General features: G+C 41.6%; 1 long non-coding RNA gene and 1 pseudogene across 1 annotated transcript; one reads left to right on the top strand and one right to left on the bottom strand.

The window, feature by feature from the left end:
• The first annotated feature begins 1560 nt into the window (after positions 1 to 1560).
• Positions 1561 to 2972, top strand: LOC135982439 (NADH-ubiquinone oxidoreductase chain 2-like; annotated as a pseudogene).
• Positions 2973 to 10940: 7968 nt separating this feature from the next.
• LOC135982440 (uncharacterized) lies at positions 10941 to 84598 on the bottom strand. The gene is made up of 3 exons (XR_010599798.1): positions 84465 to 84598; positions 12095 to 12181; positions 10941 to 11254 (listed from the first exon to the last, which is right to left on the bottom strand). It is a non-coding gene; the product is annotated as an uncharacterized LOC135982440 (long non-coding RNA).
• Between the last annotated feature and the right edge of the window lie 59581 nt (positions 84599 to 144179).

Below are 144179 nucleotides of genomic sequence, written 5' to 3' on the forward strand. Positions count from 1 at the left end.
CAATCCCATCCTAGAGCCCTTATCGACGATGGGGTTTACGACCTCGATGTTGGATCAGGACATCCTGATGGTGAAACCGCTATCAAGGGTTCGTTTGTTCAACGATTAACAGTCCTACGTGATCTGAGTTCAGACCGGAGCAATCCAGGTCGGTTTCTATCTATATGAACCTTGAGTCTTTTCCAGTACGAAAGGACCGAAGAGACAAGGCCTATATTAAAAACAAGCCTTACCTTACATTAGTGAAAACAACTCAACTAATAATTAAAACGAAACCACAGCCCCAAAATAAGGGCCTTATTGGGGTGGCAGAGCTAGGTAAAATGCAAAAGGCCTAAACCCTTTATCCAGGGGTTCAACTCCCCTCTCCAATTATAAAACCCTTACTATCCAACTTAATACCCCCACTCATATATATAATTCCAATCTTAATTGCTGTTGCCTTTTTCACCCTACTAGAACGAAAAGTACTCGGATACATACAACTTCGAAAAGGACCCAATATCGTAGGTCCATATGGATTATTACAGCCAGTAGCAGATGGTGTAAAACTTTTCATCAAAGAACCAATTTATCCGCTAAATTCATCTACCACATTATTCATAATATTGCCAGTCCTAGCCTTATTATTAGCCTTATCAATTTGACTTCCACTACCCCTACCCTTCCCACTAGCTGACCTAAATCTAGGCCTTCTATTCCTAATCTCCATATCCAGCTTCATAGTTTACTCTATCCTATGATCTGGTTGGGCTTCAAATTCCAAATACGCTCTAATAGGCGCCCTACGAGCAGTAGCCCAAACTATCTCGTACGAAGTGACCCTAGGAATTATCCTACTCTCATTAACTTTATTCTCAGGTGGATTTAACATACAAACATTCATAATTACACAAGAACCAATATACCTAATATTTTCATCTTGGCCACTGATAATAATAGGATACATCTCCACATTAGCAGAAACAAATCGGGCACCATTCGACCTAACCAAAGGAGAATCCGAACTGGTATCCGGATTTAATGTTGAATACTCCGCCGGACCGTTCGCCCTATTCTTTCTAGCAGAATATGCCAACATCCTAATAATAAACACTCTTACAACTATCCTATTCCTTAACCCAGCCCACATAAACAACACCCCAGAACTATTCTCTCTATCATTAATATCAAAAGTAATACTACTCTCAGCAGGATTCCTATGAATCCGAGCCTCCTACCCACGATTTCGATACGATCAACTAATACACCTACTATGAAAAAACTTCCTTCCCATCACCCTAGCATTATGTCTTTGACATATATCAATACCAATCACCTCCTCCGGACTACCTCCAATACTATAGGACACGTGCCTGAACTAAAGGGTTACCTTGATAGGGTGAATAATAGAGGCTAAAACCCTCTCGTCTCCTTAGAAAAGTAGGACTCGAACCTACACCAGAGAGATCAAAACTCTCTATACTTCCAATTATACTACATCCTAGTAAAGTCAGCTAACTAAGCTATTGGGCCCATACCCCGAAAATGTTGGTTTAAACCCCTCCTCTACTAATAAACCCACACACAAGTGTAATCATTACTTCAAGTCTAATTATAGGCCCCCTACTTACAGTATCTAGCAACCACTGAATCATAGCATGAACTGGTCTAGAAATCAGCACCTTAGCTATTATCCCATTAATCGCTAAACAACACCACCCACGAGCAATTGAAGCAGCCACCAAATACTTCCTAACACAAGCAACTGCTTCAACACTAATCTTATTTTCAAGTATTATAAATGCCTGAACACTAGGACAATGAGATATTACACAAATATCCAACAACACTCCGTGCATAATCCTCACTACAGCCCTAGCCATCAAATTAGGACTAGCTCCATTTCACTTTTGATTGCCAGAAGTACTACAAGGGGCCACCACAATAACAGCCCTAATCTTAACTACCTGACAAAAATTAGCTCCACTATCCCTACTAGTAATAACCTCTCAATCCCTAAATACACCACTAATATTAACACTAGGACTAACATCCACCCTAATCGGTGGATGATATGGACTAAACCAAACCCAACTACGAAAAATTATAGCATCATCCTCCATCGCCCACCTAGGATGAATAACCGCAATCCTTACTCTATCCCCTAAACTCACACTACTTACATTCTACACATACATCATCATAACCTCAACAACATTCCTAATAATTAAAACTTTAGAAACAAACATAATCTCCGTAATAATAACATCATGAACAAAATTACCAACACTAAACACTATAATAATACTAACCCTTATATCACTAGCCGGCCTACCCCCACTAACAGGATTTATTCCTAAATGATTAATCCTCCAAGAACTAACCAAACAACACATATTCATTATAGCCACTGCAATGGCCCTAATCTCACTACTTAGCCTATTCTTCTACCTACGAATCTCATACTACACAACCATCACACTACCACCAAACTCAACCAACTACCTGCAACAATGACGCCACAAAACCAACAAAAAACTCTACCTAGCCACAATAACCATACTATCTATTACCCTCCTACCAATTACACCAACCCTACTAACCATCCCATAGAAACTTAGGATCAAGCCTATTAAACCAGAGGCCTTCAAAGCCTCAAACAAGAGATAAAACCTCTTAGTTTCTGTTAAGGCCTATAAGACTCTATCTTATATCTTATGAATGCAACTCAAACACTTTAATTAAGCTAAGGTCTTACTAGACAAATGGGCCTCGATCCCATAACAATTTAGTTAACAGCTAAATACCCAATCCAGAGGGCTTTTGCCTATCTTTCCCGCTCTCTAAAAAGCGGGAAACCCCGACACCAACTAAAGTGCATCTTCAAATTTGCAATTTGACATGAATTTCACTACGGGGTTTGATAAGAAGAGGAATTAAACCTCTGTCAAAAGGTCTACAGCCCAACGCTTAACCACTCAGCCATCTTACCTGTGATTTTAACCCGTTGATTTTTCTCTACCAACCATAAAGACATTGGCACCTTATACTTTATTTTCGGGGCCTGAGCAGGAATAGTAGGCACAGCATTAAGTTTATTAATCTGCGCAGAATTAAGCCAACCGGGGACCCTTTTAGGAGACGACCAAATCTACAATGTTATCGTCACAGCCCATGCTTTCATTATAATTTTCTTCATAGTTATACCAATTATAATTGGTGGATTTGGAAATTGACTTGTACCATTAATAATTGGAGCACCAGATATAGCATTTCCACGTATAAACAACATAAGTTTTTGACTTTTACCCCCTTCATTACTATTACTTCTAGCATCATCAGGAATTGAAGCAGGCGCAGGCACAGCCTGAACTGTATACCCCCCACTAGCCGGAAACCTAGCCCACGCTGGTGCCTCTGTAGACCTAACTATCTTTTCTCTCCATTTAGCAGGGGTATCTTCAATTCTAGGGGCTATCTAGACAATGGTGTATGTCTATTATTACAATTTGTTTTTCACCGATCCCTATGAGTTGTGTCACACTGTACAACAAGAAGTAAGTGAGTGCTTTCGGTACCACTAGGCATTCTGCAGCATATCTTGGGAACTAATTAAGATGAATTTTCCAAACAATAGAATTGTATTGAGTATCAAAAACACTGCAAAGAATTCTGTGCATGATAAAAGCAAATACATTAAAAACTTAATAAATGTATTGGTCAGAGCTTAAAAAGGATAAAACACTTTCATGTCCACTTTAGCTACAAATACAGCAGCGGTGGCTCTCACAGCTCAGTGAAGCTGTGGTTATCTTTAATGTCCCCCAGTGTGGAGTGGTAGGGATGTGGCCCCTGCTGCCACAAGGAATGTTGAGGGCAGTGTAGGGAGGTGCTATAATGGAGCTCTCCATGGACTGTACAGAGATGTGAGCCTGTGATTATTGAACCTGTAAGTCCACAAGAGTCTGCAGCTTGTGTGTTTGCTGCCAGAGAAGCCCCATTATGTGCATCTCCCTCTTTGTTTCCTGATGGGACTTCTGGGCCTTTCTCCACAGAGTTCGCAATATTCACCCTCCAGGACCTCTACTCACAGTATGATGCAGCACTGGCTTGCATGATCTCACTGAACATGTCATCTTGAGGCATCTTCTTTCTGCTTCTTATCTGGCTCAGGCATTCTGTGAGTGCAAAGGGGGAACCACTCAAGGCTGGAACGGCAGCAGCTACTGATAGTACTCCCAGAGGCACCATTGTCAGTATGGTCACAATGGAAAACAAAAGTTAAGGTTCAGAATTCCCTTCTCACAGCACCAGCCATGGTAAGTATAGCCCATGAGGTGTGAGGGAAATGAGGAGGGACGTGTATGAAACTGGATATATGAAAGTGGCACTGAATACGGGCACCATTTTCCACAGGCAGTGGTGGTTTTAGCTGATATCTTACTCCCGAGGGTAACAAAGGTAGAGAGAGCACAATTGCTGCTGGTGTCACAAAGCCACCAGGACCTGTATGCCACTAGCCCATTTACTGCAATGGTGCCTGCTGAAGTTATCACTGACAGGTGTAGAAAAGTGTTCTATCGCGGAGGAAGAAATAAGACTGCCATCCCTGGAAACCTTTGGGAGAGATTGCAGAGTATCTCCATGAAAGTTTTATCAAGATCTCGGAGGAGGACTCAAGGGACATCCCTGTGTACATAAACAAACTGCTCTGCATGCCTCCCTCCCAACTGTATAGGGGAATGAAAAGCAGATAACTCTCTCTCTCTCTTTCTTGTGCCATGACCTCTTTTAATAAAAGTATATGAATGAAAAGTCGATAGCTGTGTCCTGTTAAGTTGGGGGCACCATCTCTGTAATGTAAAATACATTTACATACTTACCTGAGGTTCCTTCCCCTGCATTGGGCTCACTCCTGCTTGATTGCCAGGGCCATAGGCGCTGAGTCCATGGGTGCTCCGGCCCTGGAGCACCCACGGAGAAAAATTAGAGGGTGCTTAGAGCCAAGCTCCCTCCCCCCTCCAGGCGCCTCCTGCCCGCTGGTGGCCCCCGCCTATCAACTCCTCCTCCTCCCTCCCAGTGCTTCCTGCACATCACATAACCACTCTTCCGCAGCATGCAGGAGGCACTGGAAGGGAGGGGGAGAAGTGGGAATGGGGCAGAAAGAGGCAGGGAAGGGATGGAGTGAGGTGGGGGTGGAGTGGGGGCAGGAAGAGGTGAGGTGGGAATGGGGGTCTTGGGGGAAGGGGTGGAGTGGGGGTGGAGTAGGGGCAGGAAGAGGTGGGGTGGAGTGGGGGTGGGGCCTGGGGTTGAGTGAGGGTTGAGCACCCCTGGGGAAAATTAGAAGCAAATGCCTGTGTCCCAGGCTGACTGGACTGCAGTGGAGTCTTCAATTGGTCCTGGCTTGTACAATAGCTGGAACCTAACCCCCCTCCCCCCGGATGCATGTCCTACACCTCTTCCTCTGAGGTATTCACAGTGGTCTGCAGGATGATAGTTTAGTCTCTGCAACATATGGCATGCAGCTCTTTGTAAAAGTGGCAGATCTTCATCTCAGCCTTGGATCTACAGTTGGTCTCTCTGGCCTTCTGATGTGCCTGCCACCTGTCTGCCATTCCTTTGCATTCACGCGGCACTGCTGCTGATCCCTGTCATACCCCTTCTCCTACATTCCCCAAGAAATCTGCTTGTAGATTTGATGTTTCTATGGCTGGTCCATAGCTCTGCCTGCACAGCCTGTCCCAGGAGATCCTATATCTCCTGTCTACTCCTGGCTGGCACACATCTGGAATGTGTCACCTGGAACGTTGCACACAACAATGGAGAGGTGCTAGGTGTGCTTGCCAAGCTACAGAGTCAGGAAAAGGCATTTCAAAAAATTGTGGGGTTTCAAATTGTGCATGTGGGGGGCTTCTGGTGTCCATGACTCCTGGGCAGTAGAAATCATGATTGTGACAAGGGCAATAATTGTCAGGGATTTTGGGACAGCTCCCAGAGGACTGTTAGAGTCAACATGGATAATGCAGTGTCTACATGCATGCTGTGTAGACCTCAGTACATTGACCCTGGCTCAGTGCCACTTGAGGAGGTGGTGTTACTGTGTCACCATAACTGGGTTCTTACATCAGTGGAAGACAAATTTAAGTGTAGACACAGGCACCATTAGATTGACATAGAGCAGCTTATATCAACCTAACTTTGTAGTGTAAATGCGGCCTTAGGAGTCTCTACTGGTTCAACATGCACAATTCTTCTTGGTCTGTTAGAACCAGTTTGTAAGCATTTCTGATAATTAAAGGCTTCAGTTTTCTTATCAGCCTCATTTTGAGTTCAGCATTTTTACAGGTTATGTTGCCAGTTAGATTTTTTCCTAAGTTTTTTCAAAGCCTCCCTATGGCTGCTAAAGACTTATTTTACTTAAACTACAAAACACATATTTCCTTCATCAAACTAAGTTAATTTAAGCCTTTTTATACCTATCTAACCCTGCACATGGGTCATCTTCAACAGATTTAAGTGGAAGTGAGGCTGTCTCTAGTAAAGACGGTCACCACCTTCCATTGTTCCCAAGTGGATAGAAGCTAGACTGTTCTCACCTAGTGTGGTAGCCCCCCCAGTCACAATGTGAAACTCAGCCAGGCAAATGTGGAGGCTAGGCGTCAGACTGTGGGGTGCAGGGAGGCAGACTGTAGAGGGGAGCAAGCAGTGGTGTAGTGGAGCTAGAATGGTGTTCCTGTACTATGGTGGAGCCAGAATGCTTATAATACCCACCCCTCACCGTATGCCTGTCCTACCCTCAGCACCTACCCACCCCCCATAGCTCAACCACCTGACCTGACTCTCCTCACCCTACATCCCCATCTGGCTGCATCATAGGGCTGCATCCAGCTGGGGTGGAGTGGGGTTAAGAGAACCAGGCTGCTGGGGATCTCTGGTGTTTGGGTACCTTCACAATAAGGACTACACCACTAGAGTAAGGAAGAAATATTTTGGGGAAAGGCATGTGGAGAATGGGGAGACTGAGCAGCGAAGAGTAGAATGTTCAGGGTAGACCAGGGGAAGGAAGGAGGATGAATGCTGGAGACAGGCAGATGGTGGTGGGGAGCAAAGGGGAAATAGAGGGAAACTGGGTGAGTAGGGACAGGGAGAGAGACTTATAGCAAGTGTAGGCTGGGGGTAGGGGAAGGTATTTTGGGGGGGGCATCAGGATGACTGTATAGTGGGCAGAAAAGGAGAATACAAGGGACAGGAGCCTGAGGGAAATGAGGCAAAATACTAGTCAATACTGATGGGGGCAGGATACTGAAGGTACCTGGAGAGAGAGGTCTGGGGGAAGAGATTGTGAGGGGCTAAGATGGTGGGAGATGCAGGACAATAACAGCAAAGTGGGGGTGGAGAGAGGGATAGAAAAGAGACTTCCCTACTCCAGAGGTTAGGAGAGGGTAAGTAAATCTCATTCTGAGCAGCGAGGTCTGGGGAAGGCCTGATTTTTTGTATGTCTACTTACACCTGAGTTTTCAATTTGAAATGTTATAACCACCGATGGGGGTGGGAGAATTCCTCCTAATTGTTTGAAACAATCAGGAGACAGACCACAACAAAGCAATATTTGTTTTAAAACCTTGTGATTCTTTAAGCCAGTCTCATGATTGTTTTAGGTCTTGCCCATGGTTTTTTACCTTTTGAGGGCTGGCAGTACTGGAAACAATGAACGAATAAAAGGCGAAGAAGGAGAGTGAGATTCAAACCAAAAGAGAAAGAAGCAGCAGAAGAATGAAAGTCACAATAGAGTGAGCTGGGGAGACAAGATGAAAGAAAATGAAATTCAAAATACAAGCTGAACTAATGTCAGCACGTGACAACTAGCAAAATTTCATTTTGGCATGCCTGCTGAAAAAAGTCTCTCTCTCACTAACTGAAGCCAATGGGAGAGAAATGGCAGCTAGACTGAGGCCAAAATGTTTTGAGAACATCTTTCAAAAATAATGATTTCAGCCAGCTTCACGCAGTAGCAAAGACACTTCATGCTGCTTATTGGGAGGATCCTGCTTTGGTGGCTAGGGCTCCCAGCCAGAACTACTGTATATGCAAGAATTCTTACTGCCAGGGCAAGCTGAGGAGAAATCTGGCTTTTGCAGGCGTGAGGAAAAAGTGAAACATTTAAAAATGTTCTCAAAAAATGAAAGGTAGTTTCTGCCAGTGAGGAAAAAATTACCTTTTGCCCAAAATTATTATTAATTTTTAAAACAAAACCAATTTTTCTGGGGGAAAATGGAGAACTTTTCCTTGGGTAAACAACGTTCTGATTTTGTTGAAGGGGTCAGCCTGTTGGTATATGTGATTCACAAAATAGGGCTGTCAAGCGATTAAAAATATTAATCTCGATTAATCGTGCAATTAATCACACTGTTAAACAATAATAGAATACAATTCATTTAAATATTTTTTGATGTTTTCTACATTTTCAAATATATTGATTTCAGTTACACCACAGAATACAAAGTGTATAGTGCTCATTTTATTTTATTTTTCGATTGCAAGTAGGGGACATACAATTCCCCCCAAGGAGTTGAGTCACAAATGTAATTAACAAATTATTTTTTTTAAAGAGCATCATCAGCATGGAAGTATATCCTCTGGAGTGGTGGCCAAGGCATGACTGGGCATATGAATGTTTAGCATATCTGGCATATAAATACTTTGCAATGCCATCTACAAAAGTGCTATGCAAATGCCCGTTCTCACTTTCTGATGACATTGTAAATAAGAGGGCTGCATTATATCCCGTAAATGTAAATACACTTGTTTATCTGAGCGATTGGCTGAACAATAAGTAGGACTGGGTGGACTTGTAGGCTCTGAAGTTTTACATTGTTTTGTTTTTGAGTGCAGTTATGTAACAAAAAACATCTACTTCTTCTTCGCGAGATGTCCCTGTGGGTGCTCCACTCTAGTGTGGGTGCTCCACTCTAGGTGTTGGTGCGTCTGCGCCTTCACTCGGAGACTTTTCGTAGCAGTACTCGTACTGGCCACACATGCGCAGAGGCTGCCCCCCGCAGTGAGTCTAGGATAATAGTGCGCATGCGTGGCCAATCTCCTCAGTTCCTTCTCTACCGTCCCCGGCCTGAGACGGAGCTCAGCAGACTCGTTAGGAAATCCCTCACTTTGTTACTATTACCTGTTCTAGTAGTTAGTTTGTTGTCAGTTCTTGTTAGTGTAGCTCATTAGTTCTTTTATCTGTTAAAAAAAAAAATTTCTCTCAGCCGCAGCCGCTTCTACCATGCCTGGCTCCACAAGCTTTAAGCGCTGCTCTACGTGTAAGGATGCTATTCCGCTCTCTGATGGCCACTCTCATTGTATAAAATGCCTGGGGGAAACACACATTCCCCAAAAATGTGCCCACTGTACCAAACTCAGTTCCAGGGCACGAAAGGACAGGGAGCTTAAACTGAAACTGCTCCTCCTGCAGAAGTCTATCGGGTCAGTTTCAGACCCAGGCGCCGACTCCAGCTCTACTGCCCACCACAGCCCCCCTGCTTCAAAAAAACTGAAGAAAGCTACAAAAAAGGGGCAGCCCTCTCCAGCAAAGAAGTTGGTGAGGCACAAAAGTGCCTCAGGCAGGTCAACAGTTTCCCTGCCTGTGTTTCCTCGCCGCAGCACTTTTGAAGAGCCGGGCTCCTCAGGCACCGCACGAAAGTCGCCTCAGGCTGCGGCGGCGGCGCAAAGCTCCGGTGCCGAGGCTTCAGGCTTTCAGTTGCCTCCCTCGTTTATGGCACCGTTCAGCACCGAGATGAACACGGTGCCGACATTTCCAGCCTTGCCTGACCCTGTGCAGGCTGATGTTGTCCCCCCGGCACCTACCACGGCACCGGCAATCGCAGCACAGGCTGACAGGGAGATCAAAGGAAAAACCCCTGCTCAGAGGAATGTTCCCTCAGGGCAACTTCCTCCTCCGCAGCTTTCACCTCATGCAGGAGCCTCACCTTTTCAATTCACTCAGACAGCAGATCTATTGGTCTCACCTATTCTGCAGTCTCCCCTGATAAATGCCTGTTTTTCTCCAATGCTGGATTCAGGATCAGAACAACCTTCCTCCAGTGAGGAGGAAACTGATCCACAGGCAGTTTTTTCTCCTTCTCAAGACTCCCAGACCCAGATCAACAGGGGTTACAAAAAAAACTACCTCAGCCTGTTCTCAGTATCCTGCACCATGGGGAGTGAACCCTTGGATGGCAACACCTATGCCCTACCCACCACCTTGGCAATGTTGGGCACCATGGGCATCGTACCCCCGAGAACACATGCGCTATGGCACTTCGACCAGGCGCAACACCGGTTTAGCACTGCCTCGTGACGGACCTGCCAGTGACATAAGATACCAGGCAACACCGTCACACTCCCAGGAGCAACTGAGTCCTGCTCCTATTCCAGCAGAGTCCGACGTAACGCTTGAGGAAGCCTTACTTCCCCTTCCTCCAACCCCGTCGGATGACTATGCCAAATTCCAAGACCTCTTTAAAAGAGCTGCAGGTGACTTGAAAATTAACTTAGAGGAAGTCACTGAACAACGGCATGAACTAACAGACATTTTGCAGCCCTCTTCTTCCTCTAGAGTGGCATTACCAATCAACATAGCCCTTTTTAGAACCCGCTAAATCCATCTGGCAGAATCCAGCCACTAGCCTACCTACCTGTAAACAAGCGGACAGGAAGTACTTCATTCCTTCAAAGGGCTCTGAATTCCTTTTTACCCATCCAGCGCCAAACTCATTGATAGTGGACGCAGCAAACCAGAGGGCCAAACAACAGTACGCCCGCTTCAGCCCAGCCAACAAGGACAGTAAACGCCTGGACCTCTTCGGCCGTAAAGTATATGCATCCTCGACGCTACAATTTCGCATAGCTAATTATACCGCAGTCCTTGCAAAATATGACCACAAAAACTATAATAAATTCATGGATTTTATTGATCACATCCCAGAACAGAAGAAACAACAATTCAAAGCTCTGGTTTCCGAGGGACAAACCATATCACGCACCGCTCTCCAAGCGGCCCTCGATGTAGCTAACACTGCAGCAAGGTCGACTGCCACAGCAGTGGTCATGCGACGAGGTTCATGGCTCTCTTCCTCCTTCTTCCCTCGAGAGGTCCAGAGCACCATTGAAGATCTTCCCTTCGATGGGGAAAAACTTTTTGCCTCCACCACAAACGACATGCTGCATTCGATGAAGGACGCAAGAGCAACCCTCCGGTCCCTAGGCCTCCAGCCACCTGCGACCAGAGGACGACAATATAGATATCAACCTTATCACCGACCACGCTACCTCACATTTTCACAACACTCCTATAGACCACAGGAACAACAACAGCAACAACGACGCCAAAGACCAAGATTCCAGCGTCGTCGTCCTAATTCTACAGGGGCGCTGCAACCCCCTCCAACTAATAGGCAGATTTGAAGCATTGGTCGAGGGTTTAGAAAACAGCATTCCCACTTCAGCCGGCACACCTATCTTTGGACACCGCCTACGACCATTCTCTCATCAATGGCAGAAAATTACATCCGACAAATGGGTCATAGAGGTAGTTACAATTGGATACGCCATCCCCTTCCTCTCCCTCCCTCCCACCCACCCACCCTCCCCGTCCCTCTTCAGGGACCCATCTCACGAGCAACTACTCTTCCAAGAAGTGCAGCATCTCCTTCAACTGGGAGCAGTAGAAACTGTGCCAGAATGACACAGAGGGAAGGGTTTTTACTCCCATTATTTCTTAACAGAGAAGAAAAATGGGGGATGGCGAGCAATCCTCGACCTCAGGCAGCTCAACAAATTTGTCAAAAAGCAAAAGTTCAAGATGGTCACTCTCACCACTATAATCCCAGCGCTGGAGCAGGGCGACTGGTTTTCAGCCCTCGACCTACAGGATGCCTATTTTCATGTGACTATACACCCATCCCACAGACGATTCCTACGCTTTACTCTCGGCTCCACACATTTCCAATACAGGGTTCTCCCTTTCGGACTGTCCACGGCCCCCCGTGTTTTTTCCAAGATCCTAGCCGTAGTTACAGCCTACCTCAGAAAACAAGGGGTCGTAATATTTCCTTACCTAGACGATTGCCTCCTCAAAGCTTCAACGTTCGACGAAGCTCTCCGATCCATACGGCTTACTATCAATTGTTTCGTATCTTTAGGCCTGCAAGTAAACAAAAACAAATCCACATTATACCCCACCCAACATCTGGAGTTCATAGGGGCATACCTCGACTCCCGGACGGGTTTGGCATCTCTCCCACCAGCTCGCTTCAATTCTATAAGTCAACTAGCCACAAGGATTCGCAACAGTCCCCAGGTGACTGTCCGGGACTGCCTACAAATACTAGGTCACATGGCCTCGTGCACCTCCGTCGTTCAAAATGCACGTCTATATATGAGGTGCTTCCAAGCGTGGTTGCCCACGGTGTACAGACCGAATGTGCACCCTCTAAACAAGACTCTCTCCATACCTGCCCGAGTCAAAGATTCTCTACAGTGGTGGACAATTCACTCCAACCTCTGCTCTGGAGTCCCCTTTCTTCAGCAGGCTCCATCCCTCATACTGATGACCGATGCATCTCTGATAGGATGGGGTGCACACATGTCTCACCACACAGCCCAGGGGCTTTGGTCTTCAACCGAGACCTCTCTCCATATAAATGTCCTAGAACTTCGAGCCATTCGCAATGCGTGCCGTCAATTCCTACCACTGATCAAGAACCAACACGTACGCATAATGACAGACAATATTGCATGCATGTTCTACGTGAACAGGCTGGGGGGAGCTCGATCCCAGTCCCTGTGCACAGAGGCTATGAAACTCTGGAACTGGTGCATTGCGAACAACATCCGGGTATCAGCGGCCTACCTTCCTGGAGTGATGAATACCACAGCGGACGAACTAAGCAGACATTTCCCGTGGGATCACGAATGGGAATTAAACGAGCACATCATTCGCGACATATTCCGCATTTGGGGCTACCCAGTAATAGACCTCTTTGCAACTGCAAAAAACAAGAAATGTCCCAATTTTTGCTCCAGAGCAGGGCTAGGCAAACATTCCCTGGGAGACGCATTCATGATCCCATGGCACCAAAACTTACTGTATGCGTTTCCCCCGATACCGGTTCTGAACAGGGTCCTGATAAAAATACGAACAGATGGAGCCAAAGTGATCCTAATTGCCCCATCATGGCCCAGACAGCCCTGGTTTCCGTTTCTCACCAAAATGTCCATTCGACCACCAATCCCCTTGCCTCTCATTCCGAACCTCCTATCACAACAACACGGCCGTTTTCTCCACCCCAACTTATCCATGCTCCACCTCAAAGCATGGTTCCTACATGGTTCTCCCAAAATGAACTAGATTGTTCTGAACAAGTTCAAAGAGTGCTCCTGCATAGCAGAACACAATCTACTCGCACCACCTATCTATGTAAGTGGAAACGATTCACACACTGGTGTTCAACTAAACAACTTAGTCCCACGTCAGCACCTCTTCTGCTCATACTTGACTACCTATTGGACCTTAAGCAATCCGGCCTTTCTTCCAGTTCCATCAGGGTCCATTTAGCTGCTATTACAACTTTTCATGACAAAATTGAGGGTACTTCCGTATTTGCTCATCCTATCACCAAGCGCTTCCTCAAGGGACTCCAAACCCTATACCCAGACATAAAACCACCCACCACCCTGTGGGACCTTCATCTAGTTCTCTCTTGCCTAACCCAACAACCATTTGAACCCCTAGCCACGTGTTCCCTTTTACACCTTTCGATGAAAACAGCATTTTTAGTGGCAATTACCTCCGCCAGGCGGGCAGGAGAAATAGCAGCTCTTATGGCAGACCCACCATATACGATATTTTTCAAAGACAAGGTTACCCTCAGGTTACACCCCAATTTTCTTCCTAAAGTACACTCCTCGTTCCACATTAATGAGCCGATTCACTTACCAACCTTTTTCCCGAAGCCACATGCGAACTCGTTCGAAGCCTCAATGCATACACTAGATGTACGCAGGGCCTTGTCCTTCTATTTGGATAGAACCAAACCTTTTAGAAATTCTTCCAGACTTTTTGTTTCCATCGCGGAGCGTTCCAGAGGTACACCTATTTCTACCCAGAGACTTTCGAACTGGATTTCTCAGTGCATCCGGTCGTGCTATCAGATGAAGAAAGTTACACCTCCAGACGGCATCAGAACACACTCCACTAGATCTATGGCTGCCTCTGTAGCATTCTTACGCAAAGTTCCCCTGGCTGATATCTGTAAAGCAGCTACCTGGTCCTCTGAGCACACTTTTGTTAAACACTATGCCCTTACTCAAGGCCCTCTATCTGATATACGTTTGGGCAGGGCTGTACTATCAACGGCGTTCCTATCAGATCCGAAGTCCCTACCTCCTTAAGATACACGGCTTTTAAGTCACCTAGAGTGGAGCACCCACAGGGACATCTCTCGAAGAAGAAGAGGAGGTTACTCACCCTGTGCAGTAACTGACGTTCTTCGAGATGAGTGTCCCTGTGGGTGCTCCACTACCCACCCTCCTCCCCTCTACTTCGGAGTTGGGGTAGCCTCCGTTGTAGAGAAGGAACTGAGGAGATTGGCCACGCATGCGCACTATTATCCTAGACTCACTGCGGGGGGCAGCCTCTGCGCATGTGTGGCCAGTACGAGTACTGCTACGAAAAGTCTCCTAGTGAAGGCGCAGGGACGCACCAACACCTAGAGTGGAGCACCCACACTAGAGTGGAGCACCCACAGGGACACTCATCTCGAAGAACGTCAGTTACTGCACAGGGTGAGTAACCTCCTCATTTGTAAGTTTCACTTTCACGATAAAGAGATTGCACTACAGTACTTACATGAGGTAAACTGAAAAATACTATTTTTGTTTATCACAGTGCAAATATTTGTAATCAAACATAATATACACTTTGTATTCTGTGTTGTAATTGAAATCAATATATATGAAAACGTAAAAATAAATCAAAAATATTTAATATATTTAAATTGGTATTCTATTGTTTAACAGTGTGATTAAAACTGCGATTAATCACGATTAAGTTTTTGAATTGAGATTCATTTTGTTGAGTTAATCACATGAGTTAACTGCGATTCACTGACAGCCCTAAAAATTATGTTCATTGGAAATGTCAGAATGTCTCTGGGCCAAATACATAAATACTTGGTGGAAGAAGGGGAATCGGTATTATCATAGGAAAAGTCTCTCAGAGCAAAAGGGCTAGTTTTATAGAGCTCACTTTGTTCATAAGGGCAGGCTACACAGTGTGTGCGCCAATTTAACTAAATAGTTTTAGACTTAGTTGAACACTGCATGAACTGTGTAAACCAGCCAAGAAAAAGAGAGAGAGAGAGTGTGTGTGTGTTGGATCCTTTTAAGAATTGCTATACCAGAACACCTCAACTGTAATAAAGAAGACATTGCAAAGACAAGCCAAGTGTAAAAATGCCTTTATTTGTATAGCATAGCTCCATTTTCTATATGAAGTTCTGCACACATTGTCTGTGCTCCCCTTTGTGCATTTACACCTCATAAACAACAAACATGCAATGGTTTTAACATCTACTCAATACTCTCCAGCCATTAATTCTCTACATGACATCACTGATCCATCCAGTCAGGTATCCCATCTCCGATCTTAGCTAATGTGAGATGTTCCTGAGAGGAACGTGAACAGTGTACCTAATTAGTGCAATATTATACCTTTCCCCCATGTTACTTTACAGGCTTTAAAGCAGTTCAGCTACCTTAGCCAGAAAGAGATAACCTTGAAGGTGCCCCCTCAGAGGGGAGCAGGAATTGAGACTTGAGAAGAAAAAGCATAGTGACGGTAGGGGGGCAAGGTACATGATCAGGTTTTAAGAACCAAACTTCTTATTTTTATCCCTGTCAGACTGTCTTGGAAAAGCTGATTTAATAATTACTTACATACAAAATATTCCCAACATTCTCTCTGAGGTGTTAGCTTCACTTGACTGTAGGAAGAATAATTTTAATGGACAATGGCTGCTAATTACCGCTTGTTTGTACCGTAATGTTTGTGAGAATACAAGTAGACTGAAATCCAGATGTCATTGTGGTCATAATTAGAAAGTAGATAGACAGGTAATACAGCACGGATGCATTAAGATGTATGGAGTGTTTTAGCTAGAGATGGAGACAGCTTACTGGACTGCAGGGCAGCTGAAATAGCATTACTCAAACATCAAAATGAGACTGGATCAAAGCTATTTGTTTTCTAACTTCAGGGTGGTACCTCTGAACGGAGTGGGGTTTGTTCAGAGGCCTATAGGCAGGTTGAGCAATTTACTTAAAATCCCAGTGTCTCTCTTTATCTCTACCCTCCCTCTCTCTCCCTAGTAATAATATGCCTGATGCTGGCTAGCAATGTACTGTGTACCGCTAAACTGTGCTCCTCTCATTATTGCATTAGGTAGAAAATGTTGCTGTACTCCATTTCTTTCCCTACCTAACCATCAGGCTAATAAAGACATTTTACTTGTATTCTGTCATTAAAGTGGCTGCAGAAATACAGCTTTGCACATATAAATAGGTACCACTAGAAATGATGGGAGCATGATAAGGTAAGGTCACCTGTATAGTAGGGCTATTTCATACCTCCAGAGGGCCAAATTCTATTCAGCGTAAATCTGAATTAACTGAGTGCAGTGAAATTACTTTGGGCTTTCTCCAGTGTTACAGGAGGACTTGATACACTGTCTCTCAGATAACTGTAGAAATATGAATCATAGGGCTTTTGTTTTATATTATTCTCTATGTATTCGATGTCCTGTCAATGGGTCCTTGTCTGTTAGAACATTGCTTTTAAAATCTGTTAAAGTTGTTTCAAATAAAGTTTTTGTTGTAAGGTTTAGAAGTTCGTCATAATTAAGAAACTCTCAATTTGTTGACAATTGCTGTAGATGGGTTCAGGTAACATGAGGGGTATGACTTGCCCCAGCTGAGCCAGCAAAGCATTCTGAGTTTTAAAACAGAGCTGGAAATAAAAGCAAGTTAAGGTAGCTAAGAAGATTATGAGAGAGCAAAGCAAGAACCACCATCCTGGAGGCTTAAGCGAAATATGTGGAGACACTGGTGCTGTTTTTTTAAAACTGTAATGAAGGATAAAGCCTCTTAAGTTCAGAGAGGATTTAAAATAAGCAAGATCACCACTGTGTGGGAAGAAAGAAACCTACAAAGATAGAGGAATAGTAACTGCATACCAGGAGAATTTATTCTTCAGAGCCTAGAGAAAGGTTGTTTCTTCTGCTAAAACAGCTGTGATTCTTCTACGCCCATTGTGGATGTAAGTAGGGTGCCCAGACAGCAAATGTGAAAAATCGGGACAGGGGCTGGGGGGCAATAGGAGCCTATATCATAAAAAGACCCAAAAATCGGGACTGTCCCTATAAAAGCGAGACATCTGGTCACCCTAGATGTAAGAGACATATCAGTAAGAATGTAACCTTTAGCTGTCTTGCTGGATAAATGCATATAGCATGACACAAAGTGAGAGTTGCACAGGTATCAGCAGTTCTGCAAAACTGGGACAGGTAGCCGTGCTACTGTATCTATAGAAAGACTGACTGTGTAGCATTGCTTTTGGTTGCTGATAGAGTTGCATGAAGCAAATTCACACAGGTTTTAAATAGATTCACAACAGTGTGAAAGGAGTTCTCCTATTCCTGTGTTTGAGAAATGGATGGGAAAAGCACGTTAGTGTGCTGGAAACATGTATCAAAGGGAGAAAAGGTGTGATTCAGAGACATGAATGGTTCCTTTGAGCAAGTATCAGTTCTGTATACTACTCATGGATCAACCTCAAAATGCATCAGCAATTCATTTTGTGTAAAGATTACGTTTGTTTGAAGTTTATGCAAACATTCTGCCATATTCTAATTCATCCCTGACTGTGTGTTGTATAGAATGAAACTAGTTGTTAAACTTCTCTATAAACCAGACCCAACAAAACCAGACTATATATAAAGCTAGGAATGGAAGAATTATGAAAACATGTGTTAGATGCTTTGCTGAACTATTCAAAGTAACCAATAGACCCTGTAGAGGTCTGGACTCAACCCTGCAGCGCCTCCTGCTGGTCTCTTCTGGGAATTAGCTCTTCCAGCATCCTGGAGTGCCCCCTGCAGGCCAGTGATCTGTCTGTTCTCTGGCCCCGTGTCCCTCCCGGACCCCGGTGCCCTTTTATCTGGGGTGCTGCCCCCTGGCAGTACACCCCTCAGTACTAGGGTCTCCCCTCCCTGGGGAACCTCCACCCACTATCCCTACCTCACCTCAGAATAAGGCCACTGCCGGTCTCCAACTAGCCCCCATTCCCTGGGGCAGACTGCAGTATAGGCCACTCATCACAGACAAGGTTGGGTTTGGACCTGCTGCCTTGGCTTAGCCCTGGACTGCCCTCTGCAACCCCCAGTACTCCTTGGCCTCCTACTAGGCTGCAGCCTGGGGCTATCCAGGCTGGGGCTCCCCAGCTTGTCCCCAGCCCTGCTCCACCCAGGTACTCTGTCTTAGCTCCCTGCAGCCAGGCCCTTCTCTCCCTGAACACAGAGAGAGACTGCTGAGTGCCTAGCTCCCAGCCTTTTTATACAGGCCAGCTGGGGCCTGATTGGAGCGTCCCAGCTGTGGCTACTTCCCCAATCAGCCCAGTAGCTTTTCCCTTTGCCCCAGCCCTCTGCCAGGGCTGTTTTAAACCCCTCAGGCAGGAGTGGGGTAACCACCCCGCTGCAGACCCCCACAAGCACACAGTATATTAGCCCTAAATTTTGTGATGGGGGAACATCAAGGGTTCAGAGATTAGGAGCTTTCCCTAATCAATAAGGATCTGCATCAACGGAGTCTCCTGTTCCCACATGCTCTCCTCCTTGTGCTGTTTGATGTTGCCTTCTTGCAAGGGAAAAATCAGTGCTATGCAAACTCCTCTAGCATCTTCGGAAAAATGGATAAACTGGTCTCTGTGTGTGGGTGGGTGTGGGTGTGGGTGGGTGTAGCCAGGGGGAGAAAGAGGAATGGGCGTTAGGCAGGATGGCCCAAGCTAAAATCCAGGAGTTTGGGGTGGGATGTGAGAGTAAGCAATAATCAGCCTCATCCTCCATACTGAAGCACAGAACCACTTGCTGGTGAGAGGATTTTACATGCACACGTATTTCGTTAAAATATCTACTAGGCATCCTGACCACATGAATAGTGTAAGCTTAGCCAATTGGAGAATCAGAACTATGTGCTTTGTGTGACCAATCACAACCAATGAACATAGCTTAAAATTTAAAAGTAATGTGTCGCAATTTTGGATATCCCACTGATAAAACACTTTGGAACTATCCTGGAGGATTTTGGGGTCAAGTTATTTAGCTAGATGTTTCAACAACTTGAAAACAGGCAGTTTGTTTTGTTTTGGGGGTGGGTGAATGATACTTTCACCCAGATCCATTAGATAGTCTTAGCAAAGGGGAAACAGCATGAATTAGTATAAACCAGTTATTTTCCCTATCTGTAGGTGCCTCCGTCTCAGCCTGGGGGTTCCCCCCGCCCCCCGGCTCTATTTGGGGGAGTAAGCTCTCAAACCTGGGGAAGTCCCTACCAATTAAGACAGGGTAGGGGAGCTTGGGGACCACCTCTGCAGTCACCCTGGTAGTATTCCCCTGGATCTCAATCCGTACCGGCATTGTGGGGCAGAAATTTACGGTGCCATGAACGCACATTACCCCTATGTTTTTGGCCTGGGTTAGTTGGTCTTGCCCCACCAACTTCCCCGAGACCAGCGTGGCAGCACTCCCGGAATCTATTAATGCTATGGTCTTAATACCATTCATTTTTACTGATCTTGTATACCCATGTGAGGTCATTGTGACCCCTACCAGGTTGATTAGGCCACATTGCTCCCCGTGATCCCCCAGATTATGCTGCATAGGGTCTTCCCACTTGGGGCATTGGGCTGCTATATGCCTCAATTCCCCACACTCGTAACACCGCCCCCTTATTCCGGTTGTCACCCTCTGCCTGGTGCTATTTGGCCGGCCCCCCCAGCCCTCTTTTCCCAAACCCCCAGGTCCCTTCTTGGCCTCGGGCCATTCCTCGGTGTCTTTCCTCCCTGTTACATTTCTCCTGTAGTTCTCGACAGTCCGGAGCCTTGAGTTTGGGGTTGGCTTCCTGGATTGCCGTGTCTCCCTGCCTGGGGTCTGGAACAGTTCACGGGCTGCCAGCTGTCTTTCCATGAGGGAGACCAACTCATCATAGGTGGAGGGGTCATTCTGGCTAACCCAAGCCCGGAGGCCTGGTGGTAGCCCCCTCATATACCGGTCCAGTACCAGGAGCTCCATCATCTTCTCAGAGCTGAAGGCCTCAGGGCGCAGCCATTTCCGGGTCAGGTGGATCAGGTCAAACAATTGCAATTGGGGTGTCTTGTCCTCCGTATACTGCCACTCATGGAACCTCTGGGCTCACAACGCCATCGTTACTCCGGATCTGGTCAGGATCTCTGCCTTCAGCTGGGGGTAATCTGCTGCAGTCTCTGCGGCCATATCGTAGTAGATCTTCTGGGCCTCCCCACACAGGAACGGGATGAGGATACCAGACCACTGATCTCAGGGCCAGGGCTGCTCTTTCAAAAGCCAGGAGGTACGCCTCCACATCATCCTCCCGTGTCATTTTCTGTAGGCAATGGCTGGCCCATATGGTCCGGGTCCCTTCACAGTTGCGGTTCAGTTGCATAAGGGCCTTCATCTGTTTTCACCAGCTTTTTCAGCAGGGCTCGGTCCTGGGCAGCCTGACTCATCAACAGATGATAAGTCTCCTGCTGCATCCGAGTCGCCTCCTGTTGGGCGGTTGCTTGGACCCGGACAGCCTCCTGCTGGGCCGCGGTGGCTTGTATTAGGGCCTTGACCACGTTGTCCATCTTAAGGACGGGAGGGTTTTGGCTAACCCTTGTTTAAGTCCCCAGCGTGTAGATCCCACCCCTGACACCACATGTGGCAAATTGCTGGCACTACTATGATGGGTCTCGCGCTTTCTCTTCTTGGGGGGGGGGTGTTCAGAGCATCATTTCTTGCCCCTGAACTGGAATATTAACTGCCCCACTAGTGTCCTAGAGGAAGGGAGTGGAGAGGGAGGGACCCGGGCCCGCCCTCTACTCTGGATCCCAGCCCAGGGACCCTAGGGATAGTGGTAAACCACTTGAACTAGCGGTTCCTTCCCCTGGGCTACTTCCCTCTCCTGTCCTTCAGTATGTGGGGGGGGGGGGGGGGGGCTTCCTGCCCTCCCTCTGCACAAGCCAGGTGCCCCTTTACCTAGGGTCTTGGTCTTCTTAGCCTACCTCAGCACTTCTCCAAACTTTCCTCTGCTTCCTTCCAAACTGCTCTCTGCTCCAACACCAATCCACTCTGTTTCTACTCCTTCAAACTGTTCTCTGCTCCAACACCAATCCTCTCTGCTCCAACTCCTTCCTCTGTCTGATTGAAGCAGGGGTTTTTTATCGGGTGACTGGCTTCAGGTGCTCTAATTGGCTTTAGGTGCTCTAATTAATTTGTAGCAAACTTTCTTCTCTCTACAGGGAATAAGGCTCCCTTCTAACCCTCTCCTGCTGTCCTCTGGCTATGCTGTATCACACCCCTTACATTAAACAAAACAAAGATAGAACAACTCAGCATTTACAAAGCTGTGATTCCATACAAAAACTGTTATACTTTGAGCCACTTAAATGGCTAAACTAAACATGACCAAGTAAGGGCTAACTTGGTTCCCCTCTTTCCCACTTCAGCCCTGTCAAATGTAGGGAATCTAAAGATTCATACAGAAGTAACAAGCAAACTAATGCTCCAAGGACTTCCACACCAGCAGACCCCTGGCAGATCACATCTTCAAGAACACAGGACTGTTCAGAAAGCAGGGCCGGCTCTAGGATTTTTGCTGCCCCAAGCAGAAACAATTTTGCCCCCCCCCTGTTTTTTTCTTACCCCACCCCCGGCCCCGCCTCAGCTCCGCCCCTTCCCCAAATCCCCAGCCCTGCCTCCTACCCCAGGCTCTCAAGCCTAGGAGGGAGGGGGAGAAGAGGCGTGTGTGCCGCGGCCACTCGGAGTCTCCCCCTCCCTCCCAGGCTCTCAAACCTGGGAGGGAGGGTGAGCAGCGGCGCGCGAATCAGCTGTTTCGCGCGCCGCGGCCGCTCGGGATCTCCCCCTCCCTCCCAGGTTTGAGAGCCTGGGAGGGAGGGCGAGCAGCGGTGCGCAAATCAGCTGTTTCACACGCTATGGTGCGTGAGCGGCAGCAGCGGAGTTGAGCTAGGGCGGCCGGGGCACATTTTTAGGGGCGGCATTCTGGCACCGGCCATGCTGCCCCTAAAAATGTGCCGCCCCAAGCACCAGCTTGTTTTGCTGGTGCCTAGAGCCGGCCCTGTCAGAAAGCTACAAGCAAGAATTGTCTTTCCTGACCAGAGGATTACCATTGGTGATGTTGAAAACTCAATAGTGTTCCTGGGGGATCCAGCCTACCCCTTGTTCCACACGCTCATGAAGCTATACACTAGCCATCTAGACAACATCAAGGAAAGATTCAACTACCAGATCAGCAGGTGCAGAATGACAGCTGAATGAGCTTTTAGTAGATTGAAGGGATTCTGGTGGTGTTTGAGCACAAGACTGCAGCTATTCCCTGAGTGCCAGCAACAATCTTAAACTGGTTCTCGCCATGTCCTACAGCAATCTGTTCTCTACAAAATTGGCATGTTCCCTGCTGATCTGGAGGTTCTTGCGGCTCTGTAAATACTGGAGGATAATGCGTCCTGTGCTTGCAACGCTTATGACAATAGTGCAGAACTGTGCAGGCTCCTAGCTTCTGTCCAAAATTTTGAACAGTGAGGAGGGTCACATGGGTTTATGGGATTTTTTTAAAAAGGTGCAAAATTATGGGATATAGTTGACGTTATGGGATGGGGAAAGTTGCATGCTGGGAAGTTGACACCTTGCTTCCAGTCACCCCTGTGTTACTTGTTTCTGCCCTACCAGGCATTGCCAAAACTTCCCAAAAGGCAGTGCGCTGGATGGTGGCATGTTGCACACTGTGATACCTACCCACGATGCACCACACTGTGCACCAATACAAGCACACATGCAGTGCCAACACAAGGAGTCAAGTATGCATGCACATAAGTGATATACTAACTGTGGTAGCTTTATACCAACTTGCATCGGCAAAAGATTGTCTGTAGATATATCCTAACATACCAGTATTATCTTGAAGAAAGGGGCCCAGTCATAAAATCTTATCTACTCAAGGCCAGGAAAAGGGACAATTCCAAATTGTCTAACACTGGTTCTTAGCTAAAGATAGCAATTGGAAATGACATCACTTGTTTGTTATAAAGAGGTGAACTCTTAAAAAGAGCTAATTACTATTACCTGCCTGACCAAACTGGAGCCTGCCAACATGCATTTGAGCACCCCGGGTCTAGTCCTTTTGTGGGTATTCTGATCAAATGCATATAAACATGAGTTACAGTATAGGTGTAGTAATTGCTTATTATTTACTCTTTTAGACATGTTTACCACAATTGCACAAATACCAGAACCTTAGATTTAATAAAGGTATGTGTGACTGAATTAGGGTTGTTGTAATACCCTATATTATTAATAATAATTCCAACAATATGCCTACAGTTTAAATAAGAACAATAGGAAAATATTACTGGAAGTCTAAAAATGACTGCAGAGCTATCAACTATACTTTCCTACCCTGTTCTCCTTCCTTTCCTCCTTTCTAATCCATTTCTTCTCTCACATTCTGCTCCTTAGACTCCTCTTGTTACTTTTCTGCCCCTTACCTCTGTCCTATCCTTTTCTGTTCATTTCCCTCTTTATTTTTCCCCCATCCCCCTTTTCTCCCTTTCAGTCTCTCCTCTCCCATTCTTCCCTTTTGTTCCTGCCTCTTTCCATCTCATTCAGTCCATCTGTCCTCTCCCAATTTGCCTCTTTCACTCATCTGTTCTGTCCTTTTCATTTCTGCTATCAATGTAATGCTACCATAGATATCTGTAGACATGCCACCTAATTTTCAAAGGGAAAAGCCAATGTAAGCAGGGGAATGGTCCCGCTATTGTGGGGAACTTTCCTGGCTTATACTTTATCCCGGTGAAGAGGTCTAGCAAAAGGATCTGAGTTAGGGTTACCATACGTCCTCTTTTTCCCGGACATGTCTGGCTTTTCGGCAGTCAAACCCCTGTCCAGGGGGAATTGCCAAAAAGCCGATCATGTCCGGGAAAATGGCGGCTCTGCTCCTCCCCGACTCTTCGGCTCTGTTTAAGAGCCGGGCTGCCCGAGAGCTACCGGCTTCGGGCAGCCCCCGTGCCTCCGGACCCTGCGCCGCCAGCCGGGCACTTCTCCTCCCGGGCTCCGGCGGCGCAGGGTCCGGAGGCACGGGGGCTGCCCGAAGCCGATAGCGCTCGGGCAGCCCGGCTCTTAAACAGAGCCGAAGAGGAGCAGAGCCTCCAGCCGCGGCGGCTCTGCGTAACTTACACTGTGTCAGTTACACAGAGCCAAAGAGGAGCAGAGCCTCCAGCCGCGGCGGCTCTGCGTAACTTACACTGTGTCAGTTACACAGAGCCGAAGAGGAGCAGAGCTGCGGCGGCTGGAGGCTCTCCTCCTCTTCGGCTCTGTGTAACTGACACAGTGTAAGTTACGCAGAGCTGCCGCGGCTGGAGGCTCTGCTCCTCTTCGGCTCTGTTTAAGAGCCGGGCTGCCCGAGCGCTATCGGCTTCGGGCAGCCCCCGTGCCTCCGGACCCTGCGCCGCCGGAGCCCGGGAGGAGAAGTGCCCGGCTGGGGGCGCAGGGTCTGGAGGCATAGGGGCTGCCCAAAGCCCGAGCACTACCGGCTTCACGGTTTGCCGGGCAGCCTCCAGACCCTGCGCCCCCGGCTGGGCGCTTCCCCTCTGAGGCTCCAGCTGCGCTGGGGAAGCGCCGGCTGGGGGCGCAGGGTCTGGGGGCTGCTGGGCAAACCCTGAAGCCGGTAGCACTGGGGCAGCCCTTTCCCCCTGGCTGGGAGTGGAAGGGAGGAGGGGGCGGAGTTAGGGTGGGGAAGGGGCGGAGTTGGGGTGGGGCTAGGGATGAGGAAATGGGCGGGGCCAGGGCCCGTGGAGGGTCCTCTTTTTTTATTTATGAGATATGGTAACCCTAATCTGAGTCCTCGTTCCCACTTCCTTTTCCCAGAGGCCTCCCTGACCTCCAGTGCTCCCCTTCCACTCGCCTGTGTGGCAGGGTCCTCATAACCCCAACAAGGCTGGGCCCAGGATTCCTGGGGGGCTCGACCCCCAACCTTCGTGTGGTCACTTAGGGCAGGAGCTAGGGTGTCCCCACTCCGGGGTGCTCTCTCTGCACTCGATGCTTCCCTTACCCACTGATAATTACATAGAGTTCAAAGCAAATACAATTTATTAAACAGCAATCAATTTAAAAAAAAAAAGGAAAATATGGGAAAGGTTAAGGGAAAACACATAACCCCACTCTGTGGCACAGGGACATCACAACCAGCAGTCTCTGGAATGTAAGGGAAGTTCAGTCTGTTCCTCACAAGTCCCAGGCCTCCTTCCGAGGCCCTGGCTGTGCTGCAGGGATGCTGCAGGTCGGACACTTGCTCTGGCGGTGGCTACACGCTCTCAGGCTCTAGGTGGCAGGACCCTTCTTCCTTGTGTTGCCCCTGCCCCATCAGGGTTCCGATCCCCCTCCAAGTCTGGCCTGCAGAGCCTCCTGGCTGGGGGCATCTCCCTGCACTGGACCCACTGCCCAGGGTCCCCCTCGCTCTTCCCAGCTGCTTACCACACTTGGTTCTGGTCTGCTCCAGCCCCAGCCCCACCACTCTGCCTCAGCACGGCTGCTGCTGCTGTTTTGCCTCCAGCTCCCTGGGCTGCTTCTCTGGCCCCTCTGGCTCTGGTTGCTGCAGTTCTCCTCCCAGCACAGGTCTGCTCTGTGGGCTGCTTCTGTGACTCTGCTCCCAGTACTGACCTGCTTCCTGGGATGCTTCTCTGGCCCCAGTGACTGGCGTGGCTCTGTTTCCCCAGCTCAGCGTCGGCCCCTACTTTCTCCTTAGCTCAACCCCACTGTGTCTGACCCAGGCAATTCCAGCTCACACAGAGGACGGGACCCGCCCTGGCATCCTGACTCCCTGATTAGCCTGCCCCTGTCCCCCACCCCTCACCCCCGACCCTGTCAATCAGGCTGACCTGGAGCATTGGCCTTTCCACATTGTTCTTAGGGACTGTCAGTCTCAGGGTCCTGATTTCCCATCGACCCTTCCCCTTTCCTTTGGTACTAGGAGCTAGCCAATCAAAACACCCCACTGAGATTTAGTAAGGGGACAACAGTCCCCTTACACCAAGGCACCAAAGATTTCAATGTCTCACTAAATAGAAAATTATTAAAGTCTTTAAGAAATGAGGAGATCATCAGTTTAATATTTCATCTTTGCCCCATTTACTCTTGAACAACTCCTCTTCCCATTATGAAACTATTTATTATTGTTAAGACTAGAGGAAACTGTCAAGACTTTTTCTTCCAGAATGAGAACCTCTATCTCTATATATGTTTAGTTAATACATTTCTGTAATTGCAAAGTTGTGTTTTTGAAAAAAAAAACTTTATCTAGAAGCTTGTTTGTATGTTCCAGACAGTCCTAAGATGCTGGAAAGAGAGAAAACAGCTTTCTAACCTCTTTTTAAAAAGATTTACTCTAACATAGTCAATTGCTTTATTTTTTCCAACAGCAGGATAATGTAGATTAGAGAGATAAATAAAGAATGGGGTGAGAAATCTGCTTAGAAACATGATACTAAAATGGCAAGGACATGTTGTGTATTGTATTATGGACTTCCGCACTGGGATTACAAAATACCATTTTTTACTATGGCTGTTTCTGACTTTCCTCTCATATGAGTGCTTTTAGTTGGATTAGCAAACCAATGTTCTGATCCCATCTGCTGTTTATCTCTATTGTGTACATTGCATTGACAGTTAAAACAACATCCCAGCTAGAGAAATGTGCCAAATTATATGAAAGCTTCTGTATATGGCAATCTGTGTTTGGCTGCTGGCCAAAGAAATGCCTGTAAAGCTCATCAACAACAGTAACACCTTGGATACATGTTTTTTTTTAAAAAGTATTACAGATATAATTTAGCTTAATGCATCTTTGCAGGATGCCAGCAAATGCATGACAATTTTTAAGATCACCACCCTGTTGGAAATGAGAAACAGTAGCTAATTCTCCAGTATATAAACTCAACAACAAACACTCCACGTGAATAGAGTTAGAAAGTCCTTTAGGAAATTGCCCTGGTGCCTAACATTAAGATAACAGTGAGTTTATTAAAGCAGGAATATTTAACCTGTGGAATTCACTGCAACAGGAAGTAATCAAGGCATTTTTTAACAGTTAATATACTTTAGGAGCATTTGTTGTATAACACTTATTTCCACCCAAGATAAGTCAATGGGAAATGAAACCTTACAGGTACATAGAAACTGGCATACCACATTAGGCCAATGGTCTCTCAATCCAGTATATTCTCCCTTACAAATGGCCAGTACAGAATGTTTCACAAAGGAGCGTACAGCCTCCATAATTGGCAATTATAAACTAACATGCATACAGGAAAGTTTTTTTTCAACGTTGAGCAGCTAGTAGTTGGCTTATGTCCTGAAATTGCAAGTTTATATCCCAAATAAATTGCAACTTATCTAATATGACTTGTCCCATCTATTGAATTAAGCTTCGTGGCATAATCGGACATTGGGCCCAGGAAGGAATTTTCCTTCATGACATTGCAGTGTTGTTCATGTACATTATGAGGTTCTCTCAGCTTCCTGTGAAACATTCAGTTTAGATTACTACCCAAAACAGGACACCAGTGCTCTTACAGGGTCTGGCAAGCCTTACGTGCCCAAATCTCATAACAGTTGTTTAGTACAACTATGCAGTCTAATGCACTTGCACATCTCTTCTATTCTGTATTGCTTGGCATAAGGAATTGCTAGACAAGCAGCAGCCACTTGGCCCAAAACCACTTAAGCCTGCTTCTTGGTTCTCTTTTGTAGTACCAGGGCTTTATCTTTTTGTGTGTGGCTACATTGTACCCATAGTGCAAAACCTCCCAAACACCACACACATATCTGCCAGAGCATCTTTGTAACACTCAAAAGTGAACAATTATTGTTCTAGCTATTTATCACACACAGCAGCCACCATATTACTTAGGAGCAATGACCTTTTATGGCTCATCCCCAGTGAAAAACATCATTTTTCTTTGGCCTCAGTGTTAGAGAGTTTAAGGCCAGAAGAGACCATTATGATCATTGAGTCCAACTTCGGGCATAACACAGGCTACAGGATCCCACTCAGTAATTTCTCCATCAGGCCCATAAGTTTTTTGAGCAATAGCATATTTTTTTGAAAGATATCCAGAATTGATTTAAAGATTTCAAGTGATGGAGGGTCTACCCTCAGTATGTTATTCTAATGGTTTATTACCCTCACTTAAAATTTTTGAGCTTATTTCTAGTTTGAATTGTCTAACCTCAGCTTCCTGCCCCTGGATCTCACTTGCCTTTCTCTGATAGATTAAAAAGTGCTCTACGATCAGAAATCTTTTCTCCATGTAGGTACTCGCTGTTCTGTTATTTCAGGTTCAGCCTACTCAATACTTGGGAGTCTACGTCATCGATCTATAAGATGACATCAGCCTGCTCCTATCTGCGATAGAGCAGAGAGAGGCTTGAAAACCAGTCATAAATGTCAGCCTGGGGGAACATAGCATAATTGTAGTTGAGCATACCTTTTCTTTGAAAAATTCTTCATGAATACATGTTCCCCATTTAAAGAAATCCAAAATCCAGACCCTTTCTGAATATTGGAGTTTGCTATTAAATGCTTAGGTATAGAATTACAAATCTGTAGGCAGTTAAAGAATTTTGCAAAGCTGATCTTCTATAAAATGTTTATGGAGTAAGGAATATTTTGAATATTCAGTACTGAACTATAAATAGTTGTTTATAAGTAAACTGTTGGCTCATTTTAATTACTGCATCAAACAGCTCCGGGATGGAAAGTTTTATACAGAACATACATAAGCCTGAATATGCCCTTCAGTTTAAAAGTCACTTTCTGCATGCTACTAGTTCAATAACTAGTAACCTATGCAATGTGGAGTATAAGGCTATATTTCCCCTAAGATTAATTAGCTTTGTTGCATGATTAATCAAACTGAGGGAATGGGGGAAGAGGGGAAATCAGAAAGCATATTCCTGTGTGGTTCTCAGACTTCTAATTTATGTAATGGAGCCATTTGGATAATTAAGATCAGTACAGGTAATTTAGCTAAAGTGCAATCTACGGGACAGATTATCTGGCAATTTACTTGTTTCTCTCATTTTTGTCTTGTTTTTCTCTTTAGTTATTTATATACACATGACTAAGTAGTTTAAAAGCTTCCATTCCAAGACAAATCACACACACAACAGGCAATATATATCCTCTATAAGAGAAGGGGCTCCGGGCAAACTGGCTGCACATTGGGTTCTAAGATGCTTGTTTGTGAGTGGACTCAGTTCTTTTCCTGAACTGACTGGCATGAAGGATGGAAATGTGGGTGGACTCTGGGAAGGGCTACTGAATACTTGATTACACCAATACAGTGACCTCAACACTGCCCACAAGTGGCAAGGAGGAACTGTAGCTGCTATTGCAACCAACTGGAATAGCTACCTTGCGGCCCTATAGCTGGCCACAGTTGGTGAGGTGTATTTCACTTCCTCCTCTATATGATGCTCCATAAATAGCAGCTGCGTCTTTGTTTAATAAAAGAGTTTATCATTTAGTGTCAGATTCTTACATCCTTATTTACTGTGAGTATCATGAGCGATTGCCACAGATGACAATGGCACTGCTGATGGAGCAAGGTGCTATCCATCACAAGTATGAGTACAGTATTGGAATTTGGCCATAATACGTCTGAAATGCTAGGAGTGCCCTAGCAGCAGACAGTCCTTTTGGATGTATTCTAAGTAATAAAAGTCATTGTGCATTTGTCAGAGAAAATAGTATGCTATAGCACTGAATCCAGCAGAAGAAATTAATCTCATATTAATTGTGGAATGTAGAGTTGAACATTCTATATTTCTTACCAGAAGACTACATATGACCAACATTAATAACTTTGTAAAGCATATAGGAAACATTCTACATTAGAAAGACTAGCTAAAGCTAGTTTAAAATGGAATTTAAATGTATGATATGTCTGTTTGCTAAAAATACAAGAGCAGTTGATAATCCAAACATTAATATATTTTAAATGTTTGTACTGAGCTGGCTTGACACTTCAAAGAAATGGCTGAAATGTCCCCTGCTTTCTGAAATAGGGTGCATTTCTGCCATAAGACTGGTGTTGATAAACAGTGAAATGCAGGAATAGTCAGACACTGTATTACACGTTTGATCTTACGAAGCTGAGTGCCTCTTGCAAGATGCTGAGTTCAGGGTACTAAGCATCATGCAGGGCTGGCTTATCTCGTAGCTGAAAAGGATGTACATGTTGATGCCCAAATCCTAAATAATGTACATGAACTACACTAGTTACCAGTTACCAGTTCAAAAATTCAGCACCTTTAAGGCTACTGGCTTCAGGCTAGCATCTGTAGTTCCACCTAGCCTAACAGTAATATTTGTAATGGTCTGCTATTAAATATATTGTACACGGCTGCTTGCCTGCCTCTTGAAATGCTATTTACATTGTTGTGAAAGAGGGAGAAAATTGCTTGCACAATCATTGCTAGCAAATTGTCCTTATTATTATCAAAACTAATATGTATGGATATTGTCCTATATCTGGCAAAACAATTGCACACATACAAAATGGGAAATGACTGCCCAGGACGAAGTACTGCAGAAAGGGATCTGGGGGTCATAGTGGACCACAAGCTAAATATGAGTTAACAGCGTAACACTGTTGCGCAAAAAAAGAGCAAACATAATTCTGGGATGTATTAGCAGGAGTGTTGTAAGCAAGACACAAAAAGTAATTCTTCTGCTCTACTCCATGCTGATTAGGCCTCAATTGGAGTATTGTGTCCAGTTCTGGGTACCACGTTTCAGGAAAGATGTGGACAAATTGGAGACAGTCCAGAGGAGAGCAACAAAAATGAGTAAAGGTCTAGAAAATATGACCTATGAGGGAAGATTGAAAAAACTGGGTTTGTTTTAGTCTGGAGAAGATAAGACTGAGGGGGACATGATAACAGCTTTAACGTATACAAAAGATTGTTACCAGGAAAGGGAGAAAAATTGTTCTTGTTAACTGCTTAGGCTATGACAAGAAGCAATGGGCTAAAATTGCAGCAAGTGAGGTTTAGGTTGGACATGAGGAAAAACTTCCTAAGTGTCAGGGTGGTTAAACACTGGAATAACCAAGGGAGGTTGTGGAATCTTCATCATTGGACATTTTTTAAGAGCAGGTTAGACAAACACCTGTCAGAGGAGGTCTAGATAATACTTAGTCCTGCCATGACTGCAGGGGACTAGACTAGACGACCTCTCAAAGTCCCATCCAGTCCTATGATTCTATGTAATTTATTAAGTTCTTTCCCCGCTTTCATTTAGTGATTTTAAGGACCTCTTCTTACAAACATTTACAATAGTGCTTAGTCTGAGCAGACTTCAGTGGGTATGTCTACACAGCAAATGAACATCCACGTCTGGCCTGTGCCAACCAACTTGGGCTGCGGGACTGTTTCTTGAAACTACTCATTGTAGTCAACACTATGCTGGACAGTGAGTATGTGGAGGATTAGACCTGTATATTTTAAGAATAATCAGAATAAGATGGGATACCAGGCAACTCTTAGATTTTCCATAGAACTGCATCTGATGTTTCCCTAAGAAGAACACTAAGCTGCTTATAGCTCATATTTCAAGCACTGCAGGCACAAGGCAATATCAGAAAAATCCAGCTGATGACTAGGGACATGCATTTGGGTTGTCAAAAGAGAGAGAAAAAAAATCTAGCTAGGAGCTGGGAGGGTATATTTGGAGTATGAAGCATCAGTCACAGCAGAAGTAATAAAAATCTAACTGACAGCACATCTTCAACATTATGCCACATGTGCATATATGCCTAAACTGGGACAATGCCACAACTTGGATATTGCACCTGTGCCATTCATGCTGTGTTGTAAGGATTCAAAACCTTCCATTCAAAACCACTACAGTTAGCAGTTTTTAAACTCAGCAAGACAGATTTGCTGTGAGCTTTGGAACATCTTCCTCCGGCCACACACACACACACTTTAAAAAATAAAAACCCGTCTAAAAATGTTTACATGGTAGGTGTAATTCCCCATCAACTTATATTGTCCTAAGAGTTGTGTTGATTCTGGATGCTGTTTTGCATTTTGAGGTCTATACAATCTGACTTTAAAAACCATAGGTTTTACAATCTTATGTTTTTAATTTAGCTTACTGGGTTTTTTTTACTAAGCAAGAGTTTAAAAAATGAAGATATGCAATATTTATAGCACATTAACAATGAAAACACTGACTCACTCCATATTACACAATGGGTCTATAGCAGTGATGCTCAACTTTGAAAAGCTGGACAGTCATTTAATGGAGTGGTAAAGAACTATAAATAATCACAAGTCACTATAGTGACAATAGAAATTGTATTATGATGTTGCACATTCAGGACTGGACATCATGATGAACACATTGCAAAGTGATGTCAGGGATAACCACCGTGGATATGTCTACATTGCAATCATGAGGTGTAATTGTAATTCATTTAGCCATCCTGAGCTAGTTTTGATTGAGCTAGCTTGCATAATGGAGTAGTAAAGCTATGGCAGCACCTGCTAGTTGCCCAAATTGCTTATACTGCCTGCAGCAAAACCTTTGCTGCAAGCTCTAGAATCCGAGCTAGCTAGATTAAAGCTAACTCAGGTATGTCTATACAAACTGCAACCACACCCAGTGATTACAGTGTAGACACACCCCATTATCTGATAGGTCTACATCTCCTTGTGGTGCAATTTTTTACTCTCAGCATGTAGTGTCAAAAGATATCTATGTTTTATTTATTAGAGGCCCATGTGAGATGCTGTGCAAACATGTAGAAAGAAATGGTCACTTACCCACAGAGCTTACCAAGTTTGTTGTAGGTGCTATATAAACATGCTCTATTTAAGAGAAACTTGAAGACTTTGGGTTTGCAAGAAGCATTTAGCCTGGGGGATGTTCCACTTTGAAATACTGTTATTTTAAACTTTGCTTTTTTGTTATTAAGATCTGAATGGTATTATCTATTTCATAAAGTACCGAGAAAACTACAGCACACAAGCAATATAGGTATAATGTATATTACAAGAAAGTGGATTGAGGTAAGCAAAAACTTCCAATTTCTTCCAAAATTTCCCAATTTCTGTCATATTCTATAATTCATTGATTAGCTGCAAAAAGACTTTCATCCTACAAGAACTGAACCAGACTAATGCTTGCCTTGCTGCAGGAAGTACAGTATGAGAACAGATGGATCAACAGCTGGAGTCTACAACTCCACCAATACTGCAGACTGACCAAATACTGAAATTAACTCTGAAGCCTCCTAGAGAGGCTCTCGTCTCATTTTTATGTCTTCATCCTTCTCACAGCAAATATGCTGCAAGTATAGCTTTCCTTGCACTATTTTGGCACTTACACGTCTGAGCTTAGGTTGAACTGGGAACTGCAGGGGAGACAGAGTGAGAATAGTTAAAAAGAAATAAGCTAACTGAAAATAAGCTAAGTTCAACTGGAGCTGAGTGTCCATTCTTACTGCATAACAACTGGGGTGCCCACTGGTATATATGCAGCTATGTAACTGCATTATTACTCTGCTGTGTGCTGTACTCTCTACATTACTGAGGAGCCTATGTCTGGGAGGTCCTCCACACCGAAGAGCAGTTTCAGTTCACTGATGAAATTAGAGTGAAACAGACAGGAAATTTAACACAGAGTGAAACTACATAGAGAAAACTTTATACTTTGTTCTTTCCTGTTTTCCTTAATCAAATAACAGGTCATTCAGTCAAAGTATATTTCCGGTATACAAATGAAGTTGAACATACCTATCCCTTGTTATAAACTTCTAAAAGGTAATGCAGATTCCACAGATAATTAAAGTTTTGAAACCTTTTTTATATATGGGTCCACTCTGCATGAATCACTAAAGGCTCAATCCCGCATCATGGAAGTTTATTACTACAGTTGTGACAAAGATGGTAAAGAAGCAAAGCCATTCACCTTATTGAAATAAAATATTTGACAGTGGATCAGATGGAGTATCGGATGGAGCTACATCCGAGGCAGTATCATAAATAGGCAGTACTTCTATCACATGCCGTGGGTAGGAAGTGCTGCTCCACCTGTAAGAATCTCTGAAGAGATCCCCGATTGGAAATTGGCTTTCTGATGGAGAGGGGCATGACTTTAAATGGGTGTTTAAAAGGATTTTTAAATGTGCCTTGTGAAAGTACGCACACACAGACACAGCAATTTTGGGCACCTGATTTATCTTACACCTTCTAACACACTTCTGTTGGTTGCTTTTTCTGCTACAACTCCATTCTTCCACTTACTCAGTATGCAAATTACATAAATTTACTCACTGGTGCAGATTTGACAGCATGTAAGTTAAACTTAGGCTATTGACATGTCCTCATAATTGGTCTTTGAGTGTCTTCCCCCACTCCTTTGTCACACAGAGAAAGAAAACCTCACATTTGGTGCTCCTTCTGTGATGATACCCTGACATCTAATAACATTACTCTTTAATGACAATGGTTTTGTTTCCTGTTGTGTGTTATCTGCAAATTTGTGGATATTTTCATGTATGTTTTGTATTTTTTTATTATGATTATGTGGGTATTAAAAGAGGTAACAGCAATCATTATGGTTTGCTAATGTAGTGGTTTCTGTGACAACTAGATTGTACTTTCTTAATATGTATTGATGAAGCAATAAGAAGTTTAAAATATACTTTTTCTTTAAAGTAGGCTTAAACTTGATCAATTTAAGAGCCTAGTATGTGATGGCAGTATGTCCCAAAACTAAGGAGCATAACAGACTGAAAGTATTATGGACACAGACAAAACCATAAAGGCTGAGCCCAGAGAATGCCCCAGTAAAGAAGGAACTGGGGAATCAGACAAGTCAGATTTATGCCCTATAAAGCCACAGATTTAACATCAAGATGTTAAAATCCATTCCCCGCTTTACCAGAACCCAGTAAAGCCCTCTAAATAAAGGAGTAATGCAATGAAAAGTTCCATTCCCTTATATTTAGCCATTCAATTTTGAACTCACTGAAGCTGAATACCCAGAAAAATGTGCAACAGGAAATAACGAGAGAAAAAAGGGGAAGTGGGATGGGATGGAGGACTAGATTTACTAACTTCCTGTCTTTTCCAGTGAGATCCTGTTTGAGATTGGGTTGGGGAAGGCATTTCAGAGAACTACTGTTACAGTAGTGACATGACAAAATAATTGCACAATATATGTCAGTGAAAGTGACTTACATAGAAGTCACTGTGATAAAACAAATGCATTTTAAGGAAAACAGCAGTATGGACACCAGGAGGTGAGACACAAGTACAGGCATAAATAGAGCATAAACTACTGTGATGGGTTCCAGTCTGTGTGCTGCACTCTCAAATGAAATGAGCTTGTCTGCCTATGTAGTAGAGGGAAAGGCTGTGAAGGGATGCAGCTGGAGGGGCTTACTTAAGTCTGTGCCATTATGCAGCGCTGTGGAGCGAAAAACACATGCATTCTTTTTCCATTTGGGAGACAGTACTGTGCACAAGGCTTCAGTATCCATCTGTGTGTTATGGATAAAGCAGCTCTTAAAAATTGTTTGTCACATCAACAAGGCTTAAACTAGGCCCAGGATCTCCAAAAGTTATTAAACTCATTACTCAATTCTAGCCCTCACTTCAGTACAGATGTGCTAGTTAGGTATTTAAAAAAAAATGGGGAAAAAATTATTCTACTTGTCATAGATGAAAAACATATTCACAAATTATGTGTGCAATATCCACCTGTAGAGGGCAGTGGTGTCTGATTACCTCAAGAGTATGTGTGACATCTGCTGGCTAAACATACAAGCTACATTATAGGCATGTCTAATTTGGGTATAATCATATTGCTCTTCAGTGGCTGCTGATAAAATCCCTACTCCTACAAAGATGGTCAAAATTATTTCATTACCTATACTATAGTCCATGAAAGAGCAAGTCGTTTTGTTTTTACCTTTTCTGAATTACTTAAAGACAAAAAAACATGTTCTACTCCAACTCCCCCCCCCTCCCCGGCCAACATTTCAAATTGGGTGGATTACATCTAATGTTGCCACCGAGCCAGTTATTTAGTGGATCAATTACAGCAGTAACATGAATGCAAGGTATAGCCAAGCAGGAACAATCAACATTCCTTTGATGATGAAAAATTCAATAAGGATACCACAGTGTGTATGGAGGAAAGAATCTTTCTGGATTTTTCTAGGGATAGGCCTTAAATCTCAGCTCACCTTGATGTGACCATATCATGAGCATTATTAAGTAAATCCACAGCACAAGTGCTGGCAAGGAAGTGTATTTTACTAAGAGAAGCCAACTAGACACTTAAAACTAAAGGCTCTTTTGAAATCATGGGTGTGCCTGAATGCGCTGGTGGAGTGTTTCATTATTGTTGTATGCAGGTGGCCATCCTACCGTATCTCATTTTACAGATGAGGAATCATCATCAGATTATCTTTAACTGGGTGGGAACTGCATTTTATCTTTTGGATGAAGACATGCTTATCTTTTGGGCTTCACAGGAATATAAATGTGTATCTTTTCCTAATGTTCAATCCATTTCAGGTGGAGAACATTATCCTATGCTGCTGTCACACATATTTGTTTTCAGTACAAATAAAACTGCTGTATCTTTGGTAAAGAAGAGTTCATATGGTTATTGGGATAGAAATAAATGCAAATAAGTATCTGTGTTCTGCAGATGGTTAGACTCCTCTGCTTTTCAGTGGCTTAACTGGAGAATTGGGTTAAGCTTTAGGGCATGAGCACAGTAGGTTTTTGTATTTATTCTGTATAATCTATTTTTTTCTCTCTTCTTAATCTTTGTTTACTTGCCTGGCTTTCTTTCAGGGCCTCCTTTCTGCTGCTCCATGTTGGTTTTTGCTCTCTCATGTTGCTTATTGGAGTGAAGATATGAAAGGAGAATGAAATGGACATTTTAATCAATGGACTAAGCTTGATCAAAGTGTCATTACTATTATGTTGAAAGTGTTTTTATTTACAATTGGACCCAGCTGGAATTTTGAATGCACAAAGAACAAAGTCATATTTTCCTGGGAAAGCAAACTTTGAATCCCAACTGTATTTGATCAAGACCTTGCTTTAATCATAGATCACGTCAAAGTCTTATATATATAGCAGTGCATGTTTCTGTACAACAGCTAATCTTTCTATGTGACCTAAATGTTTAAGATGGAAGGGAATAACTTTTCTCCACTACAGAACAGAAGCATGTGTCAGCATAGCAAGTTACACTCTGAACACGGGTTGACAGAGAACACACAATGACATTTTAAGTACTAAACATTAACATTGGTGGGGCAAAGGAGGAGGAGGAGAGGAAAATGGAGTGAGAGCTGGCACTAACTGGGCAAGGTGACTGGGTCTGAGAGCCAGAAGAGCGAGTGGAAGAAAATGAGGGGGGAAGGGAGACAGATGTGATGAGGTATTGGTATGTGGGGGAAGAACTGGGACTGGATGGACAAAGAGACTGGGACAAGGGGGCAGGGGAATACTGAGACTGTACAAGGAGTATATAAAGGAGACTGGGACTGGGAGAGAGACAGACGAGATGGGGAGCCAGAATGGAAGGGCACTGGAATTTGCTAGGTAAGGACTGCATGAGAATCCTGAGGAGTGGAGACAGGGACTGACTAGATGTAGAGAATGTGTTTGGGATGATGAGTCACAGATGGGGAAGATAGAGGACAGGGACGGAGGCAGGGTTTGAGCAGGATGCAGTAACTAAAGCACAGGGCTACACATTGAACAATGAGGAGAAGACAAAATATTGAAGTGAGCATTATGCATTTTGCACACTGAATGAGGCAGGGGTACTGTGGAAAAATAGTATATGATAATGTAATTAAAGACTGTCATACTGCCAAATTAAGATTGCCTTGACAACCTTAATTCTGGAATTTCCTAACTTTTGAGTCCTTAATGTTCTTTTAACATTTATATTTATATTTAATGCATACGTAGAACATAAGACTAGCCCTGGATCAAACAGCACCAAAGAGAATCCCAAGTTTCAATTCTATAATCCTAGATGTTTTTCACAGTATCCAAGACAGCATAAAACGGTTACAACTAAAATAGCCTTTCATATACCACATGGTTAAATATTTTATTTTGATATCTTTGTCTCTCATTGTTCAAAAATCTAAACTAAGCTTCCTCCTTTCAAAATCTTTGTGTTGGGCCCCATAACAGAATAACAGGCCACTCTTGGCTTGGAGTCATGGATCCAGTATATCGGGTCTTAAAAGAGGAAACAGTTCTAGTTTCGCCAGGGGAAAAAAAAAAGTCAGGACAGCTCCCTTCAGCCACAAATTCCCCCAAGCCTTCAGAACATACACAGGCTGACTTTCTTCCACCTAGCTTAAATGGCCACAAAGGGTTGTTTCATTCGGCCACAGGTCTAAGTCTGGTAGCTCAGATAGTCCTTAAGTGCTAGGGAATTTAACCTCTTCCTGGTTCACATAGGGATGGAGTATGTGCACCCTGTCACAGACCAGCTTAGCAGATAATACAGTTTGGTATAGTGAACTGCTAGAGCCAAATGTACTTGCAAATTTTAAGAATTTGGATGTACAATACTTTTATGCTGTTTCATCTGAAAACATGGCAAGATTCTGCAGCAGATTTAGTGTAATAGTCCACTTTTCCTCACTGCATGGAAAGCAGGGATATCAGTAGGGTATCCTGAATCAAGGTACCATAGGAGTGTCGTCACTTCTGGAAATATATCTAGAAGGCATCGCATCTGGGTATGCTGACATAGTACCAAACAAATAGGACTCCTGCCCTGGGTAGCGTTTCCAGAAGTCACATGGTTAATGAACATATTTTACTCACAATTCCACTGCATGTCTAACAGTACCTGCATGTTGGAAGAAAGTTATATTTTTTTAAATATCATGTGAGATACCAAAACACCAGTGTGTTCGAAGCTACTATAGTTAGTTTATCTAAATGTGTTCAGTCTGTGTCTAAGTGAAATCAAGATAAGCCACAAAATCATTGCAAAGCATCTCATGCTTCAGGGACTAAACTGAATCAGTGCAGGGATTGAGAAGGCGATTTCTCCCTATTATTAACTAACTTCTCTATTGCAGGAATGCCCTAAATCCACAATCAGCCTGGACCCCAATGTGCTAGGCAAAAATATACGACCGTGCATGCCCCAAAGAATGTACAGCATTACACAATTGGCCAGGTCCATTATAGGGTGTTTTCACCTCCCTTTTAAGCATCAGCTATTGGCCACTGCCAGAGGCCATCTCTTCCCCTGAGCTAGGCCAGCAGGCCTTCTCTGTTCACATATTAGTGTTGTATTTAAAAACAAAACAAAATTTTTCAGATAAATAAATGGAACCCAAATGTTCTTATTACTAGAGCACAAAAGGAGAGTTGAAGTATTTCTTCTGGAGCTAAGCTGAGAGATTCCCTCCTCAACCACTAAATTCTGGTTGGGGCCGCACACAGGGACAGGACAGGTTGCCCATATCTCAACACCTTCCATATTTATTAAGTGAACACAAAGTTATGTGTCTGTGTCCTTTGCTTTTCTCTTATCAACAGGATGAGGCCTGTTAACTTAGGGCTTGTCTACACAGTCAGTCTATGGCAAGCCAGAAAAGCCAGGTGGGCAAATGTACAGTGCACTAGCCTGCCTTGCACCAACTGGCTGTGCGCACCCTGCTACCTGTTGGACACAGCAATGGGTCAAAGCATACTACAGATCTTTCAGTGACCGGTAGCGGAGTTCACCCAGTTAGTACGACAGGATATGCGCAGTACAGTGACACACTGTTTTGCCATGCCCTAACTGGTCATGTAGACAAGCCCATATATCCATATACATGCACACAATTTGTGTTTGTTCTTGTGGGGGTGATATTGGAAATCTAGGCCTAGAAATGGAGTTTGCATCTTGTCCAGAAACCACCGAGGTTCATGGTTTGTTTATTTCTTCCAAGATTGAGTTCCTGATTTATGGACCATTCAGTGCGAAAGCCCTGCCTCCTGCACACACAGCTTTCCTAAGTGAATGCTAATCACTCCTTTCAAAGAAACAGAATGTTTACTTTTGGCCTGTTGACACTGACATTCAGATATCTGCATTTTATGTAAATGTAAGCAGAAAAGAAATGTATCTGTTTTGTTTTGTACATATTTGTCCAATCTGTCTTTCCCAGTGGTAATAGTTAATGAAAAATCCCCCTCTATTAATTAAACATTCAGAACAATGCTGTTTGTTGCTGGCAGCCGCTTGTATGGAATAATCATATATGCATCAGAAGCTTCTATCTCTGTGTTTAATTGCTTTTTTATTTCCCTTACTCCAGAGCACTTTTTTAAAATCTCTCCTGACCTTTCATAATGCTTTTGCATTTCATGCAACTTCAGTTAAGAAATGTTTAATTACTAAAATAATCACTTTTGCTTTTTAATCTGTTTATACTTTTCTAGTTGACTCTTGTTCTTCTGCTGTAATTCCCGCTGATCGCAGTGATGCCTATTTTAAGGTGGAATTGATCTCTCACAGACTCATGGGGTGACTTCTTCATAATTATGGGTCACTCCTGAGTCTAGCAGATACATTCAGTCAAGCACCTGCCAAGGCAAAATCATGTTCTACTGGATTGTCATCAGCTTTTGTTTCCCCCTCTTCTCTCTAGAGGCCCAGATTCAGCAAAGTATGAAAGCACATACCTATGGTTAAGCATGCAGGCAGTCTCACTGCAGTCAGTGGAATTGCAGACATGCTTAGGAGCCAAAACATTTCTCACCAAAACAGGAATCGCATAAGGGGGCCAGAACTGAAACAAACAAGGATCTATGTCTTCCTGAGGTCCTTGTTCAGTGCCCAACCCTGCAACCATATTTACAAGGAGTAGTACTGACTCCTAAGGGGCGTGATCCATGCCTGCTGAAGTGAACAGGAGTTTTTTCATTGGCTTCTGTTGGTTTTGGAGTAGGCTTTGAGCAGACCCATGGGGACAGACTATTCACTCAGCTACACTGGTATAAATCTGCAATAGCACTAACAAACAGAATTATCCTGGATTCGCACTGGTGTCACTGACAGCAGAATCTGGCTAATTAAAAATAATGAAATGACAATGTGAAAGTTATAGATTGAAAAGTCATAGTCATCCAGGTTAGATAAATGTGGGACGGCTTTGCTACCTGTCTGAGCCTGTGATAGATGTATCTGGAATAAAAAAAGAACTCACTATAACTACCTCTGACTTTACTGGGGCTACTCATGTGAACAGAAGGTGCAGAATCAAATTTTAGGACTAGGCTGTGCAACCCTTACACACACAGATTATCACTTACATACAGAGACAGTCTCCGGTTTGCTAAGGCAACTATGTGCTGCAAATTCCCCAGGCACAGTAATGAGGGAGGGGGCATGGTGGAGCCAAGCTCCACTGTGCCTGGTTTTCCACTCAACAAAGTCTGCCAGTCCCACTGGCTTCCACTTGTTAGGGCCCAGTAGTTTTCAGAATTAGAGAGGCTTCAACATTAGACATGAGCATGTGCTGTGCATCTTTTTGCAGAAGCAACAAAAGAAAGAAAATCCTCAGGACTGGTTTGTAACCCTACTAATCAGCCCGGGTAAGGGGCAGCACGTAGTTGCACTGTCCTAGGAACACGGAAGGCACCAAACTGTAACTCAAGAGTGATTTGCTCCCTGCTTCCTCCTTGCTCCATGAGGAACTAAGCGATACAGGTCGATTTGCTAGCACAATTTACCTCCCTCTGCACTGCTCAGCTCCCATACAAAAGAGGCAGCAGAAGCCTGATGGCAACTCTTCTCACCCATGTTCAGTGTCCAGTGATGCATTAACATGCCCCTATTCCCCTGCATGGGCACGCAGCAGGGCTCAGTCAGAGCCCTCAGGGTTTAAGATAAATGTATTTCACAATTGCTCCTTTTTAGATTTGGTAATAATCATTTATGCCTTTGGTGCTGCTGCTATTTCCTGTTTGCTGTAGCTAATTTGCTCTCTTCACTTAGATTTTATTCGGAACCCAAAGTGCGTGCATTCAGCCAGCCCCAACACCCTTGATTTATGAAAGAAAAAGACTAAAGACTAAAAGACCATGTTTAAAGTGAAACTCTGGACCTACCCAATCAGCAAAACCTGAAACACTTCCCAAACAGCACATATCTGCTGAATCAGTAGGTTTTCTGTATCTGCAGGTGTGGAGATCTCTTCTATTCCTTGTTTAAAAACAAAACAAAACGAAACAAAACAAAACACTTTTTACAATGTAAGCTTTAAGGAGTCCTGTTGTCCTTCATTAAGGTCCATGTTTTGCAAATGTGCAATATAGCCACACATACATTCCAATTAGTAGAAAAGCATACACAGGTAGAAGGTAGAATGTAGAAATGAAATGCTGCTTGATGTTTTCTTTCTACCTATTACCCATGAAGACACAGGGCAACCAGGTCTGCTCTCTGTATGTTCAAATGGTAACCAAAAGTCCAAAATGATCTGACCAAAGGTAGGAAGACAGAAGGAAAAAGAAGAGACTAAAGAAAGGAGAGACAGAAGTGCGTCACTTTCCTTTTAGAATTAAAATGTTTCCAGATTGCATCCAAAAATGTCCATCTACGTTTGGGATTTAAAACCTCAAACAAGTTCAGAGACAGATTCTGACCTCACTCACATTGGTCTGAATCAGAATTAACATGGAAGCCAGTGGAGTTAAACTAGTGTGACATCAGGATTAGCCCCTCAACATTTTTACTTCACCAGCATCTCTGTCCCTTCTGACTAATCCTGAATCATAGGAAGCACCATGCAAATGCCTGACTGCTGCATCACACCAGGACTTTTCTTGGGACCCCCTGATTCTCCGTCCTAAGATTTTTCTTTTTTCCACCTGCTGACATTTCAAGCTGCATACACTGCTGTACCCAGGAGACTTAACCAGGGCCGGTTCTACCATTTTTGCTGCCCCAACCAAAAAACAAAAACAAAAAACCACTCAGACTGCCTCCCCAAGAATGGACAGAATGCCACCTCTTAGCATGTGCCGCCCCCAGGCACGTGCTTGCTCTGCTGGTGCTTGGAATCGGCCCTGGACTTAACTGAGCTACAGAGCTGCTAAACACTATGGGCTAGATTGTGGTTAATTCACAAGGCTGCACAGAGGGCCCCTTACTCACACAGCCTCCATAAAGGCTGCCCAAAATTGCACGATTGATCCTGCAAGGATCTGAATGCTCTGGGTCCAGTGCAACAAAGCACTTAAGCATGTGCTTAACTTTAAGCAGGTGAGTTCTTCTATTGACTTCAGTCACTTAAGCACATGCTTAAGTGCTTTGCTCAGCATCTTGCAAGATTAAGCCCTTGCTCCCAATGGGAGTGGCTCACTGGAAAGGGAGCAGGAAAGAGTGGAGAATAGGGGTGACTTGGCTCGGCCCTACCACTTGCTGACAAGATGAGCTGGGCAGTTGTGTGTGGGGGAGAGTATTCTGCACCCTTTAAAGGACTGTAACAAATTACTAGGGGGTGGAGGGACTCTGGGGATGGGTGGGCGGAACTGTACTTCCTAAGGAAGAGTCTTCCTGATGATCCCTTTTGTTAGGGCTGTGGCTAAATGCCACAAAGTGTAGCTCTTGGTTTTGTAGGACATTTATAGTTCTGTCTAATTACCACTCAGATTTTTAACGTGCTCTTACTTACAGACATCTTGGGAATACTTTTCAACAGGTGAAATTGATGGCAATGCTTACCAAGGTTATTTTCTCACGTTAAAAGGTTTGAAATTATAGTTTGTTACGAAGAAAAAGAAACTGTTGGCCTTGGTCAATGCAAAACTATGCTCCCTTGTGAAGCTATTAACGTCCTATAATTTAGCTCATAGAAATGCATTTTCATAAGATGTGTAGTGCTACGCTGCATTTTGTGCATTTTTGTTGACCCTCGGAGGATGGTGTTTTCCTGCCTTTGAGATCACATACTCGCGCAGTATGAAGATGATTATGAACTAGAAATGCCTCAGGCTGATGGCCAAAACATTATTACTTTGCTGCTATGGAGAATCATGCTGACCTCAGTTGCTCTTGTTTCCCATGAAAAGAAAGCAAAGGCCCACATGCTTCATGGTGAGGCCTTAATTAGAAATACAGTTTAAAAATTATCTAGATTACACATTAGCATTTACAGCAAACTGCACAAAGTGCTGGTGTAAGAAGCACCTCAAAGTTTATGTGCTTGGAGACACAGAAGTGGCTGTTGCTCTCTGTACGGTGAGTTGGAAGGTGCCCAGTAGGCAGGCCTGCAAGAGGTTCTGGGGAGCACAGGGACTACTCCTTCCCAGTTCCTCTGCACTCCATGTCCCCATTTTCCTTCTGCACCAGCTTACATAAAGGAACTAAGCCCAGGAGAGTGTAAACTACATCCAATAAACACATGTCGCAGCATCCATGTCCCCACTGTTTCAGGCACAGGTCGTGTCTATGCTACAGTTTTGCCAGCACAGCTACGTCAGTCAGAGGAAAAAATCAAACCACACATCCTAGACAACACAGTTATGCTGGCAAAACCCCCAGGAGAATGCTTCTGTTAACATCATTTGGGGAGATGATGTTATTATGCTGACAGACAAACTCCTTCCATTGGCATAAGCTGCATCTACGCTAGGGGGCTCTGCCGCTATACCTATACCAGCAAAGCGTGTATCATGTAGACAAGGCCCAACGATGTCCTCTAGGACTCCCTCAGGTTGGCACAGTTCCTCCCCACACTGTCCTGAAAGGTACCTACTCTGAAGGTACAATACCACTGACTGGAATGAGGAGAATTCACTCTCCATGACCATTCATAGTCCTTAGTCTCTTGCTAAAACTTACTTGAGCAAGTTGTGGTAGTATTTAGTTACTCAGCTGTGGTAATATTTTTGATGTGGATGATTTTGTCCTGGAGATTGGCCAGAGCCTAATGAATTCATTTCACGTAGGCCAATGATCATTTGCTATCAGCTTTCAATCACTACCTCCCTAGAGCCTATTGAATTTGTGCACACCTCTGCCTTTCCTGGTTCTTACTTGGACCAAAGATAGAAGTGCTGAAAAAAGATGATGAGAAAGTCTGTTTAATAAAATTTTCATCCCATTTTTGCAGATTCCAATTGTTCTCTGGAGAAGTACCAGGAGAAATGTCTATCTTTTGAAGTTCAGACTATCTACTCCACTATGATGCATCTGGTATCAAAAACCAGTTACTTCACAGCAAAACAATGCCCCAGAAAAACATTTAGATTCTCAGAATACACTACTTTAAGAAGTTATATAGCCCGACTAGCAGGCACCATAGGTATATCATTGCAAACCAAATGTGCACTGAATTGCATAGGTAATGCAAGCAAATCATATTAATGTGTGCTTAAATGGATAATATGTAAATTTCTCTAAATAACTGCCCAATTTACATATGCAATTGCTACAGTTATGCACAGAAATTATATACAAAGTTGTTTGCACAATTTGCAGGCCCATAAGCTCCTCATTGTGTTTAAATAAACTTGCCTTTTTGCGTGTGATGCTCTCAAATGGGTAGAGCACTTCTGTTAGAAAAGCAAAGTGAACTTTGCACCTGCTGGGATTTCCCAAACTCCTGAAAATCTAGCACACCTAGCTTGTTAGCCAAGCAGTCCTGCTTGCTTAAACATTTAGAATGATTTATTTTCTGTGTCAGTTACAGTATCATCATTACTGGGGGATCCAATTGTGCTGAATGTTACGTTAATAAATCATCAAACCCGAAAATCGATATCCCAATGAACTGAAGCAGACGAAAGCTCTTCTATTGTACAGTTCCACACTTAAAGTCAAAATCTCTGCTGTCTGAGTTCATAAAATTTCTGTTGGATGTTTAGGTCACAGCCATTCTAAGCATCTTCACAGAATCAATGTCAGACAAACCATGTCAGTTGATGGATTTTTTTACATCAAACTGTCAACTTGTCTGTGGTATTGCAATATGATATTAGCTTCCTCCATATTGACTTGAATTGATATTTTACTGTAAGGCCAAAAGATCCCAAAGGGTAGTTCTGACCTGCTTAACCCCTCCCCAAGTAGTTTCCTAACTTTTTTTTCTGGTATATGTAAAAAATATAATTCTATCATTGGCCAAATAGTGAATATACCAGAATTTATATACCTGTAGAAACATACTAGTGATTTGTGCTTGGGCAATTATATACTCCCACTTCGTTTACTGGTGTAACATTTTTGCTCTTTCTACATGTATCTGTTTAATTCTGCTATCCCAGAGCCTTGTGCCATAAACTGATGAAACTTCACTATACAAGCTGGCATTAGTCTTCCCAGTGATGGGGAATTTTATACAATGTACGTGCGCGCACACACTTTCAGACACATGCATCAATAAGGAGAGAGGAAATCTCTATGTTCAAACTTAATGATGGCTAGTCTCTCATCCAGAGGGTAATGCCAAGTCTAGCACTAAGGTTAAATGCAAACATATTATCTAAGCAAGAATACAAGCAGATTACTTCCCTAAAATCATAATGGAGCATTTTCTTTCCTCCCATCATTATAAGCAATTTAGCTGTAGAGCCGTACAGAACATTTTCATCTGTTATTCAAAGAATGCTTGATAATTAGCATGCTCTAAGATAAGTTAGCTGTTACATGAGTGTGTGACAACAAATAATATGAAAAATGAAATAAAAATAATTTTTGCTCTGCATTTGTCTGTCTGCAGATGAAGAAATGGAACTATATGAGAGTAGTGATGAGACAGGGATCCTTTCTCCTCTACAGTAGGTTGCCTTGGGCTAGCAGTGACTGAAAGTCGATAATCTGTTGACGGCTGACGTGAAATGAGTTTGGTGGTGGTCAGGCACGTCTTCACATAAATCTTTCATGAGCATTCATGTCACAGACCCTACTACCGCGATTGGCATACTTGATGGCAGTCTCAGCAGAGATGCCATGGATTTAATAGATAAGGAGAATAAATTCTACAGCTGATCCAGTGCATCCTGATCAGGGACAGTAGGGGGATGTCTGCGCTACTGCTGTCAAACCAGCGCTTTCATGAGCACGAGGGCCCATATGTGTAAATACATTTGAGGAGCTAACTCCCATTGATCTTGACCCTACATTCTTTCGAAAAGTAGTCCCATCTCCCACACACAGTTCACCACTCCTTTCCCTCCCCTAGTTATTCCTTCCCAGTATTCTCTAAATATCCCCACACCTGTATCTTTAAGCGATTTATACGTATAAACTATAGCTCCTAGGCATAACAGTGGATCCATATGAGAAGAAACTAAAATTACAAGTAGGAAAATTAATTTTGCCTTTTCGTGTGACTCTGAACTTCCTGATTTCAGCTGGGAGTCATAGAGAAAAAACCAAAAAGCTGGTCTTGTGGCATCTCCAACTCAAGTAATATCACAAAGTACAGGCCATGTTATTTTAAAAGCTTTGATTGAGGTCTTGGTGTCATTTTGGGATATATAAGAACCATGTTTTCATCTCCTAATGACCTTCGCTGAAGTGCCTGCAAAACACTTGGCAATAGCTAGGTTGCTGATAGACTGCCTATTTATGATGCTAATGATGATTGTCACACTCTTACCTTGTGCCTCTTGTATATCCCTTGTCATAGTCTGAGATTGTAAACGCTTGGCCTTTTCCCTGTGTGAGTGTACAGCGTCTGTATGTGAAGCACTTAGACGCTATGTCGATGGATACCATTATAAGAATAAGAACCTCGGTAAATAGGCAGATACAGAGATGGATCAGGTATCATGCATTCGTATGGGAGTGATGTGTATTTTATAGCACAGTCCACTGCTGATCAGTTATTTCTTGATTTTGTTGGCTGGAATATAAAGAGCATAAAAGCCTAATGCTATTTAAGATTTGCTCAGTAGCAAGTGTACAGCTTACAAGCTTCATAGGGACGAGGACTCCAGAGTGCTTCCAAACTGCACAGGGATAGCCATTAAGAACATAAGAACTGTCACTCCAAATACCACATTCCTATCAAATCACCATCTACCCATGTATATCTCCCTCCTATCCAGCCCCCATAAGACTCCTGCCACCTCCCATATTGGTTCCTTGCCTGCCACTTCCCCCATTTTGACTTTTGGTACCAGGGCTATGCAGTCATTGCAAGATCTGTCTCAGGGCTATATGGACTTGTTAAGGTTCACCCTACCAGATGGCTACCAATCCTCACAACATGAATACACTACTGTGCACCTCTGCTTGCACAGTTGACATAACTCAGCACAGAAATGAGGGTCCATGATCTTCTCTCTTATTGCAGGGTGAGCTGTGGTGACTTACACCAGTCAATACAGCTGTCCCTAACACGGTGCAGGGCAGTTAGGGTACGTCTAGACAGCAAAAAATAAGACCTGCAGCAGCAAGTCTCAAAGCCCAACTCAGGCTCATGATACTGGGCTAAAAATAGCAGCACAGACCTGTGGGCTCAGTCTGGAGCCCAGGCTCTGATACCTGGTGAGGGGGAGGATCTCAGCGTAAGGGATTGTGGCTTAGGCGGTCTTGCCTAGCAGTCACTGCTGGGCTAGAGTCCACACATCACAGACGCTAGTCAGTGAGCAGAGGTTGGAGGAATTGCTAAAGCCAGATTCAATAAGCAAGAGTTGGCATCAAAGTCAGGCCAGGGTCAGAGACCGGAGATCAGAGGCAATACCAGGCTAGAGTCAGGAGGCAAGAATTTGGGTCAAAGTCAGGCTGGGATCGGAGGCTGGAGATGAGGAGCCGAGGTGAGGTCTGGAGTCCCAGTAGTCTCAAAGTCTGTGTTGTTGCCCAGCCAAGTTCCTGGGGCACCTTCCAGAGTTAAAAAGGGTGGTTGGACAATCAGAGGGCTGCAGGGTACTGTCACTCTCACTCCCTTGAGCAGTACTTCCTATGGCACCTATTCTCCACAGTGCTTCCTGGGTGGGATTTTGCATCCTCCTGGTAGCACTGTGGGATCATCAGTCATCCCAGGTTCTGGTCCCCACACATTTATAGTCAGAGTCTGAGCTTGAACATCACTACCATTTTGAGCCCAATGTAGTTGACCCGCAGTCTGAGACTTGCTGCAGCAGGGCTTTTTTGTTTTTTTGTTTTTGCAAAGTAGACATAGCATTAGAGTGCATGCAGAAGAACGAGAGAATACAATTCTGTGGGACACAATACCACACAAAATGGCACATTTATTTAATTATTCCTCATGCCTGCTTATTATAGGGCAGCCTTGGCTGAAACATCTTGCCCTTTGTCTCTGAGGAACTGATTTGGCCACTTCCCAAACTTGGAACATGTTTAGTAACACCAAACAGTGGAATCTTATAACTTTACATACAATGTTGCCACACATATTTTACCATGACAGCAATGTCCAGCAAATTATGAATTTTTAAATGATACCTCACAAGGCGGTTCACTATTCCGTGCCGCAACTCCCATTGGCCGGGAATGGCGAACCGTGGCCACTGGGAGCTGCAGGTAGCCGTTCAAATGTAAACAAACTGTCTGGCAGCCTGCCAGCAGATTACCCTGACGGGCCACATGCAGCCTGTGGGCTACAGGTTGCCCACCACTGCTTTAGGCCTTTAACACTGTGTCTTTGCCCTGATCTATACTACAGAGTTAGGTCAATGCAAGGCATCTTATGTTGACCTCACTCTGTAAGTGTCTACACTAAAATTCTGCTCCTGCTGATGTAACTCTCCCACTACACCAACTTAATAACTCCACCTCCACAAGAGGCATAGAGTCAATGTCGATGTAGTTAGATTGATGCAGTGTCAGTTTAGACATTATTGCTTACATCGACTATTGCTGCCTTTGAGAGGCTGCCCCACAATGCCCCAGATTGACAGTTCAATCAGTGCAAGTGCTCCTGGTGATGACATGCACCACCAACACAAGGAGCAAAATGTAGACACGCACAAGCAATGTAATTACTGCGGTGGCTGTATGCTGACATAAGTTAGGTCAAATTTTGTAGTGTAGACATGCCCTTTATGTCTTCTTGTCTGTTGTTCCCCTCATCCTCGGGCTCATTTCATCTGGCCTTAGAAAATATACTTGTTTCCCCTAATGTTAATGAAAACTTTAGTTTGTTCTGTAACTGATAAGACTTCACTTAAATGGTGCTTTAGAATCATCAGGATCATATACAACTATATTCACTTAGACTTATTTCTAGGGCAACATTTTAACAAATGCATATACAAGAGCATTCAGCAATAGCCATTCAAAAGTTTCCTGTCACCATGTAGTAATTGATGCAATCTGTGTCAGACTATATTAATGCTGTCTTATGTTATTTCTTCTGCATCTATATTGAAACAGCAACAATAGTTGCTTTCTAACCTTTAGCCTGTTGGTATTGAACCAAAAGTGAAACTTACCTTCTCACAACTAAATACAATCTAAGCAGGATTTCAGTGTGTCAAATTCCTATTATTCTGCTAACAATGACATCTTCTACATCCATACTGCAGCTAATCCTTTATTTCATGATCACACACAATGATTAAGGCCAGCTGACAGGGCACTGAGCTGGGAGCCAGGAGAAGTCCTGGGAGTCCTTCTTGGTGAGCCATCCTCATTCCATGGACTGGTCTGGATGTGAGTAAGAAACAGTGATTCTGCCTCCTCTCAATCTCCTTTTTTTGCATCTTGATCCCCAACTGGACACATGGGAAATCCATCCTGATATTCAACTAGACTTCCTTTTAATTACTACAAAATGTGTATTCCTCTTCAGAACTGTGGGGATGTATCATCCCTACACCAACCTAATGAAAAGTTCCATGAGGAGGTAAGGGTCACGATGGGACACTTGCCAGGTAAACAAATCATGGCCTTATGTAAGGCCCCCTGGTGGTCTAGGATTATATAAGATGATCATGGCCTTATGTAAGACCCCCTGGTGGTCTAGGATTATATAAGATGATCATGGCCTTATGTAAGGCCCCCTGGTGGTCTAGGATTATATAAGATGAGGTAAACAAATCATGGCCTTATGTAAGGAACGGTTGAACCAATCGGTGTGGGGCTATACATGTGATAAACACATGATTCTCCTTCTTGTCCAATCCGTAGATGTGTTATTATAGCCTAATTGTGTTATGTAATGTTGAGAAAAAACTATAAAAGAAAGCTTGCAATAAACAGAATTCGGATTCAGCTTGCAACCACATTGGTCGTGTGCTTTATCTGCTCCACATGGAACCCCACAAATGGTGACCCGGACGTGATTCGGCTTGGACATCAAGGCAGCCAGGACTTTGCCCAGAGTGAGCTAGCAGAGATCATACTAGACACAGCCGCCAGTGGAGCAGGGATCAATGTTCTCAAACAGTAGACCCAACAGGTGTTGTCTCAAAAGCTAAGCAAAGAGAAAGCAGATCCAACCAAAAAAAGGATCTGAGTGGTCAGACTCTATGTCATCTCTCATGAAGAAACTGGAACAATTGAATTTAGATATTGAAGAGGCTCTCAGTGCTGGCTCTTCTCCTTCCAGCACTCCTTCTACCAAAAAGCGCAAACAGCCGTGCCCTGTTAAGGTGGAAACAGGCCTTCTTCACAAAGATCATCAAAGAAAGGGAATCTGTGGAAATAAGAGGGCAGGCTACCAAGATTTAGATGGTTTGCCAAGCTCAGTGTCAACTGGAGCACGACCAAAAATTAAAGCGTTCGGTGAGAAAAGGCGGAGGTGGCAGCCGCTCAGGAGGTACCGGAGGATACCGGCTCCTGGTCGTCCGAGAGAGACGTTCGTGAGCTCACAGCCGACTGAAGCGTTCGGTGAGAAAAGGCGGAGGTGGCAGCCGCGGCAGGAGGTACCGGAGGATACCGGCTCCTGGTCGTCCGAGAGAGACGTTCGTGAGCTCACAGCCGACTGAAGCGTTCGGTGAGAAAAGGCGGAGGTGGCAGCCGCGGTAGGAGGTACCGGAGGATACCGGCTCCTGGTCGTCCGAGAGAGACGTTCGTGAGCTCACAGGTGAGCGGCTGCTTTTATTAAAATGGGCTCTGCTTTGTCTGCAGAGGAGGAGATGGTGCATGATTTTTTATTACGCATCGCTAAAAAGCGGGGAGAGAAGCTTCCCTCTGACGCGTTGTCCCGTTTGTTGAAATGGGGGCAGAAATGCGGGAATGTACAAACAGGGCCTTCAGCTACAGGACATGCTGAATCAGTTGTCCCATTTGGCCGGTGAGAGCCATCCCCCGCAGTCCCACACATTGCGAGCCCTGAACCAGCCCGGCTTTCCTGTCACCAAGAATGTTTGTACCCCAGAGTTCCGGGCGGAGTTCCCGGGGCAGGGTGAGCAGTTGCGGAATAGGTTGAAAAGAATGGCGGAGCTAGGCTTATCTAACTTTGAAAGGACATATAGGAAAAAAACACCGGATAAGATCCCTCCGGCCGTGGCTCAAGACACAAATTGCTAAAAAGCCCGACGCCGCCACGCAGAAGCCGGAGGACGACCCCGCGACACCGGACCTGCACTTGTTGTTTGTCACAGCCTAAACACCTAATAATGCTGTACTTCTGTTTGTTCGGACTCCTTATTATAGGAGCAGGGGTCTTTGTATGTCCAAACTCTGTACCTTTTGTTAACCCACGACAAAATGTTTGGGTCACCTGGGCGAACCAGACTGGCCAAGAGGCCCTTTTTGCTTGTCCATGGCCACCCCAATGGTTTTCGTGGGCATTTACGTAATATTACGTTTCTTAAAAAGTTCCTTATTTAAGAAAAAGGGGGGAGGTGTGGGGATGTATCATCCCTACACCAACCTAATGAAAAGTTCCATGAGGAGGTAAGGGTCACGATGGGACACTTGCCAGGTAAACAAATCATGGCCTTATATAAGGCCCCCTGGTGGTCTAGGATTATATAAGATAATCATGGCCTTATGTAAGGCCCCCTGGTGGTCTAGGATTATATAAGATGATCATGGCCTTATGTAAGACCCCCTGGTGGTCTAGGATTATATAAGATGATCATGGCCTTATGTAAGGCCCCCTGGTGGTCTAGGATTATATAAGATGAGGTAAACAAATCATGGCCTTATGTAAGGAACGGTTGAACCAATCGGTGTGGGGCTATACATGTGATAAACACATGATTCTCCTTCTTGTCCAATCCGTAGATGTGTTATTATAGCCTAATTGTGTTATGTAATGTTGAGAAAAAACTATAAAAGAAAGCTTGCAATAAACAGAATTCGGATTCAGCTTGCAACCACATTGGTCGTGTGCTTTATCTGCTCCACATGGAACCCCACACAGAACATCTTAAACAATCCCTCTTCTACCTGTTTTGCGTTCTTCAGTGATATGTAAGTGATTATATTTTGTATTTGGTCAAGGTATAATATTTAGTTCTTTTAATCCTTAAAGACAGCCCCTTAATCATTTCTGTTGCTCATTTCTGCAGTCCTTTCTAATACACTGACGATGCTCAGCATTGTATGAAAAGTTGTAAGTGAACAAGTGCCCTCTGGAGAGGGACGATCGCCTCCCCGGTGTACCTGTCTTGGGGATACCACACCAGGTGTATATTGGTGTAGCTCCACTGAAGTTAGGATAAGAATGAAATCAACGGTGCTACTCCGGTTTACACCAGCTGAAGGTCTGGACTGAGGTGTGGTCTGTCTGCATACGAAGCCCACATCCACACCAGCTTTTTTACTGTCATAGCAAAATATATCCAATTTATGCTGTACTGTCATTCCTAGATTTTTTTTCTGGCATTACTGTTTCTTAGTATCTTCCTCTTATTGAACATCTGGATTATTAGTCCCCAGATGTACTAGCTGGAATGTTTCCATAATGAATCTTATTTCCTCTCCAAACTGTAACCTGTCTAGGTCTCCCCGTATTGCTGTTTGCAACATATCTCAGTTTAGACAATCTGGAAATGTAACTTCCAGCTCTTTCATAAAGAAATTAAAGAGTAGACACAACACTGATCCCTGCAGCACTCCACCTTACATCATCATTGTTTCCTAATTCGTTACATTGCTGCTGATCATAATGTTAACTTCCCATACCATCAGCCATCTCCAGTCCACATGACAGAGCACGTAGCTAAGCCAATTTGGATGACCTTTTCCAGAGAGATTTCACAGATACTCTATCAAATGTTTTACTAGAGTCCAGATATATTTTATCCACTGTGTTCTTTCCCCCCAACTAATTTTGTAATAGCTTTTTGCCTGGCATAACTTGTTTTTCACAGATCCATGCTCTTATTGATCATGGGTTGTTTGGGGTTTTTTCATTCTTATTGTAGCCAAATGAATCTTTCCACTTGATCACATCTATTGACACTTGAAATATGTGCTAGAAAAGAACCACAAAAGAAATGAGACGAAATAAGACAATCATCTCTTCCAGGCAGCTATCTCTGGGGAAAAGGTTGCTTGGGGTCAGATGGAAACCAAGATGTCACTCTCCTTAACCCTCCCAGCCCTTCTTCCTCCTCCCTCCCTCCCTCCCTCCCATTCCATTCCTCTAGATTTTTGTTCTTTTGTATTTTTTTCTGTTCTCCCCTTATTTTAGGATGGGGAGAATTAATAAAAATATGAATAAAAAAGGTTGTTTGAGAAACCCATTGGGAAATCCATTAAGAAAATATGTGGTTTCATGCAAACGTAAGATATAAATGTAGATCCTGGAGGAATTCTGTGTAAAACTAAGTCGATGTCCCCAGGGAATTGTATTTGTCCTAAAGGCGTTAAGGTGACATTGCACAATAAAACTTACAATTACCATAAGAAGGGATCAAGTAACTCAGAACTTCATCCTGCTTCCACTGACGGTGCAAAAGTCTCCTGGTGTTCAATGGAAATGGGAGCAGGCTCTTAAGAAATGGTTCATAGTGACCCATAGCCTTCAAATTCCATCTGTCTTACAGGTGGGGAGTTGTTTTCTGCAGGAACTCAATGTTAAGCAATGGAATTCACCCCAGAGGGTAGGAAGGCCCCTGCAGGATGGAGGAATTTTGACATTCCCAAGCTGGATTGTTAACCGTTGGATGCCATTTCACAATGGTCAAACACACCTGATACTTGTTACTTCTGAATCCAAGCTGTGCTCAAACCATAACACTTGGCATATGGGTGCTGAAAGGATAGATATATGGTAAGTATGAACCTTGTAACCATATGGACATACTGTTAAGCATGAACCTTGTAACTTTCAGAAAGAGTTGCAAGATAAACCTCTTTGCCCTGGCCTACCCACTGGTTACATCACGGCTTCCTAACTGACTGCTAAATCTTTAGGCAGTAAGGGAGCATGGCATTTGGTCTCTGGTACTCAGATATTGAAAATTTCATCTTAAGCTGTGGAAGGCATCCAGACACAGTGGCCACAGGCACTGAATAGGCACTAATATTATTAAAAACATTAAACTATTCAGTAAATGCTTCTAACAGGGCTAGTGTTTAGGCCTTTCAAAATCTATACAAATATTGGCTAGTAGCAGGAGCATTCATGCAGGGACATATATGAATACATACCTACAGAGCCTTATTCTCCACTTCATTACAGTGATGTAACTCCCCAGAAGACAATGGAGTTATTGGTTTATGCTGAGATAACAGAGTGAAGAATAAGGTCCAAGAGAGTACAAACACATGCTCACACACATAGCGAATCCAAAGCTGCATTTCTCAAGGGATCATTTAAGAAGTTGCCAGATATCACAGAAACAGAAAGTTACACTAGAACCTTATGCTGGGAGATAACTACATTTCATTTATTTGCCTAGTTTATTTTCACAATCCCTTTCTTGTGTATCAGTGATGTACAACCACTAAAATGCAGCAACTGGGGGAGAGGGGAACCCTAGTACACCATTTTAATTGTATGGCATCGCACAAAAGGAAAAGCAGTTCAGCTCGTGCTGTACATTTTACGAATCTCTTCCATCTTTCAGAACTCCTGCCTTTATCTTTGATAGAATTCACAGAAGTCGATGTTCAAAGGACTAGCTTTCATGAAACTTCATTGAAAAAAAAGTGTATTATTTTTACTGCAGAGAAGATATAGATTTTTATCTACTGCTCACATAGGAAACTCAGCTACAACTATAAAGCAAAAGCTGTGGGTGGTTTCTCAGTCAGTGCTGTACATTCTGTAGGTTTTTGCGAGGCAAATTGTCAAAGCACACCTTATTCTTTCCTGGTCATCTTTAGTAGTCCATAAACTGGGATTCCTGCTGGCCTTTCCCTTCAGTTGATACATGTGCAATTTTTGTTTTTAGCTTGCAAAGCAAATTAAAAGAATGAGGACGAGAGTCTGTTCCAAAGTACACTGAAATGGTACGTTGACTTCAATGAACTTTGGATAATAAAGCATAGCCCTCTGATAATCACAACTTTCTTCTTACCAGGGCATTTGCATGCAGAGCCCACCAAAAGTGTCAAACATCATTTACATTATAGGTATTATGCTGGTTAGCTTTTTCTGCATGTTTTCATGTGTATTGATCCCGCTACTGCAAGAGATAAAGCAGCCAGGGTAGTATGTAGATAAATGGCATTTTGCCATCAATCCCCATCAGGTTTTACTTAGGAGCGTGACCACTTCACCATGTGCTTGGCCCTAATAAATTACAGAAATGAACTATCACACGTAAAAGGAATGTGTTTAGCAGAGTATCTGATTTTTGGGGTGGGAACAATCAGAGGGCAAGCAATGACAATCCCACACTGTGGCCACAATAACTTAAATATAGGATCAAAGGGAGATTCATAATAATAGAAATGTGTTATTTCATGAAAAGGAAGAACAATGCCTTTTTCAGGAACAGCTGGAGATAGCCTGAACCACAAAGTCTAGATCTGGATCTAGGTCCAGATTTTTTTACAGCATAAAGTATGTAGATGATTGGATACAGGGGCTTGATTCAGCTCATTATAAAGATACAAACCATTTTGCAAACATAAAATATAAATCCATATCTACAAATACACAAATCTGGTAGATTTTTGGATCCAAGATTTAAATTGTTCTCTTGTAGAAGCTAGTGGAAAGAGATTTAGTCTCAATAGGGCTGGTCACCCTACCCTGAAAATGAACCTGACTTGAACCTTCCTTGAAATTTTATTTTCCACGTGCTTCACATCTTGGTTCTGTCTATTATAGATGGAAACACCAGAAATCTCATCAGAATGTTCAACCGTAATTTTCCTTAATTTCACACAAATCAGTTTTGGATAATTTGGAGAATATTTAGGTACTCATCCAAACTTCTGAGTGCCTTTCTAATGAAACAAAACCTCCAAACTCTGAGGTTTTTCCATCAAATAATTCTAATGAAGGCCGAGGCATACAAAAGACGACTTCATTGTAAAGTCAGAATCATGAAGTTGAGTGAAAAATGTGTCAGTGAAAGATACTTTCAGCCAGATTATGGCTGGCTCTGCACGGTTATCTAACCATCTGAGGAGTGAGGTTCTGGAATAACTTTCCAAGGGGAGCAGTGATGGCAAAACACCTGTCTTCAAGACTGAGCTTAATAAGTTTATGGGGCGAGGGGAGAGGGAGGGATGGTATCATGGGACTGCCTACCATGGCGTATGGCCCAGAGATGACTGCCAGTAGCAAAAATCCCCAACCGCCGGAGATGGGACACTAGATGTAGAGGTCTCTGAGTTACCACAGAGAATTCTTTCTTGGTATCTGTCTAGTGGGTCTTGCCCACATGCTCAGGATCTAACTAATTTCCATATTTGGGGTTGGGAGTCTAGTGCATCACTCCCTTCAGTACCAGCTAGGAGAACAGAAGGGAGAACATGCTGTAGCCTTTTAAAAGGGAGCAGAGGTCTATCTGAGGTACTTATATGGTCCCCATTGCCATAGTATCTGAGCACCTCACACTCTTTGGAGTATTTATCCTCACAGCATTTCTGGGTGTAGGGAAATGGGGGATATGTGCTTATTATCCCTACTTTACAGCTGGAGAACTGAGGTGGTCATATATGAAGTCTGGAGGGAAGGGAATTGATCCTAGGTCTCCTAAATCCTAAGCTGGCATTCTAATCACGGGACCATTCTTCCTCCTAGCCTGATGTCCAGAGTGAGCCAGAATGTCTCTGAGATCTCCTGTTCCTCTGTGACCTCTGGTCACCATACCAGCTATGATTTAAAAGCCCCAATATGGCCTTGTGATTTTAGCTCTTTTGAGGCCTGATTCTGGTGTCAGTTGCTCCAGGTATACACCAGTGTGAGTCAGTTGACTGAAGTAAAATTACTTCCAATTTAAACCAGTGTGATATCAGAATGTAGAGGAAAGCGATTTCATTACACAAAGACACACACTTAACTCAGGCTCATAGACACAGTGATTTGAAAAGTATAGGCCTGGGTCTCCACGGTCTTGCATCTCGTGTAGTCAATTACACCAGTGCAGAGTCTATATAAACGCTGTCATTCTGATGTGGTAGCATTTGAGAAATTCACTTTGCACAGCTGTGCAAGATGTTGGAGAACCACGCCCAACAGGCTTATAGCAGACCTAAGGGATCAATAATATGCAGACAGCTAATACAATTGTGTTTTAATAACTTTTTAATTATGTGTTAATTATTTATTCATTACATTGTTTACATCTCATACTTCATCAGAAGTCTCAGGTGTCCCTGAATGGAAACTGCAGTTCTCTCAATGTCTTGGAAAGAGTCTTGCAATGTTACAGTAAGTTTTATTAAATTTAATCTAGTGATGATGGGAAAACGTTGGTCTGGACATTGAGCACCCTCACATTTTGTGGGTATACACACCGAAGTGTCCCTTATACTATGGGCTAGGGAGCCGTATATAATTAGTGATGTTCCTAGAGGACACAGTTAAGCCCTACATTTGCCAAAGTAATGTGTTTGTGTGTGGGGAGGCGGAGGACAAAATCTGCCACAGCTGGTGAAGCTGGCTCTTTGCCAGGTTTCTGACAAACTTGTGAAAAGAACCACATTTTATACCATAGCAAAAAGCATTTTGCTCTCCCCCCAATCCTGCCTCCTCTCACTCATCTATGAGGTGAGTAGAAATGTTACACAAAATTTAAGAATAAGGGAAATAAATTAGAAAAGATCCTCCACACCAAAAGCGGTCTTACTCCCCCTACTCCTGGGGTAATCTTGTGCCAAAAAATTAAAAATTCTGCATAAAAAATTAAAAATTCTGCAAACAATATTTTAAAATGCTGAAAAATTTTGCATATTTTGTCAAAATAACACATTGTAATCACACCAGTTTCAATTATTTTGGTAATTTATTTCAAAGTACCTGTCAGCAATTATGTCTATAACAATACATACAATACATACAAAAAAAAAAGATTCAGGTAATTTTTTTAGACAGATTCCTTACTAGGCATATTAATACATAACTTTGAGTAATTCATTTAAATTAAAATACCGAAACGTATTTCCCACATCCATCAGAAGCAGTTCAAAGGCCTGGGGGAGTCAAGGGTAACAGAGGAGCTGAAAGAGCCTTAGAGTGAACCTGGAGGATTGTTAGGTGTGGGTGGGAGAAGTATATAACAGGGTTTTTTTGGGGGGGGCGGGGAGGGATTGTTAGGGACTTGGGGAGCCTCCCCCATGCAGACTCTGACTGACCGCAAGCCTCTTCTATTTAGTCAGGGACATCTTCCCTGTCCATGTGTGTCCCTGCATCCCCATCTCCATGTGTCCCTGCAGTCCCCAAACCGCTCTCCCTATGGGGCCGTGCAGCTCCCCTTCCATTCAGCCCCTGGCTCAGTGCTGTCACCCCACTAGTTCTTAAGCCCATGTCCCAATCTGTCCCCCCCACTAGCCCTTCTGAACCCCAGTCTGTGACCCCTCAGCAGCCTTGTATGCCACGCTCTGTCTGTCTTAACCTGAATACATGGGCAAGGTGCTGTGATGAATGCAGCTGGCTGCTGGCTGTTTTGGTGCCACAGTGGTTCTGGTAGGTGAAAGGTGGAATTGCAGCACTTCTCAGGCAGAATGTATTTTCTGCAGGGAAAAGAAAATCTGTGCCGCACATGAATTCTGCACATGCACAGTGGTGCAGAATTCCCCCAGCAGTAACCTCCCAAATGGTGTTCAAAGTTCAGCAGTAAAACATGCATTCCACATGGGCTGCTATCCTTCTTTGGAGAAGCCTTGATTCTGGGGCCAGAGCTACAGTGCTACTCTAACATTCATGTTGTGTATGAGCCCAAGAAGCAGAAGAGCACAACTTTTTTCTCTCTCTCTCCTGTTGATGGGTGAGGGTTAGGGTGGCTGGAACAAAAAGAGAGGTGTAGAGAGGAAAGATGAATGACACTTAGAGAATCCAGCCTTGAAAGATTTATTCAACTGAGGAGGCCGCATATCTAAGAATTTTAATTGCTGTTTTAAGAACATGAATGATATAAAGTAATATATTTTTTAAAAAAGTATATTTTTAATCTTAACTTATAAAAATAATCTATTTTCATCTAAAAATACTTCATAAAACTCTTAGGGCCCTAGCCCCTCAATGTGCTCCAAAGAAAATAAGCAGACACAAACTCATCCCAATGTATGCTGGAGTAATCATAAATAAATAAATACATAAATAAATAACAACACTTAGTTCTTCTGAAACAGTGCTAATCACAGGATTGTCCTGATTTACACTTGCAATTAAACCATGTGCTAAACCAGTTACTGACCCCCTGTTGTCAGCAATGGGTAATTTTTCTGTTCTGGAGCAGGCCACTGCATGTTCTTATAGTGAGACATTTCTTTTGTTCTTTCTTGTGGTGTTGTTTTCTTAATTTAAAAGTACATGGCTGCTCTTTATGTATGGAACAATATAACAGCAGTACAGTGCAGGTTACCTGAAAGTTTTTAAGACCAGGTTGGACAAACAACTGTCAGGGATGCTCTAGATATACTTAACATTGCCTCAACGTGGGGGGATGGATTGCTTACTTCTTGAGCCTCCCTCCCCCACGCCTACATTACTATCATTCTATGAAAATATATTGTTCTAGGTGCTGTCTGCACAATCTACTTGCTAACACAGAGTTAACCTGGGTGCTTTCATCCATACAGTGATCATATTTCTTTTATAGCTATCATATAGTTACCAGGCTACCCTCTTTTTACACAGGTTATTAAAAATAATCTGGAAAACTGAGCTATAATCAAGCAACTGTCATTCTGAATTTCCCCCATTAATACCTATATATTATCCTGTGACATGTCAGGTGCGGTACAAATCAGAAATGTCACATCACATTATATTATATAAGGTAATAATAATGAACTTGGGGTTATGAGCCATCAGCCTGAAAAAGAGAAGGCTTTTTTTTGTTGTTAAAGATTTATTTTTAAACGAGCACATAATGCAATCAAGCCTATTAACTCTCTTGATTAATTAGCAAGTTTGCTTTTCCATTAATAGAGGACAAATCAAATCAATGTTGGACAACATTCTGTTGCAGCCAATGGAGCTGCACTCATCTTTCTGAGAACTTGGCCCAGGGTCTCACAGATCAAACTCAGAAAAGCCTTCGGGTTATTTATTTGCTCTCCAGTGGTGCTCCTGATGTGCATATGTGCAATATTTCTCAAGATGTTCTATATCTTCCCTTAAGTTCTTTCTGGTCAAATAGGTGCATGAATGATGTTTACGTTTGTAATTTTTATAGGACCACATCTTCACCTGGTGTAAATTGACATAGTTCTATTGAAGTTAATGAAGCTATGCCAATTTATACCAGGACCAAGGAGGCCTGATCCATCAACAGTTTCTCATATGGACAGTCCTTACTCACACAAACAGTCCCATTCAAGACAATGGACCATATTCTTATCTCTGTTACATTGAAGTAAATATGGAACAATGCCAATGAAAGCAATGGAGTCATTCTGGAATTACCCTGATGTAACTAAAATCAGAATCTGGCCTGATGGGACTATAGACGCTCCCCAATTTACGCAAGCGTTCTGTTCTGGAACGCCTTGCATAAGTCAAATTTTGCGTAAGTCGGGAACGTATACCTGACAATTACGCAAAAAAAAAAAAAAGCTTACGAAACTTACGGAACTTTTTCCATAAGTGTGTATTTTCATAATTTGGGTTTGCATAACCTGGGGAGCGTCTGTACTCATTTGGGTCTCAGTTGCCAGATTGGGTCCATATGAATCACTCAATACAATTGTGTGGCCTTAAACAACAAACATCCCCAGAAACCATGCCTTTTAGACTGTGAGTAACAGGAAAGAGCACAGGTAATTTAGTGGGCCTCCGATAATGGACAGTTGATACCTAGTTTATTTCTAGCAGTACTTTTTTTTAATGCAAATAAAATAAGTGGTAAAGGCATTCCAATTTTCTTATTTTAAAAGTATAGCAAACAAACTGTCAGCTTTTTCTCCATAAGTAATATCATTCCTGCATGTATTACTTGTCAAGGCCATCAATCAATAATGTCATTAAACTCATGATTGCTTTTCATGTATGCATAAAATATTAATTATTTACCAAAGCGCACTTGTCAAGCACTTAAAAATCTGTAGACATTCATATAAACAAAAGTAGCGAAACTGTACAGACCTGAAACCTTGCCATAAAAATCTATTCAATTGAAATGTTAAGTTATATGAAAAGCCACTTGAAAATAGTTGAGATTCATAGATTTTTAGAGATAGAGAATGAACCACTATGATCATGTAGTCTGATGATCTGTATAATACAGTACCAAGAACTTCACCAGGTAATTCCTCCAGTGGATTACTCTGTCTGTTAAAAAGGTGCGTCTCATTTCCAGTATCTTCTGCAGTTTGTTGATGGTATAATAAAAGAGTAAATGAAGAAAACCATATCCTCTTGTCAAATAAAAGTTCATACTAATAATCCTATTTTATCTATATCATTGCAATGGACCATTTCAGGGGTGATGTGTAAGGCTGTGCATATTAGACTTCCTTACACAAACTCAGACTTCCTTACATCCAGATTCTCTTAAACCTACTCATGCCTACTCTACCCATGTGTAACAGCTTCTAAGGTAGCATGGCTTCCATGTTAAGGAGCTGGAAGAAGATATGCAAGAGTAGCCTCATCCAACTTTAAGTTGCACATTCTTCTAGCTGCTCAGCATGTAAATTACAGTCCCTTACACATTAATAGAGTGGGTATAGGTTGGTCTAGGGGAGTCTACAATGTATAAGGCAGGGGTCGGGAACCTTTCAGAAGTGGTGAGCCGAGTCTTCATTTATTCACTCTCATTTAAGGTTTCGCGTGCCAATAACACATTTTAATGTTTTTAGAAGGTCTCTTTCTATAAGTCTATAATATATAACTAAACTATTGTTGTATGTAAAGTAAATAAGTTTTTTAAAATGTTTAAGAAGCTTCATTTAAAATTAAATTAAAATGTGGAGCCCCCTGGACCAGTGGCCAGGACCCGGGCAGTGTGAATGCCACTGAAAATCAGCTTGTGTGCCGCCTTTGGCACGCATGCCATAGGTTGCCTACCCCTGGTATAAGGGATTCTAACTGAGTGTAATTAAGCAAGACCAAATTAGTTTTAGGGGAATTAACTTACATTGCCTTACATATCACCAGTGAATCTGGTCTACTATTTTACAGTAACATGAATATTTAAAGGCCATGTCCCATGAAGCACTGAACATCCTGACCTCCTATTGACTTCGTTGGGAATTAAAAATGTTTGTTCTGTCACAGGAGCAGGCACTAAGAAAGATTCACAAACAGTTCTACTGCAGACATAGAAATACTCTTGCTTATGAGTCAAACCCTAAAAAAACAGGACTCTTTGTGTATGAAGAGGCCACAAGCCACACCAGTACCAGCCAAAGCTCCTTGGAATGAGAACTGGTTGGAATTTTTTGAAAATTCAATAAAAAAACCAGAGGTGGTAGAGGAATGGCAAAAGATTTAATCAACTCTAGCAAGTATGGATGAAGGAAGTGGAGAAAATGGCATCATCTCCCTTCCAGCAAAAGCCATGGAAGTCCCTTCTTTTGGTTTGTATCTACAGTTTGCAGAGTAACACTGGATAAAATGACACACTCTGCAGGACCTACTGTTGTGACAACTGATACTATTGACTGAGTGCCCAATTTAATTCCTTTTTAGGAAAGTTACAATTGACTTCGAAAGGAAGCTGACAAGGCCCAACGTTGGTATTTTCTTGTGAGGAAACCCTCTCTGAGCTGAGAAAGCCAACTCAGGTGGAGAAGTGTCAGAGACAGACATTGATGGGTTTTCAAGGAGAGCAGTATTCTCATGGGAATGCTTATGGGGAATCCCTATTACTGAAATAGGGATGAAAAACAAGCAGTGTGCACTCATATCAGCTACCACAAGCACAACAGACATGGTTTCATCCAGTTCTTTCTCTATATAAGTTTCTTCAACATTCAAAAGTAAGTCTTCTTTTCATCCCAGAGCATCTTTGCAGACACAGGGGTCTGTACAGGATCACCATCCATTCCTATTCATGGCTTGTTACTCCATTAAGGCCAGCCTAGACATGTCCCTGCATATAATGGCCCACCGTCTAGTCTGTGGTCAGCATCTAAGTCAGAATGAGCTTGGTTGTGCTTGCATTATTTTCTTTAGCATGTCCCCAACATCACAGTCTTTTCAATTGTAGCCAATCCTGTACCCCCATTTCACATCCTATTCTCCTTCTAACTTCTTCACTTGACTTAAAATCATGCCATCTTTTGAAGAATTCTTATCCCTACTGCCTCTAGTTCTGCTGTCTGTTTCATTTAATGCAGCTGCTTCCAGACCATAGAATAGTATTTGTGAAATTTACTGTTACAGTATCAAAAATAAAAGTATGAATGATAATTCTATTTTCAGAGGGGTTTTTTATTTTGCTAATCCAAATCCCCATTTTTGAGAAAAAAATAGTTCAACTTGTTTTAGTTATTGTCCCCCCTGAATGAGTTTCCATTCGATGCCAAACTGCATTGCTTTTGAAATATTAAAAGAGTTCTGCTAACTTCAAATAGATCTGTATTGCTGATGCCAACAGCTTCATTTTCCTTTCCATTATTTAAAAGATTTAAATTTACAAATGAAGTTCAATTTATGTTAGGTCATTTGGGGGGTTTTAATTCTGTAGGTGTAAAAATGGGTATGAAGACAAAATGAGTTTTATGCTTAAATTTTACAAAACCTGCTTTCATTGTTCCACCAAAACATTATCCTTAACTAAGCACATATACGGCAATTTCAAAGTGTAAATTATTCCAGTTTCAAAGACATTGAACCTTAGTGCCCTTTACATTCCATAAAGAGAGAGAATGCATATCATTAGAAGTGCAGATGTACTGTGTGCAATCACGTAAATGTCAATAAAGTCTCCTTAGTAGGAAAGGTTATTTCAGATAAATATCTTCATCTGTTTTGATTACAAAAAGTTTAACTAAACAGAGAGAGCAGCTTAGTTGCATCAGTACATTTACAGGAATGCTGCTATATGTCAGCTAAAGATAAATAAGAAAAATGGAAGTTATGTAATTTCAAAGGAACAAGAAGGTAAGATCAAAGTACAACCACTGATTTAAAATGATTGTATAAAGTGTATACAAGGCCTTTTGTTTTTATTTTTACCATTTATTACTGAGAAATTCCTGGGTTTTTACAAAAGCTATTATTCAGATTTTACTGATTTTTCACCCAAATTTTGGACCACTCCAGTACATGAAAATAATGATCATGTTAAGAAAATCCAGTCCATTACATTAGGTCAATGTGTTTATGCTAATAATAAATTAGGCTAAGTATCAATGTGAGGCTGTCTGTTAATGTAAGGCAATGTAATGGAAGATACACTCACGCAAACACAAGTAGGTGTGCATCAGTACTTGGAGGGAATGAAAAGTACATTGAATACAGTAAAGGGATGATGCAGTTATTCTCCACCCCTTCCCTCCAGAGCAAGTGAAAAAAAATCATGCCCTTCCTGGGTTGATGTAGTTACATGTCTTTGTATATTTAGGGTATTGAGCAAAAGCACAATCTAGCCCTAAATCAACCAGCTCAGATAATACAGATTTTAATGTATTAAAAGAATGAGTAGTATACAAGCTTACGGTAGCTAGTGGCAATTATTTCTGGACAGTGAGTATGTCCCAGAAGCTTAGAGATAGGTAAATGTAGTATCAAACTTAATAAAATGAAAGCAGAGTGATCCTACCACTTACTATCCTGAAAGTCTAATTTCTATTAATGTTAAAATAAAAGAAGTATTAAAAACAAAAACAAACATCTGGAGGTAACAGAACCACGAACAATCTGAATAAAAGAATAGTTCTAACCAGACAGATTTCATTTTTTTATAGACTTACAAAGTTGTTGTTTTTTTTGAGAAAGGAAAATTAGTAGCAGATGTAATATATGGGGAGTTTAATAAAGCATTTGATACACTTTCTCTTAAAGTGAGTTCAATGTTACTTTGAGTACCCACATTTTCATGTGAACTGAAAATTGGCTGATGACCCATAAACAATGACAAATGACTATTATAAATGGCAAAGCACTGTTTTGGAGGACATGACTAGCAAAGTACTGTTGGGTTCTGTGTTTGGTTTTGTGTTATTGACACCTAGAGAAAGGTAATTCAATTTTGCCAAGGATTTAGATATTTTGACATTTGGTTTGATTCTAATTAGAAACAAACCCCCTAAATTTTGAAATTCTCCACAAAAGGGAAAGCCCTGGAGTTTACAAATCTGGGCCAGTCCACTTTGTTGGGTGCTCTGGGGGCTACAAAACCTGGAAGCCTGGGGCTCACAGAGTCAGAGACAGTCAGCCCTGCTCGTTGTCCCAGGGCCATGGATTCTTGAAGCCTTCCTAGGGTCCCTGTGACAGTCTGCTTGGCTGGCTACCCCGGAACAGCAGAATCTGGAAACCTAGGTTCAAGTGTGATGAATTGATAAATTCTTATGAAAAAAAACCTGTTTTGTAGAAATTCTTCCCACCAGCTCTATTAGCACCTTCATTATTAACTTAGAAAGAGAAGTAAAGAGCATAGTAATCAGGGATCAGCACCACCATGTTGCACGATGGACACTTGACAAAATTACTGTACTTAGTAACGGACATGGGGGCGGTAGAGGTTATGTTATTCAGTCATTCCATTTTTTTTTAAATTACCATGGCCCTCAAAATTTTTACCACCAACACTTGTGTCCATGTACGGACATGTTGCTGACTCCTGACAGTAATTAATTCAAAGATAATGCTAACTAAATTGAGAGAAGCTGCAAGCGCCAGTGAGGAAAGAAATAATTCAAAGTATATTAAATAAATTAGAAACACTGGCAGGAAATTTCAACATGAGATTAAATTAAAAAATAATAGAAGCTAATGTGTACGTGATTGGGGGGAGGGGGCAGGAGAAATAATCTAAAACAAAAGTATTCAACGGGGAAACCTGATGAACAGTAAGAGACTTAGGAAGTACTAGCATTCACCACCAAAGAAAGACTTTGAAATAAGATATGGTTGCAAAAAAGGCAAGATATGTGTGACAGAGCAGTGATCACAGGGAGTTAGGAAAGAACCTCAGGGAAGAAGAGATTCTGGAATATTATGTGCATCTCTGGGCATCTCTTCACCAGAAAGATATTATTAAGCTAGAAGATGCTCAGAGAAGAGAGACTGATAAGGGACTGAATGGATTGATTTAGGAGGGCAGAACAAGAGCTCAATATGTATAACTTTTCTAACAACTAAAGGTGTAAGTGATGGCCTACAAATGTTTGAAGGCTGTAAACACCAGGGAGAGCAGTTACTAGGCATAATAAAAAGCATATGACTGGCAGTTATTGGATGAAATTAAGAAAAGAGAATTTTAGACTCAATATTGGGAAAAAATCCTGTCAGTGAAATGGATTGAGTTGCTGATTGATCTCTGAAGCACAGTGGTTGAAGCCCTCTGGCTCAACACATTGAAATCTAGATTGGACAAAACACCAAAAAAATAAAAGTTCAATACAGAACAGTCCTGCACTGGCATGAAGATAAACCAGATGATGAAACAACAGTCTGATCTGTAGATTTTATGAGCTTCAGTTATACCCTACCCAGCATGATACTCTTTAAGACAAACCCATTTATTATAATAGAACAATGGAGGTGGAAGGTCACGCGACAGATTGATTATTTGGGGGCATCATGCTTATGCTGTGCTCAAAAGTTGAAAGAAACATATAAGTATGCAACTTTTGTTAGAATACAACAGCGGCTTTTCCAAGTGTAATACCATTCCAAATACTAGATGGAATCTTTGCTCACTCTGGTTGCTGAATTGGGCATTTGAACATTGCCTCACCCTCGCCCATGATAGTCTGCAGAACTTTTATCTTACCATAGAAATCACTATACTTACGTTTGTATTTGTGGACAATGGAGAGTTGGTAAGTTAAAATAGGAGTGCATTCTTAATCTCATGTGGAGAAAATAAAGCTCTGTTTAGTGCCTGTGAATCCGAGATCCGGCAGAGTGGCAGAGATCAAGAGCTACACTCCAGCATGTACCGCGGTCAATTGTTTTAATCTTTGAAAGTGAAGTCATACAAAAGCACAGCAGTATAGTCCTTCTATGATTCCTGGTTTGGTTTAACTTTTAGCAGAATCATATTCACAGTAAATGATGGATAGAAAACAGTATCTAGCTGACATCTGCACATTCAATGCTTAGCACCTGGGTGACCTCCTGGTTGAGGGGGACAGTACAAGCTTTCCCTAAAAGGTCAATAAACAGGAGTGAAATTGATGTCTTCACCCTGAATGTCCCTGCAGGTATGTTTAACTTAAAAAACAAACAAACAAAAACTGTTTTCTTTTCTAGAAATTATGTCAAGTAGTAGAGCACTCCAGTAGATACAATTACAGTATTTTTTCTTTGCAACCCTTCTGTGTGGCTACACAGTATTCTTAGCATCTGCACAGACCTAAGGGAGTTCATGGAGTAGCAGCTACTATTGCAAAATTGTTGGGGTGGAACCTAATGGTTAAAGCTGGGGCCTGGGAATTGTGGCCCGTGCCATACTATGATATACGGCTTTCTAGGCCCAAACTTTGGGGGCTTGAGGAATCAATGAATAATAAAACAATAAAATGAAAGAGAGGGAAGGAAGATGATTCTTTCCTTTAGTGTTTAAATAATGTGTTTTTATATAACTGTACAATATAGGGTGACCGGATGTCCCGATTTTATAGGGACAGTCCTGATTTTTTCTTATATAGGCTCCTATTGCCTCCCAACCCCTGTCCTGATTTTTCACATTTGCTGTCTGGTCACCCTCATACAATAGCATCTTAATATCAACAGCATCGGGAACTATGTGGCACCAACCACTGAGAGCCTTTTATACTGCTGAAAGCTTGTTGACACAACTCTGGATCATTTTTAAAAAGGAACAAAATAATGTGAGATGGTTAAGGAACAAAGGATAGGAACTGCCATATTTGATCAGGTCAATTGTCCAGCTAGTCAGTTTTCTTATCTGCAACCTAGATACTTCATAGGAAAGTGGTAGAAAGCCTGTAATAGAATAGGGGGAATTTCTTCCTAATACCTACCAGTTAATGATGGCTTACGGGTGTATATGCTTTATGTGCTATCCTTTTTAAAGTAATTGTGGATTGTATAAATCACTAACCAGTTTGGAATACTATTAAGCTCTTGGCCTGAGTCTCTTGTGGCCATGACTTTTGCAGGGGAATTATGTAGTTTATAGAAAGCAACCTGTTAGCAAATTTAAATGTGTTCCTTTCAGTTTGATTGGTTGTCCCCTATTGTTCTATAGAACTGGTCAGAAAGGGCTCAACTGACTTTGCCATGAGCCCAAAGTAAGAGGCAGTCTGTTGTTCCATTGCCCCAGGAGCAACCTGGAAGGTAGATTGTAAGACCCAATCTCCCTAATGGTTCTACTCCCTAACCACACACACATACAAACAATTCTCTAGGGAGGGAGCAAACTGCACCAGGTTTATGCTACAACCTATGTTCCCTGGCATGACCGGTTCTTACTCCTCTCTCCAGCCCACCTATATGGACACAGAGGTTATGTGGAGTCTGTTTTCTCTCCCACATTGCTACTTCTGATGCAGATAGCTAGCAAAGGTATGTAAGGGGACGTCATGCTAGCTGGACCACAACTTGGCCCAAGATAGACAAAACCAGTGAGACTGCTATTTTAATTTGAAAAATGTTTTGATGTAAATTTCCCAGATTTAGGGACTGAGGAATGATGGCCTTGGTATGATATTGCAATTTGTAAAGTATGTATGTTTCTGCACAAAGCGCATGCCTGTTAAGAAGTGAGAGTCAGTGCACACACTGTGCACTAAAGAGAAATGCATTGTGTTCTTGTGGGCACTGCTGATGAACCTCTTTGCTATGAATGTCTCTGAGTACAGGGAATTGCAATGGGACTGAGTTAAGTAACAGCTGACCCTCAAAACAAAGGCTTCAGCATATTCTGAGAATATAGATGGAGAAATGCCTGATCCAGGAACCATAATCACCCTGCACAAATAGAGGGTATTATTCCCTTCAAAGCCATGTAAAACCTAAAAGCCCTCCACCATAATACTGATAAAATGATTAATCTGCTCTTTAGAGTATCTGCTGTGCTGTATGGTTTTTCTAAGACACCAATCACCTATAGCATCTAAACACAGTTAATTCAGAATCTTTGTGCCATTTGATGGTCTCCATAGTATGGTGTTTGAAGGTAAAGGTATTGCCAGACCCTCCAAATTGATCAATTCTACAGCTAGAGTACGTTCTTTTCAAATCTGGCCCTATGTGCATCAGTACATTTCTCAGTTTCCCAGTGTTCCCATTATCCCCTACAGAGGCATCAGAACATACATATATAAGGTTTTGGTACTTAACATTTCATGCCAGATTGCAAGAAATAGCATATTTGGAAGTTAATGATTACATTTTTGATGTTGCGTTGGCCCCACCTTTCATTTTCTTCTTTCCCAAGCTATGCATCCATTAACACAGATTCCAATCCCCAAAAGTGTTTGCTCATGACACTCACAATCCCAAATATTGTTTGTTCGTTACACTTGTTTAACAAACTTGAAGTGTACCATCCACCCTTTCTCAAAAACTGGGGTGTCCAGTAGTGTACCTAACTGTGTTGCTTTAATTACTAGCATTTTGATGTACTATATATACACCCTATTATATGAATTATGTCTATTAATTTAGCATGTCTTTCTGCATGCACAGCCAATATTTCAACAGCCAGTGGATAATGGCTTAGCAATAAATGTTCATCTCTCTCATTTGCATTGCATCTTTCATTTAGAAGGCTCTCAAAGGGCTTATATATTACTACAGAAACACATATAGGTACACAAGCTCTACTTCACCCATCACTGAACCACAGCTGCTTCTAGAAGGGGTTGTGGCATCTATTTAGCAGCACACAGCAACACTACTCACCTTATAAGGGCAAGAAGAATAGTGCATTCAATTTAAATAACAAAGGGGAATTTAGCTAGGCAGAATCATCAAAAGAAAAATATGGGCAGGACAGTGATGACTACAACATTACTGTTAAAAAAATGTGTAGGATCTTTAAGGATGTGAAGTAGCGAGGACCTAAGTTTCCTATGAAAGTAGGCGCCTACATTTACACCGAGATGGCGCACTGGTTCAATTTGTACTCAGAGGAAAGAGTGCCACTTATTGAGTCATCAACATTGCTGCCTGCAACAAGTTAGAGCAGGCCTACATGGTGAGTTAGCCTATGGCAAGGCAGGCTGTGAATGAACAGCACACCAGCTTGCTCTGCACTAACTCTCCCTCTGGACCCTGCTACAGCACAGTGAAAGTTCTGGAGCGCACTTTCACCTACCACTGTTTGACATGTGAGTACGTCACAGCACACTGTAGAATCTTAATAGTCAAATCACATTCATTCCAAGTATTTTTCTATTTTTGTCTTTGGCTCACTTTTTCAGCAGCATCCATATATTAACAGGAATTTATGTGTAGAATTTTCATAGAATATCAAATATAGAAGTCTTGCCCTGTGCTTGTATATGGGCTGAAAAAAGCCTGATCTTTTGTTTTAAGTGATATGACCCAAGTTTATAGAAATAGGTAACATTATAGGGATAAGGATGTTTGTACATAGTGATATGGACATACATACTTTAGCATAGTGTGTACATATATAGGAGAAACCATTAGTTTAGTTTAAACAACTAGATACATTTCCTAGATATGAGATGCTTTCTCTCCTATGTCAACTGTCACCCACTACATCCAAAATAGAAGGGTATGTATCCAGGAGGTCAAATTTTCAATTGCTCAGCACCCACAATTAAGGCCAGATTTTCAAAAATGCTTAGTAGTGAATATGCTACTGGGCTATTTTGAAAATCTGACTTTGACAGTAGGTGCTGAGCCCTTCAGAAAATACTGGCTTTATTGCCCAGGGATCTCCAACCCTGAACAGCTTGGGCAAAGCACAAAGATGAAGTAGGCAGACATATTAACCAAAGGTTTATTTGATCAATTACTATTGATTGTCGAAGATCTATCTGAACAATTCTCTTGTCTTAAACAATAAATAGATCAATAACAACACACATTACCACTTCAATTAAACACTGAGTAAGTAAGTACAGGGAGACTTTGAAGTTGTTAAAGAAACTGCTAAGGAAATTCCTGGAGGGAATGAGCCACTTACTTTAAAGTAAAGAGGAACACTAACAGAAACAATCTTGTTTGTAAAATTCTGAAAACCTACTAGATTTGTAATAGATTACAGAGGAAAATGCAGTCAAACTATATATTTTGGCTGAGAGCCCGTCTGTTTTGCAGACCCTCCTTTCATTAATTCAGGTGAACATCTGTGAATATCACAGAAAAGGGTCACCTATCTCCGTGATGCGAATAGCCCATTCCCAGAACAGAAACACCAGACCAGATCCTCAGCTGGTGTAAAGCAATGTAGTGCTACTGAAGTCAATGTAGTTAAAGATTTACACCATCTGAGGAACTGCCCCCTAGAATACAATGCCATTTTTTCAACAATTTCACTAAATCTTGATATATTCTCATGCAAATACTTTTGATGAAGACTATACTGAACCCTAGTTCTCAATTTTCTTTCTCCTATCATCAGGGAATGCATTCCAAAAGAGTTTCCAGCACACCTAAGGGCATCTCTCTTGAAGTTGAACCTATCAGTTGAGAAGTAAGTTTATTCTATTCTTAGGACTTAAACCTACTATAGAGATCTTTTGTGACAGCAGTATGTATCAGACACCAGAACAAAAAAAGATCACTGTCATCTTCACAATCTAAGCAATGAAAGAACTACAAAGCAGCCCTATCTCAAGTAGCAGACAAAGGTGGGAATATCATGCACATTATACTCACAGACTGCTGAAGAACACTCATTCCTAACCTTTAACATCTAAACCTATTTAATATTTTTCCTTCCAAGAACTATACCACTTGATATATTCGGAAATCATTTTACACTGCTCAAATGAAACTCAGTGCAGATTTTCTGTCTTTTCCCAAGATGTCTGAACTTTACAAAAAAATTATAACATTAAACCCTGCTGTGCTCTCCAGGCATTGGCTCAATTATTGCAATGAGTTTGCAGATTAGAAAATGGCACCTTGTATTTACACTATGCCTTCTCCTGTTAGACACTTCTCTAATCTTATATTGATGATTAAGGAAATGCAAATATCAGAGGATGTCCTGTCAATAACACTCAATATATCACCTTCTTACACCGTACTGATAAACTAATACTGAAAGTCATTTGGAACATTCATGAATACTGTATATAAGTGAATGAAGTGCCAGATTTGCAGTCCTAGAGACCGAAGTCTTCCTTATTCACAGATGACTGTTTGTACAGCACAGGGGCAAGCAGTTGAACACTCCCGACACAGTTATACCAATGTCTGTGAAATGGTTGTTCTGTTTCTATGACCAATAAGATTTTGGCCTGTCAGTTGGGACTTCCAACAAGATTGCCAAATGTAGTGGTTGTCTTATTGGGGACACTTGTCCACGGAGAACTGAATGGAGCCTATCAACTCATTTCATACAGGCTAAATGACCACTAGTTATTAAGAATTTCCAATCATTAAAATCTGAATAAGATCTGAATCAATGACCTAGAAAGATCCTCCTTCCCATTGTTGTTCCTCTGTGCTATCCAGTTCCCCAACATATCCACATATTGTAGCAGCCAGGGGTTTGTCTAGTGATATTAAAGTAAACATGTTAAGGAAAAGTTATTTTATTCTACACAACAAGATGTAAAGTACCTAAAATCTCTAGTCTTTAACAGAAGCACAATTAGCCAGACTGGCTATAAAGAACCTCTGGGGTCAAAGCGTTTAGTTGAAGTTATAAGGATCCAGGTTGTAATAATTCTTCTCTCCCTGCTCACTATCCCTGACATTTACTTTTGTTTTGTTAGACATCTTGGATTTTTGAAAATTAACTAATTTAAAATGAGTTGCAATGGCAAAAAAGATTTATTTGCCCTTATTTCCCATCATAAACACATTTTCTTGACAGGCAGTTATTTATATTTGATTAACAAATACATACCTCAAATTGTTCTAAAATTACAGAGTTTAATATTTACCTTCAAACTTGCAATTAGCAGTCACAAAAGTTTGTGAATTTATCTCCCATAAATTGAATGTTAGACTTAATCAATGTAAAGATTAAAATTATTTAAGGGGGTACTCTAACTCTCAGATAAATTAAGGGGAGCCTTTCTATTGAGTTGGAATGAATCAGACAAGGCCTGGGCCCCATTTTAATTTACACTTTCATTGAGTTAATTCCATGTAAAATGGTTATAAATGATATCTGAATAGAACACCGCCATCAGAAGATATTTTCTGGTATTCCATTGGCTCTCCCTTTAACTCAAACACTTTAAAAATGCATTGCTGAAATGTAGAGGGATCGGATATTCCTCAAAGTATATTCTACATTTTATCTTATTTAATCAGACTTGTACTGTATTCCTACTACTTTAAACAGAATTATACTATATGTTTACAATGGACTGTCACCCTAGCTCCAAAAAGACCTAGCATGTCTAGGCCATGTCTAGCTTTCTTCCTAGTCTAATCTGTTTCTTAAAACAAAACAAAACATATTATTAAACACCACTTAGCACCAATTGTAGATGGGGATTCACACCTTTAAAAAATGTGTTAGCTGGTCATGGTCAACCTTAGGCTCTCCCATAATTAACTGTGTCTACACTAGGAGCTAAGTGATGTTTTAAAACATGTTATGTAACACAGTATGTATAGAGATGTTAAACACCCCCCATTTTCCTGGTAGATACAAAGTTTTTGTGCTTAGTATTTAGTCAGTGGTTTCACATGCACACTTCAATGATCTCTGAAATACTTTGTTAAATTATTCTCAGTTGCTTTTGGTATATCCTTCTCTTCTTGTTTTAGCAGTATGAAGCAATATACCCTAGCCTTCTCTTTATAACTGTCCATCTGTTAGATGTATTCTTTACTTTAAGTTCGTAAGTTTGATTTATGGGCCTCTGCTGAACCTATTTTATCTTGCACTATCTGTGAACTTAAGATCGAACGGTATTACTTTGTGATCTTTTGCTATATGACACTTCCCCCCCCACACACACACTTGTGTAATCATTCCTGCTCTCTCCCTCTAATACTTGTGATTGAGAATGATTAGCTCATAGACTGGCGATCAATGTCTGTCCTATCAACTAAGGACAGCTAATGAATAGATCTAATTCCTACATACACAAATAACCTTTTTCATGATAATGGGCCACATTTTGCTTGAAACTCAGTGTGAACTCCTAAATGAAACTATAAAGACATTTTGAGCAAGCCATGTACTAGTTGAGGGCACTGTTTACCATATTTTTCTTGGCTATAAATATGCATTCAGTATTTCTAAGAAAAGGATGAGTTATGACACATGATCTTAAACAATATGGCTAAGATTTTCAAAAGCAACCAAAGGAAGTTAGGTGCTGGCTCCTTTGGAAATCCTAACCAATGTTATGACAGAGCCATTGCAACCTTAAGATTAACAAGGGTTTCATAGCCACTTCCCTGAACTACCTAAATTTCTTTTTTTAAGATTGTATGCTCCTTTGTGTCCTAAAGCATTACGCTCATAGTCGGGGCTAAACACGTAACTTCTGAAATAGACACCTAGTTTATTTTGGGGGTTCTCATCCCTAATGAATGCAATGAATAGGGCTAGCTTATGAATTTAGCCACAACTCTAAACAAGGGGTGGTGTTTAAGCCGCATCAACCCAGAAGTACAGTAGCTTTAGCAGGAATTGTGACACCTTAATGATTACTCCTGCCTCAACATTACCTTATTGGCTTTGACAAATCTGCCACAATGAGCTTGTGAGATCCAGGTTGATGCCTAAAAATATTTGTTTGTTTGAGCAGGGGTTAGTGCTCACAAAACTGAAACATTTATTGCAGTAGCCTCAGGCTGGCAAAGGGAAGGCAGCTTCTCCATGAAGTTTGGGCTGTGGCATTTTGAGTTCTCCTGTTATCTTAGCTTTAGGTGTTGGAGTAGAAATGGGGAGTTCCTGGGAGCAGGTGAGAGGTAAAAAGTCAAATGCAAGAAGGAATCTGAAGGATAGTGGATACTGGAAAATCTTCAGGGAAAGAAGTCAAGGGAGAATGAAAGATGCCAGAGGAGAGGGTGCTTTCTTTTACATAGACTTCACAGGGGAAACCAAGGAGTTTATCTGAAAGCTATTCCACTAAACAATTTCAGTAAATAGATGAAAATGTTAGTATGTTCCTATATATTTTGAGTGAGGCCATGATCCTGTAAACAAATCCTTCAAGGTGGAACTTATACCTGCATGGAGTTCCATTTTCAGGAGAACTACGTATGGGTGCAAGGATCTGCCCACACAGATCCTAGGATCTGGGCTTGAACACGTCTTAAAAAATCCTTCAGTGTCTTCAAAAACATCTCTACGGGGGGGGGGGGAAATCTACAGAACTCTACAGAATTGGCCCCTGGCTGGAAAAGTAGGAAAAATGAAAAGTGGAAGGCATTAATCTAAAACTCATTTTATTTGAGCTAATATCCATATTTTGATCATTATAGATTATGATTCTCTACTATGTACACTTTATAGAGCCAAAAGTGCTTGAAAAAGCTTTGCTTGGTAAGCAAATATGCAATTAAGTAAGGGAGAACTTAGGTGGCTTGTTACAATTACAGCTTGTTAGATACACTTGCTTGTATTGAACAAATTAATCTCTAAAGTACTGTGTACTTTAATGGTATTTATAATAACTAAAATGGGGATAGAAACTGCTAAATAAAACCTAATTTTCACGCTGTCCTGGAAAAGTTGTATGCCCTGTTTTTAAAGGTAGTTATTATCCCTTTGTTATCTTCAGTGTCTTCTTTTCCCAGTGTTAAAATCCAGTAAACATTAAAAGTGAACATGCTATCCACAAATCCACATCTCTGTTCCAGGCCCCTCCCTCACTTCATCCAGACAAAAATGTGTTTTGTATTTTTTTTTTTTTTTTGACATCTCAGGAATTTCCAGCCAACCGATGAAACTTAGTTTACTTGGCCAAAATAGAATTCTTAAGAAATGAGGCCATGGCATGATACCTCCCCATAGAAACATTAATATTAAAAAGCGTCTAAAGAAGGGACATGAGATTCTGTTTAGCAACCCTGTAACAAGGTTGTTTTACGGGGCACCAGGACACAAGAGAAGACTCAAGTTATAGCACAAAATATTTCACTGTAGATTAACTTCAAAAATAATGTTCAGGCCCAGGTCTTTGAGACACAGAAGTAAGTAATAAGTAAGTACTGAGTAAGTCTACACTGTAGTCTAAACCCATGCTTAGCAGAATTCAGGTTAGCACACCCTTGGTTTGTTAACATAAGGCTTGAGCTTCTACACTTATTTGTAACCCCAGGTTAGGAATTGCTGAACCCTGGGTCTCAACTTGGGGCTCCAGCATCTACACTACATTAGGCAGGTCCAAGTCCAACTACACATAGCTCAGACTTCCTAGCACTCTCCCAAAAGTGGCCTCTCTAGCCCTTTGTTTGTGGTGCAGTGTGGGAAAGCACAACTACCCACCAAACTTGACTGTCCAGTGGACAAAGAAAGTTAGCCCATGGGATTGTGGGATACTCTTGGCAGAATCCCAGAGCAAAGTTGAGTGGGGCTGCATCTACATTGCAAAGCAATAGGACTTGAACCTTGGGTCCCAGCTTGACTCAGGCTTGGACTCTCCACCTTTGTGGGGTCTGGGCAGGGGTGAAAGTAGAAAAAGGGACTTACCGGTACGGGGCTGGGTTGGGGCCGGCTCTGGCCCCTGGAAGGGGCAGGGCCTCGGGCAGAAGGGACAGGGATGGTGGGGTCAGAGCCAGCCCCGGCCCACCCTGTACCGGTAAGTGCCCTCCCCCTCCCACTCCCCCACCGGGGTAGCAGCGGCACCTGGGAGCTCCTGCAGCAGTTTAAAGAGCCCAGGGCTCGGCTGCCGCTACCACCCCGGGACCTTTAAACTGCTGCTGGAGCCCCTGACTGCCGCTGCTACCCCAGAGCTCCGGCAGCAGGGCTCCGGGGGCTATTTAAAGGGCCCAGGACTCCCCTGCTTCTACCGCCCCAGCCCTTTAAATAGCCCCCGGAGCCCTGGGGTAGTGGCAGCAGGACTCCGTCGGCTATTTAAAGGGCCCAGGGCAGTAGAGGCAGCAGGAGCCCCGGCCCTTTAAATAACCCCCGGAGCCCCGCTGCCGCTACCCCAGGGCTCCAGCAGCAGGGCTCTAGCGGCAATTTAAAGGGCCTGGGACTCCAGCTGCTGCTGGGAGCCCCAGGCCCTTTAAATTGCCTCCTGGGGAAGCCGTACCAGGGCATACCGGCTTACTTTCACCTCTGGGTCTGGGGACCCTGGGCCTGAGCCCTGGTTTAATGCAATGTGTGTGTAGATTGAAGGGGGTTAGGCTTGAGCCTGAGTTCGAACCTATGGCTTAAATTGCAGGGTAGACATAGCCTGGTCACTCATATAGACACCCAAACATTAAGTAGAGCATCTTATGTTCTTTTGTGCAAATCCAGAATTTTTTCATGCAGCTGGCCAGTTATGCATCTAGAGTAACTGGTAAATACCTAATGTTCATGCACAGTCATGGTAACAATGCCTGCAAATTGGGATTCTACTGCTGCACAAATCTTTATGTAGACATTGTGCACTTAATACATTGTAGAACTGAGTGAAAACAGAATTACTGTCCTACAAAAACCTCCAATAGTTTGAAGTTCATAATTTGAGATGAAAACTCAAAATAGTGAAATATTTTGTGGAACAAGAAGTTCAGAAAAATTGATTTGGAAACAGCAAAATAGTTTGACATGTTCAAACAAAATGCTTCAACATTCTCAAAGCAAGGCTGTTGAATCAAATCAAAATGTTTCACTTTGAGGGAGTTTAATATGAGACTGTATTTTCTTACGGGTACCACAGTACCTCATGAGAGGTACTTCTCATGCCTCATGCCCTCATTCTTTCCAATGGGCCAGACTCTGTGGCTGGACTGCATCTCCCTGCAATCATGTGACTCCCATGATGCAGCACATGGCTTCATCAGAGGGGTCCCTCACCAAGGCATGGGTGCATCATGGAAGATATAGACCTGCCAGGGAGCCTAACATATATGGAAGAATAAGGGCATCAGACACCAGAAGTACCACCCTCACGAGGCACCACAGGACCCTTAAGTAGATACGGTTTAATGTTGAACTGACTCTAAACAAAACATTTATTCAGGTAGTTCAACCAGAATGCATCAGGGAGGGGATGTCAAAAAAGTTCTGCAAAATAAAAAGTTTTCAGAAATGGCATTTTCTGTCAATCATTTCTACTAATATTCTCAACCAGCTCTAATGCTCTGAAAATTAGCCTGCACCATAAATGTTGCTGTGAACTGACTGATATTATTGGCTACAAAGGGAGGGGGGGGGGAGGAGGCAGAATTTTCAGCGTGACTATTGATTGTTAATTGCTTAACCTAAGGCATCTTAAAGGGGTCTGATTTCAGAAAGTGCTGAGAATTTGCCCTTTGAATATCAGGGCTCTTTACACTGTCAAATCGTATAGCCAAAATTACTAGTCATTCTTGAAGATACTAGCCAGATTTGTTTAAAGGATATTAAACTAAATATCTTGTATTAAAACATCATTATATCTTGCTGATACAAAACCCATACTTTCAAGAATAAGAAATTACAAAAAAAAGTCTGTTCTCTCTTCAACCCCACGCCCATCTTATGGGATGTTAACCTCATGCTGGAAATCACTAAATGTATCTGAACAAGTTTGGTTTCTCTCACATGAACTACTTTGAAGTGTAATTCATGATGTAATGATGATACCTCATCTGTCTGAGGTGTAGTAAAGTTTGTTTTATTAGTTTCACAGGTACTATTCTCAGAAATAATGGAAAAAATGGCTTAATTGTGTTAGCTTTTATTCACTCTTTCACCTGAATAAAATCAGGCTTATTTGAAATAACCAGATTAGATTTTTCAGAAAAGCTAAATTCTATGTTATCAACCAGTCTTCAGCAAAAGCTTGTGTATATCTGGAGAGAACTCTTTAGAAGCATAGCTGAGGGAATAAGGTTGATTGGATGTGACTGAATACCCACTAGGGACGACATTAACCTGCAGACATAAGTAGAATTTGAAGCACAGTAACAACATTCTAAGGAGGGTAAACAAAGAATCTGTCTTAAAGTCCTAAAGAATATATGCCCTTCACAGAGACAAGTCTTCATAGATTCCTTGTTTCACCTTTGTTAATCAAATGCAAAAGATTAATGTTAGACAAGCAGGTAACTGATCTTTACTGGATGCAAACTGACGCCTTCAAGGTCTGTGCTGCAGTTGCCACTGTAGCAGATCCATTAAGGCTTATTCTCAGATTCCCTTTATTGGCATTTAGTTTATTGCTACTATCTGGTGCGCTACCAATTAAGGCAACCATTAACATTCTGTGTTGGTTTTGAAGGACCTTTGGATATTTTTGTACCTTGCACATTTTATACATCTGGACAATACTAACTGCAAATAGTATTGGCACAGATGGCGCATTCACATTTTTCTGTGTTTATTCCTCTTCTTTTTTTTTAGGATTAGGATCACAATTAATGCAAATTGTGTATATGTTAACATTGTAGTACATGTTGAGCCTGGAAGATTCTCATTGATTTAATGCGCACTGGACCAGGACCACAGTGGAGGAATGCATGCTGTTAGTGGCTGAAATGACAATCTGCAGAGTAAAAACAGGTCCTGATTCTGCAATGAGCTTTGATAAATCTCTGCCTGGGTGCAGCAGTCTGCCCGGGTGCAGCAGTCTGCCTACCAGGAGCATTTTGCTGGATTGAGACCTTTGTAAAGACATTAGGATTTGGTCCCTACTTATGACTTTTATTGATTCCACTTTAAGCCTTATTTGGAGGAGAGATGCGGGGTTAACTTCTAATATTTCACATTTTGTTGTACTAAAGCCAAGTGACACTGCAGTACAGGCAGGCTACTAGAACAAAGTACCAATAAACTGTACAATGTGTAGATATGAAGGATTTATTAAACCCTGCATCCTGTGAAGTCTAGTATTTGCCATTTCAGCTTCTACACATAATACATGAAGTATGATGCTGGGAATTCATCTGTCCAGGTCTGAATATTCTTCCTGAGAACTTTAGGATTCCCAGATATATGCAGGAAAAAAGAATATGCTACAAATACTGGCAAAATCCATGATAGGTTGTGAATTAACTGTCAGCACAGAAAGAAACTTCTGTGCTGGTTCCAGGGATTTGTTTACTGGCTAGCGCTTCTGAAGGGGACTTTACTTCTAACAACACACTTCTGCAGACTCTTCTCTGAGTACTCTTAATGGAAACCATAAAGCCCAGACATGTTGTGATACTTAATTCATTAAAGGGTTTCAAAAGTGTGCCACCAGTGAACAATGTGCTTATACCCTAAGAAATAAAAACATGGAAAAGCCCTGGAATCTTTGGCTAGATATAATAGAATACAATAAACTCTTCTCTTTATTGTACTTCCCCTGGCTCTGATCTCAAACTTGGGGGAGATGGACATTTAAAAGGCTGTTTCAGTGCAGCTATGCCGCTGTAGCACATCAGTGAAGATCTACAAGGAAAGGTTCTCCTGTCGGCGTAGTTAATTTACCTTTGTGAGAGGTGGTAGCTATGTCAATCGGAGAAGCCCTCCCGTCGATATAGCACTGTCTACACTGGGGATAAGGTTGGTATAACTACGTCACTCAGGGATGTGGATTTTCAAACCCCTGAGCATCGTAGTTATACCGATGCAAGTTTATAGTGTAGATCTGGCCTTGAGCCTTTTCCTTACATCTGAATAGAGCCCCACTCCTAGTAGGACTCCTCATGGGCACAGAGGTCCAGCTGCAAGGGTGTGCTTGCAGGATTGGGGCCTGTCTTTGCAAAATCAAACTCCTATTAGACACAGCAGGAATCTTTGATGCCTCTGATCAGTTAAAGAAATTAACAATAATTATGAACTCATGCATGGGAGAGAAGGGAAGTCTAGCCATTTGTTCATTAAAATCCATGTTTCATTTGACCAGCACTGGAGGTGAGATTCTCACCCATGCTCTGGCCTCTTGACACCAGCTAAATGGGCTGTGTTGACATAAAGGGGCTGTTAAAGTCCTGTATCTGGCCAAGGGACAATTCCCTCTAACATAGAAACTAAAGAAGACAGCCACAGGCTGCCCTCCAGGCCCCTCAGGCCAGCCCCCAGGTATAGGGAACATGTTTGACGTGGGGCTACAGTACATAGCACTAAAGAAATTCTGGGCAGCGCTGCTGCCAGCAGACAGGTGGAGACAAGGTGATAACATTTAGACAGAGCTGAGGGCCCAGGGAATAGCCCAGAATCAGGAGGGTAAAAAAGTGGCCTTAACTCTGTTTCCTTGTGGGCTGTGAGTTCTGTGCTGTACCAATAACAGAGAGTGCACAGAGTCTTACCCTGGCTGTCTTGGATTTGTATGGGCATGGGTGACACCATACCAGAGAGGTTAGAAGGTTCAACAGTTTTTTTCTTTCATGTACTTAGACGCAGAGAAAGCTAGCATATCTTACCCACAAACATTTGTTAGTAATTACATTAACTATCCTTTTCCTTAACTAGGCCCCTGGTTAGGAAAGTACTTGAAGCACAAACTTAACTTTAAAACAAATGAGTAATTTCAGTGGGACTTAATTTCAGCAGTTTAGTACCTTGCTAATTTTCAGTGTCAGTACCTGCTGCTCAATACTGCCACAAACAAAGTGCACCTGTCCCTCCAGGTAGCTTGTTTCCCCATGAAAATTGTTTTGTTTATATCAATAAATCAGGCTTCTCTGGTTACCTCTAGGACATGCTGCTTGGAACATGTTTGGTATGTAAATGAGAATCAACCTGTTGCTAAGGAGGAAAAGGGGTCTTATAATCTGTACACAAGTATGATTTATTTTGTTACAGGAAATAAATGACAATCAACTAATAAAACATACTAATCACTGAGAGCAAGAACATCGCAATATGAAGGCATATGTTCTGACAGCTGTAAAGACTGCAGTGCAAAGTACATGAGAAGTAGGGGGAGAGGTTCACTAAAAATTGGCTTGCCATTTAATCCAAGGTCACTTGAGAAATCAAATGGATAACAAGTTTAGTATTATGTTACTTTGCTGTGTGAAACCCTAATGGAAAGACCGCAATGGTCTTAATCATGGTTACTATGAGGAATTTGGAGATTAATGAGGTTCTTAACTTTCTTGCAATGGTCTTTGAATTGGCTAACAAGACATTTGCCTGTTTTCCCAGTATGAGTATTTTAAGAACATATAGTAATGTACTTACATTTTATAGTGGGCACATACATTCCATGATGCAGAAAGAGCCAAGAGAAATGAGGGGCTTGATTCTCCTCTCACAGCCATGCAAATCACAGGAAATTGTTGACCTCAGTGCACTTAAAACAATGTAAAACTTCTGTAAATGAGAAGAATAAAACCCAGGATGTCTGTTATGAGAGTGTTTCATTTAAAAGAAGAACAGATTATGTTTTACCAATTGGTACCTAACTGATTGGAAGGCTTAAAAAACGTAAGGGAATCCCAGATAGATAAAAACTCATGTACTCTGCCATTTATACACTTGGGGTGTGGGGTGGAGGGAACTCCTAGAATAGGATCTGTGAAAGAAACTTTGATGTTAGGATCCCTTTATGAAACAAGGAACTTGGCAGTGATTTCTCAAAGAAAGGTATTAGTATGAAGTCCAAACATTAGCTAAAATCAAGTATCTGATACTACGGGTGTTTCATTAGACAATTGAATGTGATTTACAAAGATAGGTAGACAACTTCCATCTATTCAAAGGGGCCTGTTTTGAGTTCCCACAATTATTCAAGGAAGTGTTTTTCCATAGTGATTTTTAGGGATGTCACATTTTCACAGAGAAATTGTTCTTTGTTGGAGCCTCAGAAGTAAAATCATCTTTCACTGACCATGAAATGGAAACGTCTTAACAAGTTCCAATGGCAGGAGCGGATTGGAAGCAAATTTTCACTCAGTAGGAGTGTAGTGAAAAAACGTCATTAAACAACTATTTTCCAAAAGGAAAGATGTTTATGTGATGCATTGTTCATGAAAGGTTGACGAATTTCCCTGGAGGATGTGACAATTATGACAGAGTCATCAATTAAACTTAGAGGACCTGATTAAGCATGGCATTAATCCAGTTGTATCTGGTGCAACTTTCATAGAGTTACACTGGTATAAAACTGGGGTTGTAAGCAAGAGCCAAAGTACGTAGATGTCAGAAGAATTCATAAGAAAGGATTGAAACCTTGGTTTTTTAGCTAATCAAGACACAGTAGAAAAGGTGAAGGCCATCCAACAATCAAGTTAATTATTTTCTACTGAAAATGAGAATGTGGTTAAAGTGAAAAGCATTACATCAGCATATAAGTTTATCAAAATGGTTTTAAGTAGAGCTGGTCAGAAACTTTCCATCAGAGATTTTTTTCAATGGAAAATGCAGTTTTTGACTTTGCCAACATTTTTCTATTTTCCACTGTGAAAAGTGAAACAAATAATTTTATTGCAAGTTGGTTTGACCCAAATTGAAATATTTTGGTTTGTTGAAGTGAAGCATTTCATTCTGAGTCAGTTCAACATTAAACTCCACCTGCCTATACTGACCCATGGAAGCTGTAGTTCAGGTGTCTCCCTTTCTCCCTTATGGGTCAGGCTCCTGGCTAGGCTATGATGCACCACAGCTTCCTCTCTGATCAAGATACATGATGCATCATGGGAGTAACATGCCTGTGGCTGCATTCTGGGAGATGTAGTCCAGCCAGGTACCATATAATACAATTTTTACTTGAAGGCTTCTCTGGCATTGTTTGAACTACACAACAGAAGACATTTTTTTTTTCTAAGCCAGAAGAAAAATTGTTCTGTTACTGAGGGATCCAAAATATTTGTCTGGGAAAGACACGTAGCTGTTAAAGAACTTTCCATTCCAGTACAATACATATATGGCCTAATTCAGACTTCAGAGGAATTTCAGCAGAGTAAGGCTATGTCCACACTAAAAGTACTACAGCAGCACAGCTTTGCTACTGTAGTGATGTACTGTAAACACTTGCTACAGTGATGGAAGGGTTTTTTTCTGTTGCTGTAGTAAATCCACCCACTTGAGAGGCAATAGCAGCAGGCAGTAGTATGGGTATATATATATATATATATATGTATATATGTATAGTACGGGTCTTAGGTCAGTGTAATTATGTCTCTCAGAGGTGTGAATTTTTCACATCCCTGAATGATATAGCTAAATTGTCCTAAATGTTAGGTGTAGATCAGACCTAAGTGAGAGCAGCTCCAAGCCCACAGTAGGTGAATTACAAAGCCTGCTTAGGCTAAACCTCCATTATCCTTTTCCCTAAGTCAACATGCTCTTTGTTGCTGCAGCAACTGTCTCTTGTATGGTGTGTGTATGACCAGGTTAAAATAAATCTAACACCTGTATGTACATGGACGAACATCTGCATAAGTCTTTCTTGAGTTATCCCAGTCTGCCAGGACCCAAATCTTTTCTGTAATCTTTGCATGCTTTACCAGTCATGTGAAGAATGCATTCTCTCTCTTTCCTAGCTGCCAATTCTTGCCTTGCAGTGAGCTGCAGATTGAACTAGCTTCGCCTGTGCTTCTGTGTTGCCTGGCCCTGGGCAGTGCTCTCTTGTTTAAGGAGCCTGCCAACGTGGTAAAGGATATAGACTAGAAATTCTGAAAAATAGTTCACAGAACTCTAGAAAAATATTCAATTACTGTGTTGCATTTGCACATCTGTCTAGGAAATTAAAGACTTAGATATCTGCTATAAAATCCAATCATTTCAGGAATATAGAGCAGTAGAAATGGGTGAATAAAAAATAAATAACTTACTTGATATTGCCTCTGTTTGCAAACTGACTGCAAGCAGCTGTAATCTGCTTGAATTAATGTGTTCAAAATTATTCATCAAATAATTAATCGCAAATAAGTGGCCAGATTATCAGTTGGTTTAAATTGCTGTAGCTCCACTGACTCTTGATTTACGGTGGCTGAAAGTAGGGCCCCTGATTTGTAGCTCATTTGTAAGCTGTTTATGTGTATTCAGTATTTTAAATTCAAGCTTGCTTTGATACATAGGCCACATAGTATGTATCTGTTCCCTAACTGGATGAGTAGCTCTGAGAATAAGGCTTATGGTGTGAAAACTTTAAACACACACGCATGTGTGTAAGTGACATCAAGGCTGTTACAATACCCTTTTCTCTGGCCATTCTTGTTCCTGGCTATATTGCTAAGGATATTTTTTCACTCTGCCTGTGAGCACAACTACTAGAGAAGGTCCACTCTGACCTTAAGTAACTGACGTATCCATCAAGCAACTGACACATTAAAATAGCTTAGGACTATTTGAATGAGCTAGCTGACATTTATTTGAGAGCTGATCCAAACCTATGACAAAACTGACAGAAAATACAGCTGACCATTTGGCAAGACAGCCAGAATCTATGGTCATAGTTGGTGTAATGTACATTACAAAATGTAATTAGTATTAGATAACGTACCATTCATTGCCTTTCATACATATTCAGCTAACTTGTATAACATTCATTTGCATAATTGATCATACTGGCCCCATCCAAATGCCTGTCTAATTGCAAAAATTGCTTCCAACTGCTGTGTGTGGTGTAGGGGTGGCATAGGGATGGGTAAAACCTGTGACTTTGGCCCATGCGTCCTTCGTGCTCTTGGAGGCATTGTGCCTGAGTCAGCTGCTTCGTTCAAATGTATTTTCTCATACAAAGGGTCCCTAACATTTGCCATTCCTATTACTGTCCTATACTAGTAGTATTGTTGGAAACAACATTGTCTGTCACTCACTGACACAATAGTACTCCTGGAAAGAGCAAATCCAAGAAGGTTGAAGTATACAAGAGAGGAAACTACCCATTTGGAGGAGCATGGATGTCTGCTGATGTCCATGTCAGGTATCTGAAATCACTGTAGATAAAAGGCTGCAGTGTTAACCACTAGTTAATTAGCTCATTGGATAATAATTAGATAATAGTCTTTTCAACCTACCTCACAAGGTAATAGATAGCTGAGTGGAGCATGAATACTTGATGTAATGTTGCTGGATAGGAAACTCTTATACTGGATGCAGTAATGTGAACTATTAAAAAAAGTCTAGTTTCAAAGCTAAGGGTAAGGAAACAGTGGAAAGAAATTCTGCTCCCCGCATGATATTTGGAAGTTAATGCACATGTGCATAGCAATGTCACCATGCCATGGTTATCAATATGCTTACATTTCTCTCTGCAGGCTGTAGTTTCTGATTACTATGCAAAAAAGAAACTTCAGAGTGTATGCAATTAAAGGTGCCGCAGTCAGAGATGTTCTAGAGAAAAAAAAGTTCTACTAGAAAGTAGTAATCTTTTAACAAAACATGTTAAGGAAAAAGAGGCTTTTCTGAACAAAGGTCAATCCATACTTTGCATTTATATAGTGCTTTTCTTTCTAAAGGATTCCCAAGGGCTTTTCAAACATCAGTGGAGTATTTGTGATTTAATCATGACTTGTGGCTCTTGTCATCATGACCCAGTGAACTGTAACCTTTCAACTCATTGCTCCTTGCACCACTGAATCCTAGTTGTCATCCGTGGAAATCTGGGCCACTTCTTAGACGCAGAACAGTGCTGAGCTTAATGAGAATGAGTTGTCTGGTCAGAATTCTGTTTAAAACTATCTGATAGTAACAGATTTCTTAGAAAATAATCAATAGTCAGTCACACACACTCCAGATTAGAGTGGAAGGATGGTCTGAGAAAATAGCCAGACGTGTGCTTTAGATCCAGGTCACAGTCGAAGTGCCAGAATTCTATGGGCTAATAATACAACCCACATTTATTAACATGAAAAATAAGTGTCACTTAAACAAAAGTAGAACACACTCATGGACACACATGCTACCATTAAATGTAACTTTATTTTAAAGGATTAATGAGTCCATGTAACAATAGTCAATTGCAAACAAACACTCTGCTGCGTGGAAGGCTAAAAATCACCATGTGTGTAAGCAACAGACAGGTGATCTTAACACAAAGATAAAGTACCTGATGGTAAAGTAAGAGCAGTGGTAAGAAGAAAGGAAGACAGAGGAAAATTGAAAAAAAGTGGATAAATAGTAGTACATTGGTACAGGGGTGGAGAAGAGGGTATGTGATGTATATATGTAATTGGTAGGTGATATCAAAGGGCCAGATGACATGTTTTGCAAGGTGGAGGGGAAGAGAGAGAATTCATCTATGTTATGACCTATTGACTTAAAGCATGATGATTAAACTAAACTATTATCACAGTGAGCAGTTATGTTCCTTGACAAAACAAGTGAACAGATCTTATAATTTCTCTCTCTCTCTCACAAACACACACCCACACACACCTATGTTAAAAAGAACATTACTAAGGTTGCAAAGTTAAGCACTCATATGTTAGGAAGTGCCAGAATTAAGTTTGCCTGTACAACCTTAATTCAGCCCTCTTCTCTATATGCATTATGATACAGTCTTTAATTAGATGATCACATACTATTTTTCCAATGGGATCTTTCTCATTCCTGCTCTGGGGATGAATCAGGGTTGTGTAGTAAAGGAGATTTGCTATAGGACCACAGCTTCATTTGTTGCAGAAGCTGAAATGTATGTAGTGTATAAAGGTGTTTTTGATTAGGTTTTGCTCTGTACCTCCTTGTCTTCACTCCACCATCCAAAATTCCCAGTGATGGCTGCCATGATACTCCAGTGCAAAATTTTGAATCTGCCAAATTTTGAAGCCCTGGTAGTCAGAGCTAGAAGTAAGCTTCACAAGCTGAAGAAAGAATTTGGGCCCTCAAAATGCACAAATGTCAAACTAAGTGAAAAAAGTTAGTGATTTCCAGCCCCCAGTGATTTCATTCAGCCCTGCTAGTAGGAAATCTAGTTCCCCTTTTTACAGGCCATTGAGAATTGACAGTATGACGAGTCACATTCAGCTAATGTGGGAAAGGAAAACCTCAAGTCATTCTTCAATAACCCTTTAAGGAGCTGTATTTCCTTTAGAGCTAGTTGGGAATTTTCCATCAATGCTTTTTGACAGGAACTCTGGTTTGTGTAAAATGGGAATTTACCGTAGGATTTTTCCCTAATTATTTTCCATTGAGAAAATCTAAAGAAAACACATAATATGTGCATCTGCCTGAGCCACAAGTGTGCCTTCCTGGGAATTCCACGGACAGGATTTGCAGTCTGGCCAGGGAGCCGAGCTCATAGGGACAAATTCAGTCAGACGAAGTACATCATGACGGCTCAGATGGATTCAGATTAATGTCAAATCATCTTGTTGTTTTGATCAAAATATCAAAGTTACATCTTTCAATGCTTACAAATCTGTTTTTTTTGGAGGGGAATGTTTTGTTCCCCCAGATGTTGATATTTTGACTCCATTTGAGACAGACAAATATCAAAATTTCCTGCAGGTCAAAATTAGTATTCTGATCAGCTTTAATTTCCTTATTACCATGGTCATGGTCTAATACTATGTTCTACAGTAGTGCTGGTGCATTGGTTTTTAGGGGATTTCTCTCGAGTACTGTAGTATGATTGTTGTTGGGCTCTGTGTTTTCCATGTTGTTGAACAATACAGAAGTGACCAAGATACATTCATGATCTCCTCTGTCTTTTAGGGCTTGTCTACACTACAGAGACCATGTGATCAAAGCCCTCTAGTGGAGAAGCAGTGAGGTAGTTCGGCTGGCACAGCTACACCATCTCCCCAAATTACATTAGCTATGCTAACAAAAGTTATTTTCTGTCAGTATACAGGTCTGTCGCATCTTACGCGCATTTAACATGCGCAATTTCAGCTTTACGTGGTCGACAAAAACAAAACAAAACAAAAGAGAAAAATAACAATTTTAATACTGTACCTGTAGTGAGGGCGATTCCGCCCGCCACTGAACTCAATGTAATTTTGATTAGACGTGGTTTTCGCTTTACGCGCTAACCGCGTAAGATGAGTCAGACCTGTAGTTTCATCTAAACCGGGGCTTTGCCAGCATAGCTGTGTCATCTAGAGGGTGTGATTTTTTCACACTCCTAGCCAACATAGCTATGCCAGTAATACTTTGTAGCATAGACCAAGCCTTAGAGAACTCACCAAATGGCACCTCTGCCCCATCAATACATACCATTAAGTAAAGGTCCACACAGATAAGGACAGGCTGACATCAGAGCTATTGTTGCGATATATGCTCTCCTTGAGTAGTTGCTATGACAATAGTGGAAATAATGATCATAATCTTGCATTTACATAAATCCTTTCATCCCAAAATAATTCAGTGTTTTTCAAAGTTGGCAAAATATACCAACTATAGAAAGAAATCATTTCATCCAATACATTAATGCTGTCACCCATATTGATGAAAAGAGCTCTGAGTTTATTTGGGGGCAGATAAAAAGTTCCACCAATATCTGTAGGGGAAATGATTTACTCAGGTTATAGATCAACCTCTAGTTTCAATTTTTAATCCAAGGAAAGGAGTACCAAGCAATGGGTGCTGCAGAGTTTCAGAAATTGATTAAATTATTGGATTCACACTCTTATGTTATTGTATTCAAAATACCCATCAATATGTAAATGCAGACATGGAGGTGACAGGAAAGGCTTCTGAAGCAGAACCAGAGACAGTCAATATGTTCTATATGGCACAAACTGAACCATTGCCTGTGGCAAATGCCATAGTACAAAGCAAAACTAAGAATAAGCCAGTGCTCCTGAAGTGTCTGACATGATGCCTGGATGGACATAAGCGCACACAAGCAACAATTTCCACCTTTCTTTGTTCAAAGAGAACAGTTAAGTATATAGTAGGGTGTCACAATCAAACCATTCTCTGTGGCTTTAAATGGTTTGAGAATTTGTTAGATTCAGTCACTGACTCAAGTTTTCCTCCCAGCATGAGTGTAAAAGCCCTGTGAAATTTTATCTAATGGAGGGATTGACCGCTCTGTATTTATGTCCTAGTGAAATCTCTTCCTTTATCCTCCAGAATATACCTTATAAAAGAGTTTTCATCTGTATACCATTACCTACCAGGCAAGATACTGTGATCCACCTTGTTTTTCTTTGAGATGCATTTTTATATACTTTCCAAAAAGTGCACCAGAGCTATGCTTAAAATGCAACGCCCCATAAATATATGATATTTTGATAACCTTTTTCACCAGCACCTTATTCAACTGCATGTGCCATCAGATGCCTGTCAAATGTGCCTCATCACAATGCTTACATTCCCCTGATTGTTGTACAGTCTAAGCAGTCAGCCCAGATATGACATGCAGGAAATTACAGCTTGCCACCTACTTAAGGTAGAGTCACCTTGGGGGATGTGCACTACCTTTATTTTTGTGACTCCAAAATGCTGTTCAGTGTACATAAACCTATTATAGTTTTCATAACAACCAGCAAGCTGCTATTTGGTTTCATTTACATACTTATCTAAAATGGAAATACTGTAGATATAAATCCTCATTTTATTTGTCTTTAGGGTAAAATTACCCCACAAAAAGGGGCCGGTGGACCAAGTGATTTGGAATTATGCTTCTCTAGACATGATTTAAATATTATAATTGATATTGCTTATTTTTCAATAGGGTTTATATATTTGCCCCCATGTGTTCCCCAAGTGCAAAGCATTTAGATACTATTTTTCTGTGTTATTGTAATAATTATTCATTACTGTTGCAGTTCCCCTATTCTGAGGCTTTAAGTGGATTTCATTGGCTCTGAGCTGGCCCTCTGCACGGGGAGCGAATTTCACCTTATTAAAAAGGTCTGAAAGCTAGCCCTTAATACTTGAAAATCTGGGGACTTAAGGGTAATCTATAGCTTGCTAAATATTATAGCAGTGACCAGTTCAAATTGAAGTGTTGACAGATGAAATGTCATACTTTCCTTGGCTAGCTGGTTTGTGATATTATTGTTTCTTTCACAAGTTTCTTTTAATACAAAAGTATGTATAAAACTAAATACTGACACTGTTGTTATATTGATTTTCCAGCTATGCTGTAGGACATAAGCAGAATAGAGAAGAAAAATACATATTTATATAGTAGAACCTCAGAGTTATGAACACCAGAGTTACGAACTGATCGGTTAACCACACACCTCATTTGGAACCGGAAGTATGAAATCAAGCAGCAGCAGAGACACAAAAAACCCACGAAAAAATACCAAAATACAGTACAGTACTGAGTTAAACATAAACTACTAAAAAAATAAAGGGAAAGTTTAAAAAAAGATTTGACAAGTAAGGAAACTGTTTTTGTGCTTCTTTCATTTAAATTAAGCTGGTTAAAAGCAGCATTTTTTCTTCTGCATGGTAAAGTTTCAAAGCTGTATTAAGTCAATGTTCAGTTCTAAACTTTTAAAAGAACAACCATGTTACGTTCAGAGTTACGAACAACCTCCATTCCTGAGGTGTTTGTAACTCTGAGGTTTTACTGTACATATTAAATATGTGGTGGTTTTACATTCTAGGTGTTTACATAAGAAATAAATTACCAAGAGTATTATGGAGTCTTTTGAGAGGTTACAGGTTTCAGTGTGGTAGCCATGTTAGTCTGTATCAGTAAAAACAAGGAGGAGTCCTTGTGGCACCTTAGAGACTAACACATTTATTTTGTTAATAAATTTGTTAGTCTCTAAGATGCCACAAGGACTCCCCATTTTTTTTGAGAGGTTAGTGTTCAAACTATGCAAGCAGAGAAGTTACTAGTCTCTGTTAGGACTCTTTCTACTAATAAAGATGCTGCATGAGTTCAATCACAAGGGACATATCTGGTCCCCATCTTGTGGTGTATGCATGCATGCATGAATGGGGGGGAGGGGGGTGGGGAGATTGATGGTAGGGATTAGGTAAGGAAATAGTGCAGTTAAACTGTAAAAAAAAATCTGTTTGTCTCATAATTAACCTCTATGTGGTGGTGTATTTGGGAGATCCAGGGGGTGCTTTATGCAGCATCAACCTTTCTGTATCCACTGGAATTACTATCAGGGAAAAACTGATGAAGCTCATGCTGCATCTGACTTCTCCTTCTCTTCATCAAAGCCCCGAGAGGGGGCTACAATTTAGATGAGGCTAAGCAGCCAATGGCAGTACAATTCCATATTCCAAAAGGGATGGGGGCGGGGGCAAGAAGTTGCCTGGACATTCCCTTGCATATGTACTGAAGATCCTCAGGGAGCAAAGCAGAGGTCCCCTCAGTTCTTGGATTGTATGAATTTAAAGGGCCATTCCCCTCCACATTGCTACAAACCCTTGCAATACCCGTTTCTACATGCCTTTCAAGCTGCAGAGATTTTTGATTATTACGTGTGGCTGAAAGTTTTCAGAATGTTGATGACTTTTTTGTGCTGAAATGATAAACTTTGATGGAAATGGGAGATATTTTGTGAGTCTTTAAACCAGCTGTACTTCAGGAAAACCCACAGAACCAGCTGCATATGCCTGATCAAAAATAAGGCATCTTTGATCTTGATATGCTGGGAACACAATCACTTAAAATCACAACGTACTGGGCAACACTGAATTTTTAACAGCCGTTTTATTTTACTTGAACACAAAGGATAGTATAGAAGTATAACATTCGGTAGGTTATTTGGGTAGGGGTTTTTTTGTTTTTGTTTTGATTTTTGTTTTGTCTTTTACAAAACAAATGAAATAGGAAACAACCACAGGTGCACAATGGATTCCAAATGACCATGTTTTCTAACTACACACTGCTGTGATGGTTTTAAAATTTGTATTTATCTTTTATTGTGCACTATGGCCTAAGGCTGATGGTATCTTAATAAAACATTGCATTAACTACCGAAAATATTCAAGGCCCAGCTACTTGTCCACACTGCTACTCTGGAATGTTTCTAAACAAAAGAATACAACCAGAGAGCTCAAACTATTTAAAAGGATATTGCCCCATTCCTATACACCATATAATACCCCCCCTCTTAAGGTAAAAAAGATTGTTACAATTGCAATTAGTATTATTAAAGGTCAAGATGCTACAAATTAAGTTTAAGAGGTGGATTTTGGATTCTATCTGGATAATGCCTCATAGGTATAACTATATTGTAATCTAGGGTTGCCAATTTTGGTTGGACATATTCCTGGAGGTTTCATTACATGACATGATCTTTAATTAAAGATTAATCTTTAATTCCTGGAGACTCCAGGACAATCCTGAAGGGTTGGCAACCCTACTATAATCAAGAGTATAACTGCTGCTCGAGTAGACATACTCAAGCTAGTTTTAATCTAGCTAGCTCTGCTACCGGAGCAGTGACATTGCAGCAGTGCATTTCAGCCTGGGCTAGCCCTGTGAGTAGTAAGCCAGGGTTCCGGGCAGGTTTGCATAGCCCACACTAACGTGCATGCTGCCATGGCTTCATTGTTCCAGTACCTGAGCTAGCTTGATTAAAAGATAGCTCAGGTACGCCTACTCAAGCTGCAATCATAACCTGTGGTTGCAGTATAGACACAGCCATAGGCATCCCAAGAGCATCTGGAACACTGTGTGTACCTTCTGGAGTAGCTGTATCAGCCACATCTTCTCTGTAGTGTTCATACCAGTGAGTCTACAACAAGTGACCCTATGCCAAGTCACTGTCTGTGGCTCTATTGTAGGTGGAATGTTTTCAATAGGCATCATTGATGTAAAACATCCAATAGAAAATTTGTAATCTTGTGTTATACGCTAACTTTATCCAGAACCATAGTACAAATCACTCGCACAAATATCTGGATAAACCTTTCCATTATTCCATTTGTGGCCGGATGGCTAGGATCCGATGTGACAGGTTTGGTATTCTTTCTTTTAACAAAAAATATAAATTCTTCATATGTGAATAGAGTTCCATTGTGTCTTACAATTTATTCAGAGCTACTGTCTACAGATATAGTCTTAACACCTCCACTGTCTGTGCTGAATTAATTGAGTTCACACAGAATACTTAAATCATTTAGAATGGGAATCTACTGCAAAAAAAAAAAAGTCCCACAAATGGTCCAGCATAAGTTATATGGATTCATTGCCATGTGGCAGCTGCCCAGTCCCAAGAATGCAACGGAGCCCATTTAGGCATGTCTCATATTTGCTGACAACCTTTGCATTATTCTACCATTTCCTGTATTTAAATATCAATTCCTGGCCACCACACAACTCCTGGCAAGGACTTCCATTTTTACAGTTCCCAAAATGACCTTCATGTAATTCATAGACTATGCATGACCTGAAAGTGTTATAGGAATCACCACTCTGGTGCCTCACATAGGTGACATCTATACATAATTAAGTGTTTCGGGGTGGTTTTTTTTAAGACTAGAAAGCTACAATCAATTATTGTGTGCATCTATTCATTGTACCATCAGACACATTAGCAGCACTGGATCATTTTTAGTTTCACATTGCACTATGCTGTTTGTCACTGGTTCCATTGGTGCCATAGAACATATTGAGTATCTCTGGTTCCGCTTCAGTAGCTTGACTTGCTGCTTCCAATATCTAGCATGTCAAGCATTCTGCATTCTCATATTGGTGGGCACTTTGAACAATGAGCACTCAACAATGTCACTCATCTCAGTAACCGTGCTGCTGTGATGGTCAGTACTCCCTCCTTTGGGTTAAAAGTTGAAACTAGAAGTTGACCTGTAACCTGATCAAATCATTTCACATAGATGAAACTGACTCCCTTGATTAAACTCAGAGCTCCTCTATCAATTTGGGCATAGTTGTGTTTTGCTGAGGTAAGAAATCTAGAAGCAAAGACAGTGAGCCTTTCCATGTGATGGAAGATCATACTGCAAAATAACTGCTTCCATTCCATATGGAGAAGTGTCGCAAGCTAGCTTCATAAGCAAAAATACATTGTAGCGTGTGAGGACCCTTTCAGATGATATAAACTTCTCAACGCCCTCAAAAGACTTAATGCACTGTGTAAACCTACACCCAACACCATTTCTGTCTCTTGTTTAACAGCTTATTTAGAGGATATAACACTCTTTCTAGGTTAGGCAAAAACCTATGGTAGTAACTGACCATCCCCCAAAATGAACTTAATTCTGACACTGTGGTTGGCATGCCATAAGGATAGCTTCAGTTTAGTCTTGTGATTTATGCAAGCCATCTTTATCAATTGTATGGCCCCAATAGGTAAATGAATCTTCGAAAAATGTACATTTTTTTCTTGTTTGCTCTAGGACCATGCTAGAACATTTTCACAAATACCTGTTGGAGGTTCCCTAGTGACTCTTCAACACTATCCGCCAGGACCAGTATATTGTCCAAGTAATACTGAGTGCCAGGAATACCTGGCCCCTGGCTCACTGTCAAATAGTGGATGTCATTCCAAACATTAACCTGTTATATTGAAATAAGCCCTGTAAATTGTGAGGTACTTCTTGTCACTGTCCTCAATCTCCATTTTTAGATAAATGTGGGTTAGGCTGATTTTGGAGAAATTACCACTAGCTAATATGGCAAGTATATTCTCTGTTCTACGTACAGGATACTGACCTGCATGCAATACTGGGCTAATGGTAACCTGGAAATCAGATATGGACAGCCCTATTTGTCCTCTTTCATTACTGGCACTGTAGGAGTGGCCCCATTCACTTCAGTTAATCTAGGATAAAATTCCCGAGTCCTGTCATTGCTGAAGTTCTGCCTCTGCCTTTGGCTGTATCATGCAAATATACTGGACAAGCTTTGCAAAATGTAGGAACTGCTTCCTCTTCAAGCACAATTTGTAGTTATCTATGTTTTAATCTTCCAATGGCATCCTGAAACATAGTAGCTGAACTTTTCTTCAAGGCAAACTTTTGTTTTGGGCTGGAGTTAATTTTTTTTAGAAACCCACAGGCATTTTATGCTTTCTTAATCTATCTGAAGCTCGCTCAGCTGTTCTCTACCAAATAATACAAGATTCCTTCACTTCACAACATAGCAGTTTAGCACATGTTGTTTAAGGTTGTTACCTTTGCTATAACTTCCAGTGAAGCAAGAATTTCCCCATCTGTTTTTAGTAGCATTGAGGTTTTCTGCAACATCATCTTTTTAAGTGGTCTCTGGTAATCCTGCTATGAAATTACAGAAACAGCAGGCCCTGTATCTAGTCTTAATCCTCCTATTTGTGAAAAACATCCAAACAACACTTCTAAATTAAACAGGTGCAGATATGCTATAACATTCTCAGAGGACTTCATATCAGCTGCAAGCTGATTAAACTGAAATTTTCTGGTTCTGCCTTTTTGAGGTGGCTATTGTGTTTTTTGCATTGACCTGCACATTATCTGGGTATTGCAGTTTCTTGCAGTTTTTACAGGATTTGTTCTTGAACCAACAATAATTTGCTTTGTGAGACTGTTTTCCACAACAAAAGCACACAGTCTGAATGTAGTCCATGCTGTTTGTTCCACTTGATCCCTACTCTGTTTGTTGCACAGATTTCACAAGGCTGTTGCAGCTCCTTGGAATCTTTAGTAACTGTCTGAATTGATAGTCATTTCTAGTGCACATTTTAGAGTCAGATCAGCCTTAGTCAATAGATATTTTGGGATTGCTTCCCTTAATGCATCATTTCAACTCTCTGGCTATGTTCTACTTATTTCCTTAATTCAGCCATGTTGAGAAATTGGTACATTTTCTTTTTGATTTACTTTATAAAAGCAGAATACTTTGCATCTACTGCAATGACAGGCTTTAGTGGTGGATGATTTTGTAGAATTTCCACAATCTCAGCAAATGCTGTGGAGATGTTAAGATGCATAGCAAGTTAAGTCTTAGGCTCCTCTATGATCAGTAGACCAGCCCCCTTTATCTCATCAGTTATATCATTAGCATTTATATACAGTTCCAGTCTCTTGCTATAGATGAGACAGTCCGCTAATGAGCTATCATGTGACACCATCCCCCCCAACCGCCAGATACTTAACCCTCTTTTTTCCCACTGTATGCGGGGTTTAATCAGTCCTGGTAGCTAGAGGCTGCCATTTCCTTTTCAGTTTTAGTAGGCCTTTGCAATCCCTCTATTTCACTGTGTTACTGAATTAGGATCCCATCCTCCCTAACATCTATAGTCTTTTGTGCTCATGCAACAAATGTAATATGAAGGAACCACTTGAGTACAGCTGGAGTCCAAATACTATATACACACAAAGAGTCCTGTGGCACCTTATAGACTAACAGACGTATTGGAGCATAAGCTTTCATGGGTGAATACCCACTTCGTCAGACGTCATGCGTCTGACGAAAGCTTATGCTCCAATATGTCTGTTAGCCTATAAGGTGCCACAGGACTCTTTGTCGCTTTTTACAGATTCAGACTAACATGGCTACTCCTCTGATATATACACACACTTCTGTTCATGACGGCTTCCAAACAGAAGCCTGCTCAAGCTACTGAAAGGCATTCTTCCCACTTCCCACACACTGCACTAGCATATTTAACACACTCCAGCAGGTCACTGGCAGCATGGACTGAACCTAGGACCTCTGGATCTAAATGCATGAGCCTCTGCTGCATGAGCTAAAAGACTTCTTCTGTAAACCAAGGCTGTAGCAGACTCATCATCAGCCTCTTCTCAAGAATTTGAAAAATGGATCCTTCCAAAGATAAGAAATTATTTTCTTTACAGCACACATACACGCTCATCCATTTAATTTCACTCTGTATGCAATTTGTAGTACACAAACACCATTTGAGAGGTGTTAAGCCTCTACTCTAAATTTAACTGAGCATTAGAATGGCAATAACACTAATACTATGGAATTAACATTGTATAGTAGAGCAGTTGCTTCCTGAGATGCAACACAATCATAATCTTGATGGTGTAAGGTTTCAATGCTTACGAAGAGCAGTATGCACTGTACATTAGAGAAGTTATGATAATAATACAAGAAGCCCCATAGAAATTAATGAGCTCTTCATTATTATGATTGTAATGGCTCCCTAATGTGCAATGCATGCTAGAACAAAACTCAAACATTCTGCAAAGTACATACCACCACCCTTTCCCCTAAGGTTAATAACTCATCCACATACACTACACAAGTTACAGAAGGGTCTCGTTCATACTAAAGTAAGCAAATTAACTAAATCTTTTTCTTTTCTCCTAAAATGGCCTCATGATTGAAATGTACGGGCTAACTCTGGGCCTGATTCTTGTCTCTCTTATCACAGTGCTAGGCTGGTAACTCCATTGAGTTCAGCGGAGTTACTACTCATTCTAACCACTGTGAGATGACAGTCACATCCTCTGTTTTCGTCATGTATTAAAGGAGAGATTCAGACCACACAGTATTGCAGACCCTCACCTTTTTCCACGCCATAACATGGACTGCCCACCTGCCTGATTTTTATTCTTTTTTAGAACAAAGCTTTTATTAACTGAGAACCTATATTTTGTCCCCCAAAATGCACCTGTATTGCACCCCCAACTACACTGAGCAAATTGAAAAAGCTTCTACTGGTTGGGAAGGTGTATTTTCAAACTAGTACAATCTTTCAAATGGCAAAACTTTAAATGTGGTCACCATATTCAGACCAATGAAAATGACATTTAAACCAACTACTTTGTGGTGTGACCCAATCAGAGGCCACAAACTAACCTGAGCCAGCATTTGGCTTGGAGACCTCCCAAACTATTCAGACTCCTCAGGAACAATGTTTATTGATTAGGTGACCGTCAACACCATGGCGAGACATAGGTTTAGTATGAAGAATTATTATAGTGCTGTAGGTTTTGTCAAACTCTTGACTACTTGTGGTCACTTAGTCCCATGGAGTTGTCACCAGTATAATTGTTAAGAATATATTGTGACCAACTTCCAACTTGAATTATTACGTTCTTCTTATTTATCATTTCAGTTGGTTAAATTAATCTTCCTGTTCAGTTCCTATTCAAAATGGCTATATTTATTTGTTGAATGTTATTAATCATGGTTCTATTTCAGTCCAGAAGAGGGCACATTTTGCTGTGAAGAGATACCTGTATAGTCTTATGTTAGCTGTTATACAGCAACTTTCACTCAAGGCACTTTACCAACTAAAGTTTTTCTATGAAATTTAAAATCAAAATGAGTTTTAAGATAGGTTTTAAAACTACTGACAATTAAGGATTATGGGAGCCACTGCTAGGCTAATGCGTGTGGTGTACCGTGAAATCAGGGATCTGAGGTTGATTCCAATCTCCAATTCAGCACAGGCCCAGATCAAGAGTGCATTCAGCTTCTGGTACTAGACATTGGTAGGGGAATTGGGGTGGCAGCTTTGCACGTTTTCACTTAATTCCAGTTGTCTGGACCCATCAGTGTCATGGATTGGCATGAGATGGAGCAGCCCTCAGACCTCTAGTTAGACAGATGAATTTTTTCCAAAGGCTTTTGAGAGGAGACAGTAGAGAGGGGAAAATGGTGGAGTGAAACCCTTTGGGGAATAAAAGATTTAAAATTAAAACAGCAATACCACGAAGTGATCAGTGCCCTCTGACTGATTTCACCCCTGCCTCCAAACACACAAGGACCTTCTCTTTTCTTCTCCATAGCCTCCCACCCCCCAAATAAAGAATTCTACGGGAGCACTGCAAGATTTTCTGCAGATCCAGGGCTGCAGCAGCTGGCACAGCCCCAGAATGGGGCTGAGAGAGGGACAGAGAAGCTACATAGGGCTGTCCAGAGCGCTCATCTGCATGACTTCCCCCATACTTTACCACTTGCCAGTGGAATGAGTACATATCCGTCTTCTACACTGTGCTCCTAAGCCTGACCATTCTTGAGGTTGGGCAGCCATACGCACAGTTAGATTACACTGCCCTCACTCCCAGGGCCAGAAATCAGCCAAAACTAACCTATTTTGGTATTTAATCCTCAAGCATTCAAAAATCATGATTTTTAAAAACCGTTGTGATCATCTTTTTAAGCCAAGAGTGTTGAACTTATTTACCTTCTGGCATTTCAGCTTTTAGTGTTCAAGTTTTCAGGATTTTCTCAACACGAGAACTAGAAACCTTCTCTTTTTAAATGTAAGCAGAGCTTCTCACACTCACGGTACTGCAAGACCTGGGGTGGCAAGCATCATGAGATGCACAATAACATCGTAAGAGCTCGCAACACTGACTAAAAATTTCAACATTCAGATACAATTTTTGTAGGGTATGTGAACCTCTCTCCAACCATACATTTACGGAGGATCTGTCTCACTTTTTTGCTTTCAGATATGCAAGTCTGAAACACTGGATCAAATTCTGCTCTCATTCACATTGAAATATATGTTTTCTTTTAGTGGGTTACAGTATTAATGTTAGAATAGGACACAAAAGACATCACTTTTCCCAAAAGATTTTAAAGCAGGGTGAAGACTTAGCCATTTAAGCCCAAAGAAGCAAGATAACACCAGAGCAGCTAGTGCCTGTCAAGGGGGTTTATATAAAAGTTAAGTATCAGTAATAAAGGCCCTCAACACAAAATCCTAATTTTTATCTAAGGATTTCCAAAGTGCTGCACTGAGCAAGAAGCTGCTAGAACATAATCTCCTCATAAAATAGCATGAGAAATAGAATTTAGGCTCAACTTCAGAATAGAACAAGGTCAGCGCCTACCAGAAATATTACTCCTTCTCCTATAAGTAATACTATATAGATTTTTATCAGTGTTTTATAAGGTGTTTGTGTCATGCCTAGCTCAATGAACCTCTAATCTTGGTTGGGACCCCTGAATGCTATTGTAATACAAATACATCAACATATCATTTGGTAAAAAAAAAAAATAATCAAAAATAGTCTAAACCAGATATTTGTTTTCAAAGGGTAAAAAAGGCATGTGAGGGAATCAAATTGAACCCACAATTCATAGTACTAGAGAATATTAAAACTGGTAAAACAAACAGAAGAGATTTGTTTTTGTTTAGAATCAAAAGATGTGGTCTGGAATCTTTTATAAATCATCAGGACAGGTAATTTAACCTCATTTATGTTAAAGTTATGAACTATAACAGAATGCACCAAGAGCAGAAATAAAATCCCACTCAGAGAATGGCCTATCTATTTCAACCCCTAACAATTGAATGATTCAATTTAATATGTAGACAGAGACTCTATAAAACATTTTTGCCATCTCTCACAAGAAGGCAATCAACATTCTTTATGACACACACAATCACTCAAGACTATTCATCAGAAATTAATGGCAAAGCTACATTAACCACATTATAAAATGCTGGAAATTTTGGGGAGCCATATGAACAAAATAATGACAATACCTTTCAAAGACTCAAATACATAAATAAAAGCAATCCTTGCTTCTCACCCTTATACTGAAGTTATGAAGACACTAAATTAATTTTAAGGTTCTGCAATAATTTTAAATTTCCTTGCCTTTGTTCTGATTTGAAATTTAAAATGCCTTAACTTTTCATTTCATGGTTGGGTATATTGCCACTCACATAATTTAATATCACTCACTGTTTTTAGTCATCCCCCCATGTAATACTTAACATTGTACAAAACGTTCATACCTAAACAGGAAATTAGGCAAAATCACTTGTTTTCATGTTTTGTTACAAACCCAAAAGTAAGCCAACAAGCTGTCTGGTGAACCTTGGCCAAAATTCCTCCAAGGTTTGAGCTACCTCCTTCCATCCCTACAGGAATTCCTTTTCCTAATGGCCCTGGTTTCTGCACACAATGGGGTTGTACACAGTGCAACCAAGTGACCAGAACAGGAGTCAGTCCTAGTCATCAGAGAAGAGCCAGAAGGTGGACCTGGAATTGTGGTCAGGAGACAAGCCAATGGTTGGAGCTGGAAGTCAGAACAGAACCAGAGTCATGGTCAGGAGAAAAGTAAATAGCTGGAGTCAGAGGGTTCAGAATAGGCTAAGGACTAGGGCTGGTGTGGGAAATAGTTGTGGTTGAAGCAAGGACTAGTAAAGGAAGTGGGTATGGTGCAGCTGTGGGTGTAAAATTTATTGAGCTGTCACTGTGCTGCTGTTGCTAAAGAGCTTAAATGATGATTTGCTGGCTCTTCTGTCCAATCAAGGAGCACAGTCACTTATTAAGAACTTATTGGGCCCAGATAAGCTCATTGGGTTGCTATGTGACCACATCCAGAGCCAGCTGAGTTCCTGACAGCATCCCTTCCTTTGAAGGCACATCCCAGGGGCCTTCAGCCCTGTCTTGTCAGGGTATCTTTGGTGAAATCCCTGCATGAGTTCAGGAGTGTGAACATTTTCTTCTGGTTCCCAGGCTCACTCTTCTGGGGCATACCACTTCCAGTCTATCAGACACTGGAGCTTCCCTCTGACCCGTTGGGAATCGAGGACCTAATGGACTTCATATTCCTTCTGCTCCCTGGACTATTATTGGGTGTGGAGATGGGTCTACCAGGTCATGGAAGTGGTTGTCAACAAATGGCTTGAGGAGGAAAACATGAAAGATGGGTGAATCCTGAGGGATTCTGGGAGCTGAAGCTTGAAGGCCAATGGGTATTGGTGGTCAAGCTAGGCAGAAAGGCAGTCCATTCTCATGTTCTGGGCCAAAAGCTAAACTTCATCCCCTACAAAATATTAGGGGTGGCTTGTTGCTTTTGGTCAGTATAATGCTTATAAGACTCTTCAGCGGTGAGTCAGTTCCTGGTGTATTTGTTGAAGGTGAAGGACCAGGTCTGTAGCTGCCAGGATAGAAGAGCCAGGTAGTTCTAGATGAAACCAGAGATGAAAACCAGAATGGAGTCTGCTGAGCTGGAGCGTGGGTCAAGTTGTTGCATGCAAACTCGAGGAAGCCATTATACTGAAGTAAATTCAGAAAGCAGTGGAGGTACTGTTCCAGAATCTGATTGACTCTTTCAGTTTGGACATGAGTCTGTGGATGGCAGACTGTCAAAATTAGGGGCTTCATGCCAAGAAGGCAGAGAAATTCCTGCCAGAGCTGAGAAATGAATTGGGGACCTCAATCTGAAATAATGTATGTTGGCATAATGTGATACCCGGAAGATGTGCTCCAGGAAGACTTGCATGGTTTCACAGGTAGACATAACAATAAAACAAGGAATAAAATAGGCCACCAGAGTTAGGAGGTCCACCACCATTGGGAGTGCGGTAAGTCCACAATGAGGTCCATAGAGAGAGTGGAGCAAGGACCCAGAGGAGAGAGATTGCACCCCAGAATGTCATAATTCCATATATCATAATTTCTTTCTGTGGGAGTCAGTTTCTGTGAGAAAAAGGCACAGGGATGAAGCAGCTAGCAAGGACCTATACATTGTTAGAGGACCGCACCTGTCATGAAGTCCAAGGCAATATTCTTGACTATGAAGGTCTTTGTGGGGACTGGATGGGTCAAAATGGGGGATGAAGTGAATGCCTTTTTCAAGCAGTCCAAACCCACTCGTGCAACAGTTGACCAGATGACCTTAGCCCCTTTTTTGAAAAGGTCTATATAGGAGTGAATGTGTTGGATAAGCCTTTGATGAATCACCGGTAAAAATTCACAAACCCAAGGAACCGCTGCACCCTGCATACATTCAAGGGGCCTTTCACTGAGTGATAGTGATAACCTTGTGGGGTCCATGGTGAGTCCTGCTAGGGAGAAGACATGGCCCAGAAACTTCATATCATCCTTGTAAAATTTGCATTTCTCAGGTTTCATGTAAAGTTGATTTTGGCAAAGCCAATCAAGAAAGATGAGCATGGGTGTTCACGAAGCTTGTCAGAATAAAATGACAATATTGTCTAAGTAGCTCACAAATTGGTTAAAGTATCCCTCAAGACACCATTCATAAAACACTGGAAGGTAGTGGGGCATTACACAGGGCAAACACCATGACCTCCAAGTGTTGATCAACTTGGGCACCTCTAGAAGTTTCAATGACCAGGAGTTTGTTAAGGGGTATCAGAGCCCCATCCTCTGCAAGGACTTCTTGAGGTCATCAAAGCTATCAATTGGTCACCCCTTTCTTCAGGCCCCTTCACATATCACACAGCCCCACTTGAGGTCATTACCCTTGGTGGTCAAAAAAAGATCTGGGAGTTTGGGATTCATATGAGCACAGTTTTTTTTCCCCTAAGAGAAAGGCAAACAGACTCAGGACTGCTGGGTCCTAGACTTGGATCTGTCACAGATTCTGGGTAATCTTGGTCAACTACTTGGACCAGAATAATGAGGCTCAATTACTCATTGTTTGTATATCATTTATATTCAAATTTATATTTAAATTTTAAAGTACTGTATTATAATAATAGAGACAAGGTGGATGAGGTAATATCTTTTATTGGATCAACTTCCGTTGATAAGAGAGACAAACTTTCAAGTAACACAGAGCTCTTCTTCAGGTCTAGAAAAGGTACTAAGAGTGTCAGAGCTAAATACAAGATTGAACAGATAGTTTAGCATAAGTAAGTACATATTCTAAGAGACTGTTCAAGGTGAAGTGGCCCATTAATACCCCTGTAGTCATAGGGAAAAAAGGGGGGATAGTGTGTCACAGGTTATTGTAATAAGCCATAAAGTCAATGTCTTTAAGATCATGATTTTAGTGTCTATTATAATTATATTGTATTATAGAAAACAAAAATAAAAGGTAGATAGTGCCAGACCAACCTGATCTCTTTCTTTGAGAAGATAACTGATTTGTTAGACAAAGGAAATGCAGTACATCTAATTTACCTGGATTTGAGTAAGGCATTTGATACAGTTTCACATGGGAAATTATTAGTTATATTAGAGAAGATGGGGATTAATATGACAATTGAAAGGTGGATAAGGAACTGGTTAAAGGGGAGACTACAATCGGCCATAGTGAAAGGTGAACTATCAGTCTGGAGGGAAGTTACTAGTGGACTGCCTCAGGGATTGGTCTTGGGACCCATCTTATTTAACATTTTATTAATGATCTTGGCACAAAAAGTGGGCGTATGCTAATAAAATTTGCAGATGACGCAATGTTGAAAGGTATTGCCAATCCAGAGGTGGACTGGACTATTGTACGAGAGGATCTGGATGACCTTGAAAACTGGAGTAATAAAAATGAGATGAAATTTTATAGTGCAAAGTAGAAGATCATGCACTAAGGGCTTATCTTCACTCCAGGAGTAAATTGACCTAAGTTACGCTACTTCAGTTACATGAATAACATAGCTGAAATCGACGTAGCTTATGTTGACTTACCCCGGTGTTGTCACGACAGGGAGTCAACGGGAGACGCTCTCTGGTCAACCTTCCGTACTCTTCTCGGAGAGCTGGAGTACTGGGGTCGACTGGGGAGCGCTCTGCCATCAATTTATCGGGTCTTCACTAGACCCACTAAATCAATCCCTGCTGCATCAATTGTAGCAGCGTCAATCGCCCCAGTAGTGGTGACCAGCCCTTAGTGACTAACAACAAAAATGTTTGCTATAAGCTGGGGACCAGCTGGAAGCAACAGAGGAGGAGCAAGACCTGAGTGTATTGGTTGATTACAGGATGACTATGAGCTGCCAATATGCTGCAGCCATGAAAAAGGCTAATGCAGTTCTAGGATGTACTAAGTGAGGTATTTCCAGTAGAGAAAGGGAAGTGTTAATACTGTTTATACAAGGCACTGTTGAGACCTCATCTGGAATACTGTGTGCAATTCTGGTCTCCTATGTTTAAGAAAGATTAATTCAAACTGCAACAGGTGCAGAGAAGGGTTACTAGGGTGATGCAAGAAATGGAAAACCTATCTTATGAGAGGAGATTCAAAAAGCTTGGCCTGTTTAGCCAAACCAAAAGAAGGCTGAGGAGATGTGTAAATAGATGACCATCTCTCATATCTTTGGGTCCTGCAAAAATAACTAATATGGCTATTAGAAACCATCTAATACTTTTTAAAATATTTGGATTGGTGGAAGAGTACCCAGTGTAATCTGAGCAACTGTTGTCTAGGGAAATGTGCGATATTTTGTCTGACATCAAATACCATTATCTTAGCATAAAGAAAGGACACCAACAAAACAAAAGAGGAAGGAGATAATATGTGGGCTGTCTCTCTTTGGGAGATTTTTTTCCCACCTAGTGCAGATGGAGTCGAGCCTATGAAATTTTGAGACATTTGGCTTATCCAAAAAACAATATCACTGCCTTGGTTACCCATAAAACCCCTTTCTAAACTAATCCATTCCAACTAAGTTAGACAACTGACATGGATCATGTTCTCCATAGGTTGTCCATTTATGTGCATGTAATATGTATGTATGGTTATACCAGTTAGCCAAGGAGAAGCCAGATTTCTTTTGTTTGGAGGGAGAAGGAATAACAAAATAAGCCAGATCCTCTAGCCTGTTAAGTCTGATTCTTACAGGTCCCCTAACAAAATCAGGGTGCCATAGAATGAGTTCATCCACAGTTTTAAAAGTTCCTGGCTTCTCTCAGTCTGTTATGCTCTCCCTCCCATTTGTACACAGGTTCTCCTCATACAGGGCTGCTTGAATCAGATTTTTGTGTAACCTATGAAAAGATCCATTCCCAGTTGCTGCCTTTTATTTTGTCACCTGGAAGGCCTCCAAGTAGAGAGAGTCTCATTTTAAACATGTATTTTAGGCTGCTTGGAGCTTGGACCGCTCCCTTGGTTTGGCCCCTACTGCTCCCGAGTGTATTTGGGGACTCCTTGAGCCAAGCCTAAGATGACAGCCTATTCTCTTCAAAGTGCTGTTTCAAACAGTGAGCAGAAGGCTTTGAATTGTGTATAGTTCATTTACACAGTCAGAGTAAAGAATATGTGTTTAAAACTTTATCTCTATTTCATAGAATTCATTTCAACAGATGAGAGTTCTAATTAATGCTGGTTACTTTCTGTGCAATGGAATCAGAGCAATTTCTGAGATGCCCCCTTCTTATGCAAAACATATCTTTGAAGACAAAATGTCACTGAAGGGAAAGGTGGGCAGGGAGCTATATTAGACTCAAACAGTCACAAAAAATGTAGGAGGTAGCAGGCAATCTCTAATGGAAGAGATCCAGGCTCAGAATAATCTGAGGAATTCACTTAAGAAACACTCTCACCATATCTAAAGCAGGAGACACCAGTGCATGTAGGCGAGGCTTTTCACAGATGATGTGGTATTCTTCTCAACTAGTCCTTGAAGTACTTCAAAGCTGAGAGATCAAGGGCACATTATGGTAGCTATTGCATGTACACAATAAGAATGAGAACTGGTGAGCTCCAGGGTTGTCAATACCAAAGTGTGTAAATACAGATGATAATATCAAATGGAAAGTTTAGAATACGCTACAGTTTGAGTGCTCACCATAATATGTTACTGCAGCAATCCCTATACTAAAGATAGTGAGCTTTTGGAGCCACATGTGTGTGTGTACTGTACTTAGCACAATGGGGTTTTGATCCCTAATTGGAGCTTCTTGGTGCAATACCAATACAATACAATACAAAAAACAAAAGGCAATGAAGCAGTAACATTACCACTCATAATGATATGCAGCTCTTCTATAGCACTTTTCATCCATAGATCTCAAAGGGCTTGTAAGGAGTGGCAGTGTTTGAATGACCACTGTATAGAGTTCCTTTAATCCAAGGATCTCAAAGCACTTTACAAACCACTAATGAATGAATTTTAGCCACTCTAAAGTACTGTATCACAGAATAAAGTGATTGACCTATATCTAGACTACCATGGAACAAACAGGTAAACTGAGTCCCAGTCCTGTATCTTAACCTCAAGTCTAGCTGTAATACCCTTAGAATTCTTTAAAATTGTTTCTCACAATTTTTTATATAAATTGTAACAATGTATGATTTAACCATTGTATGAAGCAAAATACCACATTCTATACTAGTGTGCAATTTTCAGCCACGATAACTACTTCGGGTTGGGGTGTATGCATATCATATGAGTGTTAAGGAAAAATACATTAAAGATCCCGAGGTTCTCAGATATTACAGTGATGAAAGCCATATAAGTACCACAGATAAATGGCTAATGGACACTATTCAGTTTATTTCAGTCTGTTCAACAAAGAGGGATCTGTCCATTTACTATGGGTAAGATCAGCCATGTTCACTGTGTCCTTGTTCAATCAATCTTCTGAGGTGTAATTTAGAGGGATAATTGTATAATCTTGGAAGTTTTCCATATTCATCTTTTTAAAAGCATTCCAATAGATACTGGATTCACTAAATACATTCCTTCTGTCACTAACAATGCAACCAACACCACTGAAGATCTACTTTGAGCATGCTATGTATGTTAACTCAGACAATTTATAGCCATAGCTGTTCACAGCTGACATTGTAGTTCTCAGTATAGTAAATAGCCTTCTTAGGAAGGACAGGAAAACCAACTTAGATAACACTAGGAACAAGTTAAACATAACCTGAATAGAACCAGTAAAGTTCAAAAAGGTTCTCTTAAACTTTTTTCCTTGCCTTGCACCTCTTACTTCTAGCTGGGACTAGAAGTAGAAGGGCAGAAATACTGAAGTTGTGTTTTTTCTTACCCAGCTGGAAGCAACAATTCCAGCAGTCTTATGAGAGCCTCTTCTCACCAGACTTTCAGACCAATTTTGCAGACCTAAGAGGTTTACACAGTTCAGGTAAAGTTCAGATAAAAATCCAGAGTCTTACATTCTTAACAAAAGTGAACTGAACCTTTGAATCTTTTGAATCTCACCCATCATTACTACTTAGACACCTGTAGACCTTTCATCAGACATATTCTTCTACCAGTAAAAAGGAAGAATTAGTTTGTCTAGTGGGAGATTTCCCACTCTACTGGCATTAGAAAAGGTTAAAGCTCAACTGAACTCAGCAATTGAACTCTCTTGGTAACACTTTTTGCTACCGCTACTGTGTTTTTTTTTTTATCAAAGTGGCTTAGTGTGTCTGTTCAGCCTGCTGTGCTTCCAGAAAAAATAGGACTAGATTCTGACAAAGTCCTTATGCAGATGTATAAGGGGGAGGGGGAGGCATACTGCCTACTCCATTGCTTGCATGGCCTCTTCCATTTGCTGTCCCTGAGCACAGGGGTTTTATCTTGGTGCACATCAAAAGAGGCAAGGAGAGGGGACAAGGAGGAAGAGCTATGGTTCCAACAAACTCCCTTGCCATGAAGGTGCCCCATAGTTCCCTATGAGGTGGTATAGCTCCACCCAGTCTTTGGATCAGTACATAAATGCCACTATGAGTATATTTACACTTTGAGCTGGGAGTGTAATGTCCAGCTGGGATAGATGTATGAATGCTAGCTCTGATCAAATTAACACACTAAAAATAGCTCACACTGCCACAGCCACATTTCAAAGGGATGGACTAGCCACCCCAAGTACAATCCTGCCCAGGATCCTAGGAACTTACTTGGGGCAACTAGCCCCTACTGCAATAGCTACAAGTCTACTTTAGTGCACTAGCTCAATCAAAACTAGCATGCATATGTCTACCCCAGCTAGAAATGATATCTCCAGATCAAAGTGTAGATATACTATATATGTGTTTGATTCACATAACACACCAGAAATAAAACTACATTGGCATTATACCATCACTCTCTCAAGTTTTTTTTTTTTTAAAAAGCATCACACAAAGTTTCTGTATATCCATCCTTTGGGTCTCTGGTGGGGTGTTCATCCCAAATAAGCCTGAAAAGAGTGACTGTGGGTCAGAAGGGGTTAAGTAACCTGATAACTCACACCTCAGGGAGCTAGGCTTCATGAGTAAGCACTGATTGGTGATGGAGCCCAGCTGAGCAGCCACAGGCAGGACTATTATAAAGCCAGGAGGTCTGCAGCAGAAAGGGAGCTACAGTTTGGAAGCCTGGAGTTGCTCTCTGGCTTTAGAGGGAAAGGAGGAGACATGGGAGAGTACAAGCCCTGGGATCCTAGCCCCGAGGGAAGGGCTTACCCAGAAAGATGGTGAAGCAGAAGCCTGATGGGGTGGAGCAGGAAAAGGATCAGGGAAACATTGGCAAGGATTGGGATGCTGGAGTCCTTGGTTGTTGATTCAAGGGTCCTGGAGCTGAAACCTGGAGTAGTGGGTGGGCGGGCCCGCTTTCTCCTGAAATTGGAGAACTGATAGGTACATCTGTCCAGTGAGACTTTGATACCCCAGAAGGGGAAAGTATAGTGACCTGGCCAGAGAGCCAAGCCAAAAAAGAGGGAGTAACCAACTCACAAAGTGGAAGCACTGCAACTCCTGGAGCATGAGAGCAGTCACAGCATGAACAAGAGACAGACTGGGGGTGGGAGTGTCAGACTGGGCAGAGCTATTCCCTAGATACAGCCACAAGGAGGCGCTCCAGTTGTGAGTGAATCCTGTTGACAGTCTCTTAGCGAAGCAGATGCCTCTGATCCTCCTCCTATGCATCTCACAAAGGAGTGGGGAGAAGATGCTTGAGCAAAGGGGTCACCTCTGTGGGCTGAACTTGAGGGCAACCTAGGATATTGTTTATTGCAACAAAATGCCAAACAGATGCACTCGGGAAGGGTAAGCATTGTACACATTTAAAATAATTTAAATATCTTGTTTATCACTTAAATGTCCCACTAATTCTGGACTCTGAAGATGACTTGGAAGCAAAATAAACTGGTAGTGTGACTATTGGTATTTTTGGCTTAAAATTCAGTTTTTATTTTTCCAGCAAGAGGTACAGTACTAAATAAGCATTGTCAAAGTCTTGACATTGTCAAACCTCCTAAGTGGCCAGTTCAGATGGGGGGGGGGGGGGAGTTGAAACTAACCTGGCAACAGGATCCCAATGAGTAGAAAGAATATCTGCATTTTTATCTTGTGTGTGCTGGCACAGGAATGTGTGTTTTTTTGTTATTTCTAGTCTTTCTTCTCCAATAGACTTAAATGAGAAAAATCAGTTTACAAAATGTTCAGGAACAGTTCTTTTATTCGGTTTCAGGCAGATCTACAAGCCCCGGCTCTGTTAGGAAATCACAGTACCTCTGAATTTCAGAAAACCCCAGTGGCAGGGGGCAAAGGAAATAACCCATTCACAACTCCACTTAGCACTTCTGAAAACCAGACCCATGAAGTGTCCTACTGAGTGACTATCAGATACCCATGCTGGTATAAATTACATTCAATGGAGCTACACTAACTTACACCAGTCAAGAATCTGGCCCTGAAAGTGTCACATCTGACTTCTGTACTGATTATCTCTGTTATCAGAGGAGTGAGTCTTGCAAAAATGTGTAAAGTTTCCAAGTGTTTTCTTCCATTTATCACATAGATATTTCTGATTATTTTTTTCAGTAGCATCTTCCAAACCTGTATCGCTCCTTTCATAGAAATGAACTCTGCAAGAAAGAAACATAAGAATGTTGATAACGAAGGAACACAGATGTGTCTTTAAAGGACCTCTTTTTAAACTGCCTTGAAGAGATGGTTGACTGACATTTAAGGTCCAGTCTCTATCTCCCTACTGAAATCTTCCAAAATTTAGTCTTCTCCTCCCTCATGGTTAAATGTTGCCCCACAGAATCGTCAGCCAGGTCATGTTGATACTTCTGTTAAAAATGTGATATCCCTATTAAGGGCCTGATCCAGTGCCCATTGACTTCAATGGACATTGGTTAGCCAGCTGTTTGTTCAGGTAGGTCATCAACAATCTACTATATAGACTGCAGATGGAATTTCCTTTGGGTTCCAGAAGAGCCTATCACAAAGCCAAGCAAGTAACTTTAATTAAAGAGAACAGAAAAAGGAGCTAGAGGGATATTAGATCACAATAGTATAGTATCACCCGGGCCTCTTCTCACATAACTGTAAAGAAATATGTTTGTGCATTAGAGAGGAACAAATATAGTGCAGAAAGTCAACAAATGAATCTACAAAATAATGTTTAGCACACATATATGTTTCTCTTTTTATTTTTATTTTTTACTTAAAGGCTTATGTATGGCTCACTGTAGTATCTGAATGGCTCCCTGACATTACATTTAATCTTCACAGCACCTGGGTGAGGTAGGGAAGTAGCATTATGCCCATATTAAACATTGGGGACTGGGGAACAAAACATATGCTTTGTCCAAGGTTACAGAGGAAGTATGTGATAAAGGTCAGCAAAAATACCAGTTCTCTAGAGTCACAATCCAATGTTTTAACAACACTTCCTCTCCATATCATTATGTCTCCAAAGTATTGTGTAAACATTAACTAGTCTTTTAATTATTCCCAATTTGTAGATAGGGAAACTACAATGTGGTGAGGTTAAGTGACTAGCCCAAGGCCACAGATTGTGAGTAAATGGTAGAATTAGGACTGGACCTCAGGAATTCCTGACTCCAAGTCCCCCATACAACACTGTTGATGTTTATGGATTTGTGTTGTCCTGAAAAGACACTTGTAAGATGAGCCTTTTCACTATAGACAAAATTAGTTTGGGTTTTCCAAAACAACCACAAACACCCAATTTTCTGTAAGCTTTTTTTTTTTTAAATGAGGACTGATCAGATTTTAGGAAAACAAAACTCTATTTGATTTTTATAGACTTCTCCGGATTTTCTTGTAGTTTTGTAGCTGCAACAACTGACTGTACACCCAGTTGTAATATTTCCTGCTTTGTCCCATAAGTGCTAGTTTCTAGTTCAAGCTTCTCAAACAATTTTTCCATGATTAACAAAAGCTAGTTCAATTTATTAAAGGAATTTTGAAAATTAAACTGTTTCTTCATGGGAATTTTGTGAGTTAGTTTGGTCCCCAGATAGCTACATAAAATTATTTTGGGCTCTATTCTGAAGATGGGGATTCAATTGTCAAAAGTGACTTAGTAGTTCAAGTTCCATTTGACTTTTGATGAGATGTGAGCACTAAAACATTATTTTTGTTGATGTTGAGTTTGACTATAACTAAAATTTTTGAGTACTTTTTTAAAATCCTTAAAATTAAGACTCCAAAACTTGAGAATCTAAAATAAACAGCCCATTTTCATTTTGACTTTGATTTGCTTTTCCAAGTCTATTGTTAACATTTTTTTCAGATTTAGGCTTCATTTAAAGAAAAAATTAATTCATTTTGTTTCAGTACTTACATGCCTAACTGTAACCACTATCTGAACACTATAGTGAACAACTGCGTGTCATTAAATACTTTACCAATCAGAAACAGATAAAGAAAATAGTTGCATTTCCTTTAGAAACACTAATGTCTTGACACTCCATAGATTATATTCACAAGGATCACGTAGGCTATGTCTACACTGCGCACCTTACAATGGGATGGTAGCTTCATTGACAGAAGAGCGGTTCCCGCCGATGAAGCACTGTCCATACTGGCGCTTTTCATCATTAAAACTTTTGTCATCCAGGGGTGCGTTTTTTTCACAAAAGTTTTAACGATGAAAGTGCAGTGTAGACAAAGCCTTATTTTCTGGTGCTTTCAGTATGTTCTCTTCAGGCTATATTCAAATGCATTTCAGGTTAATTCTATTAAGCGACTATTCTTTAGTGCTAACAAAAGAAATGCAAATATGTTTGATTTCTTAGCATGGTGTGATAATAAAGACAATCTATGCTACACAATGGGAGTTATGTGTAATTGCTTTAGGTAAGTAGGGTTAGTAGTTTGCTTGCTTGCAGCCAAAGATCTGTCCATAACAATATTGTAAAGCACATAGCTTCAAAATAGGAATGGTATATTAATAATAATAAGTAATCAAGTGAATTAAATAGTCTTTAAACTTCTGTTATTAAGGAACAATGTTAGAATATCGAAGATTATCTGAAAAAACATTGTGATCCAGAGATGATATTGGTAACAAAAGAAATGCTAACTTAAACTAGCTGTTATAGGCCAAAGAGCAAAGAAAAATCTGTTTAGAAATGCTAAACTCTATACACATTCTCTAAGCCAAGAATCTATGTTTGTAGGAGTTAAATCAGTTTACCAGTTACCATAAGGAAAGATGATGAGTCATTTCTTCTAAATACAACTTAAAAAGTACAATAAAAGTGCAACTTACAAATGTAGATTTTTTTTTTGTTACATAACTTCACTCAAAAACAAAACAATGTAAAACTTTAGAGTCTACAAGTCCATTTAGTCCTACTTCTTGTTCAGACAATCGCTCAGACAAACAAATTTGTTTACATTTGCAGGAGATAATGCTGCCCGCTTCTTATTTACAATGTCACTGAAAGTGAGAACAGGCATTCACATGGCACTTTGGTAGCTGGCGTCGCAAAGTATTTATTTGCCAGATATGCTGAACAGTTGTATGCCCCTTCATGCTTCGGCCAGAGGACATGCTTCCATGCTCATGATGGGTTCCGCTCAATAATGATCCACAGCACTGCAGATGATGCATGTTCATTTTCATTATCTGAGTCAGATGCCACCAAAAGAAGGTTGATTTTCATTTTTGGTGGTTTGGGTTCTGTAGTTTCTGCATCAGAGTGTTGCTCTCTTAAGACTTCCTATAAGTTAAACTCTGGAATAGGCATCCAAGGGAGATTGTAGAATCCCCATCATTGGAGGGTTTAATGATCAGGTTGGACAGTTCTGTCAGGGATGGTCTAGACTTACTTGGTCCTGCCTCAGCACAGGAGGCTGGACTGGATGACCTCTCAAGGTCCCTTCCAGACATACATTTCTGTGTAGCTAATGGATAAAATATATACGGGGAGATAATGTTTTTTCTGAAAAGATGAAATTTGGTTCTCCTCTTTTCTCCTTATAGTTAGAAAGCTTTTCCTAATATCTAACCTAAATCTCCCTGGCTTCAGATTAAGCCCATTATTTCTTGTCCCACCTTCAGTGGATAATGGAGAACAATTGATCATCGTGCTGTGTATAACAGCTCTTAACATAGTTGAGGACTGTTATCAGTTTCCCCCCTCAGTCTTCTTTTCTCAAGACTAAACGTGCAGCTTTTTTAATTTTTCCTGATAGATAAGGTTTTCTAAACCTTTTATCATTTTTGTTGCTCTCCTCTGGATTCTCTCCAGTTTATCTACATCTTTTCTAAAGTGTGATGTCCAGAATTGGACATAGTACTCCAGCTGAGGCCTCACCAGTGCCAAGTCAAGCTGCACAATTACCTCCCCAGTCTTACATATGATACTTCTGTTAATACACTCCAAAATGTTATTAGCCTTTTCTGCAACTGCATCATATTGTTGACTTGTATTCAATTTCTGATCCACTATAACCCCTAAGATCCTTTTTAGCAGTACTACCACCTAGCTAGTTATTCACATTTAGTAGCTAGACATCTGATTTTTCCTTCCTAAATGTCAAGTATCAGAGGGGTCGCCGTGTTAGTCTGGATCTGTAAAAAGCAACAGAGTCCTGTGGCACCGTTAAGACTAACAGATGTATTGGAGCATAAGCTTTCGTGTGTGAATGTCCACTTCGTCGGATGCTTCCTAAATGAATTACTTTGTTTTCTTTGGTGAATTTCATCTTGCTGATTTCAGACTCATTCTCTAATTTGTCATGATCATTTTGAATTCTAATCCCATCCTCCAGAATGCTTGCAACATCTCCCAGCCTGGTGCCATCCACAAATTTTATAAGCATACACTTTCTCCATTTTCCAAGTCCTTAATTAAAATATTGAATAGTACCAGACCCAGGACTGACCGCCACACCCCACTGATACGCCCTCCCAGTTTGACAGCAAACCATTGATAACAATTCTCTGAATACAGTCTTTCAACTAGTTGTGCAGCTACCTTACAATAATTTCATCTAGACCACATTTCCCTAGTTTGTTTATGAGAATGTCGTGTGGGACTGTCAAAAGCCTTACTAAAATCAAGATGTATCACGTCTACTGTCTTCCTCTCTATTCACCAGGCCAGTAACCCTGTCAAAGAAGGGAATTATTATATAATGAATGAGCCACTGAAAATTCCTGCTGCATCTACAGTTTGAGTTTTCAAATTATTTTGCAACTTTTTCACAGTTTTATCCCTATGATATATTTGGTCACTTCATATTAAGGGTATGGTTATAATTTATAAAGGGTGAATACATGAATAATAGATATTTTAGTAAATGGTTAATTACTAAAGAATGGTTGCATATAACCATGTCTTATAACTACGTAGCACCTTCTATTGTTTTATTTATAATCATGGATAAAATATACTCATGTCTGTAACATGCTTATAACCTATAACTTTATAGAAATATTGGTCACACTTGATATTAAGGTTTTATTTCTAAAGTAACTGCTCAGGAAGAAAATATAGCTGTTGTCTCAGCAGTGCAGTACAACATATATTTTGCTCCAAGGTGGAAGAAACCTTTGATTACAGAATGTCAAACTTACAAGCTCTCCACCAAAAATTAATAGACCTTTCTGTTCAGTTTCCACTTTAATGGTTTACTTTATTTTTTTAAAAAGACAAAGTGTATAGGAAATTCATTGGTCTGTACACACGGTATGAGAAAAAGGAAGAGAGGGGAAGAAATTTTGTATTCAGACAAAGAGTAGCTTACATGCATCAGAGCTTCTTGAATGCCTATTCAGCATTTACCCTTTTTTAAAACTACAACAGAATGAAAGACTAACACTGAAGTAAACAGAAGGTACCAATAAGAGCTGATACTCACTGGAATTCTATAAGCTCAGGAGTTTTAATGGATTTGTCAGGCAACCTACATAATATATTCCAATGACAAATGGTAGATTCCAGAATAAAAAAAAATGTACACAGGTCAAAATTTTTCAGACTAAGGTGCCTAAGGTTAGTCCCTATGTCCATATTTAGTCCCTTTTCTGAAAGTGGCTTGATTTTTCTGAGCAATGAGCACTGAAATCAGTAGGAGTAGCAGATGCTCACATCTTTAAAAATCAGGCCACAATCAAATTCATGATAACAGATTACATGGACCACTGGTGTGATCCACCACAGCAATTCCTATGAAAATTATTTATTTAGTCCCATCCACTATACTGCCCAAACTGTTTTCATACCAAGGTTGAGGAAGGCCAGGGAGACCACTGGATGGCAAGTATTGTTAATCATGGATCATTTACCTACTTAGGTAACCCCTGTTGAAAAGTGAAGAGGAAGGGTATATCAACAGAACCCACATTATTTGGCCAGACATTCCTTTTACTCTCTCTCATCTTCAACACACTCTAGGCCTCAGGTTTTCAAACAAAAACAAAACTGTCGCTATCTGGAAGGCTTCTAGACCACATAAGGATTGAAACCATGGGAAGTTGTGCCAGACTGTAGCTATGCTGAGTTTGGGAAATGCATAGTTTTTTACTGACACGGCTTCAAGAGAATGCTGTTTAACTAGATGCTCATAATGAAAACTAAACTAACAATATCCTGTTGTCTGAAACTGTTTCTAGAAAGGACAATTGTCTAAAGAATTAATGCAAAGAACAAATATGATTTTACCATCAATCATCTAGGGTTAAGTATTTACTACTTTGATACAAGTAAAATAAAGATTACATACACTCATGCAAAAATTATGCTCAGCACAACTGGTTTGTAAATTGGTCCATGTTCCGAGTCACCACCTATCAGTCCTGCTGAGTACCTTTTGGAATGACTGTCCCATGTCAGCACACACACCCCTTGCACATCATAACAAAGTTATTACATCCAAATCCAGGAGATAGCGGGGATGGGTGTGTGTATGTGCTAGAGGTGTAGGGAAGTCCAGACTTTCATATTGTCCGAATTCAATAGTATATCCCAACCATACTGTAGGAAATGGACAAAGAAAATTGCTTGCTAGTTGATCTTTAATTATTTGCCATCAAAAGCTTTCTATTTAATAATAGCCCAGAATTTGACCTGCTGGGCCTGATTCTCCAATGCCTTGCACCTTGTGTTAGTCACTTACCCCTGTGCAAAGAGAAACACTACCAAATCAGAATTTGACACTTACTCACATTTTACATTCACTTTGCAGAAGCATAAACACTCCACAGGATTCTAGGCAATGGAGTTATCAGACCAAGTGGATCAAATTCCATCTATTCCCATTTACTTCCATAGGGGATACCTAGGAGTAACAGAGCTGGATTTGACTCAGTAAGTGATTTTATCCATGTGTGCACATGAGCATTCATCAGTTCTGAATAGACTGGTTGATACTGTCTGCTGTTTGCTAAAATGATCTAATTTTATATTGGAAAAGAAGGCATTAAAGATGTCTGCAGACTTACCATAAAAACACAACAAGAAAATCTCAAAAATCCAACATGGCTTTTTCTGCTAGCGTTTGTCACTATACATCTCAAGATCTGGTCTATCTCTTTTTTTCTTAAGAGTGGTGCTTTCCTTTTTTAGTATTATTATCACATGTCACTATCTAGTTGTGTACAGTTTGTGCCATGTAGGCTCTTGATATGATTTATTTTGATAGAGAGCAAGTTGGGTCAAAAGCTATAAATGCTTTTGAACAACTTGTATGTTTTTTTTAAGATCCATTACACTTGAGAAACTTAGATCATTAATACCCCTCGCCAGAGCATGGGAAGTATTGATTCTTTCACTTATTGTCACTACCCACCCGTAGCAGTATATATTAGATTTTTGGGAACTGGCAGTTTGGAACTCTTTACAGTAATGATGAATGGTGTTGAAGAGAAGGTGACACATGAATAAACAATAATAGCACTTGTCTGTCCATCCATCCATCCAGGTATACACTGTGCTCATCCTCGTGGATTCTCTGAGCATTACAAATTCTAAAAATTGTACACACAAAGATCTTTGTTTCTCTCCGTGTCAATAGATTTTTTTCTTACCTCCCAAAATTGCATTGCAATCTAAAAGCAAACATATTTTTAATATGTACATAATGTCCATTGCTGCCAATGAGACAGAGATCTGTCAGTTGTCTTTTTTTTACACATTGATCACAGTTCCCCCCCACTCTTTTTGCTTGCACTTGTAACATCCCACCATTGCACTGTTAAATACCAGGTATATGAGATTGTAAAAGCATGGTGTAGTGGGGTGGCTGCCCCACTCCTGGATAACAGGGGTTAAAAGCAGCCAGGCTAGGCTGAGTGGGGAAGCAGCCACAGCTGTGGCCAGCTCAATTAGGGCCCACCTGGCCTTGATAAGAGGGCTGTGAGCCAGAAGCTGGGGAGTCTCACTCTAGGCCTGGACTCTAACCCCTTGCCAATGATGAGTGGCCATTACAGACTGCAGTCTGCCCCAGTGAGCGGGGGCTAGATGATGACTGGCAATAGCCACTGAGGCAAGGTGGGTTTAGAGGATTGGGGGTTCCCCTGGCAGGGGAGACCCAGAGCATGGACCCAGAGCATGGGTGTACTTCTGGAGGCAGAACCCTGAGGTAAAGAGGCACCAGCATCTGGGAAGGACCGGGGGCCAGCAGCAGGTGAGACACCAGCCTACAAAGGGCACTCCGTACCCTGGAAAAGAGGGTAATTCCTGAGATGACCATCAGGAGGTGCCGCACCGGTGAGTCGTTGCTATGCTACACATGGCAATCTGAGTAGTAAACTATTAAGTGTTCAGGTCTACAATAAGAAGTACAATATAAGAAACTAGCTAAATAGATTACTGTAGAATATGGATTTTGACAGGTTTAAATGGAGGTGTGAAAGAGTAAGTTCTTGGTTTCAAGTTTTCTGTTATTTCTTAAAATTAGCTGCACTTTTTGTCATATTTCTTTATGATACACAAGAACTATTCTTTCCCAAATTTGACCCTTATTTTCAGATTAACATATGTACAGGGTGAAAATAACACCTTCATTTGTCACATTTCCTCTACTTTCTTCTAAAGAGTAGACAATTCATGATTTATCAAGTTCTGAACTCCTAGTGTCATCTAGCTTGCTAGTTGCAGTATCAAAAATATATAAATATCTCTTCTTTAGACTAGTGTTCTCTCAGACTTGAATTCTATCTTTGCATCTGACACAGAGTTCCTATATCATGCTAGGCCAGTCACTTACCCCAATTTTTCACAAGTGGTCACTTCTGCTTGTAATTAAAGGCTGTATCACAATACATATACACAAGAGGGCCAAATTAAGATTGCTTGAGCTACCATCACTCTGTTTTTTCCTAATTTGAGAGGTGCTTGATTTTGCAACCTGTTAATCCTTAACTTTGTATTTCCTAATTTTTTATGGTTCAGTTTATTGATGAGTGCAACTTTAACATTAAACAAAGTTTTTTTGTTTGTATAGGACTCTAATTTACATCACCTTATGCCGCATCTTTGAATTTGGCACATCAACTATAATTATTTTCTCTTTTTTTCAATTTAATCCCCAATAAGAGGTTGATCTGGGATGAACAAGACCATTTGGATGAGGTTGTTCAGTGCTGCTGTCTCCTCACATCTTCAGTGTTGTGATGGTGAGACCTGTTCTGTCAGAGAGATGCCAGTCAGTAAGTCAACAACCACTTGATGGTAAACTATATAAAGAGTAATTGAAGACAGTAGAAACCTGGAGAAATCTCTGTCTAGGTACATATATGGCTTCTCTCATGAAAGTCTCTGAACACCTCTCAAACATTAAATTTATGCTCGCAACATCCCACCACCTATATTTTATTATACAGAAGGGGAATTAAGTGATTTGCCCAAGGTCATACAGGAAGTTTGGGGAAGAGCTGGAAAATGAACCATATCTTCTGAGTCCCAGATCAATGTCTTAAATACAAAACCATCATTCTTCCTACTCTATTATTAATTTTAATGTCAGCCAAAAAATTAAATCTTCTCTTTTAGACACCAGTCAAACTTCATCAGGAACAGATTTGCAAACAGCTACTTTCAATGTGTTTTTATATTCACAGAAACTAATTTTGTTTCAGGAATTATGACTCAGGAAAGAGTCTTCCTTTCTTTGTTCAATGTGTAACCTATTTCTCCCACTTTTCAGAGTTTCTGGTAGTATTTCTATATTTTTGTCCAAAAAAAAAATGACCACAGGGCATTCGCATCTCAGGTTACTGCTCCACAGTACTACACTGCCCCTCAGTTCAGTCTACGGGGGTCTGAATAGTGGCGCATACTGACTGCTGTTCTGTCTCTTACCTTGGCTGCTGTACTCTACCTTTCAGCTCCGCATAGTCTGCCCTGCCCCCAACTTTTTTTCCATAGCTACTCCTGGTTGTATGCTGCTTTTACATGTACAATTATAAGTAAGGTACAGCTTATTACATTTGGTTAGTTTATGAAGAGGCGGTACACATATTTTATCAAAACGTTTTCAAAACCAAAACTGTAACTTACTTGGAAATACTAAAAACATAATGTTTATATTATAGTAGCATGCAGCAGCCTTAATCTGGATCAAGACTTCACTGTACGAACACTTTAGAAAGACACTGTGCCTGCCCAGAAGTTTTAATTTTTTTGGACAATTTGTTCAATTAAGGGAATGTGTGTCAAAATCTTTGGGATTTTCACCCCACTTTGGGCAAGCGCAAACACACGTGTTCATAAAAAGGTATTTATTCCAGCTTCCTTTATGCTTTAGTTGCCAGGATTTATTTTTTATCCTAACATCACACTACATGCACATTGCACTTTCTCCAATCCAAGATGTTGAAGCACAATACTTTCATACTAACTTTGAAAGAATGTTCACGGCTTTATTTTGAACCTTGTTATTTTGATCGTTCTTTATTCTGTCAGCAATGACTAGAATAGGAATGTACTCAGGGGAGAGGAAGGTATGCACCACCATGGAGTCTGTATATTTTCCAAGCTTCCTTATGCTGGGGTTATGACTTTCTCTAAATAGACTTGTCTAACCTCACTTTCTGTCAGTCATAGAAAAGAAAAGATCTACGTTCAATCTTCATTCAGTCCCTAGGAGAAAAGAGACAAGTCATTCTAACAAAACAAACATAGGAAACCACAGTCAGTCTATTGTGCCACTGAAAAAGATAGAAAATCCATAGCTTTCCACTGTTTTGCTGCCTTCTCAAAGAACCAGGTATATGCAATGTAATAAGATGCACACTTCTCACTTTCCAAGACCCTTATCCCTGGTGCAACTCCATTGAAGTTAATGGAGTTATACCACAAATGAATGTGGCTCATAACTGTACATCTGTATTGATTATAGGAATAATGTGCTCTTTGAGGTTTCTACATTCAGTAGTGGATGAGAAATAAAGGCTACATAGCCACTTTGTGATCTGCCCTGGGTAAGCCACTAGCTGTAGTGGCCAAAGAGCAGATCAGGAAGGGAGAATTTTGACTGAGTCAAAATCCCTACCCTGGTTTCTCTCCTTCCTCTGGAGGGCCAGATGGGGGGAAGTAACCCATGTAATATATACATCAGCAGATTACTTCCACTTCTGCACCAACACAGCTCTGCTGGCAGGTATCCCTGAGCAAGGCGGAGCCAACTCTCTGCCCATTCCCTGCCTCCCTAGCTCTCCACCCACCTGCTTGGGATAGGGAATGAATCCCTCTAGATGTTGATGTTAGGCACAGAGCTAACAACCCTGTCATGTAACAAACAAAATATGTTACGGAAACAGAGATGGAGAAATCAACCATTACTGTGTGTGATGGCCATCAGGAGTCAATGACCCGTATCACTGCCAATGCTGAAAGCCAAAAGGAAGCCACTGGCATGAAGACTGAAGTGCTCAACACCAAGACAAAAACTTAGTTTTTGGAACGTACATACAACGTATGAAGCAGGGAAGTTAGCTCAGGTCACAGCAGAGATGAGACGCTACAGCTTACACATCCTGGTTGTCAGCAAGAGCAGGTGGACGGGATCAGGAAGATTAACAGCAGCCTTGGGAGAAACTTTTCTTTTTTTCTGGATGGGACGATGGACAATACCATGAAGGTGTTGCCATCCTTTTGAAGAAGGGAGTGGAGCATTCCCTGCTTGAATGGAAATCCATCAGCAGCAGATTTATGAGACCCATATGAAAGGGAAACATAATAATATACTCCAACAAATGACAGTGATGAAGAAGTAAAGGACAAATTCTATCTTGCACTACAGGAGGAGTTAGAGAGAGAGTACCATGCCACAACCTAACTATCGTCATGGGAGACCTGAATGCCAAGGCCATTAAGGGCAACACAAACAACGGCAGAGAAATAGGAAGACATGGGTGTGGCACTATGAATGAAAATGGAGAAAGGATTGTTGATTTCTATAATATGAATGACCTAGTCATCACCGTAACCCTATTTAAACCTCATGAAATCCACAAGCTGACATGGTGTTCTCCAAATGGCAGAGATAAGAACCAGATTGACCATATCATAATCAATGGCAAGTGACAATGCCACCTAAAGAGGAAGCAGACATCCAGGAGGCAGAAGAAGATCTTGATATCAACAAAGACACCCCAGCTAAAGAAGAGATAATTCAAGCCATCAAATCCTTAAAAAATGAGAACGCTCCTGGCAAAGATAACTTGAATGTAGAATTGTTCAAGGTAAATCCTAAATTAGCAGCATCTATCCTGGCCCCTCTATTTACGTCAGTCTGGGAAAGGGAAAAAGTGCCAGACGAGTGGACCAATGGGGTTATAGTGAAGTTACCAAAGAAAGGAACTCTCAGTGACTGTAATAACTGGCATGGTATCACACTTTTATCTGTGCCGAGCAAAGTACTGTGTCAGATCATAGTCCAGTGTATATCAGAGGCAGTTGATAGCGTTCTCAGAAAAGAGCAAGCTGGTTTTCAGAAGGGCGTGAATGTACAGACCAGATCTTCACTTTATGATACATAATGGAATAGTGCTTAGAATGGAAACTGCAACTCCACATAAATTTCATAGACTTTGAGAAGGCTTTTGATAGCATTCACAGGACCAGCCTATGGCACATTCTGCGGGCATATGGAATTCCTTACTGTAAAATCAACATCATCAAATTCTTCTATTTAAACACTGCATGTAAAGTTGATCACAGTGAGCTCAGTTTTGAAGTCAAAACAGGAGTACATCAGGGGTGTGTCATGTCTGTAATCCTCTTCAACATTGCCATCGACTGGTAATAAGGCATAAAACAGAAGACCTGCCAAGAGGCATTAAATGGACACTCTTCTCATCCCTTGAAGACCCGGACTTCGCAGATGATGTCACTCTCCTATCACATACCCAACACCATATACAGGAAAAAACAACTTGACTCGACACATTCAGCCAGCAAATTGGACTGAAAATCAACTGCAATAAGACCGATATCATGACCTTTAATATTGCCTCACCATCACCAGTACAGATAGAGGATTATGTTCTTACCAATGTAGAAACACCAATGTAGTGACAGCACCATCAGCCAGGACAGTGGAACAAGCCAGGACATCCAGAACAAAATCAATAAAGCCAGGAACATCTTCAGGAGCTTAAATACAGTCTGGAAATCCTCAAAATACAACACCAAAACCAAACTCAAGATTTATCAGAGCTGCGTACTTTCAACACTACTTTATAGTGTAGAATGCTGGGGAATGAGAAAGTATGACATGTCCAAACTGTCTTCATTCCATACAACCTACCTCAGAAAAATCCTCCATATCTTTTGGCCCAGAACAATCTCAAACCAAAATCTATTGACACAGTGCAGCCAAGAGGATCTGAGCACCATCATTGCCAGGAGGCGTTGAAGATGGATCAGTCACGTGCTTCGGATGGAAACTGATTCCGTCACCAGAGTAGCAATAAGATGGACACCTGAGGGCAAGCGAAAATGAGGTCACCCGAAAACAACATGGCGAAGAGCTGTGGAAGCCAATCTGAAAAACCTGAGGCACAGCTGGGGAACCATTGAAAGACTTGTTAGAAACAGACAGGAGTGGAGGAGCTTTGTCATTGCCCTAAACACCAGAGGCATAATAGGAACATGATAATGAGATGTTGATCTCTCCTGTGGTGCATGCCATGGAGTTCACAGCCAACACAGGGGAGTAAGAAAGCGCTTGGTGCTTCCTCTCTTCCTTGCACAGATGCATGGGACAAGCACCAATCTTGCCCTACATTATTTTGACACCTTGGTAGTAGGAGTCAGATTTTTCCCACCAGTTGATGTATCAGGAGCTCCCAGAAGGTGAAGTTTATTTTTTCTTATATTGTTTATACTGAAAATGCAGTGAGTGAAAGGGACTGTTTTGCCAGATTTGAACAAAGGATTCCTGCTACATGAGAGAGAAGAAATGTATGACTGTCCACATCACCAGCATGCCTCAGCTTCAGCAGAGACCTTCAATACTTATCCTCCTTGTCAGTCCCCACAGACAGAATATCAGTTAGCAACACTTGTATGAATCAATAGAGAATGGTGTTGCATGGACACAGGGGTCCCTGTCCCCCTCTCTCCACATGCCAAGCTCATTACACAATCAGGTCCTACACATGTGATAGGGAACTGACATCCATTAAACAAATATCCTTACTCCATGCATTGAAATCAAAGTTGCAAACTTAATTAAGTAAAAATTCCATAAAGGATTTAAACTGTATTTACAACAGAAAGGAAGGGCTACAGGTTCTCTGTGGGCAAAGGGCCTGATCCAAGCCCATTTGAAGTCAATAGACTCCCATGGTAATCACTGGGGCATTGGATTAGCCAAAAAGTCAGCTTTCAAAACCCCCCAGCTTCCCTACTGCCTGAAGCAAAAGAGATCAAAATAAAGGAAATCAGAGCTTTAAATAAATAAATTGGGAGAGGAGGGCAGATGGGCAGTGGGGTGTATGTGGGAGAGAAGAACTTGCTTTCCTGGATAAACTAGCTATTATGTTTTTTTAAAAGCCATCATTCTCAGTGGGCTCACTATTGACCAGTGGCAAGCACCACAGCATATTACTAACATCATTCTCTGGGCACTGAGCAGCTAATTCCTTTCTTTATGTGATCTCTAAATTGGCTTATAGATGCCTTAGGACACTCGGAAGTGAGCCCCAGTCAAACTGGAATGAAGCAGTTTTTCTCCTCAGCTTGGCAGAAGCTTCTCAATGGCCCATTGGGAAAACTACTTTTCCTTATCACCTTACTGGGGTCACATGTGTACATCCACTATTGATTCTGTCTCTCTCTAAGTTTCATAAGAATATCACCCCTCTCAACAAAAAGTATATAAATATGTTGCATTATTGTATACATCTAGTTATGTTGGCCCAGATATACGAGTTCATACTTTCTCATACAGAAACCTATTGCATGAACTAGCAGGACATCCAGAAAGTGGACAGAACCTGTAAATACAGTAGTGACCCACATGTTAAGAAGAATAAGTTAAAGAGGATGGATACACTGTCAAATCATACCCTATCACATAGGTGCTGAAACTAGGGATACTGGGGGTGCTGCCACACACCCTGGCTTGAAGTGGTTTCCATCATATACAGGGTTTACAGTTTGATTTAATCATTCTCAGAACCCCCACTATACAAATTGTTCCAGCCCCCCTGCCCTACTAATCTAAATTCTTTGCTTGCCACATACATATTTTGTTATATATCTAGCTCTTTGGAACACACCTTTTAGCCTTCGTATGTGTGAGTGTGTGCCACAATTCATCAAACTGCGTAACAAATGGTCAGACTTGGACATCTATGTTTTGGTGCACACTGCACCAGCAGCATCAGGTTGCAAATATAAAACCAGTTTTAGATGAAATTCTCTCATCATGTGAATAACATGCAGATTGCACAACTGGATTTTGTTCAGGGAAAAACTATCCTTTAAACATAATGATAAAGTATAAATCTTGTTTTATAATACAATAGGCAGCAAGTCCCAGACTTCTGCCATTTGTGGCCCTGGCTATGTGGTGAGAGGGGTTGGGAAGAGGAGAGCCCTACCCAGATTGGAATTATCCCTGTCCAGGTTGCCCTTGCCTACATTTAAATGACACAATTAGTACTAGCTGTGCCCTCTCTACTTTATAGCTAGCAATGGCTGGAGAGGTAGCCAAACTGCTTCCTCCTGGTGCTTAAAAACTTCCAGCTCTGTGCAGAGAGAAGCTGGTGAGTGAAACTGTTCCAGAGCAGGCAGATTTTATATCAGAGAAGTGAGATAGGGAGGGAGAGAGGAAGTGGAAGAACTACCACTTTCACCAGAGGATTGGGGGAGAGCAGAGGCAGAGGTTGAGGCCAGCAGCTCTGAGATTAATCTGCTCCCTCCTCAGCTCTTCTCTCCTGTGACTAATGTGTCAGTCTCCTACTCCTTCGCTCCCCTCCAACCTGAAAACTCCTCTGCAGCTCAGCTTCTGGTCTCAGCGAGGGAGGGGCAGAAAGGAGCAGGGGGCTCAAAGCTGACCCTGGAAAGTTTCCTTTTCCCCTCATCTGCTAGCCAGTAGCTTATGGCTCAGAGAGCACTGCCTAAGGATACAGAGAGCAGGACTGGGAGCCTGCACTGGATTCAGCACAGTACCACGTACTCGGCTGAAGCTGAGAGGTTTGTTTTGGGATAGTGGGGTTGAAACAAATAATCACAATGTACTCAAAAGAGAGAGCTTGGAATCTATTTTAAGTCCTGGTTAAAGAACTCCATTTGTTTTCAGTTTTTTTTAATTAGATGTGCTAAATGTTGTTTATAATGAATGAGACACTTAAATGCTATTTATTCTCACTACTATATTCCAGCGCACTTTACAAACAAACTCAGAACACTCAAGTGAGGGAAATATCTTTTCTCCTAATTTTACAGTTACACTTACTTTATTCTCGAATATTTTCATAAAAATATGTGCACAATTTCTCCCCCCACCCTTATCTTTATCATACACTCACCGTTTCCTTACTTTGCTTAGTGACTTGTGTTCTTCCTCATTCAAAACTTAACTGGCACTTCATTAGTATTGCTAATCATTGCCTTCTGTAAAAACAGCATCTCCCTAATGAACCTGAGTTATGGGGAGAAGTGACTAGTGCCAGCTGGAAAATTACATAGAGACAAGGACTGATTTTAAACTTTTACTGCTGGTTTATAAGCCCTTGAGTGACAGATCAGTTTCTTTCCAAACTGCTTTTAGTTCATATTCCAAGTTCTCCACCAAGCTCTAAATCTGTTACTGTCTCAAGTATGTTGTGTAATTTTAAGCACATGAATTGTCCTATTTTGCTGGATTGTGGCTCATAGGCACAAAGACTTTTTGATAATTAGACGTAGAAAGCTTAATCTGTCTCATCTTTTACCATGGATTTGTGTTTGCTGTTTCTAATCATGCTTGAATTTTAAACTACTTCAGGTGGAGACTTATTCTCAAGATTGCTATGAGTCAAATTGTGTTCAATTCATTCACATGAGCAGCTGCACTGAAGTCAATATGTGTATTGGCAGCAGATTTTGCCTCTATATGTGATCTATTGTCCAACAGGTGCAGATGTGAAAGTTCTCTCTAAGTAAGAGAAGTACTGTACTGTGATGTTGGGAGTTCCACCCAGATCAGTAAGGCATTGTGTCACCACCTGCCCTGCAACTCTGGGTACCTTAAATGCTTTCTGCTTTGGCTCACAGCCCTGACACCGACAGCCAGCCTACAAGCATGCAGATCACACCCTGAGTTCCACTGCCCAGTTACTTTTTTGCAGAATGACCCCAATGACTGCCCTGTCCCAAATTTCCCCAAAGCCATCTAATGTGACCATCTGCTAGGGTTCCCAGAATTGTGAATTACTGTGTTACCCTGTCAACCTCTGTAAGTGAGAGTTTTGCTACTGCTAAACTGTGTGACAACTCCCTGACACACCAACATGTCTTCCTTGTCAGCCAACCCTTCAGGACTCTGCCAGTCCAAACCTTTCCCGGCAGGTAACACACAGTGATTTCCAATTCCTGAATTCCCCAGAGTTATCTCCCTGCAGTGTCCAGCCCTCTCCTGGAACATTTGCAGAAGCTCTAAAATTCATTGCTCCAGAGACAATCCACTGCAATGCATTGATTTAATGGAGATTAACAATCAATCACAGCGCTGAATTGGTATCTAGTAAACGTAAAACAAGTTTATTTAGCACAAGGAATAGGATTAATTGATACCAAGTATAAGGTATAAAGATAGAAAGGGTTACAAGCAAACAAAAGTTAAGAAAAAAATGCTTCTAAGACTAAACTCTGATTAAAGAAGTGTTTCTCACCAAGTCTCTTTCCCAGCAAGGCTACCCAGATCTCTGACCAGGACCCTTCACAGAACTCAAAGTGCTTGGTTCCTTTGTCTCCTCAGGTGTAGGACCTGTCTTCCTCCCCTACCCGATATCACCCATATCGCCCCAAAGTTCATTGTCTCTGATTCAAGAGTGAGGAAGGGTTCCTGCTGTTCTTACCATCCCCCTGCTGATTAGTATGTAAATAGGGCTTCCATTGTCTTAATTCCATAATGCTTAATTTACATTGAAGACGGGTAGATAGCTATCTTCTCTTCTGTCTGGGAGAAAACCTGTTTCTCACTGTGTTTGGTCATAGACTTTAAACCATAATATCAATGAGTATCCATAAATGCCTTAAATAATGTTAACACATACATTTCACAATAATATTAATCACCAGTGTGTAACAGGCTTTCATGAAAGATTTTACAAGATACACTTTTATAATACAGTGATATTGTATACAATCAGTTGATTCAATTGTTTATTGACCCTCTGTCTTTGTAGACCAGTAAACATTTGAATGTATTCTCCAATAAAGTTCCTTTTCTCCTCCTGGGAAGAGACGCCAGTTGGCCTGGGGAAGGCTTCATGCTGGTTCCCCCCAGCTTGTTATCTTTGTTTATCTTTGGAAATGTTCCTTCATTGTCTCTGCCCGATGACCAAGCTGTTCAGATAAGGTGATACTGGTGCTAGAATGTCTGGGCCTAATCAGGTAAAGAATGTGAGTGAAGCCAAACAGCAAGAATTAAGATGTTTGTACACCAATGCGAGGAGCCTAGGTAACAAAATGGAGGAACTAGAGCTATGGTGCAGGAAGTGAGATATTATAGGGACAACAGAAACATGGTGGAATAGTAGTCATGACTGGAGTACAGGTATTGAAGGGTATGTGCTGTTGAGGAAAGACATAAACAACGGCAAAGGTGGTGGAGTAGCATTGTATATCAATGATGAGGTAGACTGTAAAGAAATAAGAAGGGATGGAATGGAAAAGACAGTCTGTCTGGGAAAAATTACATTGGGGAAGAAAGCTAATAGCGCCTCCTCTGGGATAGTGCTTGGGGTGTGCTATAGACCGCCAGGATCTGATTTGGATATGGATAAAGAGCTTTTTAATGTTTTTAATGAAGTAAATAATAATAGGAATTGTGTGATCATGGTAGACTTTAACTTTCCAGATATAGACTGGAGGACAAGTGCTAGTAATAATAATAGGGCTCAGATTTTCCTAGATGCGATAGCTGATGGATTCCTTCACCAAGTAGTTGCTGAACCAACAAGAGGGGATGCCATTTTAGATTTGGTTTTGGTGAGTAATGAGGACCTCATAGAAGAAATGGTTGTAGGGGACAACCTTGGTTCGAGCGACCATGAGCTAATTCAGTTTAAACTAAATGGAAGGATAAACAAAAATAGATCTGTGACTAGGGTTTTTGATTTCAAAAGGGCTAACTTTAAAAAATTAAGGAAATTAGTTAGGGAAGTGGATTGGACTGAAGAACTTGGGGATCTAAAGGTGGAGGAGGCCTGGAATTACTTCAAGTCAAAATTGCAGAAACTATCAGAAGCCTGCATCCCAAGAAAGGGGGAAAAAATCATAGGCAGGAGTTGTAGACCAAGCTGAATGAGCAAGCATCTCAGAGAGGTGATTAAGAAAAAGCAGAAAGCCTACAAGGAGTGGAAGATGGGAGTGATCAGCAAGGAAAGCTACCTTATTGAGGTCAGAACATGTAGGGATAAAGTGAGAAAGGCCAAAAGCCATGTAGAGTTGGACCTTGCAAAGGGAATTAAAACCAATAGTAAAAGGTTATATATAGAAAACAAAGAAAGAAGTGGGACCGCTAAACACTGAGGACGGAGTGGAGGTTAAGGATAATCTAGGCATGGCCCAATATCTAAACAAATACTTTGCCTCAATCTTTAATGAGGCTAATGAGGAGCTTAGGGATGATGGTAGGATGACAAATGGGAATGAGGATATGGAGGTAGATATTACCACATCCGAGGTAGAAGCCAAACTTGAACAGCTTAATAGGACTAAATCGGGGGGCCCAGATAATCTTCATCCAAGAATATTAAAGGAACTGGCGCATGAAATTGCAAGCCCATTAGCAAGAATTTTTAATGAATCTATAAACTCAGGGGTTGTACTATATGACTGGAGAATTGCTAACATAGTTCCTATCTTTAAGAAAGGGAAAAAAAGTGATCCGGGCAACTACAGGCCTGTTAGTTTGACATTTGTAGTATGCAAGTTCTTGGAAAAATTTTTGAAGGAGAAAGTAGTTAAGGACATTGAGGTCAACGGTAATTGGGACAAATTACAATGAAACCCTGCTATAACGTGATGTTTGTGGTCCAAAAAATTCCATCACATATAATGCGGGCTCACGGTATAGCGAGATTTCAAGCCGGTCAGTTGAAGTCAGTGGTCCCCAAGGCAGTGCATTGATGTGCGCCACCTAGTGCCTCATGCCAAGCAGGGGAGAGAAGCTGCAGCCCTGCGCCCGCCGGGGGACAGCGAACTCCGAGGCTGCGGGCGCCTGTGTTCTCTGTCCCTAGCAGGCGCGGGGCCCTGGTTCCTCTCTGGCTTCTCCGGGGCTGCGGGTGCCGGTGCTCACTGTCCCCGGCAGGCGCGGGTCCCCGGCTCCTTGGAGAGAAGCTGCAGCCCTGGAGGTTTCCGTCCCTGGGAGGTGCAGGGCCGCGGCTCCTCTCTGGCTTCTCTGGGGCTGCCGGGGACAGTGAGCACCGGCGCCTGCAGCCCTGGAGGTCTCCGTACCTGGGAGGTGCAGGGCCGTGGCTCCTCTCTGGCTTCTCTGGGGCTGCAGGGGCTGGTGCTCTGTCCCTGGCAGGCCAGAGAGAAGCCGCGGCCCTGTGCCTGCCAGTGACAGAGAATTCCAAAATAAGTCTTGAAAAATTGTTGGCGCCCGCCACACTCTTCTCAAAACATGAATGTGCTTCTGCCTACAAAAAGGTTTGGGGACCACTGGTTTAAGTCTTGTAAAAAAAAACAACGGTTATCCCAGCCTGTTTTAAATACAACAGTAGTAATTTAATTAAATGTACATGAAATAAATGTTAAATCAACTATAATACAGTACTGTATACTGTACTAATCATTGCGCAGAGTGCAAAGTCAATCTGGTTGCATGACTTCATACTGTAATTTTAAATGTCATCACTTCTTTAAAAAGCTATCTAGTGTGGTCTGCTTATTTCCTGCGGACTGTTGGCTTCTAGCAAAGTCAAGTATGCTTGGAGGATTTTCATGCTCTCCACGTCTTGAGTTTCCAGCCATCTCAAACTGGCTTCTAGGTGCTTCACTGCCACAGACACTTTTGGTGGGGGAGTTGAGGTGCCATCATCATCGTTGTCGTCATTATCGCCACTGGTTTTGGGTTCTGGTGGTGCAGCTTCCTGCTTACATTTGCAACAATTTCTTCATCTCAGATGTGTTCATATATGGGGCAGATGTCATCTGCTGAAAACCAGTTGAGGATATCATGATGACTGTGGTCATATTCTTGGAGTGCTTCTTTGGTTAAACATACGTCGTCTTCAATGAATCTTGTAAATTCAGGCTCGTCGTCATTGCCATCATCATATGTAGAAGATGGAAAAGCTGGACCAAGACCCTTTATCCAGCACCATTCAATGCAACGTGCAGAGATAGCATCCCAGGCTTTCCCGCCGAGGTGACAAACTTCTTTCAAGTTGAATGATGCCGGTGATGTGTGGACAGAGGAGTTGTTACCCGCTACCATCCACCTGATCATTTCCCGATGATAGTTTTGTTTAAATACCTATATGATGCCATGGTCCACTGGCTGGATTTCTGATGTAGTGTTCTTCAGGAGATAAGAGACTTTAATCTTGCTGTCACGACTGACAAGATTTTCTGCTGGGAGGTGGACAGGGCAATTATCCAGTAGGAGGAGAGCTTTTTCCTCCTGCTTCAGTTTTTGCAAATGAGCCCGAACGGCTGGCACGAAAGTTTTATGGAACCAGTCTTTAAATATGGAGCTATTCATCCATGCATTCTTGCTGTTGGTGTATTCAAAGGGAAGGGCTTTCATATTAACATGATGAAAACATCTGGGAGACCTCGCTTTTCCGATCATCAGAGGTCTGAGTTTGTGGCTGCCAGACTTGTTGACGCAAAACAAGAGAGTGACTCGGTCCTTTCTCTGCTTAAAGCCTTCTCGTTTGTGACTGTCAGTCTTGGTTGCGAGGGTGCAACCGGGTAACATTTTAAAGCATAAACCAGTCTCGTCGCAGTTGTAAACTTGATCGGCTATGTAGCAACCTTCCTCCAGCAACTTTTTAAGCTCAATTGGGTAGGAATCAGCAGCCTCTTTATCAGCTGAGTGGATTTCCCCAGACACAAGAATTTGGCTTATAGTGTGCCTTTTCTTGAATCTGTCCAGCCAGCCGTTACTCGCCTTAAATTTGGATTAATTTCCATTGATAAGGCCATCAAATTTCTCTGCTTGAGCTTTCAGAATAGGGCCAGAAATAGGAACTCCTTCTAAGCGAGCCTGGACAAACCATTGATACAAGGCTGAATCTAGGCTTTCGTCATTAGCAAACTTGACCTTTTTGCGCTGTACACCAGTTTCCTCTTCAAAAATGCAGGGTAGGCTATGGAGCTTTTCTTCCCCACCCTCGCAGAGTGGACTCGCTAATTCCTAGATCTCTAGCAAGCTGAGTTTGTTGTTTGCCCTTCTTTAGCTGATCCAGGGCGTACAATTTCTCTCGGGCAGAAAATGACTTGTGTTTGCAAACTGGCATATCCATAACGGTAAAATATTTTTTAAAATACAGTATAGGAAATTAATAACAACTTCATAGACAAACAACATACACATGTACTGTACAACCTGAGAACTACAGTAAGTGCAATGGATCTGCAATGGCCACAAGTCACTTTATCCTATAAGGCTGGAAAAACGCGGTTTATTTCTAAATGTCATAAAAAAGTACTGTACAGTATTCCGGCAAAACACGAACAGTATTATGACAGTGGTCCCCAACCTTTTTGTGGGCAGTAACACATTCATGTTTTAAGAAGAGTGTGGTGGGCGCCGACTTATTTTGGAGTTCTCTGGCACTGGCAGGCGCGGGGCCGTGGCTTCTCTCCGGCCTGCCAGGGACAGAGAGTACTGGCACCTGCAGCCCCGGAGAAACCAGAGAGGAGCCGGGGACCCATGCCTGCCGGGGATAGTGAGCACCGGCGCCTGCAGCCCTGGAGGTCTCTGTCTCCGGCAGGCACGGGGCCGCGGCTTCTCTCCAAGCCAGAGAGGAGCCGTGTCCCTGGGCCTGCCGATTACAGAGAACACCGGTGCCCGCAGCCTCGGAGTTCTCTTTCCCCAGCAGGCGCGGGGCTGCAGCTTCTCTCCCCTGCTGGGCACTAGGTGGGGGCACATCAATGTCCCGGCCGGCGCCATGGCATTGGGGACCACTGGTACAGTACAGTATTAGGCCTTAAAGGGGAGCCAACTTATGATCGCGTTATATGTGATTTCGCGTTATGGCGGGGCTCGTTATTGCGAGGTTGTACTGTACAACATGGTTTTACAAAAGGTAGATCATGCCAAACCAACCTGATCTCCTCCTTTGAGAAGGTAACAGATTTTTTAAACAAAGGAAACACAGTGGATCTAATTTACCTGGATTTCAGTAAGGCATTTGATATGGTTCTACATGGGGAATTATTAGCTAAATTGGAAAAGATGGGGATCAATATGAAAATTGAAAGGTGGATAAGGAACTGATTAAAGGGGAGACTACAACAGGTTGTACTGAAAGGTGAACTGTCAGGCTGGAGGGAGGTTACTAGTGGAGTTCCTCAAGGATCGGTTTTGGGACCAATCTTATTTAATCTTTTTATTACTGACCTTGGCACAAAAAATGGGAATGTGCTAATAAAGTTTGCGGATGAAACAAAGCTGGGAGGTATTGCCAATACAGAGAAGGACCAGGATATTATACAGGAAGATCTGGATGACCTCGTAAACTGGAATAATAGTAATAGGATGAAATTTAATAGTGAAAAGTGCAAGGTCATGCATTTAGGGATTAATAACAAGAATTATTGTTATAAGCTGGGGACGCATCAGTTGGAAGTAACAGCGGAGGAGAAGGACCTCGGAGTATTGGTTGATCACAGGATGACTGGTGAGACCTCATCTGGAATACTGTGTGCAGTTCTGATGAATTCAAACTGGAATAGGTACAGAGAAGGGCTACGATGATCTGAGGAATGGAAAACCCATCTTATGAAAGGAGACTCAAAGAGCTTGGCTTGTTTAGCCTAACCAAAAGAAGGCTGAGGGGAGATATGATTGCTCTCTACAAATATATCAGAGGAATAAATATCGGGGTGGAAGAGGAATTATTTAAGCTCAGTACCAATATGGACACAAGAACAAATGGTTATAAACTGTTCATCAGGAAGTTTAAACTTGAAATTAGATGAAGATTTCTAACCATCAGAGGAGTGAAGTTCTGGAACAGCCTTCCAAGGGGATCAGTGGGGGCAAAAGACATATCTGGCTTCAAGACTAAGCTTGATAAGCTTATGGAGGGGATGGTATAATGAGAATGGTCTTTGACTATTAGCGGTAAATATGCCCAATGGCTTGTGATGGGATATTAGATGGGGTGGGATCTGAGTTACTACAGAGAATTCTTTCCTGGGTGTCTGGCTGGTGAGTCTTGCCCACATGCTCAGGGTTTAGCTGATCACCATATTTGGGGTTGGGAAGGAATTTTCCTCCAGGGCAGACTGGCAGAGGCCCTGGGGGTTTTTTGCCTTCCTTTGCAGTGTGGGGCATGGGTCACTTGCTGGAAGATTCTCTGCACCTTGAAGTCTTTAAATCATGATTTGAAGACTTCAATGGCTCAGACACAGGTTTGATAAAGGAGTGGGTGGGTGAGATTCTGTAGCCTGCATTGTGTAGGAAGTCAGACTAGATGATCATAATGGTCTCTTCTGACCTTAAAGTCTATGAAAGCAAATACACATTCCTTTGTCTTAGGCATGCCAGGTTTATTCACTGCTTGCCAAACATTTTAAGAACACAATTCTAGTACATACATCACACAGAATTATTAATGATCAGTGAGCTATTTGTTTTCCAATGATGTATTACATGCCACCTTTCGGGTATACATCATAACAATATGTAAGATTTGGTGAGTATGTCAGGCCTGACGAGAATTGCTGACGCAGAGTAGTAAACCGCTAAGGGGCTTCTGTGTCACATATACACAGTATATACTTTTGCTTCTGCAGAAGTGAACTCAATCAACTTTTTGGCAACACGTTAAAAGGATGCTGTGAATTAGAGCATGTTTTTTAACAAAATGTTCTGTTATTTGACACGTTATATTAACTGAAAATGTAAACACTGATTTACTCTTCACTTTTTAGCCATTTTTATTTCTTTTAGCTGGGACAATCAAAATAGAGCAGTTAGTTCCACTTTTGCTTGCAGTCACAGTTTCTAATCCAACTGCATTATCAAGTTCTCATGCACTCCCAGGAGGCACTCTCAGCATCTTAAGGGTCAGACATTCTTTCTGTATTAAAACTAGTTTTTAGCAATGGTTTAATAGTCTTTGTAAACTCAGTTGGCTTGAAGTGGCAGAGAGAGCAACAACTTGCAAATCAATGAAAAGGCATCTTCCCACCATAAATGACCTTCAAATGAGGATTGTTAAACAGGAGGCTCAGTTTAATGAGAAGAGTATGCCCTTTCTGTTCTACTTGCATAATCAATTAATAGAAGTGCTATATGAAAATAACCAAATAATTATGAAAAATTCAAGTGTTTAATCCTAGCTTCAAAATTAAATGCTTTTTTTTTTTCCATTTGGACAGTAACATGTAATTTACCTTGGGGAAAAAGCCTTAGTAATAAAACTGAGACCTTGCAGAATGGTGATGTAGAAAAGCTCATTAAGTAGTATTAACCAGTTGACCTATTGTACTTTGTCAGAAATGAAGGTACATATTGGCCTTGATCCTACAAGGATCCTTGATCCTACTGTGCTCAGTAGGGATTGCTTGGTGGTTGCATTCCAGTGCAACTATAAATGGAGGAAGTGTGTGGGAATATGACTTTAGCTGTACTCCTCCACATTGAATAGAATTAAGTTTCAAGCCTTGCGTACTTGCTCCCTTAACTGAACGGCGACCATCCATCTTGAAAGACAACAGTGTAAGCACCAAAGGAGTTACTATGTATTGTGCTACAGCATCACGAGAAGCTAAAAAGTCCTATTCTCGAGCAACAGTCAAGCAATGGCAGCAAATATCTCCAACGGCCAGTGATGGGACACTAGATGGGGAGGGCTCTGAGTTACTACCGAGACTTCTTTTCCAGGTGTCTGACTGGTGGGTCTTGCCCACATGCTCAGGGTCTAACTGATCACCATATTTGGGCTGGGAAGTAATTTTCCCCAGGTCAGATTGGCAGGGACCCTGGGGAGGGGGGGTTCGCCTTCCTCTTCAGCATGGAGCACAGGTCACATGCAGGCATGAACTAGTGTAAATGGTGGATTCTCTATAACTTGAAGTCTTTAAACTATGTTTTGAGGACTTCAGTAACTCAGCCAGAGACGAGGGGTCTATTACAGGAGGTGGTCGGTGAGGTCCTGTGGCATGCAATATGTAGGAGGAGATCAGACTCTATGATCATGATGGTCCCTTCTGGCCTTAAAGTCTATGAGTCTTTGCCAGAGATAATGCAGTCATAAGGCACAGAGCCAAAAGATGAAACAGACTATGAGAGTTTGAGGCCTGTTGTGCTTTCCTTTTCATTTCCCCCTCTCTGTCACCTTTCCAGTTTCTTTAATTCCCTGGTGCAGCACAGCCCTCCTGTGTAGTCTATTGTTGGTGCATCTTCCCAGCTTGCTGTGGTAATGTTGAAAATTGTCAAGTCCCTCTTGGAAACACCCTTTTCCTTGAGCCTAGGTCAGCCCAATAGCATCCACAAGTTCTCCATAAAGGAGATCCTTTGGAATGTGTCCATCATCTATCTGGTGCAGATGATCACGTCAACCGAGACATCTGTGTTTGAGAATAGGGATCAGACTTTGTAATTTTGCTTTCTCAAGTACTTCGGTATCAGGAACTTTGGTTTCCTATTTAGAATATGGCAAAAAGAGTGGAAATGGTAGGTGTTTTTCATATCTGCTGTAGGTGGTCCAGGTCTTGCCACCATGCAGCAGTATGCTTAATATGCATGCCAGATATACTGTCATTGAACACAAAGATTTGGGTCTATCTCAGAGGTGCTTGGTCTGTTAGCCAAATGTGATGGATGCCTTCTCAATGAAAGAATTAAGCTTGTCATCTAGATATAAGTCATCCAATACCATTGATCCTAGGTAGCAGAACTTGTGCATAACTTCTAGTATGGTGCCCTCCATTAAAATTTCTGGTGCAGTCAACACATCTTGTACCATAATCATTGTCTTCTTTGGACTGATGGGTAGAGTCCAAAATTCATCAAAAAGGTAGCACAAAGCTATTGCAAAGTTGCTGGAGCACCTCTTCGCTGTGTGAGCTGAGCACTGTGCCATCAGGAAAAAGAAGTTTGCTTATCAGCAGATGTTTGACTTTAACTTTTGTTCTTAGAGGACCAATGTTGAAGAGTTTTCCATCTGATCTTGTATGGAGCTTTACACCCTCAGTGCTAGATGAGAAAGCAGCAGAGAGAAGAATATAGCAAAGAGTGCTGGTGCAAAACACATCCCTGTTTCACACCACTGTGAATGTCAAAGCTGTCAGATTGGTCAACGTCATACTGAACTGTCATCTTCATGCCCTCATGGAAGAATCAAATCAGTCTGAGGAGGATTTGGTGGCCACCAGTTCTCTCTAGCATTTGGAAAAGGCCCCTTCTACGGACCAGCTCAAAAGCCTTCGTAAGATCTATGAAGGCTATGTAGAGAGGTTTTCCTTGTTCTTGAAACTTTTCTGGCAATTGCCTTATTGCCAAGACCATGTCAATATTTGATCTTCTGGTATGGAAGCAGCACTGACTCTTTGGGATATACACATTCAGCAAGAACTTACAGTTTTTTGAGAATGACCCATGTAAATATCTTACCAGAAACACTAAGGAGAGAAATTCCTCTGTTGTTGTTGCAGTCACTTCAATCTGCTTTGTTTTTATACAGATTTATGATGTTGGCATTCTTCATGTCTTGTGGTACCCCTCCTTTCCTCCAGCAGGCAACCAAGACATTGTACAGATATTTAAGCACAGCCTGTCCTCCTTGTTTCAATACTTCAGCTGGAGTTCCATATTTTCCGGTAGCCTTTTCTGGTGCTGGGGAAGTGATTGCCTTTTCAAGCTCATTTATAGATAGTTCTATATCAAGTTCAATCATCTGGTGCCTGGGGATCACATTTAGTGCTGTTTCAGAAACAGTGGTTTCATATGAATAGAGTTCATGATAATATTCCACCCAGCATTATCTGTCAATGATGATGTCTCCATTAAAATATGTGAGTGTGGTAATTTTCTTGGCTGAAGGACCTATTGCTTTCTTGATTCCATCATGAATATCTCTTATATCTCTATTCTCTAACGACATGTGTATATTCTCACATAATTTGAGCCAGTAGGGTGGAGCATATTGCCTTGCTGTTCATTACAATGCACTCTTGGCCAATCTGAGGTTAGCATGCCTCAGGAGAGGGGTTCATGTTATGGTGGTGATACACTGTGCATTTTGCTTCAATAACTGGAATCATTTCTTCAGAGTATGCTGCAAGCCAGTCTTTTTTTCTTATACAGGCTTTTTACCAAAATCTAAAGTTGCAGCAGTACTGCATAGACATTCATTCTGAATGTTTTCTATGCTGCATCAACATTCAGGGAAGATGCAATCGATGACACAGCTTCCTTGAGATTTGTAATTAATTGGAGACTCCTTCATTGGTATTTTGTATTGTTGCCCACACATGAATAACAACAACATTGTGTGTGTGTGGTACAATGGGACTTCTGTAGTGAAAGCTTTATTTTGCAGCATAGAAGTGTATGGTCTGTGTTACAGTCTGCACTGTAGATGTTCTCTATGGGTGACAACTAAATCCAGTTGGTGCCAGTGTCCAGCTCTGAAGACTGTCTGGTGAGGACTGCCTTGGAAGTATGTGTTGATAATGCACAGTCCTCTATGGGGGCAGAGCTTCAGTAGTCTTTGCACACTGTCATTCATTTCTCCCATTCTATGGTGGCCAATGCATAGTAGTCACATCTTTTGACCTGAACTGACTCTAGCATTGAAGTGTCCCAGCAGATAGTCACTCACCTAGTGGAAGCTTACTGATGCCACTGTCAAGCTGTTGAGTGAAGAGAAGGACTTTTTCTGAGATAAGAGTGTTCCGGCATATGTACTGATGATGCTGGCAAAGCCACCTGTGGTAGATAATACCAGTGATATGATACATTTTGATGTTTCAACGGGACATTTGACCATGGCTACTAATGAATGTTTGACTGTAAAAGTCATCCTGAGTTTGCTGTGGTCTTGTTTGTTTTTTTCTTTCCAGAAACAGGTGTAATGCATATCACACACAGAGCCTGCGTCAACTAGTCTAGTTTCAGAGATGGTGGCTACATGAATGTCAAGCATCTCCAGCTCTTTGTCAATGATGACAGACTTTGTACGGTCACTGACCTCCTCTAGAACATTTGACATACCAAAGCACATTGTCCTCACATTCCAACAGACAAGTTTGACGAGGGTGACCATCGTACTCGAACCTTCAGCATGTCCACATAGGTAGGGAAAAAATAAGGAAACAGAGACTTGCTTTAGAACTAAAGCCCCTCTCTGACTAGACCCAAAAGCTTGGAGACCAACACATTTGGAAGCCAGCACCACTGCAGGAGTTGCCATAGGGCAGAGCTGAGTTGTAATTCCAACCACTTGGAAATTTTTCCCCAGTGGATTTAGTTCAGGGTATTCTCCCCTAGCCTTTGTTCAGCCAAGACCTAGCTTTAAAGCATCAGCTCTAGATGGAATTACTCCTTTGTGGTTGATATTTTTCATTCCAATGGGTATGTGGCATGCTCCCTACCCTTCAGTGAGGGGTGTGGTTCCTAGTTTAGTCACCAGGCAGCAGGTTGTACTGGATTATCAGTGGTACCAGTCGCAGGCATTCCATGCCTGATCTGACCATCTTGTAAGCTTGTTCCCTTACACTCAGGAATTTAGGTTAAAATGTGTGTGTAGTAAGAGCAGAGAGTGGGTCTGATTGATGATACCTGTGTTTAAATGGAATTTTCAGTGTGCAAATGACTCACTTCACGATGCACCGGAGTGGATTAAAAAAATAGAGTATTTAAATTACAATAAGTTTTTCTTTAAAAAAATAAAGCTGTTTAAAATGAAATCTGAATATAATACAAAATATGTTAAGGTCTAAACCAACTATAATCTCTTAAAATATTTAAAGAAAAAAATTATGTTGAATCCGTGAACTTTAAGTTCAAGGCTGCTTTTTTAAATAAAGAAAGATGTTTTCCCCCGTTTCTAACTTTTTTGATGTCAAGCTTAATCAATACAGCACAATAGGTCATGTACCGTATTAAGGGCTTGATCCTGGGTGTACTGGGTGCAAAGTCGTCATAGGCACTAGACCCAGCCTCTGACTCCAGGAGACACCATTATGTAGCTCATCATGATCATCCACTGAGCCCAGCTGGGTGGTCTCATACTCCTATTTTATAGCTTTTTCCCTACCTGAACTCTGATGGGCTAAATTCTCAATTTAAAGAATGTCACTGGTGGAAGTTACTAGGTAAGCACCTGGAACAAGAGTGCTAAACCAGCTTTTGACAGCAGTAGTCTCTTCTGCAGGAACAGAATAAATATTTTTTCTTCATTT

This window comes from Chrysemys picta, chromosome 1 (assembly GCF_011386835.1).
Source record: "Chrysemys picta bellii isolate R12L10 chromosome 1, ASM1138683v2, whole genome shotgun sequence".
Classification (NCBI taxonomy): domain Eukaryota; kingdom Metazoa; phylum Chordata; order Testudines; family Emydidae; genus Chrysemys; species Chrysemys picta.